The 144179-nt window shown below is 39.3% G+C and overlaps 2 protein-coding genes across 2 annotated transcripts; both read right to left on the bottom strand.

Annotated features, from left to right (window-relative positions):
- Positions 1–34949: 34949 nt before the first annotated feature.
- Positions 34950–46234, bottom strand: si:ch211-251b21.1 (uncharacterized protein LOC571720 homolog). The gene is made up of 10 exons (XM_062427024.1): positions 46120–46234; positions 45928–45994; positions 42014–42045; positions 41375–41560; positions 40622–40845; positions 38835–38932; positions 37549–37766; positions 36805–37024; positions 35514–35764; positions 34950–35427 (listed from the first exon to the last, which is right to left on the bottom strand). The coding sequence occupies exons 2-10, from the start codon at positions 45980–45982 to the stop codon at positions 35329–35331; spliced, it is 1383 nt and encodes a 460-aa protein (XP_062283008.1). The 5' UTR covers positions 45983–45994; positions 46120–46234; the 3' UTR covers positions 34950–35328.
- Positions 46235–49064: 2830 nt separating this feature from the next.
- On the bottom strand, positions 49065–120554 carry plch2a (phospholipase C, eta 2a). The gene is made up of 22 exons (XM_062426535.1): positions 120536–120554; positions 109810–109956; positions 103859–104102; positions 103488–103617; positions 93982–94152; positions 89142–89235; positions 87650–87853; positions 86353–86473; positions 79116–79287; positions 76201–76308; positions 72212–72367; positions 70787–70885; positions 69922–70022; positions 68813–68901; positions 67742–67924; positions 67439–67546; positions 66633–66757; positions 66360–66444; positions 64497–64643; positions 61510–61589; positions 56302–57547; positions 49065–51064 (listed from the first exon to the last, which is right to left on the bottom strand). Exons 1-22 carry the CDS (start codon positions 120537–120539, stop codon positions 49401–49403), a joined length of 5478 nt encoding a protein of 1825 aa, XP_062282519.1. The 5' UTR covers positions 120540–120554; the 3' UTR covers positions 49065–49400.
- Positions 120555–144179: the final 23625 nt, after the last annotated feature.

Genomic DNA, 144179 nt, shown 5'->3' with positions numbered 1-144179 from the left:
ACTTTATATACAGTTAGCTAGTTTAGTCCAGTGGTTCCCAACCTAGGGGTGGGGCCCCTCCAAATCTGAGGGGACGTGAGATTATTAATAATGAACTCATAGACATCTGAAATGTGACTTTGACCACACACTGCTTTTTTGTAAGCTGTCAAAAGCCAAGTAGTTACTTTCCATCCACTGGTAAGATTCAAGTAGAAGTTCCAAACAAGACTAGGAAGGGGACCATGTTTAGAAGAACCTTCTTGCTGAAGAACTATGTATTAATGCAGCAGAATTATCTTTAACAACAGCAGTTTTCGATTTCGAGTCATTTATATTATAACACTACAGTTGGTTCTCTAAAAACTATAAAACCTCAGTTGACTGTATGAAATTTTAATGTTTCCTCCGGTTTTCTTTCCTTTCCTTTATTATTGCTCATGATAAATGAAGATCTTCAGGCTGTTTTAAAACGTTTTTGCAATCGTACAATTAACATTTATCAAGAGAAATCTATTCTAACTGAGTGGGAGCTATTGTATGCATGTGAATTTCTATTCAGAAACTCACATTCTATAACAGCATCTAATAAGTCATTGCTTAACATGTGCAAAAGTTACCAGGTTGTTGTGTGCTCCTTCATTTGTTTCCACTTCCACTTTTTCTTTTTCTCTTCCTCTGTCTTCAGCACAAAACGGAGAGGCCTGGACGACCTCCAAGATGTCACCTCCCTCCTCCATTTTTTGATGCGCCACCTGTCATATACAAACAGATTTCAATGTCTAATCAAGACCATTCACTTTCTCCCTCAAACCTCGTGCTGAAAATCCACAGTTTCAAAAACCCCATTTTCTATACCAACTGTGAATTTTCATAGAACTACACACACTCATTAAAAGCCCTTGAGTGCAAGCTGGAAACTCAGCAGATCGCGTCAAAGCGTTTCGAGCAGAGAAGACAGCTTTTTTTTTTGCTCTCTCTCTCGCTGGTTTTCAGTCTCGGCGCCCTCAAGGTTAGCAGATTAGCATACAACATCAGATGTGGGTAGAGGCGTCCAGGAGGCTGCTCAGGTCCCAGCTCATGCATATGCTATGCAAACGCTATTAGCATGCATACCAGTTACAGTACCTGCCTGACAAAATGGGTCATGTCATGTCATGTCATGTCATGTCATGTCATTCTGTGATATAAAGTTGTCACATCATGATACATTGTGTAACTGTCAATGATAATCAGAGTCTGTGTGGTGACACCCTGTCATTAAAGGAAATTTCAAAGACTTTTTCAAGAGCATTACGGACAAGAAAAAGCTAAGAGACATTGTCCTCATTACATGTTCAACATTTACACTTCACTGTAATCAATTACATGTTGTGAAAGACTCTATTTGTATATTATTGTATGGTATAAGTATCATTATTACATGTCAAATGCCCCTTTAGTGTATTTCCATGAGCTTAAGCCAAGTGGAAATTGGAAGTTTCATAAATATATAGCAAACTGTAATAATACTGTCAAATATCATAACAGTGTTATTCAATGCTGGGGAGTGTTGGCTTTATTCATGATGTTTCATTTTGACACCGTCTACTTTCGTTATGACACTGTGTCTACAATGATTAATTTAAGACAATGAATCAGTCAGTCTCTATGACTGTTATGAATCACGTTAAATGTTCATGAAAGGCCATGTGCCATTTATTGAATTATTAAATGAGAGCCAGAAATAACAGTGACTGAAATGACATTTGGAGCACTGCCAATACATTGCAACATTAAAGATCATTAATGACGCCATATCTGAGAGAAAGATCTGAATATAATTGTTTTTTGTTTTTTTAAAAGATTTTCTCTGGCATAGACGCCTTTATTTGAAAGTAGAGAGACAGGAAATAACGGGAGAGAGAGGGGGGTGTGACATGCAGAAAGGACCTCCGGCCGGGAATCGAACCGATTTTATTTAAAAGGTGCATTTTATTTCAATTTTTGTAACTGTGGGTCACATTTGGAAAAGTCCACCTAAAACATTTTTGTATATGTGTTTTTACAGCTCTCAAATGTAAAAATGGGTCAAATTTGGCCCTGAACAGTATGTGAGGGTTAAAATCATATGTTGTGGAAGCTGTTCCTATATATTTGACAATGTAATTACACTATTATAGTATATCACCCTATCACAACTTAAGAGCAGTGTTAACTCTGCATTGAAGGTGGCTTTTTTCAGGTTTGGTCATCAGTTCTATTGATTAACACTTAAATGCAGATATTTGAAATCAGGTCGACATTACTACAGAAACAAGATGTGCTCAGATGTTAAGACTGGTAGTAAATCTACATATTTTTGTCTTGGTATGACAGCCAAAAGTGAAAAGACATGCATGATCATTTTAAAATCATTTCTGCGTTGTTACTAGACACTGTCAAACAAATACTGCATGCTGGAAGGTGTGACACCAATCTGCTTCACATGAGGATTTCCTTCTCATTGGAGGACCAAATTACATGTTATTTTAATTGTCAGATGCAGCCTCCAAAGCTGTTAGACAATCCCACAAGCACTTCATTTGAAAGACACTGAGGCCTTACAGCACTTTTGTTGTTGCTTTCATATAAGAGTATAATATAACAATGAAAAACTTCATCATATCTGTATCATACAGGAGCAGACCAGCACTGGCAAATATCCAGTAATATGATAATAGTTCACTTCCAGTATGGCAAACAGAGTGTATTATTCTTACCCCACGGCAGACACACACTGAAATATGATGTGCATGAGAAGTCCAGAGTTGATAAAACCTGCCAAACCTCAGCACCTTAGTCATGAGCATTCAGCAGAGGAGAACAGGTGCAGCAGACATTAGGACTGATAATAAGCAATGATGATCAGCCTGTAGTGGGAGCAGGAGGCTGTAAAACAATGGAGACAGAAGAAATGAGAGTAAAGATCAATAACCAGAGCAGGGGAGGGGATGTGGGGTCTTCTCTCTGACAGCAGTCATTACCATGAAGCACCAACAGATGCCACAGCTGCCAGAAGCCTAATCTGGGCAATTTACTCCCCTGTCAGGTCTATGCAGGTTCCAACGAATCAGGCGGTACAGAGCTACCAACCTGACACTTTCTGTCTGCACATGTGTCCCAAACAGCACACTGTAGTACATACAGATCCATACACACAGAGGAATATACACTGCATTAGCATATTGCCCATATGGGCATACCATACATGCATATGTATAACCATATTACACACAGTACCCATACCCTTGACAGCACATGTCCTCAGCAGGGAATGAACACAACTCCTGTTTCCCAAAAGATTCACTCATCCATTCATCCATCCATGCGTGGTTGGGGTCTATCCCAGCATGCATTAAGCAAGAGGCAGATAAACACGTCATTCAGAGCAACACACACATACATACAGTGGGGCAAACAAGAATTTAGTCAGCCACCAATTGTGCAGGTTCTCCCACTTAAAAGATGAGAGATGCTGTAATTTTCACCATAGGTACACTTCAACTATAAGAGACAGAATGGGGGGAAATAATCCAGGAAATGACATTGTAGGATTTTTAATGAATTAATTGGTAAATTCCTCGGTAAAATAAGTATTTGGTCACCTACAAACAAGCAAGATTTCTGGCTCTCACAGACCTGTAACATCTTCTTTAAGAAGCTCCTCTGTCCTCCACTTGTTACCTGTATTAATGGCACCTGTTTCAACACGTTATCAGTATAATAGTCACCTGTCCACAACCTCGAACAGTCACACTCCAAACTCCACTATGGCCAAGAGCTGTCAAAGGACACCAGAAACAAAATTGTAGACCTGCACTAGGCTGGGAAGACTGAATCTGCAATAGGTAAGCAGCTTGGTGTGAAGAAATCAACTGTGGGAGCAATTATTAGAAAATGGAAGACATACAAGACCACTGATAATCTCCCTCGATCTGGGGCTCCACGCAAGATCTCACCCCGTGGGGTCAAAATGATCACAAGAACGGTGAACAAACATCCCAGAACCACACGGGGGGACCTAGTGAATGACCTGCAGAGAGCCGGGACCAAAGTAAAAAGGCTACCATCAGTAACACACTACGCCGCCAGGGACTCAAATCCTGCAGTGCCAGACGTGTCCCCCTGCTTAAGCCAGTACATGTCCAGGCCCGTCTGAAGGTTGCTAGAGAGCATTTGGATGATCCAGAAGAAGATTGGGAGAATGTCATATGGTCAGATTAAACCAAAATAGAACTTCTTTGGTAAAAACTCAACTTGACGTGTTTGGAGGAGAAAGAATGCCGAGTTGCATCCAAAGAACACCATACCTGCTGTGAAGCATGGGGGTGGAAACATCATGCTTTGGGGCTGTTTTTTCTGCAAGGGGACCAGGACGACTGATCCGTGTAAAGGAAAGAATGAATGGGGCCATGTATCGTGAGATTTTGAGTGAAAACCTCCTTCCATCAGCAAAGGCAATGAAGATGATACGTGGCTGGATCTTTCAGCATGACAATGATCCCAAACACACCTCCCGGGCACAGAGGCATTTCAAGGTCCTGGAGTGGCCTAGCCAGTCTCCAGATCTCAACCCCATAGAAAATCTTTGGAGGGAGTTGAAAGTCCGTGTTGCCCAGCGACAGACCCAAAACATCACTGCTCTACAGGAGATCTGCATGGAGGAATGGGCCAAAATACCAGCAACAGTGTGTGAAAACCTTGTGAAGACCTCTGTCATTGCCAACAAAGGGTATATAACAAAGTATTGAGATGAACTTTTGTTATTGACCAAATACTTATTTTCCACCATAATTTGCAAATAAATTCTTTAAAAATCTGACAATGTGATTTTCGGGATTATTTTTTTCTCATTTTGTCTCTCATAGTTGAGGTATACCTATGATGACAATTACAGGCCTCTCTCATCTTTTTAAGTGGGAGAACTTGCACAATTGGTGTCTGACGAAATACTTTTTTGCCCCACTGTACTACAGTTAAGAAGAGAGACAGCAATGTTTTGAGGCTGATATCACTGATATCTTCTAAAACAGTATGTGACAACTTTCAGTGTGTAAATTTGCAGGTGCATCATTTCATAATAATGCAGTCTGGTACTAATTATAGAGAAAACAGACATTTCCTTGAGAGGACTGTTCAATTTAGACCCAGACAAGTATTCACTTATTTTTCATTTATTATTGAAAACTGTATTTGGTTGCACTATAGCTTGCCTGTTGACATTTTAGCAGAGAGACTCTTATTAGATTTCGTTTCAGCAAACATATGTTTATGTTCAAGTGACAGTGCCCTATAGCTGTGGTAATTGTGACAGGAGGAAGTTAGGGAACATTGTTATAGAATGACAAAGTCATTTTAGGGATGAGGTCGGGGTGGATGGATGGTTGAACAAAACATCTGACTTTTACATGTGGGATCAACAATGGTGGAAGAAGTACTCAGATCCTTTACTTAAGGAAAAGTACCAATACAGCAATGTAATAATTAGAAGTAAAAATTAGAAGTAAAAAATCTCTCGGAGTCTCTGGTCACAAGAAGAAGAGAGCTCTCCAAGATCTTGCAGAGGAGGCCGAGCAAGGGAGCTTCTGGCTCTGGCTTCGAAGGAAGGACAAGGCATGGGGAAAAGGATCCTAGGGCAGGCTGCAGGGAGGCATCCCTACCGCTGCTCCACCACCTCGAGATGTTCCGGGATTAATAGAGCAAAACATGAGTGAAGGGTGGCTCCCGGCTGAAGAACCCTCCACCTGTGCTTACACCTACAGTTAGCTAGCTTAGTCCAGTGGTTCCCAGCCTAGGGGTCGAGCCCCTCTAATGGGTCAGCAGATAAATGTGAGGGGTGGTGAGATGATTAATGGGAGAGGAAAGAAGAAAAAACAAAGTTCTGATACACAAATGTGTTTTCAGTTTTTTCTCTAATCTTTGATTTTTTTTTCATTAAAAGTGGGGTGCGTCTTATACACCGGTGGGTCCTAAACAGGAGTAAAATACAGAGAAAGATTGGATCCAGATATGATTATAGGTATGTTAATGGCCGTCCACACTAAGAACAATAACTATAACTATAACTATAACTATAAAGATGACGATGTGAGCATCCACAAGTATGACCTATAAACCAGCGGTGTCAGACATGCTCTGTTGCCCCAACTGGGTCGACAGCTAATGAAAATAGATAGGCTATTGATGACCTGTTACTGCTGTATGTGTCACAGTCTGTTCTGCTCTTCTCCTGCTGCTGGTAAATTTCTATTCACCACACCCCTGCTCCACTCCTGCTAATCAGCCACACCCACCTCATCAGCCAACTCTGTACACCTGGACTCTCAGCTGCAGCTCATCCTCAATCAACCCATTATATATACTCCTGTGATTCACTTACTCTTTGCCAGATCGTCTACTGTGTATGCCTAGCTTTCCAGCATTATTGATTCTGTTTTGCCTGTTTTGACCATTGCCTGCCTGTTTCTTTGGACTTTGGATTCTGCCAGCCCCTACACTGTAAACCCGGATAAGTTGATTGTACTTAAACCATTTGCGTCAAGTGATTGCCTCAAACGGTTTAAGTAATTGACAATAGAGAAAAATTAATTTGTTGTTATTTGTCAACTTAAATGTACAATAATCAGAATTGAAAATTTTTAAGTTTATACACTTAAATAGTTTAACTAATCAACAATCGAAAAGAATTGTGGAGTCTACTTAAAAGTAGTTTAGTCGAAACTTAATATTATAAATTAAATACACTTGAAATCCTAGTTTTATACAAAATATGAATATATTAAATGTTAAAATATTATGTTTGGGATAAGAAAATTCCAATTAAATTCTTCTTGTGTCAATGACCACACAATGCAGTACATCTCATTTATTTTATTTAGACATCCAACAAAGCAACAAATATGTATTAACAATGATGCTCTGTGTGAAATACCAGATGCAAATCCAAAATAACAGTAAGACCTTGTTTTCATAAAATGATCAAAATGGGTCTTTGCCAACAATTACAACAGTATATTCTTACTTTTTGCTGCAGATATTATCTTACAGTACCTTTCTACGATGCAGCACATAGAACATGTGTATTGAATTATGAAACGATTTCCTTCCAAATACAATCACAGCACAGTTTTTTAATTGTTTGCTCTGTGAACAATTTTCAATTTTGAAAAACAAAACAAAAACAAAAACAACAACACTGACCATGTAGCAGCTAATGTGTCTTACACTGCAAGATCATTCTTCAGCCTGTATTTTTCATTACCTGCTGAATGAAGGTAAAAGTGTTTTTCAAGCACTTTGGGTACTGCAAGTGGAGGGCGTAGGTAAAGCCAAACAAGAGGCACATTGCTTGAGGTAGGTTGGTGAGTGCTTCCATTACAAGGCTGCCCTCTAGGATGATACCCACTCTTGAGGGGTTTAGTTGTGGCAATGCTGGGCTTGCTGGGTTTGACATATCTTGGAAAGATAACCTTACAACAACACCAACATTGAGACTGTGTGAATTCAGTGTTATCAGACTGTCCTAACAAGTCTCTAAAGACTCTCCAGCTGGTCCAGAATGCAGCTGCACACGTTCTGACAAAAACTAGAAAGAGAGATCATATTACTCCTATTATAGCTTCACTGCATTGACTTCCTGTAAAATCTAAAATAGAATTTAAAATCCTTCTCCTCACTTTCAAAGCTCTTAATGATCAGGCTCCATCATATCTTAAAGAGCTTATAGTACCTTATGTACCTACCAGAACACTGCGCTCCCAGAACGCAGGCCTACTTGTGGTTCCTAGTATCTCTAAAAGTAGAATGGGAGGCAGAGCCTTCAGTTATCAGGCTCCTCTCCTGTGGAACCATCTCCCAGATTGGGTCGGGGGGCAGACACCCTCTCTACTTTTAAGAGTAGGCTTAAAACTTAAGCTTATAGTTAGGGCCGGCCAGGCTTGTCCTGGACCAGCTCCTAGTTTATGCTGCTATAGGCTTAGACTGCCAGGGGACTCCCACTCCCATGATGCACTGAGCTCCTTTCTCCTCCTCTTTCTCTCTCTATCCATCCATCTATATCCATTAACATTCATGTACCATTAATGCATTCAATAACCTAAACTTCTTCCCCGGAGTTGTCTGTGCTTTCTCATCTCACAGGTAATCTGGGCCTGTAGACGTCCGGATGACAGATTCCAGTCCCGGACCTTCTAGCTTCAATGTTGATTTTCAATGTGCTACTCTCTCTCTCCTATCCTTCCTCTCTCTCCTATTCTTCCTCTCTCTCCTATTCTTCTTCTCTCTCCTCTCTACCCCAACCAGCCAAGGCAGATGTTCTCCCACTTTGAGCCTGGTTCTGGTTCTGAGGTTTCTTCCTGTTAAAAGGGAGTTTTTTCTTGCCACTGTCACCAAGTGCTTGCTCATGTGGGAATGCTGGGTCTCTTTAAAATTAAAACCTGAAGAGTACAGTTTAGAACCTGCTCTATGTGTAAAGTGCCTTGAGATAACTTTGTTGTGATTTGGCGCTATACAAATAAAGATTGATTGATTGATGGGAAGGGAATAAGTAGATTCTCTATATCCTGAAGATGCTGAGATCCTTCAATATGTGTAGCATGTGTTGGAAGTCTTCTACCAGTCTGTCATGGCCAGTGCACTGTACTTTGCTATAGTCTGTTGGAGCAGCACTGGAGCCTGGGACACCAACAGACTTAATAAACTGATTAAGAAGGCCAGCTCCGTAATTTTTGAAGTTGTGGTGGAGAGGAGGATATAGATTTCCCTCTTCTAGTGTTGTCTAGATCTATCTATATATCTATCTATCTATCTATCTATCTATCTATCTATCTATCTATCTATCTATCTATCTATCTATCTATCTATCTATCTATCTATCTATCTATCTATCTATCTATCTATCTATCTAATTTGCATGCATGTTGTTTCTACGCTCATTTATTCTGCCTTTTCCTTCAAAATGTCACCTGTCTCTTGTTACAGTGTAGCTGACATAATAATCATATCAGAACTGAAATAACAAGGCAAGTATCATCTCCTCCAGTCTAAGTCTATTCCATCACCACAAGTACCTCCTCAACCTGCCAAGCACATGTCACATCAGTGTACTTCCCAGAGCCCTGCTCCGTCCTCCTCCTTTTTAACCCCCTGCCCCACTGTCCTCTGGGGGCCTCACCTGTCAGCATTAGATTCTATAGAAACCTATAGCTGTCTCTGGGTGTGGACATCAATGCATGGCAGCCCTGCAAAATGCATCCAGGCACTCTGATATCTGTCTCCAGCCACTCCCACCTCCTCCCCCTCCCTGCTGTTGCCACTATTCACACTTTCATCCCTCCCCTGAGCACCATCAATAATGCAACGTGGAGCTCCTCAAGCTGCGTATGCACACACACACACACACACACACACACACACACACACACACACACACACACACACACACACACACACACACACACACACACACACAAACACACACACACACACACAAACACACACACATACACAAAGAGCATGAAGACACACAAACAGGAGCAAACACACAGTCTTGAAAATACATACACAAATGGAAGGCTCAGTCCGCTCTGTGTGCCCTGTGTGATTTATAGACAGGCACTGTAAGGAGCTCCTCCATTGGAGCCCATTATCATGCAGGCAGGCACATCTGCAGACATCAATAAGTTGGGGGGGTCCCAGGGTCACCGCTGTGGGGTGCTCCTGGTATCAGCAGGATCCCCCTCAGACTGTCACAGCCTTTCAAGAGGGACTCCAACAACAAACATTGCCTCCTCCTCGTCGTTCCACCGCGGCTGTCAGTCAGTCTGTTGGCGGTTGAAGAACAAGAGCAAGGGGCCTCTTTAGGACATGTGTATTAACAGAGGAGAGGCCAAAGAGCAGCTCCAAGCCAACAACAAGGACCAGACATGTGCACAGAGGCTACAGCAGAGCCCAGAACCTGAGTCTGATGTTTCCTGCCATCTGATGCACAAGATTACAGCTCTGAACTCACTCAAAAGAAAAGATGAATATATATTACATATATATAATATAACATTTGTTCTCTGAAGACATTTATTCAAAAGTGTATCTGAAGCCATCCAAATGAATCAAATAACATGGGTATCTTCCAAAGTTAAAGTGTGTTGAGTACAAAATGCTTCTTTGTGTTTCCCTGGACAGCATTTCCCTGTTGAGCAGCAGTGATGGGATGGTGACAAAAAGAGGCTGTTGCCTGCTGGACTTCACCCGCTACTTCTCCCAAATACTGAATCTCCTGATTCGGAACTATGAGGTGGATTAGATTCAAATGTTGATATGATATGAATGAAAGTTTCACTAGGAGATTCTTAAAGTGACATGAGGTGATCAGCTGATCGGGACATCACAATTTCAGTTTTCATACAGTGAGGTCTTTAGATCATCCAGACTCGGACACTGTTTCTGGATTTATTGTGGCAGTAACAAAAGCATCAGTGGTAGATACTGCAAAACCTCACTATATAAAATCACAACTGTCTGGAAGATGCATGCTAGCATGCTATGGACAAACTATGTCAACCTGTTGGATTACTATTAGTATTTGAGCAGAAAAAAAACCTGCTGCTTTGCTACAGAAACAGAAGCTTGTGGAAGTAGTTTTCATGGCAACAATAGTAGTAATAGTAGCTAGTAGTAGTAAGACAATGTTTGCAGGTAAAATAAACACACAAATACATAACACACACATCACCCATTGGCCTCCAGAACATTCACAGGTCTTCATCAAGTAGATAGTGGTGCAGCATCGTCTGGCCCTGAGAGACATTTAGGAAGAGGAGGAAGCACATAAACATGAACTACCTGCACTATCATACTTAGTGCTGTTTATTTGCAATGATTTGATAACAACTATTAAACTGGCACATTAATTGGCATGTACAGATTCACAAATCAGGACACTAGAATTTCAAAGAAATGATTTGTTTCTTTCTCAGAGTTAGCAGACAACATCAATATCAATCTCATGTCTATGTGTTAAGAATACAGTCATACAGTACAATCACCTTGAACTTGTTGATTAACATGTCGTATCCTCTAGCACTCTTTTTCCATTTGGTTTGACTGCATTTAGGATCGGGTGTAATGATCCTCGGATATACTCACATCAGGTCTGCCGATCTACTGGTTTCCCAACCCTTTCCATCCAATATTTGAATTTGGGTCATTGAGAGTTGGGGGTAATTAAACCATTCCCTGTCAGCATGTCTATGTGGGATAAGGGAATATAAGGGTTACATTTGGGCTGCAAATATGGGTCCCAAGTGGGTTTGTCAGCAGTTTCCATGGTGGCCCCACCTGTTAGGTCAGGTCAATATGGTCACAATCAAATATCACAATATTTTTGACCAAATACCTCGATATCTATATTTTGACAATATTGTAGCAATGACTATTGCTGCTTTCACTAAATATTTACGCAATGAGATTTTTTCAGAAAATTACATGTTTACTGTAGTGCATCCTTTAAAAGCAGGAAGAGACACTTATTCCATATCACAATGTTACAATTTTCAAAATCTAAGGCCATATCTATAAAATATCACAATATCAATAAAATATTGATTTCTTGCCCAGCCCTACCACCTATGTTGCCCATATTGGCTTCAAGTGGGTTCTGACTGGGTTTCAGGTGGTGCCCAATTGGGTGATTTACATGAAACCCATGGAGGGACCATATGTTTGCCCATATGAGGTCGAAGTGGAATCAAAATGGACATTAAATGGCCTGTAAGAGGGATCTGACTGGGCTTTAGGTGGGACCCCAATGGGCTACAATATCCCAAGAGGGTTTGTCAGCAGTTTCCATGGTGGCCACCTGTGTTTGCCCACATGGACTTCACATGTGGGGCCCCATGTTACTGAAACCATGTGGTACCCGCAAAATGTGCCCAGTTCAAGCCCATGCCCACTCAGTACCCACGTAGCCCGCATTTAACCCATGTGGGATCCACATGGACATGCTAGCTGGGTTGCAGAGGAATGGACATAATGTTGTAATAAAAAGAGTGTCAGTCAAACCTCAAACAGTAAAAAATAAATAAATAAATAAAAATAAAAGTGATGGACATTACTGTTGTTTGATGTGTTAATCTTAGCCTCCTCATCACCCTGCATAGATGTGAAGTTTTTGTGTCTTCAGTGGACGTTTAGGTCCATACTTTATGAAGGTGTTTATTCACTAAGTCTGTTTACATAGCACTTGGTCCCAAAAAAAGGGGGCACAAAAAGGTCAGAAATCATAAGATAATAATGAAGTAATGAGGAACTACATAATAACTACTCAGTATTATGTATCACTACCTAGGGGTGCACAAAAACAGTAACCAATGTTCTTAATTAGAAATGAATGAGTCATTACTAGTTTTGTGCCTCAGCAGTAATGACTCATTAAGTGGTCAATATGATCAGTTCAGAGATATTCATGAACTCATTATTATCTAATGATTCATATAGGATCTCCCTGTCTGTTCTGCAGTAACTCATCAGTATTTACTATATAGTCCTCCATTAGAAATGATTAGGGAAGTACTTGTTAACAACAAATGTTCCTCACACGTTCCTCAGTAAGAATGAACTTTGTACTTTATTGTATTACAACTAATTCAGTGGTGAAATGTCCTTAACCATATCCCTGAATTCCTAAATACTCCAGGACTGCTGCCCTGACCTCCCTGTTGGGGGATTATTTGGCAGGAGATAATGCATCATTATCACAGCAATTACCTGTTTATTTTATAAACGTTATTTATAATCCAATACAGAACACCTGATTTATTTTGCTAGAAAATATCTTTCTAAAAGTCATTAAGATGTGAAATAATAGCCATATGTCCATTAAGAAGTTTGTAGTCAGAGAGAATCCATTAAAACTAGGAGGAAACACCTTCCCTGAATCACTGAAGGAGAGCTGTACTTCATCAAATCTGCTGAAGTCTCCACATGTACATGAGAGATGCGCGTGTGTTAAATAGAGTACAAGAGGAAAGAAGAGAAGAAGAAAGAGAATGAGCCAGCAAGCGAGAAAATGAATGGAGTTTGGGGGGGCGGAGGGGGGGTTTAAAAAAGAAAGAGACTGTCAAAGTCAAACAAATTCAGAGGGATCAATGTGCAGACTTCACTTGGCATATCCAAGGGAGTGCCAGACTCAAAGCTCTTCAAGCCTGCAGTTCAAAGTGGTGACACGGCCATTAGAATTTCTAATTCTGATTGCATCGACAGGCCTAGGGCTACAGCACAGGCAGAGAACAGGCTGAGAGGAATCTAGGCCACTGCTGAGAGACAGAGAGAGAAAGAGAGAGATTACTGTATACTGTTCTTTTTTTATTCCTTCATTATTTAAAAGGTCTACATGTTGTATTGCTTTTAGATTAGTCCAAAAAAGTTCAAGCAACTCTGGAAATGTTACTTGACGGGAGAGATGCTCTCAAAAGTTGGTTATAATTATACATCATTTATTCATCCATGTACATCATTAACCATACAAGAGAAAATACAGCAGGGTTTGCTGCTTTTCAAACTCCTTTTTTTGTTTGACTGTGTTAATACTGTGGAAACATCATTTAGAGTATCTGACAGTAAAACTTTGTTCTGGGACCAAATGATAATAACAATCAGTATTTATTCATATTTCGATAAACATAGTAGTCAAACTATTTTTTGGTTTTTTGTGTGTTATATTCCAGGACCCCGATAAAACCATGTAGCCTATTATAAGAACTGCATACCAGACTCAAGATAGCAACATTCACTTGAAAGTAAATTGCTCGTCTGACACATAAGCCATATGTGCAATAGAGTTTCTCCATCTGGCTCCGCCAACAGGTCCCTACCCAGCCAATAGACTTTGGGATGATGTCACAAACTTTAAAATCACTTTTCTAGGCTCAAGAAAAGTATTACAAATATAAAACCTTTATGGATTAATATTTCATCCCACAAACAGTAATAATTGACCTTTTTTTTGCAGTGTGAGGTGTCCTGTTTAAGAGACATGTCTTTTATAATAGCAGTGTATGGGGAAAATGCTTTTTGGGCTACACAGGATTTTTTCACTGCAATATCACAAGTGTCCACTGGGGGAAAATTAGCAGCCAGGTTGAGCAATGACTTGAGCACTTTGGTTTTGCAGCTTAGGTTCAGTGGCATCTTTTTTGTTTGGAACCAGAACCTTAATAAGGAGTGCAGGATGTTGCCTTTGACACTCTGGAAACCTGCCCTGTTACCTCAGACCCGAGGTAAAGCTAGTTTAATAGGAGCACTGAGTGCTGCACTGTCAATCACAGTTGTCAATCAATGTCAATGTGGCAGATATCAAAGCTACTATAAATCTTCAAATTATATTAAAAGAGCAACACTTTTCCAAAATGACAATGAAATTCAGAAGCAAGATGCAGGTTATGCAATATAACATCATTTGTTATTTACTAAATTTCCCTGAACTATGTAGCAGTGAAACAAGTTCAAGAACGTGGGCATGTTGCCAGTGCAGCTCAGGCTGGAACAGCTGAAGCTCAACCACATGTGTAACATCATCAGTGATGCTTCCCCTAACTACCTGGGTTCATAGATAGTCATGGTCCATACTCAGCATGGACTCAACAGCAGGGCTAGTGTGCACTCATGCAAGGTGCCACAACTTAACAACCCAGCTCAGACCTGACTGTGGGATAGCCTTCCACCTAACATCAAACTGTCAGAATCCAGAAGGGGTTTTAGAGGTCAGGTGCAGGCTTAACTTTGCCATAAGATGACCAGACAGGCAGGTCCTGGGTGTAAAATGTTTTTAGAATGTACTGATTGTGACTAAAAAGGAATATACTAAGACACGGATTGAAGCTACATGTATGTTTTTTTTTACTTTAAAGTTGTCTTTGGATATGTGTTACTGTTTTAGAGCAATGGTCTTCAACCCTGCTCCTGGAGAGCTACTGTCCTGCAAGTTTTAGGTATCTCCACCACTCTAACACACCTGATTCTAATTATGAACTCATTATCAAGCATCTGAAGCTTGTCAAGGGGTTTGATAACAAGTTAATAATTAGAATCAGGTGTATTAGAGTGGGGAGATACCTAAAACATGCAGAGCAGTTGTTCTCCAGGAGCAGGGTTGGTGACCATTGTTTTAGAGGATACCATGGATGTTATGTGTTACTGTCAGTCCTGCTTTTCTGACACCAGGAACCATGTTCTCACTTTTACATGCTATCCCTTGAAATAACTGTCTTCTATATGAATGAATAATAAATCACTGTGCTGTGAGAAAAGAGTTACACACTCATCACATCACTGCTGCAGTTCCAATGTCCAAAATAAATCTGAAGCCAAGTGTCTGTTCTTCAGAAGACCCATTTTCATTACAGTGTAGAATTGTTTTGCCAACATTTTTTCACATACACACTGAATACACATGCAGCTGTGGTAACAGACACTGTTGTCAGTCATCATTCTCCAAGTAAAATGAGTTTACTTTGGCGTAAATCACCATTAACAACCTAGACTCACTGTTAACACTGTTAACATCTTGCTGAAAACTCTCAACTTCAGTCCAGTTTATCCTTGTCAACAATGGAACTTTGTGAGTGAGGCTGAAGTTTTCAGCTTGAACTTGTTATTAACTGCAATTAATAAAATCTACAATAGCTACAGAAAACACTCATCTCTGATTGGCTGGCAGGTGTCCATTGAAATCATGAACACAGGATTTGTCTAGGTCAACAATTTAGCCAATGTTATAAATCATTACACAAAATACATTACACTGCAGGTAACCATAGCAACAGTGGTGTACGCTTGATAATGCACTTCAAGGTGTCCCGATATATAAAATCACTGACTCAGCAGAAAAAACACCACTCCACTTTGTGTCTTTGAATTATTTGCTTCATCCTCATCCAGTTTCACTATTATCACATACTGTAATGAAGGGTTGTATGCAGATCCATATTAGCAAAATGAGCCTCATAATGAAAACACTTGAATGAACAGATTCATTCTGAAGAGAAACATATGAGTGATTTTAGGGCATTCACTGATTTTCTTGTATAGTTGTACAAACACAATTTACAAGCGGTCCAGATCTGTTGTCCAAATCATAAAGAGAAAAAACAGAATTTGGAATTTTAAGAATTATAATGCCTTAATCTGAATGAAATTAAAGTTCAGTTATAAAATAAGAGTCGATGTGACTTGGAGCACTCTCTCAGAAAAAAAGTATGAGAGGTTTAGGAGAAGAATATGAAAATGTTCTTGCATGAGACTCACTGTTTTTTCTTCATGTCTCGGTTTCAGTGAGATCCCTAGCAATGAAATGTGTTATGGACAGAGTCACTCTGGTCCTCAGCAAGGGAGTCAACAGTCCTCATAACCAACAGCAACCTGTGCTTGCCTCATATATGCTGGAACCAAATTTCACTTGTACATTCATTCATCGGGGCATTTTCACCTCTTATGCCTCTTTATGTGTAATAATTTACATGGCAGCCAAGCGTCTGGAGCATGGAAAATAAATAAAGAGCCATTATGACTGGATGATTTCATCAAAAAACACAATTTTCATGCATTTACAACATCAGGGTTGAGACTTAAAAATCAACTGAATGAACTTCATCACCAACTTCTCATATAATGAATCAAATATATTAATAAATTAAAGCTGCGAGCAGGGTTGGGCGGGACCTCACGCACCTGCACATGTCGGGCCGCGGCGAAGCAGAATGGTTTCCATCAGGTGCATTTAGATGCATTCAGACTTGGGCATTTATCGGACACTGCAATAAGTAGATATTCGTTACACACACACACACTTACACACTCACACACAATCACACACACATATACATACAGACACGCACTCACACATACATGCACGCGCGCACACAATCACACACACATATACATACACGCACTCACACACAAACACACTCACACATACACACTCACGCATACGCACTCAAACATACATGCACGCGCGCACACACATACAAACACACACACTCACACATACAGACACACACACTCATACATGCGTGCACACACACACACACACACACACACACACACACACACACACACTCACACTTTCTGCCTATGTCCACTGGGTGGCACACTAAGACCACAAATGAACCTGGCTGAGCCAGCTGTACACACACACAGTCGTTGCCATGGTAGTTAACGACTGCAGAGCATGACAACAGAGCATGCACAGACAGAATGGAGATTCGGGATTGAATGGGAGAGGAACAGGCTGCATATGTGTGTCCGCAGATCAAAAAGTATAAAACATAGCCAGACCAAATTACACACATCTATAGATGACTTGTGGCTACATTTTGACGTTTGAATGGAGTCTGTAACTGAAAGTATGCAGGAATAATATATATATTTTGAAAAGCCTGAAAAATCGTTGAAGATCCCACATGTAACGGCAAACTGTGCACTTCCTGTTGGATTTAGGTCAGTGGTGTCAGCGCGTGATTTGTAGGTCTTGATAAGACAAAAAAGCGTAGTGGCCGTTTTAGTGTTTCTAGGTGGCGCTAGAGAGTTCGGCGTTGTTTGTTTTTCCATTTTATCGAATTTTTCGCCAGACCTGATGTGCGTCCCAAATTTGGTGAGTTTTGGAGCAGGTTTAGGGGGTCAAATTAAGGCTCAAAGAGGCGGTAGAATAATAATAAACGACACAAATACAATAGGGTCATTGCCTCCAGGCAATTGCCTTTCGGCTCGGTCCCTAACAAGCTTTTTATTTTGGAAGAGGGGCAATGTGTCTGGTGGTGGAGGATGGGATGGTGGGGGTTTGGAAGCACTTGGGGGGTGGCAGGAAATCTGTGGGATTTACAGTTTAATCTGCTTAGGCACTTCCCTGTCGGCAGAGCTGCAGACTGTAGCTGAGGGAGTACGTGCTAGCTTAGCGCAGCTGTCAGGAGCTGCCTGCGACCAAATCAATACTCGTCTTTTCTACCTCTCTTTGTCTCTCTCATGGTTTCACCCGTACTTTCTATCCTTCTACTCCCTGCCTCCTTAGCTTCATCCTGTCAGCTTCTCCTGCCGGTGCTAAATCAATGAGCCCTGAGGCTGATTAGCAGGTTCAAGTGCAGGTCATTTCACACAGCTAGAGGACATTTTTACCAATGAATGCTGTTGATGTCTGGGGGTTCTAAGAATGATTTGCTTCTTTGAACACATTTTACCCATCTGCTTAGATATGTGCAGAATGCAAAGCTGATCACCTTTTTTGCATATTTATTTTTGCCAATAAAATCAGACAACATTCTATATTCTGATGCATGTTGGTTCCAGTTTTTTTTAAATCCTACTGACAGGACCACATAACAGGAACACTACGTGTTATAAACTCAGGTTTCATCTCTCATTGTTAACAGAACCACTCCTTCACACTGTAAAAAGAACTGACCTAATCAAGCAAACTAAGCCAATTAAAATTGAGTCCCCCTCCTCTTAAAATGTGTTTTTCCTCTTGTTCTTCTGATGGATGTTTGTGCTTCACTGTGCAGAATGTATGTGCAGAACACTGGAGGGATTTTTTTCTCTTTCATCTGTTGAAAGTGGAAAGTTTCTCTGTGGTCACTGAAAAAAAGGGTGGGCGTACGAGCAAGTTTTGGATAACTAGTTTCGAAGGTCCAGTATGCAACTTACAAGTGTGATGGGATAAATTGAAGCCTCCAGTGCACAAATGTACACAGAGAATTGGCTTTTAACAAGGTAATTATACATGTTATGTGGAATAAACCATTCCAGATACACAGTGTGAAACTAACTTGAATGCTAGTAAGTGGAAGTAATGATTTAAGTTCTATACTCTAAAAGTAAAAATGCTCACAGTTAAAATCTGCAGTAACTATACAATTCACCTCACTGCTTGTGGACTGTCTGACCAGTTTTTCAAGGTCCAGGCAATTACTGTGGTGAGTCAAAAGTTATTCTAACTTTTAGAAAACAAACAAACAAACAAAGAAAAACTAGAAATGAACTGTATTTTTTTTCTTCTTGAAACCACAAGGGGGCCCCCAAGTGAAACTGAGCAATAAACTACTATTGGCCCACGTTTGTGGGAATTTAGCTAAAAAATAATTTTATTTGCACCATGTCTTGTCAATGTGACAATCCGTCTTCATACAAGGGTGACAATATACTTCCATAAAGTTAGGGGACTTGTAAAAGACACAAGAGTTGTCAAAACAGGCTGCAATATCTTGACTTTTAGTACCTAATATGAGTCGAACTCAAAACCCATTGGATGCTACACTTACTGCTGTAACAGAACAGTTTCTTTACCTTTCAAATCAAAGATGAGATAATCACATAATCAAGGATATTTTGACAGACTTGACAAAGCTCCTCTAGAGCCACAGAGGACACAATACAACTGTTTTCACAGGCTATGTCTAATCTTTATGTATACATTCAGTGGAGCTCCCCTTTAATTAAACTAACTGACACAAAGTAAATTAGGGTTCAGATCGGTTATCCTACCTCACTTAATGTGAAGTGAGACTATTCACTACAATACTACTGGTGCCAGCAGCTGTTGATTCATACTGGGAATATGCTTATTACTCTGCACTTAAAGGATAGGTTCACAATTTTCAACTATGTCTTAAAACTGTGGAAGCCTATAGGGGACTATAATAAATGACAATGTAAACATGAAAAAGACAATTCCACAATAGCATTAGAAATGTCCACATATATGTATGTGTTATATGAATAAAAATTAAAAATGCAATAATCCAATCTGCATTTTAGTTAGTTATATCAAGTGATATCTGACACATTTACAGTCTTTTTAGCATCAAATTCCCTCTTAGTGTTTCCCTGTTGAGCTGTGGTGGAAGTATAGTAACAAAAAGAGGGATTTATAGAGATTTACACAGAAGGAGGACTATGGATTTTGTCATGCATCACTTCCATTGTAAGTGCATTATGAAGGGATCTTCTAATGGTCAGTTTAAACAAGAGGAATCACATCTTTAATGTCCATTTGGGCTCCTGACTGTTGTTTTTAGACAGACTTGAACAATTGTGAACCTGTCCTTTAATGTATACTGAGAGTGTGGAGTTTTCTCTGACAGCTAAGTGAAGTGACCATGAGTCAAAACCTACTGAACTTCACACAAATACAAATCCTATAGCACCCTCAAGTGTCAAAGCAGTGGTATAACAAGCTTTACATAGAAAGGTGAGGTGTACATACATGTCTTCATTCACTCTAGTTGATGCATGAACTTTATCTTCATCATTATGCAGCAACAAATGATTTACTGTTCCTGATGTAAACCTGGAATGCATGCTACACAAACCAAGTGCTTTTTCATACAAGAAATAATGTCAGAATGTTGTGTTTAAGTCTTTAAGTCTGACTTATCCCACACACTGCCCATATGGAAAAGAAATAGGAAAAACTTAGTTTTATTTATTGTGCATCATATAAAACTTAATGTTTTACTCTTGAAAGTGGCCACTTTAGAATTTTTTTCATACAAGAAAATAAAAAGAATGACTTAAGAATCATGTGAAACCTACAGTATGTATGTGGTATATAAGGAAAGTGCATGTCAAAGTATGTTTTCCATACATGTTACATATAATTTTTACAGTTTTTCCTATATGTCTGTTTTAAAGGCATATCTTCTACATATATGAACAAATACCATTATATATACTGTAGGTTTTCTGTATGTAAAGTGTTTATATGCCATAGGAAAATATGGCAATTGCACAGTGCAGAAGTTAGCCAGAGGTTCTCTTATCAGAACTCAAGTGAGCAAAGCCATAAATGCAACTCAGATAGTTAGACCATGTATGTACATGCAGTGTCCACAGTCCAGCTCAATTGTATGTCGGCTTTTTTTGTTGATTTTGGGTTTTCTGAGCTGAAAAGGAAACATTTATGTCTCAACACATACCAATGTAACAAATGAAATTGCACATATCAGAGTGAACAAAATGTCCATTTATTCTTTTTTCAATGTGTTACTCTCTCTCTCCTATTCTTCCTCTCTCTCCTCTCTACCCCAACCGGTCGAGGCAGATGTTTCCCACTTTGAGCCTGGTTCTGCCTGAGGTTTCTTCCTGTTAAAAGGGAGTTTTTTCTTGCCATTGTCGCTAAATGCTTGCTCATGTGGGAATGTTGGGTCTCTTTAAAATTAAACCTGAAGAGTACGGTTTAGACCTGCTCTATGTGTAAAGTGCCTTGAGATAACTTTGTTGTGATTTGGCGCTATACAAATAAAGATTGATTGATTGATTGATTGATTCTTATGTGAAACATTTTGTAATGCATGTTATCAATATTGATGTATTTCGATGTAAAATCTAAAAGAATAGTGGTACAACAATTCTTAAAGCACCGTCATGATGAACTTGGTCTTGTAAAAAGGGTTAGTATTAGTATTGCCATTTATTCTTTCTTAAGTAAATGTGCAATTTATATTATCAGCTGATCTTGTGCAAAATTAAAACTATTTCTAAAAGAATGGGATGAATACTCTTTTTTTCAATCTCTGTGTTACATTGAATACATTCGACAGGGATTTTGAATATTTGCTGTGTTAATTTAATCATCTTTCCTAATTTATTGCATATAATTGTTCCTAAAATGAGAGAAGAATCTGATGCCTGGTTTTGCAAAAATGCTAAACTTAGCAACATATAACAGTTCATTGTCATTACATGTTAAAAACCTGCTTTTAGTCAACTTATGTGCTTTTCCCTTTAATTTTATTGTCAGATTATGTTGTTTTTTATTTGTCTGTTTCATATTTGTGGCACCACAAGTAAATCTTGTAAGTGTTTTCTATAATACTTACAAGCGTTTAGTTTCACTGATTATTGTCCAACTCATATAAGTTTGATATTACATTTTTCTACTAAGGATATTGTATGTGGAATTACTGTCATATATTGTTCTTATACTGTAAGTACCCAAATCAAGTTTCATTTTGTACAAATTTACTAAGGATCTTATATCTGGTTTCACTGTCATATGTATCACATACAAGTTTTACAAAAGAAACACAAACTTTATAAGATTTATCTATATCTTTTCCATATGGGTGACCCATCTATACAGTGAATCATTGCTTTTTATGGAAGGGTATCTGCACTGCATTTGCATTCTGCAAAATGGCAATTTAATGTTTAATGTTTGAAAACATCCATGTCTGTAGATAATATTTTTGTATGATAACCCTTCCTGAGTCACAGCTATATTACAGTTATCAGCTTTAAAAATATGTTGTTTGGTATAATTTTAAAGGGGACACTCTAAGCTTTCATTTAAGCCCTTTTGTGAATCTTTATGACAAAGTTTTTCAACTTTCAAACTACAATTTTTCAAACTTTTAATCACACACATTGCAGGCATATACAATATAATGTGAAGGAACCCCCCCACCTTTTAACATGTCAAAAAATCAATATATCAGTTTATCCACTCAGTGCTGTTTTCAGAGCGCTGTGTCAGTGCTTCAATATTAAATCCATTCATAATGTTCAAAACTCAAATCAATGAAATTTCAGTCCACGTTTTCACTGCTACTGGCAGCATCTTGCATTTCTGACGTGCACATGAAGACACACAAACATACAAACACACACACACACACACTCAGACAGACACAGCTTAAGGTGGGTTAAACACTGTCACAACAAAATGTTCTGGACATAGTTAAATTACTGAAAATCAAAATGAGCATTTAATTAAATGTTGGTATTTAACTAGTATTTTGTTGCCTTAATGTTTATGTTAAGTTTCTTCACAGACTGTTCAGTTAGCTAACCGTTAAGAAGCACTAATGCAGACTTCCGGTTGGGATCCGGTATGTAGTGGTGGCACTGGTCTCGCTCTCCCGCTATCTTTTTTTAAAAACACTTCGCTTTCAACACCCCGAAGCTTTAAAAATACCCCGTGTCGACGAGCAAGAAAGAACATCGACAAGATGACTTCTAAAGCAGCAAAACACACGAAAATAGACGGCGCTAAAAAAGACAACACTCGTGCCACATGTAGCAGCCCGTGCGTGGCTAGCATAGCTAGCCTGCTGGAAGAACACAGGGCGGCGATTTCAGCCGGGTTTAAAACGGCTTTCACGTCTCTGGAGGAGAAACTGGTCCGAACCGAGGCCACAGTAGAAGACCACGGCCGACGCATCGCCTCAGTTGAGGCCGGCGCTAACACATTGGAGCAGAGGATGTACATGCTGGAGAAAAAGTGTGCAGCACTGGCTGACAGCAACGCCAAACTAGCAGCTATAGCAGCCGATCTGGAGGGCCGGAGTCGGAGGAACAACATCAGAATCGTCGGCTCACCGGAATCTGTTTAGGGACCCCGACCTTCGGCCTTCTTTTCGGATCTGCTTGTCGAGGTACTTTGCAGACAAACCTTACAGTCTCCCCCCGAGCTGGACAGGGCACATAGGGCGCTCACTGCCAAGCCGCCCCCAGGAGGAAAGCCACGGGCTGTCATCATCCGCTTTCACCGCTACCAAACGAGGGAGCTGGTCGTCCGGGAGGCCCGCAAGCAGCACGGTAAACTTCAGTTCCAGGGGAAGCCTATTCGGATCTTCACACCCGAGGTCCTCGAGCAGCGCACAAAATACCGTGAAGTTATATCGAGTCTGTACAACCTGGGCGTGAAGCCATCCCTGCTGTTTCCAGCTAGGCTAATGATCACGCTGAAGGATGGGTCTCGTAAGGGATTCTCCTCTCCCGCAGAAGCCTCCCACTTTGTGGACTCTTACCAACGGGAATCACCAACCCGACCTGACACACCATGAGCCGAAGCCGGAGACTGAGAACGGTCACGGTTGGTATATTACCCGGTCTCACCTATTGCATTAAATGCATAGGGAACTCTTATGGAAGCCCTAACAGGTTAACACTTTGGACACTTATCTGTAGGCTGCCAAGGGCGTCTTGTTTATGTGAAAGCTGGACCGGGGATGGCTGTTAAGAGCCGACTTTATTGATGCCGTTTGGCTTCATACATGTTTACTGCTGCTAAGCTTGAGCTCAATCAAGAGTTGTTGCCTTACTGTTACTCTGTTGGGACTGTTCCGTTACATGTCTGATTATACAGCAATGTTTGTTGACGGTTAGTATAAAGAATTCTGCTGGAGCTGTTTTTTAGTTTTTAAATTTTATGTTTACATTTTTTTTCTTCTCCTCTCTTTCTTTTCCGTTATTTCTCCACCCAACGGTGCATATTAGTTTTTTACTACTGCTATTAGTTCTTGTGGTGCTTGTAAGGCATCTGACATGTAATAACTTAATTTTTATAATAAAATAAATTTTCACTGCACTAAGGCTTATCTTTTTTATTATATCCCTTTTATTTTTTTTTATTTCTCTCTTTATTCTGTTGTTTTTTCCATTCATTAGTGCATATTTGTCATTACTAGTATTACTTCATGTGACACTGTTAAGACATCCTACGTGTAATTACTAAATAATTAATAATTTCTTCAAAATATTTTTCACTGCACTAATGCTTAACCCCCTTTCTTTTTTTCCTTTTATGTATCATTCATTTGTTCCTCTAAAGCTCTATTACTATGCAGTCGCATTAAGACTGCCCTCATGAGGCGTCATTCACTTGATTAAATTGCTTCACTGTTACAATAATAATAATAAGATACTGTTCTTAGTTCATGTTAGTAATGAGGTTACAGGTGTCATAGGTGGAAGATTAGACTAAGGTTTCTTAGAGAGTGCCAATGTGCTTGGTGGAAAGGTGCTCTGTAGGTTCTATGGGATCTGACGGGAGGGATGATGGGAGGTGGGGTGGGGCGCAATGGGAGGGGCAGAAGAGGTTAGGTAGGACTACTTCATTCATTTACTGCTTTAACTTGGACTCTTGCTTTTTTTGTTACTTGTACTTGTTTTTTTTAATGTTTGTTCTATTTACCTGTTATAATTTTCCCTATTTGTTTTGCCAGGCTGCTCTTACTGTGCTAATGATTCGAGGCGATGCACACCAGATATCTAGCTATGACAAGCACGACTAACACAGGGGCGGGCGGCGGACAGGTGGTAAGGATTATCTCGTTAAATGTTGGTGGCATGAACGCAGCAATAAAGCGCACCAGAATTTTCTCACACATTCGGAACTTAAAAGCAGACATAACGCTTCTTCAAGAGACACATTTACTCAACACCGATCACCAGAGGCTTTGTAGACCTTGGATAGGGCGGATGTTTCATTCAAAATTCAACCAGAAAACTAGGGGTGCAGCCAAATTAATTAGATCAAACCAGATAACACAAATTCGTAGTAATACAGGTGCAATTACCTCTGACCCTGGTGAGATTAACCACGCCTTCAGGGAGTTCTACTCCCAGCTCTACAATTCAGAGTGCCCAGACAATGGGACTCAGCTGTCACAATTCTTCGCACAGTTAGACATGCCCAAAATAGCATTGGAGGATCAACAATTACTTGACAGTCCCTTAAAACTTTCAGAGATTATGGAAGCAATCAGTTCGATGCACAACGGTAAATTCCCTGGGCCTGACAGGTTTCCAGTGGAATTTATTTTAAAAATTCACAGAAATTGGCCCCACTATTGCTAGAGATGTTTCAACATTCGCATCAGCAGGGCGCTTTACCACCAACTCAATTTCTTTAATCCTTAACAAAGGCAAAGACCCCTTCAATTGCGCATTGTTTCGTCCAATATCACTTCTATCAGTTGATGTTAAAATCCTTTCCAAGGCATTCGCCCATCGTTTAGAATCTATCGTACGCTCAATCATATCTGAAGACCAGACAGGGTTTATTAGGAAGCGATACTCGTTCACGAAAATTCAAAGACTACTCAACGTCATTCACACTCAATCTTCACCCACGGACCCGGAGGTAGTAATATCCCTTGACGCCGAAAAGGCCTTCGACAGGGTGGAGTGGACTTACCTGTTCTCCACGCTGAGAAGGTTTGGCTTCGGGGACAGCTTCATTTCCTGGATTTGTTTGCTCTATACTTCTCCTCAAGCATCAGTATGTACAAATACTAATCGCTCTAAATTATTCCCCCTCTCTCGTGGTACACGCCAGGGGTGTCCGCTCTCCCCAGTTTTATTTGCATTGCCATCGAGCCACTTTCAATAGTGCTGAAAACCGAAACAAGATTCCTGGGTATCCAGAGGTGGGGAATGGTGCACAGTTTCCTTATATGCAGACAACCTACTCCTGTATGTGCGTAACCCAGGGTCTAGTATACCATATATAATGTCAATTGATGAATGCTTCCCCATTAACCAAGCAGCCTTAACAATGTCAACGTAGTCTATTCCATTTCAGTTCTCCAAATTGGGGTTCAAATACTTAAGTGTTTTTATTTCACAGTCCATTCGCACCTTAAGACAACAAAATGTTACAGCCCTAACAGAGAAAATTAAGACAGACCTACAAAGGTGGGGCCATTTGCCTCTCTTTGGCGGGGAGGGTACAAACCGTTAAGATGAATGTATTACCACAGTATTTATATGTTTTCCAAAATATTCCCATCTTCCTGCCCAGATCATTTTTTAAATCTGTTGACTGCATCATCTCCACATTCATATGGGCAGGCAAGAACCCGAGAACCTGTAGAACCTTTCTACAGCGGAGTAAATCGTTAGGCAGACTGGGCTTACCCAACCTCCAAGGCTATTACTGGGCCGCAAACATGCACAAGCTCAGATGCTGAACGACTGATCCAGAGTGCAGACACCTAACTCCAGTACAAGTACCTCCCAGGGGGACACTATGTCAGGCAGTGGCGAAAATACCTTTGAAGTCCCTCCAACAGACCAGTCTCATCAAATTTCTGGTGGAAGAGTGGAAAGGCCCACAATACAGAGAAATGCTGCATGGTAAGGTCTTGTACATGACCTGTGAGGAAACCTGCTACAAGTTGACCAAAGATAAGTGTGAGGAAGTAGCAGAGTTGCACTCCATGTCATGGTGCTTTGTCTTGGCTTCCAGAAAGACATCGCCTGTCCCATCTACCAGAAATGTGGGACACAGTTTTGTTGACATCAGCAAACTGGTAAGCTCACTTGGAAACAGCAGCTGTGACAGCCTAATTGGCTTCCACACCTTCACAGACTGTGACACTGTCAGTGCATTCACCAGTCAAGGGAAGCTGAATGCCCTGAAGATGGTCATAAAGGACACTTCCTGCCAAGAGACTTTCAGTCAAATGGGAAAATCATGGAATGTGAGTTAGGAGCAATTCCAGAAAATTGAGCAGTTTACCTGTCGCATGTATGTTGCTAATAGCAGCACTGCTGAGATAAACGAACTGAGCTACCAGCAATTCTGCATTAAAAGGGAAGAAGTCGAGTCCAGCCAACTGCCACCATGAAAGAAACTGTCTCTTCACGCATGTTCAATGAGCCAACTATCAGACAGCAATCTTGAAGTGCTGTCTGCAAGCTACTCCCGTGGCGCCAAGCCCTACTCAGTATGGATGGACAGACAATGATGGCAAGCACAGACGTGCAGGTTACAGACCTGTAGTAACCAAAAACTATTGGACGATCCAGAACCCGACTTTGAACTGAAGGGTTTCAGATGATGAAAGAGATGATCAGTATGATGAGTAACACAGTGTAGTATCATTCTGATGGTATTACTGTAATAGTAATAGCAGTAGTAGTAGTATAGCTTGATGCACAGTGTGGTGATTCTGGACCTGGTTACCCTTGTTAACGCAACTAAGTGCACATAGAGCTTGATACCAGTAACATTAATGATAATATATCCCCCACTGACCAAGTTCATGCAAAAGTCAATGTTGTTCATAGTTGTTAACTCACTGTGGTAACTTGTTATGCTGGATTTTCATTGTCTACTGGATGAAATGTATAAACCTAACACACTTTGGCTGGTTACTTTCTGACTACAACTGCACTTCTAATATAATGCTGCAAATCACCCCTCAGAATGGAGTAATATAGGTATATTATACATTTCCTGTGCCCTGTGGGCAGTGGCGCAAAAATATATATTGAGACTCATACTTGTGTGTTTTTCCTTGACTTTAACCTGTTTATTCTATGGTATTACTATACTATTTTATTTACTTAAGTCATATAGCTAAGTACATTTTCCACTACTGCAGGTACACACCAAAAGTGATGCAGTTGGACTTGCCCACTCCTCTGTCAACCTTATATTCAAGCCCCTGTCTACAGATGGATTTGCCTATGCTACTGGTTGAGAGTACCAAGGTTTTTGATAACCTACACCTGACACAGCAACAGGTAAACATAATACAAAAACAGGTTTGTGTCAATATTTAATTTTTTCCACCTGTTCAGTTGAAATTCCTTACTGATTATTTACTTGTTCTGACTTGAAAGTGACGGTGGACACTGCTGCCCGGGCATTCAGCTCACTGGCTAGTTAGTCAGTTGTGATGTTAGCTGTAAAGTAGCAGAATTGAGTACAGCTGTTTGACCAATCTGCCCGTTAGCTTTGCAGCTAACGTTAGCGGCGTGCCGGCGCACAGGTGGTCAAGTGGTTAAGAGCGCATGCCCCACACTCTCTCCCCTGTAATTTCCTGTCTCTCTACTTTGAAATAAAGACGTCTATGCCAGAGAAAATCTTAAACTAAAAAAACCCAAAAACGTTAGCAGCGTGCTAATCTACAACCTTAAGTTATAGCTGACTCTAGCTAACTTGCTGTATAGTTGTTGCTGTGTATCTGGTGTTTGTCTGCTAGCTTTCAAAGTGTTAACCGTCACGAAGACCTATGAACACAGGTTTACTATCACAATAAGATTTTTCTGAGTGATACACGGACCAAAATGCTATGCTATCCTTTAACTCACTGTAGTTGTGTAAAATCAAGCTGAACAGCTAACTCCTGCTAGTTTTTACTCCCGCTGTGTTTTGTTACATAAACAGATTGATACACAGATACATAGATTTACTTTATTGATCCCAGATTTGGACAATCTTGATTTAGAGCAGCAGGCATTGCACAGATAAAGAAGATACACAGTAAATCAACATTAGAACATATAAAGGTATGTTTAAAGAAAACAATAACTCAATACTAAAATATCATTTTGAAACACTGCATGTTGTGTGTAAGATCTTTTATATTATATTTGTTTTTGATTCAGCTGAAATAATCAAGGCCTGGTGATCCAAAACATCTTGGACCTCTTTCAGGTGTGCCTGCACCATCCACTGAAGTCTGCAGAGGAACACGTGAAGCTTGGCTTGAGTCTTTCAGAAAATAAACATAAAATCAGCACATATTTGCTCCAAACAGTTGTTACAATCCACCTTTATATGAATGTTTTACATTGCACTTACTTTATCCACAATGTCATGGTCTTCTCAGTTATCCAGTAACAATGGCACAAGATTAATACTGGGTCCATATTTATTCTTTTTAAGGGCACTCCCAGACACACAACTGTTGCCACGTCAGCTCCAGAAACCTCCCAGCTTCTCATCCTGTATTGGCAGCCCTGCTCATTAGACCTGGACCCTGCTCTGCTCAGCTCCTGCTACCCACAGCATTTCCCCCTGCTTGGCCCGGCCCATAATCCAGCCTGCCCAGCTCAACATCCCATTTCTATTCCTCTCAATAAATGTATTTTCCTTCAGTCGTGTCTCCTCCCCGCTCTGTATCACAGTTACAGTAACTTGCTCCAGGTAACAACTGAGGATCGAATTGTGTGTGTTGTGACTGTGCACGACTTACAAATGTGTGTGTGTATATATATGTATATATAGACATTCATATAAAAAATACAGTCTTTTTTACTGTGCAATGATACACTGAATCTAATTGAAAAATGTTAGGGGATGTTGCTGTAGGGTCTCCAGGTGATGAGGACAGGGTGGGGTGTGGCTGCAGGGTGTCCAGGTGATGAGGACAGGGTGGGGTGTGGCTGCAGGGTGTCCAGGTGATGAGGACAGGGTGGGGTGTGGCTGCAGGGTGTCCAGGTGATGAGGACAGGGTGGGGTGTGGCTGCAGGGTGTCCAGGTGATGAGGACAGGGTGGGGTGTGGCTGTAGGGTCTCCAGGTGATGAGGACAGGGTGGGGTGTGGCTGTAGGGTCTCCAGGTGATGAGGACAGTAGGTTGAACCCTCATCAGACAGTGCTGAAGCAGATGAGACTGCTCAAGGCCCAGGTCCTTAATTATCTCCTGAAATGAGAAACATTATTAACATTTAATTAGTGGTCAAAAGTAAAATTTTATGATGACCAGATGCAGTTTTCACATTATATGTAGAGCCAGTGTCAATCCAGATGTAATGCTGTTACCCTGATGTAATCTGGCTTTATTTCACAGGATAGGGGTACTTATGTAGCGATATATTACACGCAAGTAAAGCAACATACTCACTCAGCTGTAGAGGCTGCAGTGTCTGCTCACCTGTAGCTCGCCTGGTTTCAGGCTCATTGAACTGGTTGACCTCTGTTCCTCCCCCGCCAGGAACAGAGCTGCACCATGATAGTGATGACACTTAAATATGTTATTTCCTACAGGAGACATATCACATTATTTCCCTCTACATAACACACTGCCTATGTGATGTTATTCCTCCCGTCTATGTGCTCTTTTTTCTTCTTACACCATAATAGAATGAAACGTAGGGTACTGTATAAAGCTTTCTTTCCTGATCTTGAAAAATGGTCAATAAAGCACATCACTTACGTGACATGTATCACTGATGGTAGAATAGAGTTTAGCTGCTGTGAGTAGCAGTAACTACTAGTAACATTAGCATTGTTGCTAACGTTATCCATAATATAGGCTAAGCTACTCCTCTGCTTTGACTTTGGCTTTAATAAATGTTTGGTATCAACACTTTGTTAAGTACTGCCAGGCTTATTACCACACTTGTTACTAAAACACAAAAAAGCAGAGCAAAAAAATGCTGCTTCCCAAACTGAAGCTAACTTACCTTCTGGCAGCAGACTCTTAAGCAGTTGCTACTGCGGTTGCCATGACAATGCGCGTCCATGAACTTCAGGGGTGGAGCATGGTGGAGAAATAAGGGGGTACCTGTTTTGGTTTTCATTTTAAATATCGACAACTTTTGCTGGCTGAAACAACTAATTTTTACTCAAGCGTGTCCTCTATTTATCACGAGTAACACTGATAGTCTAGTAGCCAACTAGGTGAACCCGGAAATGCCGAGTACACCAAAGTTTTATTGCAGAAATGTGAAATATGGGTCCCCAGTATACAGAAACTGTCGGATGCTAATTTGCATATGTTGATCAATTTGCATAATTAGTATAATTAGCATTATTAGCTTAATCGTCCATTTTGACCACATATTTTGCACTGTATGGCCAATTTCTACAATATGTGAGAGATGCTGAATTCAATTCTGGCACTTTCAGATTTCAAAGAACTAATTTTATTGTATTTTGATTTATTTAGGCAAATTTTGATTACTTTCAGGCATAATTTTAGGTTATTTTTAAGGTTAACACAATAATCTTACATGTCAGAATCTCAAGTGCTCTTGTGAATGTTGATGCATTGTTTGCAAGGTGTAAGTGAAGCTGATTCCCCTCCTGACACTTTTGAAGATTCAAAATTGCTTTTTGGATAAACAATGAATCTTTGTTAGGTTGAATGTTATGCATTTATGGAGGAAAAAGCAATGTGGGTATTTAACATAACTTGGATCCTGCAACTGTGTGATACATATTAATGGGGTAGCTCTTTAAGACACCGAATGAGATGACATCACCTTAACCCATCACCATGTGTGATCAACGAACTATGTACAAATATACAATATATACATGCCATACAAGACAGGCCCCGCAAGTCGCTAGGGCAACGCCCGAATGGCAGAAAGGCTGTCCAGGTTGGTCCGCAATTCGCAAGATCCAACGAGGACCCAGTTAAAACTCAGCCAGAAGCAAGAGTTAAAACTGAGTCTGGGCAACCCAGGTCAGCCCGCCAGACGCAAGGCTAACCAAGATGGCCACACCTCCGCACCACACAAAGCACACACTGGCTACCACCTTCAGGCAAACTGCTATGCCTCACAATTAATTAAAAAAAGGCAGCCTCATCATCTCCACTATCCTCGTCTGTTCTGTCATCACCTCTCCAGACCTTTCATCCCTCTCTTTGTGTTCTTGGTGTTGTGTGAGTATGTTGCAGCATATACCATCATTGCCTTTGCTGGAACGATAACTGGTACAGGCCAGACCTACAGCTGCACTTTGCTGATGTGCAAGGTTTCAACCCGGCTTTGCAACCACAGCTGACAACATCTAACAAAGCAGGAGGAGCAACTGGACTTGAATCCTGGGTGGGCATAATCAGTTCCTCTCCTTCCTTTAGGCCCATCTTCTTGTCCCATCCAAACAAGGTGATAAACAAACAAGAAGCTTACCAGGTATTACTCTCATGGTCTTGAGTGCAGACACCTTCCCCTTCCCAACAGGATATGATGTGGTATCACATCCCGAAAGAGCATGCATGGCCAGAATGGAACCACATTGGTCACCCAGGTTCTCTGCAGTTGCATTTATGCTGAGAACAGTGCCATTCCATTTTTCCATCTGTAGGTTATTTGTGATACCGGCCTTCCAACACCAATAAACCATAAGCACAAAGACATCTGTGTCATCACTGAGAATGCAAACAGTTGAAGCCCCATGTCTGACAGCATCTAACATGTAAGATATAAGTGATATATCGGCCTCATCATGAGTGTCAATGCTGTCAGCTTTACTCACCATCATGATCTTACTTCCTACATTGAAAGTACAGAGGAGTTCGCTCAGCCTTTGTTTGTTGTGCTTGTTTTTCAAGACTTTGTCTCGACTAGGTAGAGGTATAGTCAATGAGAGCTTATACTCTGTGGAGACTTTATTTATCATGAGTAACACTGAGACATCTCAGCTGAACTATTGGTTCTTCTGACTCCGCCTAGCTCCCTATTCTAGGGCCCTGATTGGTTACATGGGTATATGTCTACCTGAGTGATGTGAGGATTGCATTGTCACTTTGCGTATTGAATTGTCAATTGCCAAATACATTTTCAAATTTCATGACTAAATTGAATATTGAATTGCCATTTTGCAGAATGCATTGCCATTTGAATAAACGTTCAAATACGCTTCAATATCTTTTGCTTTAGAAGTCAGTCTCTTCATACAGATATTTAGAAAATACCTCACACGGTTCAACACTAACACATACTCCTTTTCAAATGAAAATAAATGTTTTGCACCTCTAGTGCAAAGAATATATTCTGGACATATTTGATTGTACCACCTTAACATATGTCCATGCTCATGCTCAAAAGACCTACAGTATCTTAAGCCAATTGAACGACTACTTTTATCATGTTCAGGTCTTTGAAAGTTTTTGTTGGTTACAATAGATTCCAATGCAAGTTTCCACAGAGATTAAAACGGTTGTATAATCTTATTCCTACAGTAAAATCCTCTCCTTCAGTGTCCATCTGTTTCAAACACTGTTATAATATGACTAGAGAGTGCATGCATATGTTATCGACAGTATCATGGTTCCAATGCTCATCTCGGCTTGCATATGTGTTCACTTTGTATGTTCTTATTTCAATGAGTTTTGTTTGGGAACTGTATGAGCCTACATTTATTTATATTTTATTAATTAGTATGCAATAATTTAAGTTCATATGTAAAACAGCAGATTTAAAAGAAATTGAAGATTATGTATTTAAAGTTCATATTTGCAGTAATGTAACAAATGAATAATTTGAATATTTGTACTTCAAATGTATGTGGATAGCTTAAAATGCAGAATTGACCTTGAATTGGAACAAGCAAGTAAATAAAAGTGATAATATTCTTATCTTTGCTGAAGTCTAAAGGTGAGACTGATGTATGTTTTTCATTTACTTGGACCTTTTTGTATGAAAATGACCCAATTTAAATTTAAAGCTGCATTCGTTGTTTTGTTTGCAATTTATTGTCACTTGGAGGCAGCAAAAGAAGCTGAATATGATACAGACATATCACCTTACAAACAGACTAACCTGTTAGCAAACAACTGTTTTGGAAATTGGTGTGTATCCACCTGATGAATGTCTATTGGGAAGTTCCTTTTTTGCTCTCGACCAACCCCAGAGGCAAATATCTGGCTCTTTAATATCTAAATATTAGCTATGTGCCCTGGACAGTGTCCTGAGCCCATGACTACTGCTCTTATGTTTTTCAGTGTTGTTTGATTGTCACTGTGCCTCTCTCTCCTCTTTACTTATCCTTTCTCTCTTTCCCTTTCCCTTTCTCTCTCTCTCTCCCTCAACCCCAACCGGTCAAGGCAGATGGCTGCCCACCTAGAGTCCAGTTCTGCTCGAGGCTCCTTCCCATTAAAGGAGAGTGAGAATGTTGGGTCTCTTTAAATTAAATTAAAGAGTAAAGTCTAGACCTGCTCTATGTGTTTTGAGATTACTTTTGTTGTGATTTAGCGCTATATAAATAAAGATTGATTGATTGATCAATCTTTTTTTGTTTGTTTGTTTTTTGTGAAAACAGCTGCCAGATTTTGTTCCGCAAAACCAAACAATAAAGTAAAAAAGGATAAAAAGCTCATTAGAGCTGAGAGGAACTGCAGTTGGTATTAGTTTGTCACTAAGAGGGAGCTCTGTCACATTACATATCATTTGATCCATTGTTTAAATAAAAATATTTATTAGAGAAGCTTTAAACATGAGATCTATAGTTATTTTTTAAATTACTTTACTAAAAAAAAACAACAACAAAAAAGCATCCTGTAGTGTGCTTGGTAGTATGTTTGTTAGTAATGCTGCCGTTGTTGTCTCTAATGTTCTACGTCTAAAAAGAATGTTTCATGGACGATGTGGTGAAAGACAAATTTCCCAGAATATTTGGAGGATACGAGCGATACAAAATATTAGTAAACTATTATGAATCATGAAGAGATACATTTTAATTAGTAGGGGGTGGCATTTGGACATTTGATAACCTTTGATCAAAAAAAATCTATTGATATTCAACAGTAAACAAATCAATACACAAAAAGTATTAGTATATCTGCAGAAAGTGTGAAGTTGTGAGTCCCTTAGTTTGTTGCTTAATACAATGCAGCTGCTAGTTGATGATGATGATGATGATTCCGGTGGCCACTAAGTTTTTCTTAAAGGATACAAAACACACTGAACAAAAACAACACATGATCGTTACTATGGAAACATGTAAAGCTAGTTTGTTCGATGGAACAGGAAGAAAACACTCAGCTTATCCACATTTTTGACACTATGTTGTTAAAATATTAACATTTCCTTTAGGCTTTGCTTTTGTCTGTAGTGTCCTGCTCTGCGCTCTCCCCTCCGCTGCCAAACCGCCAATTCAGCTCTGATGTCAGCACAGAGCAGCATGATTTCTGTGACAGAAACGAGAAAAAAAAACATCATAATGTGACCAAAGAAGTCTACGATGTGATCACACTGTGTGATACCGTTCTCTTACCTTGCTGTCCTTAGCTTGGTTGCGGGCCTTGGATAAGAGCTCCAGCAGGGCCAGCAGCAGTCCGACGCCCAGTCCCAGGCCAAGGAGGAGAAAGAGGCCCCGTAGGTCGTGGGGCTGCAGGGCCTCGGAGGTTTGAGCCTCATCAGCTCCCATACAGCTGCTGGCCCACCACTTGTCCCGTAGGTATGTCAGCTCACCGGATTCACTGAGCTGGAGGATGGCGATGGTTAGATTCTTAACCCATGGGGAACCTGGAGGAGCAAGGAAGAGACCTTTAGAATTAGTAAGCTCCAGCATTTCATCCCAAAGGTGCTGGATGGGGAAAAAGTGAAGGCTATGTGCAGTCCTAAAGGGAGGGAGCTCTGATTCAGAGTGCCGGGTTGTGTGTCCAGTCAAGTTCTTCTACAGCAAATTGGGGAAATCTGTAGGCAAAGGTAGCCACATACTTTTGGAGAAGCAGATTTTGAAGCATTGGTCCATTGCAACATGATACAGCATAACAGCAACAATGACAACAAGCAGGAAACTGACTCCAGCAGACACAGAATGACGTTAGCATTTATTTGGAATTGTTTTTGTGTCCTCCTGATGGATATAAGTCTAATATTCACTCTCCTTGTAGCTGTAGTTTGACCTCTATCAGCTCATGAGAAAAATATCTGACTCCTTAGCTGCTGAATGTTCCGCTGTGTTCACCAGCAGCTCTCTAAGTTTGTTTGTATGATGTTTGGTGCTGAGCAAGTAGTGTACAGTGAGTTTATAGAGCTTTTTCGCTCACAAAATAGCTGCCTGCTGCTGCTGAAACCAGGTTATTGAGATCTGTGAGACAAAACAGCGAAGTTACAAAACCTAAGAGTGGCTTAAAAGCTCTATAAAGCTGGAGGAACTTCAGATTTGGTGATAATTCGGTTTTCTCCTACAAGCAACACCTTTCATTATTCATGTATTATTTGATCCATCATTGATTGAAAAAAATATTGATTGGTGCAACACTGAATACTGTGTGTATGACCATGGATATGTCGTTGGTGCCACCATGTAGTAGATGTCAAAGAGTTCTAAGCCGAGGACACTGAAAGAACACATGGATAACAAATAGCCAACTTTACTTCACAGGGAACAGTCTCAAGACAAATAAATGACTTCAGAATTATTTGAAATAAAATATAATCCTATAAAAATACAATTAGTGACCTGAAGTAATATAGGACAATTTTTTTCACAGTACAGGCTTCATTGTTTCACCGTGCTGTCTTTCGAGAATAAAAACCATCCCAAAACACTGACTCACCCAGAGGTGCTGCAATCGAGTAGGCTCTCATAGCTACGACTTCCTGGGAGCGGGTCAGTTGACAGTAGCGAGCCACTGCCAAATCCAAGGACACTGCTTCACCGATGAAGGCAAAGTTTCCCTCCTGGGCAAGACGATAACCCTCCTCCATGCTGGACACATAGCTCTTCTTACGCTCCATGTGCTGGTAGATACGCCGGTAGACGGGGTTGTTGGAATTCTGTGAGGGAGAGAAGAATGAAAATCATAATATTTGAATCTTCTCATATCCTCAACACTGTACTCTGAATGTACAAAATTTCAGCACATTCAGTTTTATCAATCTGTGTCAGGCATTATGAACAGCTCCCAGCCAGCATGTCCATGTGGGCTCCACATAGGTTAAATGCGGGCTATATGGGTACTGAGAGGGCAAATTTTGCAGGTCCCACATGGTTTCAGTAACATGGGCCCCACATGTGAAGCCCATGTGGGCTGGCTAACTGGGCCCCATTTAAGGTCCATTCTGATCCCACTTAGACCCCATATGAGCAAACATATGGGTCTGGTGTAACTAACCCATTTGGGCCCCACCTGAAACCCTGTCAGAATCCACTTAAAGCCCATATGGGCAAACACAGGAGGGGCCACCATGGAAACTGCGGACAAACCCACTTGGGACCCATATTTGCAGCCCAAATTTAACCCTTCTGGGACCTACATGGACATGCTGGCTGGACTGTGGTTAGCAACTGCTGACTGTACCTTAAAGAAATGCATGGTGGAACCAGCTTCCACTGTGCCATAATCTATCACATCCTGGTTGGCGAGGTCTTCAAAGCTCTTGATGGAGACGTGTTTGTTATTGGAGTGCAGAATGGAGTTGAAGTTGGCAAAGTAGCAGGCCAGCAGCAGTATAGCAAACAGCCACCAGATGGCGCTGACTAGACGTCCAGACAGTGCTTTAGGGTGAGGACCAGCACCTGGGAGGACGCAGACCATTAGACTGTGCTTTGAGCAGAGCAGCAGTGCTTTTAAAGCCAAAATTATAGTTTTTGATTTAAACTGGGGTTAAATTCAAACCAATGAAGTCAGGGTTCAAATTTGAATAATGTATCAATATGCAGATGTAAAAGATAAACATTTTGGATACATTAGTCAGTACTAGCACAACAGAGCCCAGTGTTCAAAAGAACTGTTGGTGCATTATATTGTAGGTAATGTAGGCATCAGGTTGAAGAATGTTTTGAATGAAAAGACAATATCTCTGGTTGTGTTGCATCCATTTTGATTCTTCTTTTTTCAACTGTCACAGGAATGAGAAATAACATACGGTGGATTCAACTCACAGTAATGACACAAAAACTAGGTGGTGTATCCTTAAAATGGTAATGGTAATAAAGAAGAAAGACTAGGACAGCAATCCAAATACACTTTTTAAATTGAAAATTCAAATATCTTCTTCAGCATCTGTATCGGCAATTCCACAATGAATAAAACAGGTGGAGTTAATTATGGACATCCACACCTGGACAACAGCAAGGGGAGCTAAAATCATATGATGTAGGCTACTAACATAATATTACAGGAGTCCAATGCTTGTACTTTTTAAAGTACAGAATTGGAGTTAGAGCACAGTTAGTCTAGCTTAGCATGATGACTGGAAGCAAGGGGAATCATCTAGCCTCTAAAGCACTTCTTTTTGTGGTTTAGGATTAAGTTAGATTCAGCTCAGTTAAGCATCTAACCAGAGGGTGCAAACAGAGACACTGGGCCTCATGTGGTACCTGCACCAACATCTGGAGTTACATGCTAGAACTATTTCTTGATGTGTGCAGCTTCCTGAAGTCTAATATCAAAACCTGCACTGTAGCCTAAGACAGTGCATAGTAGCACTGGGTGGATGGATACACTATTGTTTAAAGAAAGCAATTAAGCCTGTTTTACTAAAGGTTAAACTACTCCTTTAAAAGTAATGAGTGTTCAGTATGTTCTGACAGAGCAGAGACCGGCATCACTGTGTTTCTCTGCCTGTGCTTCAGCTGGGTTACCTTGCAGGGTGAGAGCTCCTGTGATGTACCAGAAGCTGTGCAGCAACGTGAAGCTGTGCTCCTCTGCGTCTGGCTCTGCCCATTCAGAGGGACTGATTCTGGGAGGACATAAAAAACAAGAACACTGCTAAAGCTGCACCAGGCTAGATTCCTACCTAAAAAAAAAGACCTGTATGCCATCAACTGCTGGAATATAACTGGTTTGTGTGGATACTGGCAGAAAGTCACAAATAATATAAGGGCATCTGCCATATACAATCCTCGTTTAAAGAATATATATATTATTATAATTATTGTTTGTGAAATGTATGTAGGATCTGGATCTGCATCCCACACTGATAAAGGCATTTTAGAAAACTGATACCTACACTACTGGTCAAAAGTTTTAGAAAAAAAAAACCTTTTCCCAGTTTTTTATTGAAAGTTATGCAGTTTAATGTGTCATTGTACTCTGAAATGAAAGCAAAAAACATATAAACAACTGCAGTTAAAAAAGACATGGAATCAATTTATAAACCAAAATGTATTCTAAACGTTTGACTCATCAGAGTAACCACCTTTGGCAGATATAACAGTTGAACACACTTCTTGGCATTCTTTCTACAATGGAAATCAAATATTCTTCAGAAAGTTCTTCCCAATTCTGTTGCAGAAGTTCCCATAAATGTGTGGCACCTGTAGGTTGCTTTGCTTTCACTCTTTTGTCCAGTTCATCCCATTCAGCTCGATGGGGTTTAAGTCTGGAGACTGTGCTGGCCACTCCCTGTTTTCAAGCTTACCATCTTGGTCTTTTTTCCTAAGGTAGTTCTGGCATAGCTTGGACTTATGTTTCGGGTCATTATCTTGCTGTAGGATGAACCCCTGACCAACTACGTGTATACCAGAGGGTACTGCATGGTGCTGCAGAATGCTGTGGTTGCCGACCCTGGATCCAGAAAAACAGCCCCAGACAATCATGCTTCCTCCTCCATGTTTGACAGTTAATGTCACACACTGAGGAACCATCCTTTCTACTCGACGGCGTACAAAACTCCTGCGTGATGAACAGAATATTTTAAATTTTGATTCATCAGTCCATAACAGTTTCTTCCAGTCTTCAGTAGTCCATCGGTGGTGTTTCATGGCCCAGGCAAGCCTCTTCTTCTTATTCTGACTCTTAGCAATGGCTTTCTTGCTGCAACTCGACCTGTCAAACCTGCAACTTCTCTTCACAGTTGAAACTGAGACTTGCTTACTACGACCACTATGAAGCTGTGCTTGAAGCTGTTGTCCTGTGAGCCGTCTATCACGCAAGCTGTTGACTCTCAGAAACTTGTCTTCTGACTGTGTTGTGGCTTTGGGTCTGCTAGACTTCTTCCTTTCAGAGATTACCCCCGTTTCTGAGTGCTTTTTGAGGGTGAAGGAAACTGTACTCACTGACACCTTGACTTTCTTTGCAATTTCTCTGTAGGAAAGACCTTACCTTTTTTTTAACCTCTGGCCTTTCACCACTTACCTTTGTACCATTTCAAGCTATTCGTTGGACTTGAACTACTTGAATTTCAATAAAAAACTGGGGTGTTCTAAAACTTTTGACCGGTAGTGTACATATCTGGAATATTAGTGTATTAGTAATTGAACACACATAAAGTGTGTAAGAATTCAAGTGAATCTGAATCCTAACCATTCATTGTAGGCCCCTATTTATTATGAAATAGCCACGATCTTTCAGGTTCATTGCATGTCACACTGTGAGGAATGGGTCAATCAATCAAACAGTGAAGTTTCATGCTTTGTACTGTACTGACCTGCCCACCAAGAATATGCAGAGACCAGTCAGCAGGAATGCGATGAGTAGACCCACCCACATGTCGGTGGAGAAGGGTGACAAGAGGCTGAAGGCGCTTTGTTCAAAAGCCATGTCTTTGCGCAGGATGAAGCCAATGCCTGTTTGCATGAAGGGGGTGGTCATGTCCACAAACTGCTCTCTCATTGCAGTCAGGGTCAGTGGGGCCACAGCCAGGTCAGCCTCCTGGTAGATGGAATGGGCACATATAATAATTTTTTAAGAAAAACCTAACTAATGCATGACATGTTGGGAATTGTGGAGCTTAAGCCTCACATACTGTTCATATTCATGCCTCATAATTAGTCTCTACGCTAGTTCACATTAAAAATGTCCCATCAGTATTTAATAATGTTTGAGAACATTTTCAGAATTCAACATGATTAAATGCTGATTTTTGAATTTTTTGGACATTTGTATATACAAAAATGTGTATTTGTTACACAAAAATAAAAAAGATACTGCATTTAAAAAAATATTTTGGGTCACATTAGGAAAAGTCCACCTAAAAAATGTGTATATGGTGTTTTTGACTGCTCTCAAATGTAAAATGGGTCGTATTTAACCCGGACAGTATGTAAGGGTTAAAAAACAAGCTCATGATCCAGAATAATGTACATAATAGGTCATAAGACATGACATACAGTTTATCACATGTCATTCACTGTATCCTGTTTTGTATGTATGGTCTGACTCTTCCCCATCAGTGACTTACCCCTTTGATGACCTCACCAATCATGCCGTTCCAATTCCCACTAGAGTCCATGGCTCCGTAGCGGTTGTCCTTCACCAGGTGCAGTTTGTAGGTGAAGCCCAGCTTCTTGGAGAGCTCAGATATCAGGTCAATGCAGTAGCCCTCCAGCTCTCCTCCAGAGCCTTTGCTCATGGTGTATGGTTCTTGCTGAGGCGGTGGGAGTAATGGGAGGATACGCATTTAAAAAGATAAATAAAAATTGAGTCAAGAATTCGCTGCTGGTGAATAATGTACTGAATTTTGGTGATTTTCATGTTTCACTCAAGATTTACAAGATGCATTCATTACAAACTTCGAGGTGCCATGTACTAACTGATAATTCAGAATAATTCTGTTTTGTGTAACCAATGTTTTAGTTTTGTCCATCACATTATCTGCATTACTTAAACCATTCTGTTTGGATGTCAAAGTGACTGGGCTGAAATGTTGCAAGTAATCCCTCATTGTACAGAAAAACTGTGTTTGCACAAATACAATAAATACACAAGGTCAAAGTTGAAGGTGTTCTGAAAGGCCTGAGACATGCTTTTCACCAACACATGTGCATCAGTTATGGTACATCAGTTATGGTACATGAAAGAAAGAGGGAGAAAAAAATACCTTTATAGTGGTGATGGACAAGTCCTTGGCATCTAGAGTGAAATATCAAACACAACAGTACATTTTGGGTTCCTGTAATGAAGTCAAAGTAATCAAGCAGTACAAAGATGAGTGGATTTAGTTCTTTGGCTGACTAGTTTTCAGGTTTCATGTCTACAAGCTTAAGTGTGGAGCAGCTTCTTAAAGCCTAATGAAGCATATTGTTTGCTTTGAGTCTCAGTCATGTGTTTTTCTCTCTGCCACAGTAGTAAATAAACCAAACAACCACTGAGGGACAATGGATGTCTTGTTGTCGTTTTTTTTTTTGGGGACCTGCAGAAAAGGGCTCCACACTGAAGGGACATTCGCAAGGTACAACGAGGGGAGTATCTGGGGCTCTGTGGGGTATCAAAGGGGGGATCCGTCTTTAAGGACGTGTTCCGGCACAATCATTCAACCCCCCTTTTACCATGTAATCAGACCAGGGGATGAAACCCCCCCGCCCACCACCACCACCACACCCCCTGCCCTGACACTGACAGTTGTTTTCCTTTTGCCGTAACTGTGACCAATGGCATTCCCAGCATGTCCAGCAGGACCTAACATGCCCTGCCAGGGTCAGTCAGAGAAAGGAAGGGGGGATTGAGCGGAGGTGCCAGGGGTTCAAATTCTTCATAATTGCATGCGATAGCAGAAGCCGGCCTGGTTGGGTCATATAAAGCCCATGACACTGTCAGCTTCCTCTAGAGAGGATGACAGGACCTACGATCTGCGGAGATGCCTGTCAGCTCACCGCCTGCCTGCAGAGTCTTCTCCCCACATGGTTAATTGATTTATCACAGTGCTTTCTAGACCACAGCAAGGCATTAGCCCCTCCACTGGTGAGAAATGGGTTGCTGCCACATTGGATGGTGTCCCCCCTGTGCTTTGATGAGACTCCAACAGTCCAGCAGTGCCAACGGGGAAAGAGTCAAATGTGAGGAATGATTTGGGAGCGTGACCTCTTCTCGTAGTTCTGCCAGAGCCTGCTGGCAGAAAGCCAGAGCTTTAGCTACACAGGCAGCTTGTGGAGGCAGGGCTGCTCTGGAGGAGGAAACGGTCTCATTGGTTGAGTGAATCTTTAATGGGTGGAGTCATTGAGCAATTCAGTTTTTCAGAATGTAAGTTGACTAGCTAGCAAAATCGTTTGACAGAAACAGAATTTATAGAATCAGCAGGAATGGCCTGATAAATGATGACATATTATTATACTGTTGTATGGTCTTTAACAATTTTACTCTTGTGAAGCACTTTGTGACCTTGCTCTAGGTGCTTTATTGTATTGATTATATAACCCATGTTTTGACCATAGACCATAGTCTTTTTTAAGGCAAGAAACAGAATTTGGATGAAAGTATTTTTTCAACTTTTTAAAATGTCAAATTAATTTCCTGAGTGACAGCTTTGCACAGTAAAAAATCACTAAAAAGCCTCAGGCTGGGACTATGACTTTACTGTGACTTCTAGAACATGTCAGTCAGTCACAACCCTAAGTGCCAAAAATGTGACTCTATAGCGGACCAGCTTTGTACCACAGGCTTAGTAGAGTCAGCCTGAGAGTTCTTTTTTTCTCCAAAGTCTCGTTTTCAGCACCAAAACTGGGCAAATATGGTATATGTTATGTATGGTAAGGCCAGAGAAACATGCTGGTTGTTCTTTTATTTAAGTAAGCAGTTATTGAAGATATGTAACTGGACACACACCCCAGTCTCCTGAATGAAAGATTGATGCACTACACACCCCTCCACCAGACACTGTATTAGCACTAAATGTCGGCACTGGATGCAAACCTGGAGGGATAAAACTGTCCATTATGAACAGAATTCTTAGGGATAGCTGGGCTTAAAGAAATAGTTCCAGCTCCTGAACCAGAGCTAGCAAAGAAAGTTGGTGACACTGTTTTGAGTGTTTAGAAATGCCAGAATGCAGATGATATTCACTTCATTTTCAGTGTGTGTCAGTGTGTTGACACAATTGCCTAATAACAAAGAAACTAAATGAAATATCACAGTTATTTTATCATTTCTGTGACCACAGCTGTTCCCCTTATAAGAAGCTTACATAACTAAAAATCTGTTTGAGCTCAGTTGTGACTGTTACAAATGTGTACTCAGCTCTGCAAGTAGTTCAATACCATCCTGTTCACTGAGCCATTTTGGTGTTTTTCACGCATCATATTTGAACAAACTCCTCCTAGAGATTTAATCTGACCAACTTCAAATTCACTCAGAAACATCTTCAGACATTGGAGATGAAAAGTTATCAAATTTGATTACTGGTTTGGTTGCTTCGTGGCGATGTGAGGAATTTTGATGTTTCACCATTAAACAGGAACTGCTGGCCAAATGGCGCCACTGCACCCTGTAGAAGATTAAGAAAATTGAGCCACTTCCTCTAGATTGACGTAGATGAACGAAATTTGGTATATATCTGAATCATCTAAAGACGCACAAAAAAGTATCTTGGACCCATACACTCACTCCAACAGGAAGTCGCCATTTTGAATCAAATTTGCCATTTTGGCGCTGTTTGATACCATTTCCACACCACGTACTTTAATGAAATCCTGCTACAGATTTAATCAGACCGACTTCATATTCACTCTGTGTCATCTCAAGACCTTGAAGATGCGTTGAGTCAAATTTTGCTGCTTCGGGGCGGGGCAGGGCAGGGGAGAGAGGGCCCGGTCATCGCTGCTTGCAGTTTTAATTATTATTATTATTCTTCTTACCACACGACTTAATGTTAACATTATTTGACAGCATAAGTGGGAAACAGTGCTAATAAATATATTTAGCAGAAATATGGTCAACAAAGGCTAAATTACCCATCTAAGTACAATATTCTGGTGAGAGGTGAAATGAGTCATGCTACATAAGAATAATAGAGAAATAAACTCTCATAGGAGTTGATTTCTACAGCCAGTGGCAACAGGATGTTCTGTTGCTATGTCAACCAGCGCTACGGTTGTAACGAACTGGTTGACCAATCACATTTATTCATATGGGAACTGTTTCCACAATGCATGACTGAGTTTAGTAGGTACATTAATCAGATTCCTGAGATTTCATGTCGCACATTCATAACCAAGTAATAGGATGAATATACAATTGTATCCAAAGGAGACAATTATAGTCTCCTGAGTATTCTATGGAAAAGTAACTTGTGGTTAAACCATTTCACGGTTCAAAACGGTGTAATGTACGTGCATCATAGCCAGATACATCATTCTGTGCTGGGGGAGCTGACTCTGTAACTAGGAGGGCTGCAGCCTCAGCAGCACCCTATATCCCGTGCCAATGCACGTGGAGGGAAAGTCACTTTGAGCAGTGGCTTGTGTTTGTTTTTGTGTGTCCACTGCTGTTGAGGGAGGTGAGCAGTTAGTGTGATTCACAGTAGAAGACAAAAAGCACAATTCACAAAAGCACTATGCGAGCAGTGCTTACGTGCTGATTGTAATTGTGGCAGTGTCACATTTCACAGAAGATTAACATTCATTAACTGCAGAAATTTTTGCAAATCTCAAACTGCAATTAGCAGCTTACATGTTTTAAATTTGATAAAAGTCTTTCTGATATGACTTTTTTGACAGCTATAAGCCAGATTGTTTAACATATTTTATAATAAAACCTTTTGATATATAATTAGTGAAGATAACATAAGTGGTGTTTGGCCTGGAAAAGAAACATCAGTAACAGGAGCTCTAGCGGCAACATAAAGAGAATTACTGGATGTGAAACTAGTTCAATTTTGCTCCATCACAAGTAAACTATATTCTGCAAGTACTTCTAAACATAAACATGAATCTTGACAATAATAAATATGTTGATCCAAATATAACTATGTCTAATGTTGTTACAGTGCCAGTTGTGTGTGTGTCTGTGTGTGTGTCTTACCTGCAGTGAATGACCATGCTGTCACACATAAGATTAAAGTTACACAGCCTTTCATGTTGTCACGAGCCTGAAAATATCACGGATTAATCATTTTTCTCTGAGTTTATCTGTCAAATTCAGACTAACCAAGAACATATGGCATATATATTATGGTTAAACATGTGAAAACCTACAAAAAAAAAGTGTCCTTACCTCAGGCGCAGTGTGGATTAAAAAACTTGACTTCTGTGCGAGGGATGACACCAGGAAAGTGTATAAGAAATTCTCAAGAAATCTTCCAAGTGGGTAAGGGGAAGAGTTGTGTGCAGCTGAGCATAGTGGGGGTTTATATGGGGGAGGACACAGAGGGAGGAGATAGGAGCCTCAAATAGTGATAGAATCCCATGAGGTTGAGGAGGAGGTTTTGGTGGAATAAAAAAACTATACCAGATTATTGAAGCCATATGTATTCAACTGTAGAGTTATTAAAACACTTACAAGTTCTAGCTTGTGTGAGTTTTGGGGATTTTGTACTTCAGACTGTGATGTGTGTGTTTAATTCTCTCACCATATACACTAATGCAAAGAAATGAAATGAATTACAATATGCTACTGTCTAAGTTATTATTCAAGCAGTTTAGGGTGTTTCCAGCGGGTCTGATGGTTATCACACTTGTTTTTGTATTATTACATAACAGGATCTCCAAAAAAGGAGGTGGAGGTGGACAGGGCTGAATGGTCTGTGGAAGCGGGAGGGGGTGGGGTGGGGTAGGGGGTGACTTTGTGGATAGGAGATCCCACAGAGTCAGAGGAAGAGATTTTCTCTTCAACATATTGCACTGGAATAACTATTTTGTGTAACCGTGGGACGTCTGAACAAATGTCAACTTATTGTTGCGGTCTTATATTTGAGCTTAGGGCTGTAAATACAAATGTAAGCAATCAAAGTAGTTTGCACTATTCTATGGTTAAGTATTAAGACCAAACTCACAAACTCAAAGATTACATAATCTGCTACAAATAATATCTTGGTAATAATATCCACGAACAGCTGTCTTGTTTCTTTGTCTTAGAAAAAAATCCTAAATGTTTTAACATAAGCCAACAAAACAAATTGATTTATTTCCACAAAATCTTTGAAAACAGGCAGTGAATTCATCTAAAAAGGAGGGGCTGCATTTACACTTTGAGACAAAAACATTCTCTAAGGCCTGAAGTGCAAAACAGGACTTGGAAGTTTCAGTTGAAAGGCCAAGCCATGCCAAATTGTCTAGATAAATACGGCTTTAAGAGGGGCTCTGTGGTTTTCTTGGAATCCTAATGAAGCTGTCTTTTGTGTTTGTGTACTGGCTGGAGAGGAGTCTGTGGCGCTAAAATGAGCATGTCGTGCTTCAGAAAGTCTTACAGAACTTACAGAGGAGGCCTGGCAGTGTCTGACAGCTCACCATAGGTGGCCGTCAGTTCTGGAAACCACAGACTTGACAATGGACAAGCCTTTGACTGACAATCTGTGTCCTGAGAAAGCAACGAGTGGCTGCAACGCTTCTTGGATTTGAAGATTTAGGATTAGAGCTTCAGGGTTAGGGTTAAAGGAGTTTTAATATTTAAAGTAACTTTGATCCAATCATTGTTGTCCACATCTAGTACAATTTCAGATTGTGTGCTTATTGTGTGATCATTACTCCGGGGGGCTTTTCAGAGAACTGATTCTGAGACATTTTATTAACTTCCTCAATGGTATGCATAAATCCATTTCTATCGAAGTAATTATATTAGTGTTTGTGCTGTTTTAAAGACATTTCAATTATGCCAAGAACTCTTCCAAATACTTCAGGATATTTTGGAGGAATTTACAAAACCTATGATGAGGATATTATTCCGTACACACACACTAGGACAAAGTAAATAGTTTTGCACCCTACAAAAAAAAAAAAAAAATCAGATCTTGGGTGGCAAGTGATGCTAAAAAGACGTTTTTCTCTCCTTTAATGACTGACTGAGGGTTGTTGTCTCTTCTGTAGCCTCGAGTCATTGTACTGGAACATTTTCCCTCCTGCAGGGGGTCTGCTGTTTTTTGCCAGGGAGGTTGAGAGAGGTGACGGCTGGTAAACACAAACCCAAGTAGAGTCCATAATTAGAGCAGCGAGCAGACTCCAAAACCAAGGCCAAAGGCCTTTACATGTCGGCTTGCATAAGACTCATTTTAATTGGTTTGCTAACGGCTCGTCTTTGTCTCCAAACTAAGACAACTGGTAAATGATCAAATGTACAAGAAGTCAATGAGCCATGAAACCTTGCATTAATATTCATTTGAGATTTATTCAGGTCATAATTACACATTGTTTGAATTAAATATTTTCCCTACAATTTCGCACAAAGAACTGGTATGGCAGTGCAAACAATACAGCAGGTCAACAAATAAACGTGCTTTGATACAGATCATTTCCATCTTGCTTTAGTACCATGGACCAATGAGAATACAAGGATTCAGATATGATGCACTTGTGAGCATCAAACAATCCGAAAAAAAGAAGTATGGGATATAAACAAATCTTCATATAAAAAATCTTTGTAAAATAAAGCACAGCATTAGGATAAAATACATAAAATACATGCAGTGAAATAAAATAGGCTAAACTCAGTGTGGAGTAGTCTACCAGTGATCTTAGTGCTGTGACATGCCACAGATCAGGAAGGTTAGTAAAATATTGGCAGCTTGGTCAAATTACAATGTAAGCACTACACGAAGAATACTAAAAATAAGACCTTTCATCCTGCATTGTAGGAATAATTCCTTTCTATTTTTTTCACATGAGACAAGTCACAGCTTTTAGCATCAAACTGTACATTATGCTTAACATGATACCATGCCATCATTTTCAAAGTATTGCTAGTGGATGAATGGTCTACTGATGATAATAATGCCTTGACATTAAGTAGGCTATCTCATTTTCAACTTACTTAAAGCATACCATTACAGTTCAAGTGAATGAAAAGAATGGATCATTTTAATTCCTGTCTGTCCTCTGGTTGTGATCTATTGCTACCGTATGGTCATGTTCCAAAAAATACTCAAACATAAGAGTAGATCTCAGTCAACATAAAGAGTCATATAAAAACTCCTGGTATTTTTTCACGAAATACATTCTGGCATTCATCTAACATTTGGTGCAAACCGATGACAGAGCTGCAGTCGTTGCTTTTAGTTCTTCCAGAACTTCAGGACAATGTTTTCTGAATGTGAAAGTTAAATAAAAACGATTTTTGTACAACCTCAAGATGCAGAAAGTGATTGTTCATGTGTTACTGATTCAGAGGAGCAGTTTGCTGCAATATTGTTGAAATAATGTACACTGTGAACTGTTTTTCTGTGAGATATACTGTAAGATATGCAACTTTTTCTAAAAAAAGATTTCTACTTGAGAAAAAGTGGACTGTATTCCAAACAAGTTTCTAGCTGTATCTCTCACACTCAGTTCCAAGTCAGCCAGTTCTTAGAGTTTGAGCATGAAAAAGACTTCACTGTTGTCAGCGTCTGGGGATAACTGGGACTGTCTAGGGGAGGGGGATCCTAGAGGGGTGAGCTGACTCAGCAGGTCCAGGCTGGTGCAGGGACTCCGGGCCATGCTACACGCCCCTTCGGGGTTACCCCGCTCCTCAATGGGGCTAGCAATACTTCCACTGCCAAAGCTACCAGTAAGGCTGAAGCTTGCACTTCTGCCCTGGACCAGGCCCTGGAGCCTTTGCCTTTCTTGGGCCTGCTTGGCCCTGTTTGCAATGTAGCGCACCCTGCTTTGGCTCCTTGAGGATGTCCTCCGCACCAGGGTCTCATCCACGGATTCCACTTGAGACTCTTGAGGCTTGTTTTTAGGGGTGAAGTCACTAGCAGTCAGGGGCTCCACATCAGTGAGCTTCCGTAGTTGTTCTGTCAGATCGGAGGATGGTCTGGACTTCAGTGCGCTGCCTCTGCGCAGCTGGTCCCTGGTTGGCCTGACAATGAAGCTACGGCTGATGCTGCGGTACTTGCTGTCAAAGTTACAGGAAATATCCTCAGAGGTCAGATCCCCAAGGCTTTTGGACATGGAGGCTGTAGCTGTAGGGGATGTAGCAGTTGGGGTTGTAGATGCAGAGGAGGACCTGCTGGTTGATGATTGTTTGAGCCCTTCCATGTAGAGCCGGCTCCATGTGTGCCTCCTTTGAGTCAGTCTGCTGGGAGAGTCTACTGAAGATTCCTTGGGGTGTTGCAGAGGGCGGGGCTTGAGCTCATCGATGGAACACTCATTCTGCTGAAGATTGGGGTTTGACTTGCTCTTGCTCACTCGCAGGGCATCGTAAGAGACTAAAGCTGAGTGCCGGAAGTTGACCCAGTGAGGGTCGCAGGTGCTGCTGGCAGTGGGCAGGCTCTTCCTAGCCAGGTTAGGCAGGGACAGGTCGATGACGGTGTCGCTGGAAGAAATGCTAGAGGAAGAGGACATGCTGTCTCTGTGGCTGCCTGGCTCCAGCTTGCTCCAAAGGCGGTCATTCATGGTGGCATCTGTACAGACCTCTGGTACTGCTGACTGGGTCTGCCCAGCTGAGGCTGCAGGCACCCGAAAGTGGCCCTGACTTTTTGTTCTTCTTACTGGTATGTGCGATGAAAGATTGCTGAAAAGTGTTCTCCTGGCCTGGGTTGTCTGAGCTACAGGGACTGCAGACGTTCCAGTGGATGCAGTTGCAGCAGGAGAGTCACCTCTGTGGTCAAACTTCAACTCTTCTGTATCATTTTTCCTTTCTGTAAGAGTTTCTAGGGTTCCCCTCTGGCTTGGTGTAGGCTCCATGGATGAATGAGTGCTTCTGTTGGTTTGGGTGTCTTGGCTGCACTGTGATGGGTCACCAGGGATCACCAGAGGGAGTGGCATAGTTCTGGAAAATATAGGCACCTTGTTAGGGTCCCTGCTCACTTTGATAGGGCTGTCCACCACCCCATTTGAAGGAACAGTCGATGGGGATTCTGCTTTTTTTGCTGTGGATGGTGAGTGCAGTGGTGGTGAGGAGTGATATGAAGACAGGCTTTCTTCTGGAGTGGGGAGAGAGCGGGTAAAGCATGTGTTCCTGGCGTCTCCAGAGTTTATTGCAAGAGCTGGAAGAGGGGGAGCTGGTCTCTGCACTGTGGAACAATCTGTGGAAAGAAAGACAATACAGAACGTTACCACTGTTATGAATGTTCCTCATGGTCACTAACAGAATTCTGACTGTAAAAGTGACATCTGTTTCTGCTTGAAAACTAGGGATGCACTAAAAAAGGACAAGTCGAATGAGTGTGGGTGCATGTACTGCTAAGAGCATCAGGTATTGTCCAGATGTCGCTGATTCACATTTGGCTAAATGCAGTTAGCTGTTCTGCTCTATTTTTTCACTGTGATGAGCTAATGCTGATGTGCAAAGCTACTGCTAATACTGACTCATTGCTTCTTGTTTTATAATAAATGCATTTTAATGTGAAGGCGGGGGCAGACCTTCAGAGGGACATAGGCAATGACAATACCATTTGTTGTTACCAAACTAGCAAAAATAAAAACAATATTGGTTTTCTAAAATAAATATTACTCCCTTGTTGAGCAGGTTGGTGGATGTTGGGTATGAACATATTTCATTTGAAGTTAAGAACTGATGTGAAGTTATAACTTCTTGTTACCTTGATCATCGAAGAATTAGTCTTACACAAAGAGGTTTATACATTTTACTTTTGGAGTTACTGATGAAGCCACTACAAGTGTCCATAACAATAAAATATTTAAGAGATAGTTTGACCAAAAAAAAAAATCTAAATTCATGGTACACTGACCATCTTTTTCCAGAGTGTTCAAGTGTATCAGACTTCATCAGGAAAGAGTGCTCAGTTGTCTGTTTTACTTTATTTGTTGATGAGGGCCGTGGAATATATTTGAAAGATACAAAAAAGCAAGTACAGGACTTTAAATTAAGATTATTGGGTCAAACTGCTGTTTCTAATCTGAAGAATGAACTTTCATGTTCCAACATTAAAGGTTCATTTCAGGTTTTTCCAAGCTGGTTTCTATAATTGAACCATCATTTCTAGCAGTTACAATAACATTCTGCGAATGTGAAAACATCACTACAACAAAATTCAACATTGTACATAAGAATTGCAATTCTCATCTTGTACGCCTCTTAATCAATTCACACATTTAAAAAATCAATTTTTATGAATGTCATGCTAACAGAACGAAAAAGACCCCCCCAACTGAACTGTGTGCACATGCTAGATTGATCATGTAGTTCATCTTCAAAACATGCTGAATGACTAAACAACTATCCTCTGCACACAAGACAAGCTGACCAAACACAACTTAAACACAACTCTGGGGTAAACAGAATAACTCAGTGCAGTCTGTTTTACTTCAAACATCTCTCTTCCCCACATCTGATGGTGCAGCAGAGAGGCTGCTCTGCTCTGCTGGAGACATGATGTTAATAATAACACTGCTCTCCTCCTCCACTTACTCCACAGCAAACAGACCAACTTAACTTAACCAGTGATGTTGGTCAGTAAATTACACTTTTATTTTATTATTCTCATACAGGAACAAGACTGCACAATGCTTCAGAATTAATGCAGTTAACTTTTTTAAATGGTTTGGTGCATAGTGTACTCTAGTAAGACACTAAAAATAGCACCTTAAAAAAAAGACTATCTAAATCACTTTATTCCAGGTGAAACAAAAAGTAAAGATATTTGAAAACTATGTACCTACAACTACTGCAAGTTAAATAGTAAATGGACTGCACTTATAAAGTACTTTATCTTCTTCAACATGTGGACAGGATGACCTGGACATCAAACTGTGTCCCACTCTACCCCATGGAGAGAGAGCCAGTCTGTAAACAGCAGCAGATGTTTACAATCAGTAGTTTTGGGTTAACATTTTACTGTTAACATTCATTTGTTAAAAACCTTCCTCATCATCATTTCACTGCTCATGTTTCTTAACCCATTGCTTATCTTTTTAAGCGATGCCGCTGTCTTCCCAGATCTCAGTAATTAACATTGTGAGTAGGGTTCAGTGTTATTATCACTGATAGGATGTGTTGCAAACTACAAAAATAAGACAACTGAATCATGTTGAAGTTTTAACATAAAATACTAGCCATAATACATAAAAACGATATAAACTGTGTGCACTATAAAGAGAATTTTGTCATCATTTAGTTTAGGTGGAGTCAAACTAAACCTTTTCCAGTGTGTGGACCTGCACCCCCCCGTTGTGAGACTTTCACAGTTTCAAGAATGTGAAAGAGGAGAGAAATATAGATTTCAAACCCCTGCCAACCCTGACAGGAGAAAAAACAAAAACCCCAGCGGCGACATGTGAGATAGAGAAGGATGGGTGAAGTGAAGGTGAAGGTGCACAGGATGCATTTAAAGGTTACGTGCATTCAGTAGTTTACCTGGCTCTGGTCATCCCCTCAATTCTGCACTAGGAACAGAGAGAGCGTGCAAAAGGGACAGAGGAAAAAAGGAGTTTAGCAAAAAAAATGGGAAAAAAAGAGGAAGAGTAGAGGCAAGGAAATGGCTTACAGAACAGAAAATCATTTTAACAGGAGAGAGATCATGGACTTGTCTCCAAATCAACACGAGAACAAACATCAGAGCATTTGTTTCACACTGAAATGAGCAAGGAGAAGTGAAGTTGCTCAGATAAAGATTGGTGACAAATTCGAGGAAAAACCCACAAAAAAGGTCTTAGTAAGATGTGGGGCCACCACGTTCCACGAGAGCAGCTTTGATTTGCCTTAAGATTGATTCTACAGAGTGTGAACTCTACTGGAGGGATGAACAGCATTCCTCTAAAAGATATCGCTTCATTTGGTGTTTTGATGTTGGTGATGGAGAGCTCTGTCTAACATGCGCTCCAAAAGCTCACATAGGTGTTCAGTTGTGTTGAGATGTCATATCATATGATTCACATCATTTTTATACTCATCAAACCATTCAGCGAACCCTCCAGCTCTATTAGTGGGGGCATTGTTATCCTGGAAGAGACCACTCCCATCAGAATAAAAATGTTTCACTATAGGATGAAGGTTATCATTCAGGACAATGTTGTACAGACTTGCAATGACTCTTCCCTCTATGAAGTGAACCCAAACCATGCCATCAAAATGCCCCCCCAAAGTATCACAGAGCCACAAGACCCCCTTACTATAGGGGTCAAGCATTCAAACCTGTACCAGTTTTTCCTTAAATGTGTCACCAATCTGTAGAAAGTTTATCATATGACTTAATAAAAAGTAGCCAGCATCATATGATGAAATTCAACTTTTGAAGGATACTTGGACCACGCTTTCCCCACAAGATTACATTTGATAGTAACAAAAGCAGATGTTCATCACATGATAAACAGAGAGAATGGGTGTGGGGAAGAAAAGCTGTTTTTTCCCTGAAACATGTCACATGAAGGGGGAAGGAGAGGGTCTTCACCTGGGTGCAGCTGATTTCAGTGGCATGTGACTCTCATTACACAGGCATGACGGAGTCTCCAACTAATGTATGATTCAAACTTGAACTGAGTGGTAAAGCACTAACTAAGCTTTAAGATATCACTGTACTTTAGCTTATAGCTTGATGGTAGAGTGGACTGCATTATGTTGAAAGATATTCAACTTTCTTCATCACATATTTAAAATAGACAAAATATCACCAAGAAGGTATTTATTGCAGGACTATTAGATTTTCCTTGAGTCACTCAGTGTACATGTTGACCAGGCTGTGATTTCATAATGTAATGTGTAATGTAATATAATGTTATTATGAATTCTTAAACAGAGTATGATCATCATTAAAGTCCTAATATTTTGAGAAAAACAGTTATGACTATATTTAAAAATGATTACTTTATTTAAAGAATAAAGTCATACATTTATAAGAAATGAAGTCCTGTTGTGTGAAGCAAAGCATTACAGGAAGAAGTCATAATGGTTGTACAGTATGAATAGATGTTTTCTGATTAGATTGGGCGGATTAAATCAAATCTGCTCAGATTTAAAAAAAAAAAAAAAAAAAGGCTCTTAAAGCCAAGACAACAATAGTGATAATGGGTTCTTTAGGCTTTTTTTGGTCAGTGTAATGACTGCAATAACTGGCCTTTAATCATTGAATTACTCCTGATTATACACATTAGATTCAAGGATCTCTCCCAGGTGCGGACCGGCTATTTTCAAATGCTAATTTTTTCTATGATTTACTTTTAAATTTTTCTTACATCTCAGCCAATCAGAAGTTTATAGAAAACACTGATACGTAGCATAATCTAGCTAGCAATTTTAGCTCCACTTCCAGAGCTTCCAGGTGCAACCAGGTGAGCATGTCATATAAGTGTGCTCTTTGAGTTTGCTTATGTTGTTTATGTTGTTTTAGACCATATGCATTACAACAGAACTGTAACTAGGCTAAATTGAAATGACTTTCATTTTGGGTTAAAAACTTACCACTTCCCTCATCTGTCAAGCATGTGGGTAGTATGACGTACAGTATTTTAGGCAAATGGAAACAAAATTGGAATCAGTAATTAAAATAGTGATACTTTGAAGGTTTAGATATCAGCTACAAAAACTAGAACTCTAATGGACCAACATGGAATGAAATAAGTAAACATTTTTATTTTATGTTTTACCTTAAAGCATTTATTTTACCCTTAAGGATATGGCTTGTGAATTTCTACATTTTACTTAATGTCAACAAATCTGATGTGCAGCACGAAAGCAACAATGAACTCATCTTATTGTGTGTATTGAAAGTCTGGCATATGTTTTTCTCATTAGCTCTGTAGAGCTCCGTTGTTGTCAAACATATCAATATCAGTCATAGTTTGTTAAGAAAATAATAATGATGATAATAATAATAATAATAGAGATAACATAGTAACCTCCACTGAGCATGTGCAATGTAGCTGCATTCACAGAGTTTCACTAGCTTGATATAGTACTGAAGTTCTTTGAATACATTTATAACGTACTGTAGCACAAAGTCAAGAGGCTGTAAGTAAAAATATTGCTTAAGTTTGATGTGCGTCACAATAAAATAAACAATAGAGCACAACATGAAACAATGAATGTTTTTCTATCACACAGCCCTCCTCTGCACATCACAGTTGTTGACAATAAGAACATGTAGATAGCCAGCTAAATCCCTAAACTATCAGAGACATGTGTGGGGGGGCAACGTTTTCTACGCACAGGTACGGAGCACAGGTACGTCTATGACAGCATAGCTACCAAACATTAGTGGTCGGGGGAAGTATGGAGACTATATGGAAGTCTGTGGCCTACAGTACATAAAAGGTGGGGCACTACACAGCAGCTAGCGGGTTGTTGCCTCAGGCTGATACATCTTACCAGCAAAGAACATGGGGGACTTATGTCGCAACTCTTCCATTTTCTGGGCGAACAGGGCATTCATCTCCCGCTGCAGGGTCCCTACGGCCCTCTTGCGGCTGTCGAGGACAGAACGTGGAGGCAGCATAGGAGGCGACTCCAAGCTGCTCAGGCTGCAAAAGCTGTCGCAGCTGCTGCTGTCGCTGAGTGAGAGACCTTCATTTGCATTACTGTTTGTAAACGGGGCCAGTGTCGAGTCGCAAACGGTGCCATAGCTGGGGGGCGTTGCCTGCTGCCAACGGACACTGGTCCTGCAGTCTGGTGTGAGGCTGGACACTGGTGTTACAACATTGGGGAAGCGTCTACGGGGAACGCTGCAGGACCGGCTGTTCCTCTGTGACGCATCAGGCTGAGTCCGGATTTGCAGGCCAGCCAACGTTTGCCTGGCTTTGGATCTGGGGAAGGGGGAAGGTTGCAAGACAGCCTGGGGCAATAACTGAAACTGGGCCTCCATGCCTGACTTGGGGTGGGAAGGAGCCTGTTGTGAGTCTGGCTGGGTGTCTAGGGGCTGGGGCTCGGCCGGGGGCTCTGGTTGAACTTGTCTTTTGGTCGTGGAGGAGCGGTTACTTCTCTCCTGTCTCTCCCCTTCTGTCATATCGGACTTGCATCCCTGCCTTTCCTCAACCTGGCTCTTTCTTTCAGCCTCTGGACTCTCCTTGGTGCCCATCACACATGTGATGCAGTTGGAGGACATCCCCACCCTGCCTGAGCTGTTAAGCGCCACACGAGCAAACACCCCTGGCTTCGTGTCCAGGGGTTCATGAAAGCGACGGCTGGCACGTTTCAGAGGCTCGCTCATGGGATGCGGATGAGCAAAAAGTGGGCTCTTACCTTTACCCTCCTCTGGGTGAAAAGCCCCATTGGTTTCAGGATGGTCCCAGGGGCCCTTGGGTTGGTGCGATGCCAGTGAATCCCCGTTGTGGTGTTGTGGTGGTGTGGGTTGGTGAGAGGTGGCAGCAGAGGCCTTGTCCTCAGACTCTCGCTCCTCACTAGCACCCTCTGAGCTGTAGTCTTTGGTGTCGATGGCGATCTCTGCGAAGCCCTTCTTGATTTTGGGCTGGCCTTTGGTGGGTGCGCTGGCGGTGCGGCGCAGGAGGTGGGCACCAAACGGGTGCTTACGGCTGTGCTGTGCAGCAGCATGGCTGTCCAGGGAAGCCTGCTTTGGGCTTCTGTGAAACAGCCCTTTTATGCCGCTGACTGCTCTGGCCTGACAAAAACACAACAAACATGCAATGAAACTTAATAAAACTAAACACGTCACAGAGAAGTCATACAAAAAATGTGTGTTATAATGTAGGTGGTACTCGTCCACACTGCATTATTGCAAAAATACTATTTTTTTAGTTTGTTTGTTTTTTCTGTGAACATGCTTATAAAGAAAGAAAGAAATTCAACCAATAAGCACATTTATCTGAAACATTTCCTGTAATAACACATAGGAATGATCACTTATGACATTAAGATGATCATTCGGCTGTAATCCATGCTGACTCGCTTTGAATTCCACTTTGATTCAAATAATTCACCTGTTAAACATCTGGAGCACTGACACATTTTTAATACAGCGGCTGTAGTCCCAGTGGTCAGTTATTAGTTTGGTAAACACATGCTTGAAGCTACCTGTCAAAGGTAAACACATGAAGAGCCCCACCGGCTGTGTTGGCCTGTTCAACTGAATACTATGAATTTAAACTTCTGTTTAAGAGAATTGAAATTTTCCAATTTTGCCGACCTCTAGTGATAGAACCACACATTATTCCCCAAGAATAATTTGTGTATAACTAATGTACAACAGTGACTGAAAAATGATCAGTAAGAAATCTGACCTTACAAACAGCTGAATTATTTGTTCAACTTCTTTAATATTTAAATTTAAAAAACCTAAAACATTTTGACACTGTGTGGATGTCTCCTGTACCTTTAGGTGCTTTAAAGCATGGTTAGGGTCAAAAATCACAATGACATGATGACAATGACACATATGACTGTGAAGCAAATGGAGTTTCAGTGAGACAAGGGATCATCATATATTACCTAAACACCTTGCCATTACTGGTTATTAAAAATGTCAAACAATGTGAAAGAAGTAGATCCAAATAGTCTGAGTGTGAAAGCAACAGTGCGGACAATAAGACAAGACAACAATGAAGAAAAGAAGTCTTTGGCTGATTGAAAAAAGGGAACAGGTGGGTTAAATGCTGCAGAAAATGCCAGACAGGGAACTGAACATGATAGTCAGGAGATGCAGCAAAATGAGTTTTATTCTGCTGCCTGAGCTGCAGTCTGACATTATGAGATATACACCTGTTTGCAGTGTTACACAGAGGCAGATGAGAGGTTTAATATTATTATTATTATTATATTGCTGTTCATCTACATAATGTAACATTTGTCCAAGGCACCAGAGGACAGGCCATGTCACTGCCTAAATCAAAAGGTTGATGCTCTATGCAGCCTCAGCTGTTTGTTAGATTGATGTTAACACATTGATCAACAGCTGCTTCAGGTATATTGTGCTATACATTAGAATGGTGCCTTAACAATAACATGCAAACCTTATTATGTTAACTTGCAAAATATTTAGTGTCTATTTACCACTTTAGCATGCCATGTTAGTTGTGTAAAGCTCAAAGCACAGCTGAGTCTGATGGGAATGTTATTAGTTTTAGACATCTTGTCATTAATTCAATTAATTCAATAAAAGCAATCAATGTAATGGTTGTCAGAGTATCAGATTATAGATTTATGTGTTTGACTGACAGACATGTCATCTCCACCTCTACAGCCACGCTGTTGTGAAGTGGTTCTGGAGCCTTTTCCTCATGATTTCCCTTCACCCACCCACTACTACACCTCCAGCTACAGTGGAAGTTGCCAGGTATGCTCTTTGAGTGTAGCAGAAGAAAATAGCAACTTAGCATTGAGAATAAGGACTTAAATGTATAAAATACATCAACATTAGATAACCAACAATGGTTTATCTAGAAATTACAAAAAAATGAAACTTGTGGGTGTGTCAAGAAGAAAAAGTGACAGATTCATGTCTGGCTCTGAAGGTTCAGACTGTGGGTAACATGACAAACATGTATGCCCCAAAACATTAAGACTGTAACCTATATAACACTGTTTCAAATACTGATATATACTGGAATGCTACAGATTTAATATATAACACAATGATTTCAAATTGTATTGTCAGTTTTTTCTGACAAAGAGTCAAAAACATTTCTATTCTGGGAAAGAAAAAAGCAGAAAAATGATACAAAAAACAAAAGAAATAGATAACCTCAAAGGGACTGGAACTGTATCTCTCTGCAGTGCAGCACGCTGAAAAAAACGTCTACGTTAAGAGGAAAAAACACCTGGCAGATTTCCTGACTCACATCTCTTTCTTCTCTGACCAGTGCAGAGGTTAAAGACATTGGATCTACTTGGGGGATCAATGAAGATGTAGGTAAGTCAAGCCTTCATAACTCATGTGAGGCATGAGTTGGCCTTTTATTTTCTAAAGCTTGCATTTCGCTGACAAGAGGTGAATGTGCAGTGGGGGGGGGGGAGGGGAGGGTGTCACTTAGGTGGCAAAGCATGTGGCTCATGCAAGATGCCGACTGGATCTCACTACACCTGAGTATTGAGTGGCAGCTTCAGGGCTCCTAAAAATGTCCTGCCTCTAAATGGAGCTTTTGGAAAAAGAGGAGTCCACTGAAATTACAAACAGACAAGAGGAAGAGAGCGAAAATCAGAGACTGGGATGAAAGAGAGAAAAAAAAATGGGTGGGTGAGGGGGAGGAGGGGGTCAGAGAGAAATCACAAATAGGCACACATAACAGCAGAGAAAGAGGAAGTTCAAAGCAAAGGACAATGAATAACAGAGAGGCCATTTACAACATGACTGCAGACAGCTGAGAGCACTGAAACTGAAGAATCAAAGGGAAGTTAAATTAAAGCCTGTGTGATGATAACAATGACTGTATTATTTATGACCCAAGAATAACATTTTGAAACAGAAATAACAGCAATATTACATAAAGTCAATATACGCTAATATTCCTATGAGCAGAATTTGCCAAAGCGCTATTTCATTTCACTTTGCAAGTGTTCCAACTGTTATTTGAACAAAAGGCCTATTCTTCAGTAAGGGTTTGTTTGTCCTGTTCAAACAGGAAATGACCAAACACAAACTGTTGACACAAATCTGGAAGCAGACTATCATCTAAAATGTATGCTGTAGCATTAAGATTCTCTTTTATTGCAACTTATTTTTCATTTGAAAACATTTCCCTGGTTTTGGGAAGATCACATATATAGACAGGAGTATAGTATAGTATAACAGGCTATACTCTATACTGCCTATATATTTAGTTCCTTGAAATCCTTAACAGTGCTACCAGCTAGAAGTCAAAGTCCATTAAATTCACATGTTAGTTGAAAAGCTTTTTTTTTACATTTTACATAATTATCTTTAAACAGGGGTAGAGAGAGAGGTACAGTATGTCATGCCTCTAAGGTGCTGTCCAGAGTCAAACTGCAGATGTTGCAGTGTTGTGGCATGTGTCATCACCAGTAGGCATAAGTGGTGTCCCTGTTGTCAATGATTGAATAATAAAGTAGCCTTCCCGCCCCAAATATTGCCATAGAAAGCAGCAGTAGGGCTGCATATTAAACCTAAATACATTTTTTTTGTACTGACAAAAATGCATCTGTGACAAAAAAGCATTAAAACTCATAAACTGAAAGCTGGCACTCAGTTTTCTATTATTTTTAACTTGATCTGAGCTCCATTTCCCAAAAAATGCTTCTGAGTTTATGACTAAGAATCAGAATTTTACCTGTTTTAGAAACTCAAGCATCTTATCTGCAGTATCAAAAAAATAACAGTCAAAACTAGTGGAAGAGTTAAGAAGAAGGTTCACTGTCAGTCCTTCTGGTCAATTGACAGAATTGTCTGATTTTTCATCAGATTATTTAAATTCTAAAATAAACAGTTCTGTATTTACTTAAAGCAAATGATTGGTTGGACTCTTATTAACATAGGCGACATTCATATTTTATGAAGCTGTAATTGTGTAAAGCTGTTTTACAAGCTTTAATTATAGAGGACATTTCAATTGTAGAGCAAAGATTGTAAATTCTTCATACTTCTCAGCCGGCTTCGTCGGTAGTACCTACCTTACCAGTGATGTCATTCACAGCTACATGAACAAAGATGGATGCCTCTTCCATACCTTCCAAGTATACGTGACGATAACCTGTTCACAAAGACATCAAACAGACAGCAACACGATGAGTGAAACACAACAGGACAGAGACTAAAACATGTCTATAAATAATACAAGCTGCATCAACCAGCAGTGAAACTACATGCTATTAAACACTGATCACATGTTCCTAACTTGTGATTTAGAGCCCATCTAACACACAGGTCACATGTTAACAGTTAATATTAATACTGTAAGAGTGTACCCAGGCTTGAACTTGTACTATTCTGTATTAACAGATTCAGCATCGATTTTAACTTCTACACAGCTGTCTGCTGGCTGTACAGCTGTGTGATATCTGTCTCCTGTATGTAGAGTCAGAGTGTGTATAGATTGGAGACACAGTAGTTGGTAAAAACACGTACAAGCAACAGTCGTGGCTTCTGGTGTGAGTTCAGGCTCATACGTCAGTATTTAGTGCTACAAATATAGACAGATGTTTTTGATACACACTATTTGACTCTGAATAGTGATATTGTGGACTCAGTCGGTGAGGTTTTTTAGTTTTTTTAGTATCGATTCTACTTTTACAGTATGAGGTGTTTTTGTCATCTTTATGTAATGGTTCAATTCTTCTGCTTACAATGACAATGGAGGAGACCAAACCCAGAAACACAGGAAGACGCTGAATTCTTCCAGGAACATTATGATGTTAATCAAAACACTCACACAACAGAAATGAGTGTCCTAAACTATTCTATTGGAATAAAATTATTCCTTTTCCTTTCACACAAAGAAATTAGTAATCGAGGTATTCCCTCCAGAAGAGGGCCACTTTCTTCCAAAACACGCCTACCAGACCAGACTATAAAAACTTCTTAAAACTCTTTGTGTGGTGCTTGCTGTCTGCTGCTTCTTCTGTTTTGTCTCAGCCTTGCCAACCGTTACGGCCTGTTCACTACAATTTGGCATTTGTCTTTTTCACTTAATGCTGAGCGCTGAAAGCTCAAGAAAGAGAGCCTCAACTAAGAAGAAAGGCTGAAAAGATGCTTAAAGCCACATGCCAAGTATAAGTTTAGCCACTGCACACTGTTTGACATTTGAATATCTATTACGTTTTGTATCTCCAATTTTTGTTGTGTAGTTAAACCTTTTTTAGAAGACTTTTTAAAAGGACCCTTTTTTGTTAGTTACAGCTGTAGCATCAAACTCTTCAGACTGCAAGTGAACGTATCAAGACCAAAAACACACAACCCCACGGTGTGTTTACTATGCAGCCTCAGCTCGTCTGAGCCTATCAAACGTTGGATTCACTCTGTGGAAGAAGTGCTGAACCAGGCTCCTTCACTGAACCCACAGTGGTTCTCTTCTGGCCGTGACCTTAGTAACCTGGGATCAATGATCCTGCGTTGCCATGCTCAGCATCCTTTGGGAAGTTCGTCCCATCACCAGCCCTTCATCATGACGGAAATGAAGTCGATTTTAAATTACATTTTTATTGGCTTTAGTTAGGACTGTTTGGCCCTCATTACAACTTTGACTTGTTTGATAACTTTCATTCATTCATTCTGTTGTAAATATCTTGTTAATTTTATTTCCCCATTCATTCATTAATTCATTCTAATTGTACGTGTATATGCTTAGTCATTCCCTATATATCCCCATCTCTTGGTAGTTAAATAGTTGTAGTAGTTCACAACTTTCACATATAAAACTGAACAGTGGTGTCACTTTTTTTAGAATGCATAATGCATAATCCCTAAAACGATGAAATCATGGAGTGGTGATTTCAATCAAAAGATAGCAAGTAACTCCTGCTGGGGGGGGCAGCTAGCTGTTACTGTGTTATTCTACTGTGTCAGAACCAACTTCACACAGACTACCTTCATCTGTCCACTGTGACAAACCCAAACATCTGTGTGTTCACTGGCAGTGGAAATGTGTTCACTTCCCCTCTGACACTGCACGAGCGATGACAGCACTTTAGAGTGCAACATATAAATCAGGTGCAAGAATCAGTCCATATCTGGAGAAGCTGCATTAAAGTGCTGCATGGATAGATAACTGTGGAGCATCACTACGTATTTCCAGTACTTAACTCTTACTGAAACCACAAATTGTCACTTCTACATTTGTCTTTGCACACACACTAACATTGGACTGTTCCATGGACTGTACACGTTTATATACTACTGCTGTGCAATACAATTATGCAAATGTGCAATATATTTGTGTATCTTTATACATCGTTTTTTTTTTAAATTTCCCGTTTTATTATTTTTTATATTCACCACTTTAAAAAAATATATTTTGCACTATTTTTGTCATTGCACCAGGATCTCATTCTGATGTGCACTGTATGGTGTATCATTTGAATGAGAGAGATAGTCTATCTATATATCTATCTATCATCAGAGAGCTTTAGAAGTGTTGGCTTTCAGTCTTTATGCTAAGCTAGGCTAACCTACTCCAGCTCTGTATTTCACACACAGACATAAGCGTGGTATCAATTTGACTATTTCTGTCAAAGAATGAAGTGTATCAGCATATATTCCTAAAATATTTAACATATAAACTCCTATTAAATATTTCATGATGGCATGGTGTGCCAAACAGTGCTGGTCTTAAAGTCATTCCTGAAGACTTTCTAATGGTCAACAGTGTAGAACTTATCAATTTTAAAATAAACACATTGGATGAAGCTGTGTCATGTTACAGATTTGAATTCATTAGAGAAAGGCAACATATTTCAGTGCTTGACCTCATTAACCTTAATAAACCTAATACTTTTATTCCTCTTTCTCTCAGAAAACAGAATGTCAGTATCTGAAATGATATGATACCAAACATGAGAATCACAATGCAAAAAACAAGGCTTTTTAGAGGTCACCATAGAAACACAATCCATGGAGGAGGCAGGTGAGGAGGAGGGTACCGACCAGCTTCACCATGTCTTACCTGGCATCATGCTGTTGAAGGCGATGGTGCGCTGGCCAATGAAGTCCTGGCCGATGGGGTCATGGTCCCACACGAGGAAACGCACCAGGGCCAGCTCTGGCATGTGGACCGTGAACACCAGAGTCTCCTCCCACATTGGGTTGAACCCTGTCGGACCGTCCCAAGAGAGGTCGAGGAAGGGCGGAGGGGGTGGTTTGGGGGGGGGGGGGGGGGGGGGGGGGGGACAGAGAGGACAGAGGAAGAGGGAAAAGACAAAGAGAATAATAATGAGAAATAAAGAGAAGAGAGGAGAAGTTAGATGGATAAATAGACATGGGGGAAGAAGAGACTGATAGAGACAGAGGACAGAGAGAGTGGACGGAACAGGAGAGAGTGGGAGAACAAGCTCAGCAGTCATCAATTATTCAGAGAGACTATGTGTGTGTGTGTGTGTGTTAGTGTGCAGACTGAGAGGTGCTGCCTGTGCATGTCTCCTCATGCTGAGCTCATCAATTACAGTTCAGAATCCATACAGGCAGCTCAAAGAGTCACATTCAACCAATGCATAGCACCAATCTACACAGAAATACATGAATCACATGTGAGAGGCAAACCACAACAAACCACAGCTCTCCTCTCTGTGAAGTGGGATTCAATGTAGACGGCCGGTCTTACATTATAAATACATAACATTTCCTGTATTTTTTAAAATAATGAATTAACCATTCAATGTTCCCTCCTGGGCTGCTGTAAGGCCTTAGCACCTCCTACTTCCATGACTTCTTAATAATTGGTTTGGTTTATTATATAAGCTGTTTTCTCCTCTCATCCTGAGTGTGACAGACTGTGACTGTTAGTGGCTCTGGTAGGTAGTATGTGTGCTGCTGTGTGTTTTACCCTTTGCTTTATTTACTGTAGGTCCTGCTCCATAGCTATCCCTGCTTCCACATGCTGAGCCTGCTGTAATATGGTGTTGCGCAACAGTCAGTGTTTGTTGATACAGTTGTTTTGGGTTTGCTCTATTCTGCATTACTTTACCTTTGTGTCATTGGTTAATGTTGCCAGCTTTTGATTGTTTCCCCCAAGAAGTGAATAAGTACACGGTACATGCCATATGGTGCTAATACTGTGAGTGTAACATGTTTTTCTATCTTTATGTGAGTGCTGTAGGGCTGGTGGTGAGCGTGGCAAATTTCAGATTGACCCTTGAGCCATGATGGGACCCTGAACCAGAAAGGTGGCGGCTGAGGTGGTGGAGGCAAGCTTTGCCAGCAGCAGCAACAGTGTAAGCAACAGTGTTGGTGTAGTCATGTTTAAACGGACTACCTTGTTGTGAGAATGGCTGTGATTGGTGTGTGACTGATAAGGTATGCTGATCCAATCAGTGTCCTGCATGAATTAATGCAGTGCTTCATTTCTTCTAATTGTTGATATTCTAGTTGAATTGATTAACATTTAGTAATCTTGGGGAAATTTGGTGCCTCTGTCCATTATTAACTGTCACCTGTAGCACTATAAAGGATCTGTGGTCCAGGCCACACATTTTACTGACCACTAGACAGGGCAGAGGACTACCATTACACATTGTAATGCATGCAGCAGAGGGGCGATGTGTGTTTGCTACAGCAGCTAAATATTTCATTTATACATATTACACATGTAATGTAATCATGGTGCCTGGATTATAGTCTGATTAAGGTCAAACTCTGTTATGAGAAACCCAGATTAGATTCTTATATTGGTTTTTGTTTTTTGTGAATTCCTATTAGGTCACTTTTAAATCAATAGAGGGGGATTCATCTGCTACAGCAACGGGGAGATCTGAAGTATGTGTTGTCCACATAGACAGGTGAACTTAAATAATTCACCTCTCCATCAACTCACCGTTATCATCCACCACTCTGGTCTGCTCTTTGCAGCAGTCCGCTGGGAGGCCGATGATCTCCACCTCCACAAAGGGATCAATGATCTGACACAGAGATGGAGCACAGCATATTCAGACACATTACTGGTCTTCACTGTCATTTGACTGAAAACCACCGTCTGATTAATTTAAGGCAATTCAAAATGCCTAAAATTCCAATTGCAATGTATTGTATGTATTTTAACTCATTCCTTTGCAAATGAACACCAAAGCTGAATGTGTGTATGTCCTACCTCTCCTCTGTCTCCAAGCATGGAGTCTTTGGGTTTGGGCAGCTGCTGTCCACTGATGATCTTCAACACCAGCTGTTTCTTCATCTGACCTGGCAGTGGGTCCTCCAGGCTGGGGTTAAAGGCACCTGCAATTGGCAGAGAAGGAGACCATTGTTTACACGAGATCTTTCACATAAAGCATCAACAGCTGCTCCTCTGTCCCGAGATGTCCCCAGGGTGCAGTGCTTGGTCTGCTCCTGGTCATTCTTTACATGCCTCCTCTTGGTAACGTCATCAGTTGTCATGGATTCCACTTCCACAGCCTTGCTGATGATATGTACAGTAGCTCTACATCTCCCTACATGTCCACCAAATCCATTCTCTCTGCAACTCTACCCTGACTGACACCTGTCAGGCTTAAATTTAACCTCTCTGCCAAAACGTTCTTTATCAAAGCAAGTCTGCCCATCCTTATCTCCGTATCTCCTTATCTACTGCTGAAACTCTGATATATACTTTAATAACATCCAGACTCTACTTCAGCGACACCAATCTGTGTGGTGCATCATCTAAAGTGCTTAATAAACTCCCATCCACACAGAGCTCTGATGCTCACTCACTCTTACATCACACCTTTTTTCTAATTCAAGGAAATAATATCTATAACCAAAGAAGAATGAAAGGGAAGACTTCAAAGACTACAAAGGTGACAAATGTAATTTTTAGATACAGCAAGTAAAGGAGAAGGAGAGCTCTTGAATAAAGCTGATATATTATTATACAACATTTAACTGTACATTTAAACATCAATCTTTTCAGGTGCTGACCTTCACACATGCATGCAGGTTTGAGGATGTAGCCACAGTTGCCATTGCTGTAGAACTTGGCTCTGTTGAGCTGGAGGACCCGACCCTCTGACTGGTAGTTGAGTGCAACTGAAATCAAAGCAGATGAAAACTGGCTTTTAATGTGGCCAATAGCTGGAAGAGCAAGAACATCGTGAGCACTGCAGCTGATTAACAGGAAATGAAAACAACATAAGCATGTGTAATAATAGCAGCATGTGTGTGTAATAGTGTGTAAACTCCTTGTAGGTGATGAGAGTAAAGATATGAGGTGTGAGGTCGTACCAAGCTGGCAGCCAGCATTCCAGAAAGGCTGGGGGTTAAAGTTGGAGGAGTCCACTCGATAAGAGGAGGGATAGATGCGTGAGAGCTGTCGCTGGTTGAAGTGGATGAAGGTGGGGGCTTTCTGCTGCATCACCTGGTGGGCTTTGGTTTCACTCAGCGATGATACCTGCCAGCTGCAGCTGGCTGCCCGGGAAACACACAGACACTCATTACACTGACATTCATGTCACAGGATAACGAGTAGATTTCCACTGAAAGGAGTTTTTAAACACTGTTAGGAAACAATATTTAATTCATATACATTTGTCTATTTCAATGCCTAGAGATCCCTTTTGAATGGATTCGACCAACACTCATGTACTGCGGTTCAATACCTGTCCAAAATTAGAGACAGCATAATCAAGAGGCTGAGTATTCTAATGAAATGTGCATTAGTAAATGAGAACGGCATTTTATGCAACATACAGCATAGTTATAAAGCTGCTTGATGACACATTGGGCAACATGGAAAAACATGTTTGTATTTTTCTCCTAGATCTCCAATTAGTGAGGAGGTGAGTGTTTGTGAGATTTGATAATTAGCATAATCAACACCCATAAAAATGATCTTTTGAGGCTCTGTGTTCCACTCCATTAGTTTCATTCAATATTAAATTGACTTTAAGTCCTTATGAGGGTTATTTTAAGTTAACTTCAGTGCAGCAGTCAGAAGTGCTTCAAACTACAAGTATAATGTTAACATTGCTCTGGGAGCCAATGAAGTGATTCAAGCAGTAGAGTGATATTATTGGGCTTTGGGTAAACATATGATGAGCTTTTGCCTTTGCCTATGTCACATTATTTACTCTGATTGGCCCGAGCAATGACATTACTTATGTAGCAGCAATCCATTAAAACTAATGTCTGACTTGAAACATCACAACTCACATCAGCACTCTGAAGTTTGTGATTAGCAATGCATCATAAGCATCAGAGCAGCTATGTACCTGTTTACCAGGTAACACAGGTCAGTCTGACTGAGTGAGTGAGTGAGTGAGTGAGTGAGTACAGACAGTGAGCAGAAGTACAAACCTTGTGCATCAATATCATAGAGGCCCACAGAACATGTGTATTTGACCAGGTCAGAAAGCGCTCTGGACAACTTCATGGTCTTCTTCTTTCTGTAAGGTCAGCAAAGGTCAGAGGTCACATAAGGACTCACATGAAAAACAAAGAGTAGTGAAATAGAAACAGGGTTTAAATGCAGGGTTTACTACATGTCAAGGATTTCTCTTCAATGTCATGGTTAAAAGATCATGTTGCAGATCATCTCATTTTTGAGATCTTGTTCTTGTGCTATTTGTGTGGAAGATGGATTGCTTTTCCCTCACAACATTTGCTTATACCTTGTTGCATGGGAACAGACATGATACCATTGTAGCGGCAGATATGTGTGCATCATAGTAAAATGAGATGACAACAACAAGTGAGACAAAAGGTCAATAGTTGTACCAGTTTGGGATGTCGCAGCAAGCCTGTGTAGGGAGCTTTTGCCATATCCATATCCCTAAAAAGGAGGTTAGGAAGTCATCATTGAGAGAGAGTGTTAGGCTTCCAGGAAACCAGATCCTAGCTGGACACGCCAGGTCGGCTTGACCTGGCACACAACAAAATGCCAAAGGACGCCTACGTGCCAACCCAGTAGTATATTTAGCCTGGAGAGGGGCTGAGGCAGGAGCTGTTTTTCGATAATCTTCGTCGTGTATGCTGTGTTCACCGCATCTTCAATAAAGATCCCAGTCGGCTGTTCAACTACTTCTGTTCTCGGTCTCTTACTTTAAAAGTTAGTAAAGTTAAGTTTTAGGAATTATCTTACACCATGATACCAGAACACTTCAGCACAACACACTGTACTAGCCAAAGAACAGTTAAAAGTTATGTGTGGTATATTCTTTTTTAATAGTAAAAAGAGAAAGAAATCATTTACTTTCCTTGCACATTTAGAAGTGACATAGTATTTTTTTGAATAATAAATGTGTGTGTGAAACAATGACATGAAGAGCAGAGAAAGGGCTTAGATCAGCGGTTTCTCAGGATAATGTGAGTGAAATGTAACAGGTTAAACACGTTTAACATTGCTGTGAAATAAAGTGAGAGGGGTTGTGGTTGTGGTTGTATGTGTGTGTGTGTGTGTAGCATACTTGCTGTGTGGTAAGGGGGCTCGGGAGGTGCTGCTGGTGCTCTCTTGGTCTGTATCTGTGTCTTCAAAGCTTGATGTTTTCTTCAGCTTGGTTATCTTTTTCTGCAGTAGTTCATGGAAAAAGTGTTGCATAACAAGTAATACAGATGAGTTTCTCTTCGTGTGTTGACTACAGGTGCAGAACCCTGGCACATTTACATTCATGTTGCTAACATGTAAGTGTCAATCATTGCATCAGTGCATTGCCCCCTATAAATAAACAAAGTCATAATAATAATAATGGATAAATCCATGATTGCGCGATGACTAAAATGCTTTTGAAAAGCTGTAAAAAAAATCTTACACAGGTTCTGGAGAATAAACTGAAATGTACTGTTATTGTGATGAGAATACTTTGGCTACAACTTTCAGTGATTGTTATTATTCATCATTCATTCATTATTAAAACTAAAACAATAAAGGTTGAGGAAACTTAAAATTGTGAATTTATTCACAAAAAGGTGGATATTGTATTGCTAGTCATCAGCTGCTTTTAGACGCTCCTGTGCTTTTTCTTTACTTACATTTGAGCATCTTAATTACAGGTCTTTCCTGGGGGAGGGAGGGGGGTGGGTGATTGATTATTACAGATATCATAATAAATATGCTAATGAGTTTATTGTAACAGAGGAAGAAATGAGACATTTGTGTGCAGTGTGAATTTGAGCAGAAGCAGTAGATGAACAGTGCAGGATGCAGTATGATGGCTGGAGTTTTATGTGATCTGAGCAACAGGGGAGTTTTTCTAACTGACTGGCAGCATGATAGCTGCATTTGTATTTCCATGAGAGCATGAAAGTAAAAAGAGGAGAAATTAGAAGGCAGACCTTGCGTTTAGAGAAGCTCCCCATGAAGGAACGGCCTGTGCGCTTGTTGCTGCTGGGGTTAGCCTCATCTGCTGTGTCTGCTCCATCGTCCCCTTTAACCTGATGGCACAGGACAATCTTAACATGCTTTTTAAGGAAACCTTTTCTAGGTTTTAACTGAAAAACAGACAAATTATGGCCACTATGGGGCAAAAAACATTGACAGGAGATCTTATTATAAATATGTTAAACTCTTACCTATTACTTGTTAATAAAAATATTGATGAAAGCAGCTCAATTCAAACTGGTCGCTCTCTAAAACACACTCTGGAAGTACAGTACTGTAACTGTTTTCTTTCTCCAAAGATTCTGAATGTGGTAGACTGTCTCTACTCTACTACACCACTCAAAATATATTACAATACTGAGAGCAGTCATCAAATACAGCTTGAAAAAGACAGGCGGTACCAAAAAAAAATGCATGGGGAGGCTGGAGGAGGATTATAATAATGTTTGAAAGATTCTTATTCAATGTGAGTTATTTCCATGCTAATAACCTGAGTGCTGGAAATAATTAGAGCTATCTGTTAGGGTGGAGTTGAAGAGAAACACTTCATTATGTGTCACATTTATTGAGGGAAAGTCAACAACCACAAGCTCCATTTTCTTTTCCCACTAGTGCCCTACAGTATCTCATATTAACGGCAGTTCCCACATTCACAACACAAAGAGCCCAGCACACTGTGGGTTAGAGGTGGAATACAAAGCTACTGTCTGTTCATTTCATTAAGATATATATTTAGACCCACAACATACATATCATATTGAAACTGGGGTTTTCAAGAGTATACGTCATGTTTTTTTTTCTTTCTTTGAATGCTGGAGATTGGAAAGGTAAAAATAAAGTTTGTTTAAAGTGACTAAGAAAGACAGAAATGTGAGAGGCACATGTAACCATATGAGAATAGTAATTCCAGAAGTTATAGCAAATTGCAGATATTATTGCACATATTTGGCTGTGGCATCATGTGTTCATATCAGAAACATTCATATACAGTACATCCCCAGTGTGGAGACTTCCTCCATGATTTATACACACTGTCACTGCTAACCCAGGGAATTGAACTGGCAACTCTCCTATCACAGGTCTGTTTTTATATGTAAACGAGGAACAGCCAGTTTAAGGGCTGACTTATGTTAAGAGGAGAGAAGCTGACTTTGACTTTTAACTCCAAAGCAGGCCAGCAAAGTTGGTTTGTGTCCATTCCTTCCTGATCACACCACAACTATAAACTAGTGATCCTACATTTCCTCATTCATCTATTTGGTCCTCTCACTACTGTGGTGTTTTTGACTTCACTTTGTACAATCAGAATAGAATGAATGAGCGACTGTGTTACTGTGTGTTACTCTTGGCTCCACCAGGCCTCCCCTGTCTGTGTTTACCTTGGAGCCAGTTTTGTCTGAGGGCTTCCCGGCAGGAGGGAGAGCTGCGATGGTGAAGCTGTCCGGGTCTTCTCTGTCTCTGATCTTTGACTCCTTCATCAGGTTGTCCAGCTTTTTCTTAGCCATGTTCTCCACCTGCTTCCTGTTGGCTGATGTCTGGAAGAGTTACAGAGAGATGATGATGATGATGATTATGATGATGATGATGATGATGATGATGACACAGTGCAATAGGAAAGGGTGACTTTGGACAGTTCCAATTTGGTGGGAGTTTATGCTCATTTTCATGTTGTATCTGTAACTATGTGACCTGAGATGATAACTTCAGCTTTATTTGTCGCTGACTTTTATCTTTTGCTCTGTTTTTTTTTTCCTGCAGGCAATATACACTAGCTAATAACTTCACTTAAAAATCACAAACAAAAGAATCTTATAAATCAACAACAACTTGAAGTTTATTTAAATCATTGAATATTATCTGGTTCTGGCCTCTCAGACGTATCTCACTCTCTGTTGTTTAGCAGTGTAAATTGTAATCTCTTGGTGAGTTTGAATTGATCCGATTTCATGTTAACATCTGGATTCATGATGGACGCGTTACACCCTTTTCTGACATTTTCTAGCTTAACGGTTCACATAAAAAAGGAATTAACAGATTAGTTGTTTAGCCAAAAATAATTGATAGTCGGCAGCCGTGAAATAAGAAGGGAATAAAGCTGATGAGCAACAGCACTGCTCACACTGGAAATGTCCTTAAAGAAGAAACAGGAGGACCTCAGTTGTTCTCAGACAGCACAATGATCAGCCTGTGAGATCAATCTTCATGTTGCAGTCAGGAACATGTAGATTGCTACTCAGATAGGCCAATGTGTTTCAAGGTCTTCATACACTATGTCTCCTTGTGAGAGTTTTTTCAATCCATCTCATGCAACAAACATGCACCATATGGCATAGTGTGTTGAGGTCCCTTTTGCCAAAATCATACACCGAGTCAATTACTATTCTGCACAATATTCTCTTAAAGTAAATTCAGATTTCTGTCTAATAAAGTAAAGTTTGTAAAGTTGTCTTTTTTCTTCTTAGCCTGGTCTCACCTGAGTCAAAAGAAATCATCACACAGTATCCTAAAGGAACATAATGTTCCATAATGTTCCATAATGCTGAACCTCCCACAACGTGAGAACATAGCACAATGATGGAGTATATGATATTGTTTAGAGTGTTGGTTTCCAACTAATAAACAATGCATTGAAGGGTCAGTTTACACAGAACTCACATTTGGTCACTTATAGCTCTGATGATAGTTAACAATGTGGATCATTTCAGAGGTGAAGGTACTATAGTTTTTGTTTCTCTCACTACTGGAAACGACTTTTAAACAACCCAACGGTAACATATTTCCAAGCAGCATCCAAATTGGTCTCAATACTCTACACAACACATTCACCAGCTCTCATCAAGACTTTTTATTCATTTATTATAATCTTTTTTATTAATTTTAGTAATTTAAGTGAACTGTCCCTTTAAGTCATGTGGTTTTGTCTGAGGTCATACTGTAAGAGAATGCTTGCAGAATTCATGTTTCTCTCTGATCTGACCTGACTAAGAAAAATAAAAACATGCAGTTTCTTGAGAAGCAAAGACAAATCAGTACATGATATGTTTATAATAGACATATACAATCATATGATATATAATGCAAAACCTCCCAGACTGTTTGATGAATGACAGGTAATGTAATCCATTCCAGATGTGAGACCATGATAATGAATGATAGCGAGACACATCCTGTTTGAAGATGAAATATTAGGAATGGAAGAGAGGGCACTGGTCAATGTCCTGCATGGAGTAATATGCACATGCTCAGTTCATCCACATGGTGGCAGTATGTCACCACACCACAAGCAGCAACCTGCTCCATGAAGACTTGTATTTCTCAGCGCTGAATACAGATGTGTTCAAACTACAAATACTGACTTGATGGTAATAGAAGAATGTGGTGCAGTCAGTGTTATTCACGCGATACATCCTTTCTTTCTAGTAGAATTGATCAATACTTAACTGGCAGAACATTTAACCTGAGCAAAGACTGATGCTTTATTCTGAACACAATTCTTCCAAAGATCTACAGGTTGTTTCAGAGGCTTTTCAACCTTGAGAGAAATGAAATAATAGGCTAACTTTGACTATTCGAGATGCTCTTTGCAATTTTTTGAAATCCTCAGCATGTATAGAATTTTGGGTAATTGCATTTGTTCAGTAAAGTGGAACATATACCCACACTGGCTGCTAATAGTTCAACTTAACTCTAGTAGGACCCGATAAAGGTCTTGAAAGAATAAAATTAGTACCACTTGCACCTCTTGCTGCCAAAAATGCTTAACGAGGTCTAATTAGAAGAAACAGTTGCTCATCAGCAGGCAGCACATGACCTTAGTCATTATTTATTTATTTATTTATTTATTTTTTAAACCTTTATTTTTCAGTCTGCTATCATTTGCAGGAACGTCCCGACTGCAATCACATTCACACATGGAAGGTCCTCTGCTGTGGGCTGTAAAGGGTTAAGGGCCTTGTTCAGACCCAGATTTATCCTGCCTATGTCTGGCCCGCATCTCTAAGCTTAACTGCCTCTCTAGACACTCATGACACCAAGATAATCCCCTCTCTCACAATTTCAAGACATTTGAAACATTTTATGAGCTGGTATTGGACCATGGGGATCAGGTATCTCTGAGTATCTCAGGCAAGCAGAATCAGTCTCATCTTTTAAATAATTTCTAAAATCTCACTTTTATGAAAAGGCATTCTTATAGTTGTATTGACTGATTGACTGATATTGACTGATTGACTAATTGATTGACTTCTCATCCTTTTTGTGTTTTTTCTATATATGATCTGTATTTCATGGTTTTGACTATTGTTGCTTTTACAGTTTTATGTTTTGATGTTTTATAATCTTGATTGCCTGTACTTTTATCACTTTTGCTCTTTCTATGTTTTACTTCATTTTGTGGATAGCACTTTGTAACATTGGTTTGAAAAGTGTTATATAAACAAAGTTATTATTATTATTATTATTTGCCTCTAAACGTACTAATCTGACTTCCTACCGGCTTAACTTATTAAAGATACAAACCCACAATACTGAATGTAATTAAATGTAAATCTGTTTCCATTAGTTTCCATGCTGGGTTTCTCAATATTATACACCAGTCTCTGGTTATCAATATTCCACTTATTGTAATGTTAATATAGTTATTTCATATGAAATGTCTGTGCATGCTGGAAGAGGAAACCCCTTCTCTGATGCTTTTCTCTCAGAGTTGGAGGATAAGGGATCTCATTTTTTTATTTATTTTTAAATAGTTTTTATTTTATTTATGATAACGCCTTCTGAAGATAATTAATGACTTTTTGCTGTAGGCTAAAAATGAATAAATGAATAATGACAAAAGCAGAGATTGGCTTGTTTTTTCCTCTAATCCACCAAATACAAAACACTGATCAATGTGCAGGTTTTGGGCATTCCATTTTAAAATATGACAGGCAGGATGAGAGAGTATGACACAAGACCAGGTGAGTTTTTCTGAGTTGGTTGTGAATGAGCGATTTCATACAGTACCTTCCACTTTGAAAAGAAGCAAAGCAACATTGAAGAGACGAAGAAGAGGGGAGACAAACAGGAAGAGAGAAGAGCAGGAGAATGAAAACACGTAGCCAAACGGAAAGACAAGACGGAGACAAAGAGAAACAGCAGAGATAGCGGTAAACATGAGGAACAAAGTCCTACAGAGACAACAGTGGAGAGGAGAAGTCTGTGAACACTCAGTCAGTTGGTCTCTCAGTTCAAATAAAAACAGGAAACACAAGCACAATCCACATTTCAACTGCTGAACACTGAGACTCAAAGCCTGCCTGTAACTCTGGGGAATAGAGGAGATAAACAGTGAAATGGAATAAAAAGAAACAGCAGTTAGAGTACATACATCTCCGTTCATCAGCTTGCAGTCGTCCTCCATCTCATCAGCGCTGTCCTCGTCCGACACGTCTCCCTCCTCAGCGTTCTCATCGATGTTGGGAGGCAGTTTCTTTCCCTGGTGGAGAGAGCCGTATTATTATGACTAACTGCTGCGATGGTCATTAAAATGTTCAACATTATGAGAAATATGGTTATGAGACTGAGATAAGAAGGTCCATACTGCTCTCATGTCTGTGTGCTTAAAGAGTACTCCAGCTACTGGATTTATGGGGCTGATGCTGATACCAGTATTAAGGAGTAAATAAATGTGGATATAGATATATCATCTGATCATTTTATATATTAAAAATATATACATAATCATACATTTTTTTGCAATGATCCCTTAAAAACACTTGTGACAAAGATATGTAATGAATGATGTTTATCATTTGACAATTAACTTTATCAATGCACTGAAACAGTACATTTCAATGGGAATTTAATCATTATAAATAAGTAAGATTTAATAAAAAAGAATAAAATATACATTAAATACATTATAAAACTTATATATATAAATATATAACATATGTGTATATATAACATATATGCTAATACCGATATATCTGATAGGTCAATATCGGCCGATAATAATAATAATAATATCGACTGACCAAATATCTGTCAGGCTCGGAAGAAGAGGGAAACAAATACCCTACATTTCACTCTTTAACATATTATATCTTGTTTGTTAAATCTGGACACAAAAACAAATGTAAAAAAAATGGCACGTACAGCAGTTTATCAGCAGCATATTTAGGAGGTTGCCAAATATGGTTGGTAAGTGAACATTGTGGTATATGTGTCTATACAGGAACAATGCTACTAAATCTGGCAACCTCACTATGAAGATATCTTCTGGCTATCTACACTGGACATGCTTTAACCATACTAAAATGTGTAACTGCTTGCATTTGTTCTCATCAAATGTATCATCATTTTTACCAGCTCATCAAATACAGTGACTTCATTCTCCCTGGATTAATGTTACACTAAACACTGCAGAATGGGACCAAGAACAGCTGATAGTACAACAAAGTGTCTTTATAATGTATTAACTCAAAAAGTAGATTTAGTAGTAAGGTGCTCGTCAACGCACTGACATATGAGTGGTTTCTTCTAATCTCGATTTTGGAAGGAAGTAAATGTTTCCTAAAAATGTTACACTACTCTAGAAACTACATAACATGTGATGTTAGGATTGCATGAGAGTGAATAGAGCCAAACATGTAAAGTAGACAGGAAATAAGAACTCATTTTTCCTTTTTGCCTGCCAGCACACAGGTCAGGTATGAAGGCAAGATGTAGAAAAGCATTGTGAAGACTATAATCCTCTTCTGTCTTCATTTTTGATCAGGAAGCCAAACACAGCTGAGGATATGGCAGCTTATAAAGCATTAAGTGAAGCATGGCCATTTACAGTATATGTTACTCTTTCTATGATTCTCACTGTCAAGCCTCGAAGGGGAAAAATAAAGAGACATGAGACTCAACAGTACAGGTTGAGTCATTGATGTTTTGCTAACCGATGGGGCCCTCTCACTGACTGACCCATGGATTTTTTCATTCACAAGTGAGGTTGTCTGTCCAATGGTCAATCACAGTGTCACGGAGGTGACTTCCTGCGGCAGCGCTGTGTTGCCTATGATAGTCTAACATGAGCACTCACAGCCCTGACCCTAACCCAGTTGCTGCAGATCAGTGTTCTCCACAGTGCTTCCATATTGGTGCTCCTGACTGTACACACAGGTAGTAGTGCAGCAGCTGGCAGAGCAGTCTCTGGAGTGCCAGGTATTGGCACTGTGCCTTCTCTTTAGTAAAAGCATCTGGTGTCAATTAAGGCTCATTAACCTCAACACTGTCCCAGTCCATGCTAACATAGGGGTGCTGCTGCTGATTGGCACACTCTCCTGCTTCTGTTGGTTAAAAGCATATTTCAAACTAACTTTACTTTAATGGTTTATGTTACATATTTCTGCCACAGCTGCCAACCTACACAGATGGTTTACAACAGCAGGGAGGTTTCACAATGACCACAGAGGATGAATTCTAACAATTACAATTGGTGGAGAATGTGAGGGAATGCCTCGCCTCACAGCTGGGTTTAGTGAGGAACTGAAGGATGATTTACCTTTAAAAAGCACAGGTTAAAAATTGTTCAACTGTGTCTTAAACCAGCAGTCAGGTTCCTATATGAACAGTGAAAGAGGTTTCCTCCCTGTAATCATTCCTTTTGTTCATATTGACTATTAAAAGATCTTCAAATGTGTTTTCAATGGAAGTGATGGAGAACAAAATCCACAGTGTGTCCACACAGTCATTTAAAAGTAGATGATCAGCTTCTATTGAGCTTCATCAGTGTGAGTTAGTCATATCAAGTGATATCTGACACATTTACAGTCTTTTTAGCATCAAATTCCCTCTTAGTGTTTCCCTGTTGAGCTGTGGTGGCCACAAAGCAGTGTCATATCCTATACGATACAGTATGTGTTGTACCTCTTTCCAAAAATTGTAGCCATACTATATAGTAGTATAAAAGCCTACTGGGTTTGGATATTTGGACACTGTGCTCACATAATTAATAAGCCTGCAGTCCACTGTTACTACAAAAACACGCTTTTTATCCCTTTATCCTCTCAGGTTTTATTTTTCATTCTCTTCTTCCAAACATATCATATTCACACACTTTATAATCACTTCACTTCAATCAGTCCACCATCTCTTGCCTTTGAAGTCTGCTGCATGAGGTTCAAGCTCCAGATAATAAGCTGGTGAGCTGAGATAATTGCCTGAGGACTGACTCGTCTCACCGAGGAGGTTCAGTCACTTTTTAAACATCCAAACTGCACTTCTAAGTTACGGCATGCCCACAATCTTTACCTTGACAAGGATCTTGCCTTTGAGTGTTTCTGGTGAGGGCAGCCGTCCAGAATCACCAGCTTTGATGTTGGACACGTCCAGTTTGTCCCCTAGGATCTCAATCAGGTACTGGGCCATCTTCTTTTGCTGAGGAACGCTGCAGTGGTTCTCTATGGACAGGATGACAGGGTAGCTGGGAGAAGGGAGATAATCACACACAAAAGATTGGAATTACAGGTGTGAACAATGGAGGAGGACACAGAGGACACACTGTTTCATTTCTACAGTGTACTATGTCTCTGGGTTGCAGCAGAGTATAACACAAGGATGTAGAAGTTCATGAGAATTCCTCTTCAGGATTCCTGTTAGGTGTTAAAAATACATTTTCTTATTGACATGTTTTTTTGTTAAAATGAACTATGGGTTTCTGCTGTGAACATGTTTAGTTTTTCAAGTAAAAACTTTATGGACAACACCAAAAAAAAAAGACCTAACAGCTGAGGCCAGACACATAAACCCCTGCTAGTTCAGAACAGAAATATGCTTACAGAGGTATAGAAATATGATTTACACAGGTGTGTGAAGGCAACACATCATGACAGCTCCCAAAAAGCGAAGGCAAAATGTCTCGACAGCTGCAGTATAGGTCATAAGTCCCGCCCCCTCCATGTTAGCAGATGGGACATCAGCCAAACTAAAAAAATCAAGTAAATGTCAAATACATTTTTCCCAAAGATGGTTTTTGTCATTTTAGATCGCTCTTATCACAATGATGTTTTTTCCAAGTGCTCATTCTTCTGAAAAGTTTGTTCTTAATGAGTTGATGATATAAACAGGGGGTGTGACATGTCAAACCAGGTCAGGTGGTGGGATGCCTGAGGAGGCATGTCTCATGCAGATATTTGGCTTCACTTTTGCATAGCAGAAGGAGATGGATACGTGTTGTCCATATTTATACACAGTCAGTGGTTCTGTTTGGCACGTGTCCACAAGCCTCATTTCCATTCCCACAGTTAACCATAATGCAAATAAACTTTGGCATGGCAGTAATCATCAGCCTATACTGTTACCTCCACCAGACTTCAGATCTGTTGATGAAAAGATTGGGAAAAAAGTCTAATTTCACCAACTTTACAATTTGAATGAGGGAGAGCAGCATTAGTAAGCACTACGCATTATGCAGACTTCCTCACATGTCTGCACCGCAATGCTGGTCTGAAGTATGTGTGAGATTCTTGCTGCACAATTAGTTTTTTAAAAATACAAAATGCTGTAAATAAATAGCATGTGTAACATTTTGAGGATAAATGCTGTTTATACATCTGGCTCCAGATGTTTGGAACATACGTTGCAGCATTTTTACTGTCAGGTTTACAGGGTTTATATTTTAGGGTACATATTATATTTTGGTACAGCCCACATTTGTGAACATTGAAAATGAGTTAATTATATGTCTACTGCTGCTTTAAAATCATTAAACTCCAACCAAACAGTAAACCTGCAGATAATCTTTTTTGTAATCCTTTGTTCGGTCTGGCGGTAAGAATGCAACGTGGTTTTATGACTCTTTGGTTTGGAGCCACTTGAAAAGACACTAAACATGAGGACACTTGACACAATGCTCTAAAGCAACTCTCAGTCTCTGCAAGATTCTGGTCATATGAGGTTTTTATATGACTTGTAAAAAGAATGTTCATCTGTTAATGAACATGTAATAAATAAACACATCTGGATGAATGTCAGTATTTTCATAGCAATATGTCCTACTACAGTGAAGAATCGGTGGTCTAACATTCAGAAGTACTGTGACTCCTCAGTCACAACATACTAACTGGGACTCTTCACAGTCTAAGTCAGATGGAAGCTTGTCATTCCAATTTTGTCCCTGTCATCTTGCTGCAGAGCCTTTTTTATTCAGCGTCCTGGTAAATCAGATCCTTCTTTTTGATGTTAAAAGCAGCCTTTTCGCTCTGCTCCTTTTTAGCCAATTATCTATTGAATATAATGTCCACAATTACATTTTCAAAAACACACACACAGAGAAGGTGAACATTCCCACAAAGCGAGTGTTTCTCCTTCATTGTACTTGAAGAGCCAGGCTCTAAAAATAGAGCTCTTCTCTGCATCCTCCCAAGACTGTGTGCATGTCGATGAGATTATCACCTTCTGATGCAGCCTGTGTGAGGAGGAGGAGGAGGGTGTCTGTGTGTATGCTTTCATTTTTGTGTGTGTGTGTGTGTGTGTGTGTGTGGGTGTGGTTGTGTGGATGGGTGTGTGCGTGATTTTGTATTTCATGTGTGTTTTTATATATGGAAGCGCCTGCGTATGTTACACAAATTAAAGGAAAAAACCTGATGCCTCTGGGGCACGTTGGCTCACTGAATGGTTTGATGAGTATAATAATGATGTGAATCATATGCTATGGCCTTCACAGTCACCACATTTCAACCCAGCTCAACACCTATGGCAGATTGTGGATTGATGTGTTAGACAGCACTCTCCACCACAATCATCAACACACCAAATGGGGAAATATCTTTACACTCTAAGAATCTATGTAAGCTGTTCTGGAGGCTCAGGGTGCAGCTACACCTTGTTAAGACATTGCATGTTGGGTTTTTACCTTCATCTGAATCTATACCTTCTGCCATTTAACTGACTGCAGACAACGTTACTACACAGTTTTTCACTGGAAGTAGGTTGTGTGCATGGTTCTGAATATGTACTGTTTGAAGTAGATACACGGTCGCCCATAAAGTTGGAATAAAATATTTTTTACTTCTTCTCATGAAATGATTGTGACAATGTGATTAATAATTGATAGATAAAGTGTATATATTCTCAACATTGTATTGATCAATCTCATTGCACCTGATCAAAGGTGATTACTGATGTGTATGAATAGAAAATAAAAAAGAGGAATGTGTCTGAAAACTAAATTATTCCAACTTTATGGGCGACCGTGTACATACAGTATATAATAAAACTAAGTACACCCCTGATCAGTATCACAAACATGTTAAGTCATTATAAATTGTGTCTATTTAATACAGTTTGTTGTTTTAGACAATACCCAAGAATAGAAAAACAGAACATTTGACTAATTAAACTATAATGAAAGATTGATTTCATTTAAAAACAAACTTCAAGACTCAGTTCTTTTATTTTTTTAATATATCGTATGACAGCCTTTATTTTTGATACTAGATTGGCTCTTCCTGGCATGGATGATAACAGTCTAGAACAATTGTGTGGAGGACTGTTTTCAGCTCTCTTTGATGGAAGGGTTTCGTTGCTCTACTTTCCTCTTTAAAATACTACAAAGGTGTTCCATTGGATTCATATTGGAGTACAGTACATACTTGTTCAGGTCAGGTTTTACTTTTTTCTTCTTTAAAAAAAACTCTTGTGTGATTTTAGCAGTGTGTTTTGGATCACTGTCCTCTTTTCATTCAGTATTTGGGTTTACAAACTTGCATTCATAGTGCCATCTAATAAATGTCGACTGTCCTACACCTTTCATACTCACGCAGCCCTCCGTGTTACACAGTCGGCACTATGCAGTCACTGTGGAAGTATTGGCCGGCTCCAACCCAAACATGATGGACTCTATCTCATCCAAACTCATTTATTTTGGTTTCATCCGACCAAAGGATGTGCTGTCAGTTTTCATCAGGCTTCCTTTCATGTTCTTTGGCAAAGTTTTTGGACATTATCTGTAGAGGCTGACTTCATGTAATGTCCCTCACACTGTCTGATCAGTCACTGAAATACCAATGTCCACAAATAATCCTTGTGCCAAGTTAGAAGCACTCGCCCTTCTGTTTTTTTAATGCAAGGTTATGTAAATAGCTAACGTTTGTGTGCGTACTGTCACTTTTCATTGAGCCTTGTAGTTTGGATCCTCCTGTACTAACTCCTAACTACTGCTTCTTGTTCAATAGCCTACTGATAACCTGAGACCTTCTCTCATCTTTGTGAACCACAATCTGGTTTCCACGTGGAGCCATGTTGCATGAGACACAACAAAGGCCAAAACTGTTTTTATTCTGTTTATCTTATTGAGGTTACTCTGAATGACAAGTCTCAGGTGTATTTATTTAGTTTAACTCACTTTTGTTGCATTGAGGCTGTACTTAGTATTTTCAATGTAGTCTAACCTATTGTTTTTAATTACAAATGGGATCAAATACCCTACATTTCACCCTAAAATATTATCATTATTGTGAGATGATAACATTTTGAATCATTTAACATTGAATGATATTACACAGTGGTGTACTCAGTTTTGTTATATACTGTACCTGCAGCTCTTAAAACAGACAGTGAGTGAGTGTGTCCGTGCTGCAGGGGCACCAACGCAGAGCTTTGTACAAACCCCCCCCCCCTCTCAAAAAATGCAGGTTGATCTGACAAAAACCAGTCTCAACCTGGGTCAAGATATGCTGCAGGCTGACATCATCTAGCAAGGCATCTTATCAACCAATCACATACATGACCGCACAGATTCCTGGTGGGTTACATGTGAATGCTGTATTTAAAAGATTTGTTACCGTTATATGTTACTTCAAAATTCACGGGTCTGTTACTCAAATTGGACTTCCTGGATCATATCATACCTCACCAGTAAAATGACGACGTAATCTGATGCATCTTATGCACCAGTGATAAAGAGTCCTATTTCTCTTGTAGGCCTACTTATTTGAACTATACAGCTATTTTTTAAAATTAAAATAACACAAATATCTGTATTTATTATCTTTATCAACCAGAATCTACATCAGTCAGTAAAAAAAATAGAAAACAAATCTTGTAAATTCATATATATATTTGATATGTTTAACATATGTGACTGCAAACACTGCTCTCATCAATAGTCCTTATTGGTTTGGTTCTTTATTGATACTCTCATTGGTTCTATTTCATTGATCTATTTTCATTAATTGATCTATATTTCAAATATAACTAAATGTTTTTTCTAAAGCTGCAACAGTAACGTCTACAATAACAAAGTCACTATATAAACTCAATAATATCTCACTGATCACTGATATCAAACTGATCTTAAATGTCAATAAAATAGATAATATTCCTGACATCAAAAATGCTGGGGTGCAGTTTATAAAGAATGAAAAACACAGACATCAGTCAGTATCAGTCTGATGTGATTCACTGCCTGCAGGTACCAATGGTAGACAGAGGGGGGGCTGTTTGGGAGGGAGGGGGGCTGGTTTGTCTCAGCCAGCAGCCAGGTTTTCAAGAATGTGCTGAATTTTAAGATTCCTTCTGGATGAACTACAGATAAAAGTAGTAACTTATCTTAGCTGTTACTCCAGTCCTGTGATCACTTCCTGGCATCGTCCTCCAAATAAACTGATACTTGATAAGTATTTAGTATTATGATATTTGTGTCTGCTTTTCCCTACTGCTGGTGTAGCATGAGAAAGGAGGGAAGTGAAACATTGTTAATCTGCATGTACTATCCACATTGTAATGATACAAAGCCTCCTGTTAATGGGCTGAGGTGTGAGCTCTCTTTTTGATGTTGTGTATGAGAATCCTTTGGTTTAACTCATAACTAGAAAAGACAACCTGTACACTAATGAGGCCGAAAATCTGCTGAATAAATTGAGCAACAAACACTTACATCCGTCTCTCATTATGTTGGAATCACACTTTAACCTGTGAATTGTTAGCTGTAAAAACATCAAACTGCTCCCAGGAGGAACTTTTCTATGGCTACATACATCGCCTCTTGATAGTCCATGTTTTATTTCCCTCATCACCTCTCATGCCATCACCAAACAATGAGTCAAATCCAACATACAAGAGGAACACTGCATCATAAGATTGCTTCAAATGTAAAGAAGCAGCGCATTAAACTCACCCGACCCTGGAATTGTATTGCAAGCCTCATTTCCTCCATTTTTCTCTGTGGCTTTACGAGCCGACAGCCTGTGTAATGCAACAATGTAACATGTCCTGACAGCATATATGTCCATATAGTGCTGGGTGATTTTCATCAACACATACATACTTTATGGTTTGTCAGTTGCCATCAATAGAGAGACGATGAAACATGACAGTGATCTATTGGGAGCTTTTTATGGAAGATTTAAGGGCCAAAGCTAAATATATGAATAACAATATTATTAAATGCTTGAATAAATGAATATATACATAGTGTTATAATTTAAGCTGACCACCAATCACAGGGCAGAGTCCGCCCCCTGATTTTAATGGAAGCAATTGACAGATTTATTTATTTTGCTGCAGCAAGTAACACTATTCTAAATAGATAAATAAATGTGTCAATAAATGAATAAGTAACCCTAACCCCAATATACAAATGAATACATTCAAAAATGTATAAATATATAAATGAATAAATATAAATGATATACATACATACATATATTTAACGTCTCGTTTAATTTGTGATTGCTTTATGGAGACAATTGAGTGTTACATGTGTTAAATAATTTTATTATGGGTCAATGACGTATAAGGATTTTCAACAACTCAATTTTAAATAATAAAAACAAGCATATCTAATGCAGTAGTTCAAACATTCAGAATGTTGTGTACCTGACAATTCATATTACAATTTGAAAGTGATTTTAGCGAGTTTTTCAAGATTAATTGGCACTGGCCTTAAAAAAAGTCATGTGGTGCGACCATGATTCATCTTGAAATATCTTATCTAAAAAAAAAAAAAAAAAAAAAAAAAAAATGCAAATACTTTGTTTCCAAACACTTTATATTACTGAAAACTTGTAAAAAAAAGATGTGAAGCATGTTTAGTAAATTAATTTATTTCAAGATGAATCATGGTCGCACCACATGACTTTTTTAAAGGCCAGTGTCAATTAATCTTGAAAAACCCACTAAAATCACTTAATTTCAAATGTATAATATGAATGTTCAGATACAAAACATTCTGAATGTTTGAACTACTGCATTAGATATGCTTGTTTTTATTATTCTAAAATTGAGTTGTTGCAAATCCTTATACGTCATTGACCCACATATAATTATTTTTGTATTTATACATTAAGTTTTGGCCCTTGAAACCATCCATCCTGACTGAGTGAGTGTGCAACACAGTACATATATAGTGTGTAGCAGCACAGAGAGAGATTGCAAGTGTGTGTGTGTGTGTGTGTGTGTGTGTGTGTGTGTGTGTGTGTGTGTGTGTGTGTGTGTGTGTGTGTGTGTGTGTGTGTGCATGTGTGTGTGCGTGTGTGTTTCAACATACTCGTTCTTGACGAAGGCGTACTTGTTGATGGTCTCAATGACGTCTTTGAAGAGGATCTTGGAGGTGAGCGTGTAGCCGTGGTGGACAATGGGCTCCCCGTCCTGACCGTCCCAGCAGTCCACTGTGGTCAGGAGAGGAGTCACTCATTAACATCTTCATGGAAATTTGTGTAATACTGGAACAGTTTTTGAATAATTGTTGTCTACATTTCTGCTGTCTTTTACTTCAGCATGTGGATCATTATTACATTGTTTGTTGTCATTTTGTTTTGTTTTGGGACAACTTGATAAGTCGTGATTTCTTTTAAGGTAACTTAATTAACATCTTTAGTTTTCTCAAAAACAAAAGAAGTGGTTATTTAGACAGTTGAAAGCATTGCTAAAAGAGAAGCTCGAAACACAATACTAATTAAAGCTGTATGAGTGATTTTCAGTCACTCAGGGCAAAGGAAACGTGCATCTTCTCACCTTATGAAGTTGTCATAGCAACCCGTTGCTCATCTCCACATCCAGCAGTTATAGAGCAACATTATCATTCATTTGGAGTTGTGTTTGTCTCCACCTGGATGTATGTTCAATATTTACTCCTCTTTTAACTCTGTTTTGGTCTCTACTAACTGTATTAAGCAGCTTAATGCCTTACTATGTTCACAAGCTAGTTGCTAAGATTTCCTGTTTTCTGTTTGGTTCACTGTCAGGTACAAGTATGCAGCTTTAACCAAACCTTCAGTCTGGTTGACCTTCATCACAGCACGCATGCAAGACACTTCCATGGAGCCCAGTTCACTTTGATTTGTGTTGGCCTCAATCCTCAGGCAAAACATAGTAGAGGAGTGGGTGGTGACCTTTTTACAGTGGATAATGCCAGGCATCCCCCACAACATGTTTGCCTCCCAGCAGGCACTTCTCTAAATTGTAGCAGGCAGACACAGGCTGACATTGTGAGTGTAATTACCCCACATGTCCACTGCACATGCCTCAGTCTAATTGTGTCCAGTGTGCGTGCATCAAATGTGATACCGAGCTAATTTACAAAGGGATTCTTTCCTCAGCTCTGATTTGTTAAAATGTTGTTCTAATTTAACCAGAACTGCATGATTCAAGCTCCGAGCATCATTGTGTAACTTGTAAATGTGATATAATTGCTATAATTAAGCTGCATGAAGAAATGCACAGTGACATTAAACCTGAAAACTGTAACTTTAGTCCAAACATATCAGCACTGCTATTTGCTTTAAAAACAAACAAACCAAAAAGATTAATTGTTTGAATCATTCCTTAAACTGTGTGTAGTGTACCTTCTACACAGCGGCAGCCGGCCTGCAGCACCCAGGCATACATGTCCACCCTGGACTGTGACATCAGCTGGTCACCCATCAGGTAAGTGTTGTGTGAGGAAGCAATGAAGTAGTTGGACAGTGGCTGGCTCATGTCCAGGTTCACGTTATAGTGCTCTGGATTGAAGATGTCCCCTGCTGGACTGCGCATGTAACATGTAAAACCTGGAAATAAATGAAGCAAAGTGTTTTTGACAAACTAGGTTTGAACAATTTGAATTATGATCAATGCCTCAAATCTTACATTTCCACACATCTCTTAATTCATAGCTATGTAAACTGTTAGGTCAATCAAACGTATCAAAACGTCCCACTAAGGCACCAGTAGATAGACTAGCATTTATTTTCATTTTATTTCATAGCCTTAGATAACTGCTTCTACTTTATATGTTCAAGAAGTGCAGCAGTGGTGCAGAGAGGTCCAGCACCTGATCATGTGTATTTAGCTAATGAACTCTGGCCAGAGGAGGCAGAGATGGATTATACAGTATGTAGTGCTAGGACTCTACAGCAACAGCAGCAAACACCACTTCATATTTCTTACCAGGCTTTTTGAATAATAGTATTTTTAGGGCCAGTGATTTATTGGATTAAGTTGTCCTTAAAAAGATGACAGGTGTGTTTGAAAGTGTAAATTGAAAACAAAGAGAACAACTGTGGCACACCGTCTCTCTTACTGCTGGAATATTTATTAGTATATGATGTTTCTGTGTATAAGAATATGTATGACTGACCAATAAATCCCACAAGTTATCAAATGATCGACAGTGTTTGAACTGTATATTTTTCCATTTCTTCTAACTCTAACTACATTCATCCTAATCCAGTCCAGGTAATCAGGTGTGGGTGCAGCAGAGAGAGGTGGAACATATACAGTGCTGGGTTTTCTACTACTGCTGTAGTTCATGAACAAGAGTCAGTGAGTAGTGACTCATTGAAAAGAAATATCTCAATGCAATATTTATTGATTTGAAGTCTCTTTTAAAAGATAGAAGCTTGTTTGTAAGCAGTAATTACCTTATTGTAATATTCCTGCTAACAATCAATACCAACAAGGCACTATGATGGACTCCGTTACTATTATTACAGTCTGTACCGTTTTCAATTAAACTATCTCACTTCTTAAAAAAATAGAAAAAACATGTAAGGTGTTAACACACTGAATGTAAGTCACACACAATGAATCAAATGAATTGTACAAGTAAATAAAGCTTTAAAGCAGCATAGATCAATCTTGTGAATTTGCAGCGGACACTTTGAACAGATCACAACAGAGCAAAAGCTTCCCTAAGTTGATCAAAGTGATGCGCTCAAAGTGCACGACATGCAAGAAAAACTCTGAGAATATTTATTTATGATGTAGGCTGTAGCCCAGATGAAGAACTGCTTGATTTCACTAGAAGAAACTAGCAAAGAGTTTAGTTCTACATACAGAATTTTAAAGTACACTTACCATCAATACCCAAAACCCCTTCCTTCTGGTTCTCAGAACATGGCTCAAATTTGTTGACAATCTCCAGGCAATGGTCCTTGGTGACTTTGGTCATCTACAAAGTACAGAAATACACATCATGCAGCCATAAAACTTAATGACTCTGTACGCTATAAAACACAATAATAACTAATGTATTCTTCCATCTTAGAAAAATTCAATATTAAGATTCAATATTAATTATTGAGAAGTGACTGAGTTAAGAGAGCTTCCTATAGTCATGTTTCATTGAGTCCCAGCGACAGGATTTAAAAGTGTGTCTGGTAGCTGATCTTTAAAGCCGCCTGATTGGTCTATCAGATTCCCACATATATTGACCATTTAAACAGGGGGAGGGGGGGGGGGTCTGTTACTGTGTTGATGACAGCTATAGCCTTTTGAGAGGTTGAAGCTGGCTACAGTCTGGTGTGGGTTATTTCCATTTTAGAAAACATTTTTTTATTCCACTTGTACAGTAGTGAGTATAGGCCAAGTGTCTATCATTGTGTTTTTTTTATGTTTGCTACCACAATAATCCAGGTGAGAGAATACTGTGTAGAGAGTGGATCCAAATATACTCAGCAGAGGTTAGCCCACCTCCATCACATGAGTGAGCATCAATGAGCTCAGCGCAGGCACACTCGAATTTCAACACAATCATTTGAAAAAAGAGTAGGTCATAAAATGATCATATTAATATATAATTATAATTTTTTGACCAGATGGTGGCGCTGGATGAGAGGTCAACGTTAGAGGATCATCAAAAGCATCAGTATACATCATCTGGGAACCATGAATGTCTGTACGAAATGTTGTGCTAATACACTCAGTGTATGTTGAGATATATCACAGCACATGAGAACACTTTGTGGTTAGGATGTTTCCTCTACAGAACCTGAATATCTGTTGCTCATGACAACCCAGTGTATAATAAATAAAGGTTTAATACAGTCTTACGGTGCTGTACATGATGAAAATAAAAATGCCAAACAGCAGACTCTATTTAGATCTATATAGAAACAGACCTTTACTTTTATGTCCCCTGTTCCCTGGTTGATGCAAACTCAAGCCTCCCTCCATGTTTTCTTCATCAGTACAGGTGTCATACTCACCACTCTCCTGCTCTCAATCTTTATTCACTCATTGCAACACTGTTTCCATTCACTATTTATTTCTCATCACTTCTATTTTGCCATTTTTTGGATCTGTTGAGCTACTGTGAGTAAAAAAAAACACTACCTGCATGTTATTCATATTTTTTGGAGGCTGTGGCTCAGTCAATCGGAAGATTGGCGGTTTGATTCCCGTCTCCTCCAGTCCTCATGTCAATGCGTCCTTGGGCAAGATACTTAACCCCAAATTGCTTCTGATGGCTGCACCATCAGTGTATGAATGGGTGAATGTGACATGTACTGTAAAACTGCTTTAAGTGGTCAAAAAGGCTAAAAAATGGATATACGTACAGTCCATTTACCATTTATTTTACATTAAAACTGGCACAATCCTTCCCTTTCCTGGCAGACTATTGCTGCAAAAAATCTGCAGGAAGAGTTGATTTTACTGATGGTAACTAATTGATGATACAAGAAACTGCAAGCAATTTTAAATAATTAGTTAATAAAACAAATATTTCAATTAAAAAATGAAACTCAGCAGCAGAGTGGTGTTTGTGGAACATTAGACTACAAGCAATAACACAAGGCTTTTTGATTGATATGGGTATCTAGCAGACCTATATCCATAAGATAAATGTTTAATCTTATTAATACATGCATTTTCATATATTGGTTTGCACTAATATGGAAGATGATATTGAAAGTATAATGATCACTCTAATCCTGTCACCATAAGTCTTTGTACAAATGTGGTCCAACTAACTTCATAGTGTTTCTTTCACTTCTGAAACCAAACCCAAGCTTAGGTTAGATGGTTTGGTTTGGACTGCATGGGGACAGACAGGGATTGTTATTTGAGGCACAGACAAACAGATCAGACCAACAAAGGCTGTGGTCTATGACACCAGCAGAGACAACTCTGCTGCATCTTGACATTATTTCAAACATATCGCTTCACAAAACAGCTTCCACCATTCTCCAATAAGAAGAGGAGGAGAGCCATCGTATTCACAGTGTCAGAACTAAATGCTGAGTATAATTGGAATACACCGCAGCCGAGTGGAGCTGACATCTCACTATGCAAACAGAGCCTTCTCTTTTAAAAATGATGGCGAGAGTGCAAATTAGCTGATGGAGCACACACTGGGTGTTTAAAGAAAAACAAGCAGTTACGCTCATTAGCTCGTTTTTCTTTCCCAAGCAACGGTATCATTAGCAAGGAGATGTGATTCATGTGAAAACCCTTTCCGACTGCTGCTGTTATAAGTGTTGAGAAGGCACTAATGCTAACGTCCCTGCAGGGCCCTCACTGCCTACATTTACCCACACTGAGCACCACTTGGCCAATCAGTTAGTCTTTTGACCTCCAACCACACAGAAGCTAAAAACAAGGACTCAGTATTTTAAATGGCAGAACAATCACCAACTTCTACACAACTGTCCGTAACTACCCATGAAGGAATTTAAAATTGGATAGGCTGAGTACACAACCCTTTTTCAGATTTTTCCTGAAAATAACCTTTCAAAGGAGCGATTATTCTGTTGTCTAAGACCCATCCTCCATTCTATCATGAATTGTATTCCTACTATCACCAATTTCAAAACTATTCTACCTGTAACAACTTTAAACTCAGGCCTCCAATCTGTCGATCATCACAGATACAGTTCTAATCTAGGTCTAGGTCTAATCTACAGAGGTTCAGTGATATGGAATGTGTTGCCATCTCAATCACATCTTATGTTGTGATGGAGAAGTGTTATGTGTTGTGTTATGTGTGTGTATCTGTATTATTTGTACATGTGTAAACTAATAAACATCTAAAAAAAAAACTAAAAGAATATTTGAGAAAGTTACAGTCAAAAGTCAAGATTAAAACAAAACAAACATATTATGCAGCTCTTTTTAAAATGCAACAATACCTTAAAATGTAATGGTAACTGAACCTAGTTAGTCTAGCTTAGCATAAAAAGAAGGCAGTGAGCCTGGCTCTGTCCAAAGTTTCAAAAAATCCTCTTAACAATTCCTTTAAAGCTAACAAAGTTGTATGTCATGTATTTAACATACTGTACATCTTACTGAGAGGAGTTTCCTGCTGAAACTTTCTTGACAAACCACAGTTTACTTTAGTATGCAGTGTGTCCTGCTATGGCATGGGTGGCCAGATTTGGTTAGTTTTAGGGCTGCAACAACGAAAAATCGTGTATGAGCAGTTCACACTACATACAACTAGAAAGTGTGTGCTGCATCCTGCCGAGGGCGGCACGAAGCGCGCGTGCACACGTATGCATGCGCACAAACAACGATCGGTTTGCTATTCATATCATATATGTATTATATCATATCAATGATATAATGTCACTGTGTGGATCATTAACCTTGTTGCAGTGTGCTCTCTGGTTATAGTTAGTGAACTATCAGCTTCTACCTGCTCAGATCTCACAGTCAGCAGCAGGAGATGAGGAGAGCAGCAGCTAGTAGCTATGTATGGAAGCCTAATGATGGTAAAAGTAAAACTGGAATAAAAAACCATTATTATTATTTATCTTTTATTTACTATTTTTGTGTAGCATACATGTGTATGTTATTGTGTTAAAGCTATCAGACATTAACATTTAGTTGTTTTGTTTAAATTATTATTTATAATTTAATATTACTTTAACAGCTCAGTGACGTCCAAGCAGCAACATGTTTGAGCACTTTTTTGCATTGTCAATTTGAAATAATGTTTTGTTTTTGAATGAAGGGGTGGAAATTTAAAAAAATATTTTTTTATCCGATTCATCAATTAATCGAAAAAATAATCGATCGATTAATCGATTATCAAAATAATCGTTAGTTGCAGCCCTAGTTAGTTTGGTTTTGATCTCTGTGCAGACTAAAGAAGCCACTGCACGCTGCCAAGAAATGGTTCCTACACATCATTTCCTCTAAATCCACAAATTGTAATTCTTACATTTCTGTTTGTAGAAATGAGAATGATCACATGTTCATTAGTAAACTTCAGAGGTGTTCCCCTTGCTTCTAATCTTATTGCTAAGCTAGGCTAACGGTGTCCTGTTGTGAACTTACAGTACCCCACAGACATGAGAATGGTATGTACACATCATACATATTGTTTTAAATAATATTCTAGTCAGTCTGGAATAAATGGTCAAATGCAGTCTGCAGTCGTCTCGTCTTCAACATCAAATATTACACATTGAGTTTGAGTGTAGTTTTTTTGCAGATTTGCAAGCTGACCTGCTGTTCACTGTTTAGCTGGTTGTGCTAAAGCTAATCTCCCATGCTCTACTTACAAACTGTGTTGTAGAATAGCTGCAGGCCAGCAACTATTGACTTTCAGTGTCCCATTTGGCTAGTGATACAACTGAACTAATTGTTGATTATAAAATATATCAAAAATGTGGTATTAGGGAATATTTCCTTGTAACAATCAATAATGCATGATTGATTAAATAAAGGTTGTGCTACATAAATATGTTACTGTTAATAGTACAGTCGAGGCACTGCTCACTATCATAACAGTCATGTCAGTGATGGCTTTATTCATAACATTTAGTCCGTTTTCAGACCGTCCTGGAATTCCTGTTATTTCTATCCAACCTATACCAGTGAGGGTTAAAAATAGCAATTCTTATCACGTCAGATTTTGACACATCCACACTTCTGCTAGTTTGCAGGTTTTAAATGTAACTGAAATGCGTACCTTCTGCTCAGTCTCCAGGAAGCGGGCCAAGTCGTTTGTGTCGAGGTGATCTTTGTGGTTGCTGTAGGTGAGCATGAGAAGGTACAGGTCCCTGCGGGTCGACATCATCTTGTAGAAAGAGCAGAACTCTTCAAAGTCCAGTGTTCCCTGGTTGTCATCTGTGTCTGCCTCCTACACGCCAGGCAAAAGGAACACTTTTAGTTTTCTAGTAAGTTTTAGGGATGAGCATTTCCAGCAAAAACATTATTACATATTCACTGGGAACTATGCGACTATTATTCAAAGGTTTCCACCCGCTCTCTGCACACAGACAAACACACACTCTAGATATATGCAATAATGGCATTTCTTAATGAGAAAGATAACTTGGGCTTAACAAATACCATTGAACTTTGAAAACCTTTGCTTTTGACAAAGCTGAAGAAACATCTTTAGCGATCATCTTTGAGATGAGGGCCATTGTTTCCTCTGCAGGTCCAACATCAAACTTAGTTAGCTATTGATTGTTGATGAGTATGAAAATAGCACAGTGAAGCTCAAACTTTCAAGTAGAGCATTAATAGGAAAAACACTTTCTTTAGAAGGGAAATTTGAAAACACGTACAGTATATCATTTTGCTTCAGTTGTATACGATATTTATTGTATGTAATATAAGTTATATGGGCCATTCACTGAATTGGTGCAAACTGCTGCCCCCTACCAAAAAAACTCATTTAAAAAGCATTTAAGTTTATAAATCTTAGATGTTTACAAAGATCCTGCTAATATGTACTGAAACCCAAAATATTTGAGATAGTAGTGAGCTTAACATATATATAAAATAATCATTTTTAGGGTACTTTTTATTGCGAGGTGGCTGTCCCCAACCCTAACCCTAACCCTTAAATTTCAATAAGTGAAAATGATACTGAAAGTAGTCCAAAATACATATATTTTACATTTAATTTGTAATTCATGAAATATTATGGAAAAAATGTCCCAGATTTTTATGTTTATGTTTATGTTACCGAAATGGTGGGCTGAGACTGATTTTAGTTACACCCCTACATTTTTGATCAGGAAGTATGTCTGCCCCTTCTCCTTCTCACAGCAGCATGGTGACCAGATATGTTCCATCATTTTGAAGTAAATGTGTTCAAATGTCTAAAAAGTCAGCGTGTAACCTTAAGGAACGTCACTACCATACACCCATTTTCTGCAAGTTTTATTTTAGAAAATGTCGTTTTCAAGTGTGCACCACGGTTCAGAACTGTTCTAACTAACCATGTGCTGTCCAGCATCTGTGAAATAGGTCCAAAAATATCTAAAATTGTCACAACCGAAACAGTCACGACCAAAACACGTGGTCAAATTTCGGTCAGTTTGCACTATAACTTTTAATCAGTAAAGTGCAATCTGACAGCAGGAGAAAGAAAATGATGTCCAATGGTATAACTTCTCACCTTGCTTTAGTGGTGTACAGCAGTACTCCAGAACCCTGTACAACAAGTCAGCTGATGAAAGGCTATGAAAAAAGAACTGCAGAGGCTCAAACCATGACCCATGTAATCCTTACCTCAGTTTAGTGAGGCAGTCTCATGTATGACCAGCTCCATATATATACCAAGCACTGGAGCCACACACTGTAGGGCGATGATGTGTGTGCTAGTTGGAACTTGGCCTCTGAGCAGCTCAGCATATACACAGTGATACATTAATCCAACATGACACGAGTTTCTCCCTACATTGATAGGTTTATATTAGATTCTACATGCTTACTATTTGACTATATCTATAGAGTCCATATTGCCTATATTAGATGTCTAAATGAGCAAATCATTTCAGTGTGTTGTGGGAATACTTCAATAAAGAGGTTCATATAAAAATGTCTAAATTGCAATTTCCTTTTTTCCTTCATGCTTTTGGGAATAAATGTATCCCACAGATGAAGGCACAGTTAAAGAGGTGCAGAACTGCTCTCCTTTCCACAGTTAAAGAATGTCAGTATGAGAGAAATGGGTGTAAATAATAAGTCCAAGAGGCTTTCACAACCAGCATTTAAGTTCCAACCGCTTTAAGTATAATTATGCAGTATTTTTGAGATGTCTCAGTTAACATTTTAACTTGAGGGTGGTGCTACTGTAACAGGATGTAAATTCACATATAACTCATAAGACCTTGGTATGCTTCAAACATAGTTCGTATTTAATTGCCTGACCATGTCTGAAACCTTTTTCCCAATATTGGAATTAAAAGCCTAAGTCATGATGTAACGTCCAGGCTAGCCTCTGTTCAACTATTACTACTACCTTTCATTCTGTGTGGAAAAACAAATCATACAGAAATGAGAGTATTTTTATGTCTTAAAATGTGTGGAGGGGATTTTTAATCAGTAATCCACCATTATCAATTTAGTGGATCTTTAAAAAAAAAGAATTGGCAGTTTTATCCACGTCTTATCTTTTAAGGGGTTTTCTTCTGTACTTGCTGTACATTTGTCCACAGTGCAAACCTCAGTATTGGAGTGCAATGATAACTCCGGCAGAATGCAAAGCAGTCGCTGCAGAGATGGTGGTGTGCAGTTCTATGCACAGACCCATTAGTTCAGTCTTCTGAACTCTAACTCAAAACTTGCTGCATTAACACATTCAGCCTCCCAACTGTTATCACCATGTTCTCTGCTGATCTACAGGAAACCAAATGACTCAGAAACGGAAGATAAACACTTCGCATCATCAGACTCGGCTGTTAGTTTTTGCGTACATGTCACTTACTGGTCGTCATAAGTGACAGGCACAGATGCATGCCGAGAGTATTACTCATATGTCAAGTTATTAGAGCACTGAGACTGCACTCATACACATTCATTTTACTGTTATCTTTTAGAGCTGACTACAAGCATCAGTGATGACCAACACTGATAAAGTCAAAAAATATAAAAACACAGCAGTGGTGACCCTGCATCATTATTCACTCTCGGAGGTAAAGGAACTCTTTTCAAAAGCAATCCTCTTATTCAGAACCCATCTTAGCCGTGGGTGGATGATAGAAAACAGCGGAAGCAGAGCTAAAGTCTTTTTATTGGACAGAAAACATCAATCTAGCCTTATTCATTCCCATTCATTATGTATGAACCAGCGCACTTAAGTTGTTAGCAGGCTTGTTCTTGGTGTTTTTAGTGTGACAGCTAATATAGATTATTTCAGCAGTTAGAAGTGCAGCACACATCCCTCCTGCTACAGGTACATCTGCGAGTCTCCACTGCGATAAATCATTGAGCAAAACCTCTGTTGGTGAAGTCTGCTTCTTTGTTCTCATTTAGAACTGTAGTAATACTTCACTATCACATCCAACCAACTTCCTGTGAGTCATGCGCACCAGCAGCACACTACACCTCTGCCCTGTCAACACAGGGTCAGGGTGACGTTCAGGGATCCTGACGGAGCATCTTTAGTGATGCTCACCACATTGTGATATCTCAGCAATTGCTTAAGTGAGAACAAGGCTGTCATAACTTATAGAACTGATGGTCAGAGCTTAGAAAATAAAACTTAACAGCTTTTTTTTCTTTTTGAAAAGGGCCAGTTCATCTAAATTACCACTAACAGTATCTAACCTTTATGATCTTTTCAATTTCAATAACATAGTAAGATATCTAGACTTCAACTACACCTCAGTTCAACAGAGGCATCAGTGAGTGTGTTTTGAGACACACTTTTGATAGAAACAAGGTTCAATAACGACTGTTTGCAACATTTTTAACATTTTTACTTTTAGGAGTACTTGAACATTCCTGGTCACTGTCTTCATCAGCAGCATGTTTTTATTGTAGTTGTTTTGTTGTTTGGTTTTTATTCATTTTTTGTGTGATTTAGGTGACCCAAACCAGATTTGTGAAAAACTGCATTGAATTTTGGGTTCACCTTGGTTTTCTATTGAACACATTCTTCCTGTCTGGCTTAAATCACAGTAAATGGGTGTGTACAGGCTGATGTGTGTCTACTTGGCTTTCCATCAAAAGAAAATGCTTGGAGCAGTTGCTCTTTGACTGTCAGGACGCTCAGTGAAAAACAGAGGAAATTATGTCTAAATGAGATTTTTTTTTCATATTGAAAATGTAGACATGGCCTTTGCATAGGTGGAAGTATTTTAGGTTGACTTAATTATTACAGGCTATATTATTCAATGGACAGAGCCACCTGGGGTCATTTCATTCTGATTTAAATAGCTCATTTGACTTTATGAAATTACAGTCACACTGTGGTTAAAATACAGATTAGTCACTAACAGCTGAGAGGTTCAGTTTTCTGCTCTGCTTCTATTTTCAGTTTATTATTATTAGTCTTTGTCTTAATGGCGCAATGGAGAGATGAGGCCTTCTAGTGCAGATAAAGAACAATATTAACTCAAATAAAATATGTTACTAATAACCTTCATGCAAAATGTATATTCTGTTCACCATATGATCATCATCATTACTGAGAGGAGAGCAGCTTTGTTTCAGTAGTACAGTGGAAACCACTTAGAGTAAGAAGAAGATGATTATTATTATATTTTCTTTCTTTGTCCTGCATGTCAAGCTGCTACTGTGAGTACAGACGTGTATCATGGCATTAAAGTAAGATAATATAGTCAAGTATGAAAAGACCCAAAATGGTCACTGTCAGCAGACTATTTAATTACTGTGAGGTCATTTAAACAGCTTTGATAGGAATGATTCTGTTGATGCATATGAGTGGGTGAGTGATCACTAGAAGTGGTTTCCACTGTAGTTGTAAACAGCTGTCTCAGGTTGTTCCTGCAGTTCTCTGTCTGGTATCATTTTGTATTACAGCTGACATTGTTACTGCACTCACCTACTGCAGGCTCTCCTCTCTCCTCTCTCCTCTAATATGTCTGCACTGTCACATGACCACCTCTCATTTTAGTCATGGAGTGCTTTGCATCAGAAAGATGTTTTTTGGCATCTAAATTCATGTTCCCTCTTTATATCTGCTCTCATGATAGATTGTTGGCAGTTGGATTCATATTTTAGAATGTTTCAGCTTCTCTAATACGACCACATCTGCTGATGTCTGAAAGCAACACTTGAAACACTGTGGTGTGAAACTCTTGTTTTTACTCTTTGGGAACATTTTAGTGAATGAAACTCACCCACAAACAGAAGAGGTCGCCTTATGTGGACATTTTAGAGATGTTGATCATGCTAACGATCATATCTCATGAATACAAACCTCCTCGTGAACAGATTACAATCATCAGACTGAAACAAACTATTGCAAGTTTGTCTAGTTATGATGAGTTTGGTGAATTCAGCTTTAAACACTCATAGAAACAAACCTAACAGAAAAAAAGGAAGTGGTTTAGGCAAAGAATGAGAAAATATTCCTGCATGAAGTGACAGCATTTACTGAAAGTGGTGTGATATTGGCACCACATCAAGAGGAAGGTGAATAATAGACAAGCATCATTATATCTGACAATTAAGTAACACAGTATTCTATAAATTCTGAATGATCATAATTCTAAGCCGTCATATCTCCCCTCAGGTTACTGGTTTCATCCTTCAGTCAACACTCAGCACTCAGTCTTCCCTGCTGACAGTCTACTGAATTAACAGCTTTTGTTTGGTTTTTGGTTGATATACGGGTCAATGACGTATAAGGATTTAGAACAACTCAATTGTAGAATAATAAAAAACCAGCATATCTAATGCAGTAGTTCAAACATTCAGAATGTTGTGTATCTGAAGATCCATATTATACATTTGAAAGTGATTTTAGTGGGTTTTTCAAGATTAATTGGCACTGGCCTTAAAAAGAGTCATGTGGTGCGACCATGATTCATCTTGAAATAAATTAATTTACTTAACACGCTTCACATCTTTTTTTACAAGTTTTCAGTAATATAAAGTGTTTGGAAACAAAGTATTTGAATTTTTTTTTAAATTTTTGTAAATGATGATCTTTTATTTAGAAAAGATATTTCAAGATGAATCATGGTCGCACCAAATGACTTTTTTTTCAGGCCAGTGCCAATTAATCTTGAAAAACCCACTAAAATCACTTTCAAATTGTAATATGAATTGTCAGGTACACAACATTCTGAATGTTTGAACTACTGCATTAGATATGCTTGTTTTTATTATTCTACAATTGAGTTGTTGAAAATCCTTATACGTCATTGACCCATACACAGACGACTGTTTAAGCTGATGCTGAATTTGAACTGAACTTTACTTTTATTTTTTATTATGTGGACAATTTAGTACAAATTGGGGCACTTCTGTTAAAGGAGAAGCCTGAGGTTGTGTTACATGGACCAAGATATTCAACACTATAAACAATATACACTTAACCTCATGTTAATATGCTGGGATCCTGTAACATGCTGTACAGTAGTTCATATTATCTGCTTGACCTGTACTATGATATGCACGTAGTAGCAGTCGTCACCCTTTGTACTGGGAACTGTGAAATACTCAGTTTAGCAAGATAAAAACAGACACTGATTTTTAAAGTATGTCCAGACATTGAGTTGGCTGTTAACAAATGAAGCATAGAGAGAAAATGACTTTAGTGGGATAAGCTGTAGATATGTAACATTTCTTTTCGGCAATATAAAATGTTTTGGCTTTTTGGTTGTTTTTTTTCCTTTCTTTTTCAAATGCTTTGGTACACGTATGACCTGAAGATGCATGTTTTGTAAAATAACAGTGTCCCATTTGTTTAGCATAACACAGAAATATAATAATGTAGAGAATATTACTGGCACTTTGAAGAACAGTGTATATACTGGACATTTAGAGATAAATGATTGTTGTTCTACTTTTAATATCTGTTCTGGGTTTTTATCTTGTTAAAATCACATCTCATATTATTTGGCTTCTTTCGTTGATTTCTGTAACTTGGCTGCTGTGACACTGCAATTTCCCTTTGGGGATTGATAAACTGCTCCAACTATCCATCTTGGATCTATGTCTATGTTGTGCTAAAATGATATTCTTCTGACAGGTTTTGCCTTATTATTTGTCTCAGTTTATATGAAAACAAAATGTGTCTAAAGGCCTGATAAAAAAAGAACAGTTTCTGCACAGACGTAAACAAAGAGTGAAGATCTTTGAACTGATTAATAATAATAACATTTGTTGGGTTGTTACTGATAGAGCCTGACTGATACTGGATTTTTGGAGATACAGATATGTTGGCATATAATCTTATATATACACAGAATATGTAGCTATATGAGCACAAATGTGGTTATTAAGATATGTAATGGTGGCCATGATATTTTACTGTTTAACAATAAACTTTATTGTTAAAAAATGACATCAGTTCTCTGAAATAGTAAAACTTCACTGGAAATTTAATTACTATAAATTACTATAAATAAAAACCAAAAAACATCTGTACGTATATATTAACTTATGTAAATATAAGTACATAACTTGAGTTAAGAACACACACAGAAAAATATATCTGTACATATCGGACAACATATAGGCCGATACCAATATCTGTGATAGACTGATATTGATCCATAATATTGGCTGACCAATATATGGGTCAGGCTCTAGTTACTGATACTGTTAGTGGTAAATGAAACGTTTTATTCAGTAATACAGATACAAGTAATATTATTACTAGTTATTTCATCTACTGGACTTCAATATGTGGAACTTTACTTATTTATTTAGTCAGTTAAAAGGCATTAGTTTTTCTAATATCTAGGCTTCCATCTGTTAAATATGGCTAAAATATTAGAAACATCTCAAAGAATGAAAGGACTGAACTTTACATGGTCATTTATCCTCATTAAAATGTGAAACATATGCAGCAATGTGCTCTGACATGTTATCAGATTATCTACACTACTGGTACACAATCATCAATTACCATCTTCAAATTGGAAAGAGGTCAGATCTACAGGTTCTTGTCTTGTAAGTAGGTTAAGCCGAGAAACTAGTCGAAAGAAATCTTCATGAATGTCCATACACACACACACACACACACACACAGATTTGTCCCTTGTGTGTTTATCCTGCATTACACCAGAGGCCATCTGTGTCCCAGCAGCACCATATGGGTGTCCGTCAACAGGCTGCTGGGCTTAGTGATAGTAAGCTGGCTAGCTGCTCTGCATGAGGAAGGCTAAAACAACACACTTAACATGGCAGCATGCTAATCCCACTGCTGAGGAATAGTGTTAGTGACTGAGCCGCTTGTTAGCCAACATCTGTAGCAGTAGCAATCAAAGTGTCTTTATTACTCATTCGCAATTTGCCAGCAGTCTAATGCAACCTGCTGAACCCATTTCCTTGAATTGGAGGTGGTTAAATTGTCAAATTGTGTAAGCAGCCAGCTTCAACAGCAGCAGTCAGTCAGTCAGTAATTGTCAATGCGTGGGAGTGTTGGATCAATTTTCATTAGCTTTAACTTTCCACACGGCCTTCTCTCCCACTTTCTGCACACTTCCTCGACACATTCAATGGCTGCTGTTCTTTTTCAAAGATCCGAGTGCATATTTTAGGAGTTCACACAGATCGTAAATCACTTCAAGGCCACTTTGTAATTAAGGGATAAATGAATAAAATTGACCTAACCTACAATATGTCATAGCTGGCTGTCCATGTGTGGCTGGCTGGCTGGCTGGCATTTAATATAGCATGAACTTTGCAATAGTGCTTAATTGTGATGCATTGAGAAGTTACATCAAAGTTGGATTACATTTGTTGTATGTTTCACACACACGCACACGCACACACACACGCACACGCACACACACACACACACACACACACACACACACACACATATCCAATTAACACAGCTTAGGTAGTAACTACTAAGTTTTACTGTTAATTTAAAAGATGTACTATTGTAAATATTACAAAGGGAAAAAAACATGTCCAACAATCTGAATTGGGGTGTGAACATTTCATTTTCATTGCAAATATTAGAAATCATTTTTATCAGCTACAGGTAAACATCTCACATTGAATAATCTTACACATCAACAAAAAACACACACAGTGGCCTTCCTGTCACACCTCATGATCTCAACAGATACAACAGGCATTGGGTGATTAGGCCAGTATGATTATGAAACTATCTTTATAATAAAAAAACACTGCACTTGTTATTATCATCGTTCATCATACTCCCATTATTATTATCATATTTGTTGTTACTATGTCAGTTTCTCTCTCCTCTCTCTTTCTGTCTCTCTCAACCCAACTGGTCAAGGCAGATGGCCGCCCACCTAGAGTCCGGTTCCGCTCGAGGTTTCTTCCTGTTAAAGGCGAGTTTTTTTGGCCGCTGTCACCATGTGCTGCTCATGTGGGAATGTTGGGTCTTTTTAAATTAAACTAAAGAGTATGATGTAAACCACTCTATGTGAAAAGTGCCTTGATATAACTTTTGTTGTGATTTGGCTGAACATGATAATAGTCAGGACTTTTATTTCCCTCTTTTTCTCCAGTATTCTGGACCTCTGTGATGTGACTCTGGCCTTGATGTTTCCATACCTTGAACATCTGTTTGACCTTCTGTCGCGGCAGGTTGACATTGAGTTTGTGCAGGAGCTGTAGGACTTCACTGATGCTTAAGCTGCCATCACCGTTCTTATCAGCCTCGGTGAAAGTCTGCTTCAGCCATGTGATGTCAAAGAGGATTAAGGAAAGTTAGCACTAAGATTTAAAATCATTGTTGCTTTTGGTAAAGAGTTCATATAACAGATAAACTCAGCCTATCATGCTTTAAAATGAAACTAAAACTCTCAATAGAATTGCCAGATTTTTTCAGCCCACTATAATGTTGATAACCTAGAACTTTAACTATACATTCTGCACAGATATTTACACTCCCCATCAACAGCCCAATTATCAATCAAGGATATTGGTCTCTGGTGCGCTGCCTCTTGGCCAGGCTGTCCTCATCACTGATGCCAGCCATCAGGTACTTGAGGCCTGTGATCCAGGTCCGGGCCTCCTCTCCAGTGCCAGACACCAGGTCCAGGGACTCCATGTGCTCTCCGTAGTACAGGCTGAAGCAGCAGTTGGGGTCGAAGCTGCCCTCGGCGTAGCGCTGGAAGATCTCAGACTGCTTACCCTCACACACCTCCCGGATGGAGTCTATGGAGACTGTTGGAGTAAACGGTGAGTGAGTCAGTAGACCTGCATGTATCAAAGACTGTGAGCTGTTAAAAGATGATAAGAAATAAAAACTTCACGTAACAACAAAGAACTATTGCTTGTTAAATCCAACCCGTTCCTCAGCGGTCTAGCATTCCAGTGGTTTTGAAAGAATAGCACTATCACTACTGGGAGCCAGTGTAAAGACTGGCTCCCAGTAGTGATAGTCACTCGGCTAAAGAATAGATTTTAACGTTCTGCTACAAGTCTACAAATCACTGTATGGTTTAGGTCCAGAATACTTGCTGTACACAACTGGAACAAGCTACTAACAGAAGTGAAATCAGCCCCAAATGTGAATATTTTAAAATCCAAGTTAAAAACGTTTCTCTTTCCATGTGCATATAATTGAGCTCATTTAAAGCACTTTAAATTTTAATCTTTCATTAGCGCTCTATGTTCTTTTTTAATAACGTTAAAGCAAATCCTTATTTTATGCCACACTCATATTTTATGCTCTATTGTAGTCTAGCTTTTTGTTTTCTTTCTTTCTCATTCTATTTTTCTGTACTTTGTTTTTATGTTCACAATTTTTACTGTTTAATCATCCCCTGATATTTAGTTTTTATGTAAAGCACATTGAGTTGCCCCTGTGCATGAAATGTGCTATAAATAAAGCTGGCTTGCCTTGCCTATTAGAGTTCAGGGTTTATGATAGAGAGGATAAAAAAAGACTCAACAGCCAGGGAGCTCTGTTTATTGAAAACATTATTTATGAGACAGTAATGACATTTTACCTGAAGATACTGCCTGGAGTCATTCATTCATTTTCCCCATTATAGCAAGTAGATGAAGAGTTACCTGTTCAACTTGTGTGCTGTTAACCAGGTTCATTTCCCCATAGCTGCCATACATACACACCCAAAGTGTCACTGTCTATCTCATTCTGCCTGTCTTTCAGTCATACAACATACTACATGGATGAAACAGAATTTATATACACACTTATTCATAATGCATTGTTTGGCTGTACATGACCATGTGTCACACACACACACACACACACACACACACACACACACACACACACACACACACACACACACACACACACACACACACACACACACACACACACACACACACACACACACACACACACACACACACACACACACACACACACACACACACACACACACACACACACACACACGCTGAATGCTATAGAACGTGTGGTTTTGTGCCACTGCATCTATATGTATTACTGGATGTCAGAGATGCCATCAACAACACACTTGACATGCTGCTGCTGCGTTATGTATGATCTCCTGTGGCTGTCAGCGTTCTCTACAGTCCCTACAGGTGGAGATACTATACGGCCGAGTGTGTTTTCCTGATTGCAGCTTTTTCTATAAATGATGCAAGAGGATACATCAGGTATGCGGGTGAAAGGGGATACCCAGCACTACTGCTGTGTGGGATTTGTGATGAGATGCTCGTGGCAAGGCCTGAGGATGCAGTCAGCTCTCAGCCCCTGTCCATCATGTCAAGAAATTCTACTTGTACACTTGAAATATCACTGTCTAATAAGCAAACTGAAATTGACGTGTACTCAGCACATTCATGCTGCCTTCAAGGAAATAAATCTGACACTAAAGTTGTCCACGATTAAGAATAATTCTGATAAACTTAATTTGTGTAGCACTGTAATTATAGTGATGGGGTTATGAGGCTTTCCATTTCAAATGATCTCAAATGATCACTAGCATCTTTTTAAGACCTGGCATATATTGGTAGTGCGTTGAGCTAAATGCTAAAGTCAGCATTCCACATTTTCTCACAGTAATAAAAATAACAAGTTGATGTTCAACAGGTAATGTTCACCCGTTTACTATTTTTTGCATGATACTGTAATATTTGCAAACTGGTATTAAAACAAAGTGCAGCTGATTGGACCAATTAAAAATGAAGAACTGAAGATGGAGCCAGAGAAAAAGTGAGAGGATCACCAAAGTTATGAACAGTCATACTGAGAGGAATAATCCATCTAATAGTTGTTGAGATCCTTCTTACTTCTTATGGGGGTCTATTTATTTCCACATGTTGTTATTGCCACGTTTTGTGACAGAACTCAGTCTGAGATTGTTGCAGTAATAAACATCAATACATAAAATACAGACAGTGACAGACACCCGAGTTGTGAGACTCTTGGCTAAAAAAAGTTATACTCTGGCATTTTGGGGTATATGCGTCCTTTTCTTGCTGAGGGTTAAATGATGAAAGCAATGCCAGCTCTGTCTGTATGCTACTGATATTTTGTTTTTTGCACTGCTATAACTTACTGCTGCTGCTCGGATTAGTTTTCAATACAGAGGAGAATGATGCGCTCAGTTACATGTCATTTATTTTGAGCAATTCAGTTCTCTGTGTCAGTTTTCAGAAGAATGTATGGTTCAGATGTTGCATTTTGTTACTTGGATTTCTTATCAATTGTCTCAATCCTTTGCTGCAAATGTGCCACTGACTAATGTCACACATTGCATAGGAAATTTTAGAAATGAGCGTCACGGTTCAGGGTGCCCCTTGGTGCTTCTGTGTTGTGTCCACAAACTGTGGAGTACTAGTCAGAGATAACAGATACACTGTCTCATACTGTATCAGATGATAAAAAGGCATTGTTCTAAACTCATCACTTTGTACATGAATTCACTGACATGTTAATGTTTCTGCTGATAATGACCAATCACACAAAGTTTTGTATGAACACCTTGTTCATACAGTCCAGAAGTAACCTGCTCAACCCTCAGCATAATTCTAACCAACTGCTTTGACCTAAAGTCTCACTAACAGATATGATGGTTGCTGGCTGATTGTATTGGGTCAAATTATATTTGTATGTGTTTTTTTATGTCTTCAAATCTGCTGTCAGAAATACACCTGAAGCAGAACCCTGCAGTCTGTCCCAGTGGGTGCTCTGTGATAAGCGGTCAGTGGCATATGCTAGCAGGGAAGTCTGCAATAGATGGGCTTCTGTATCTGTCTCCACTGACTGAGACCTGTCAGTGTACCAAAAAAGAGATACAGGGACACACAAGGCAAGGCAGTGTCAGAGTGTGACTGAAAGCTTCTTACAAACTATCTGCGGGGGAAGAGCTAAAAAGAGATTTTCTAGAAATGTGATCTGGTATATTCACTGTATCAGATGTCAATGCAGTGTGGATTAAGAAAATGGAGTCATGCTCTGGGAGAACACACTCTGAAGTGTGAAAGTAGTTTATTGTACCTTCACAGAAAAAAAAATGACGGTGTTTCTCAAAGGAAATCAGTTGCTTTTCCTCAGCATTGTTCATGCTGTGCTCATCCAGCTGTGTAAAGGTTGAACGTTTAGGATGAATTCCATGATTTAGTTTTCAGTATCTTTAAAGAAAGCCCTCCTTTCCAAAACACAATGCTTGTTTTATTCCTGTGTGTGTGTGTGTGTGTGTGTGTGTGTGTGTGTGTGTGTGTGTGTGTGTGTGTGTGTGTGTGTGTGTGTGTGTGTGTGTGTGTGTGTGTGTGTGTGTGTGTGTGTGTGTGTGTGTGTGTGAGAGAGACAGTGTTTGGGCAGATTAAAGCTGATGAATAATTAAGTCAACTTAAGAAGCTTAAAAAATCCAGGGCTACAGAGGAGGGAGAGCAACAGGAAACTGAGCTCCTGAGCCGCTATGAGACGCCCACCCATACTGGGTGCTGTTGCTAAGAAGTCCCTTGCCTGTATTTATTCTAACACACTGCAGGAAATGCTGTTGTGTGCTTTTGCAGATGCTGTGCACTGTAAATAAATGTCCAGTCCTACTGAACAAACACTCTTCCAGTCAGAGACTGGGAAATATGTACTGCCTATCAGCATAATAGACACAATCTTGACATTTGAGACACTAGACATACTGAGATGAAAAATAAAAATGGTAAACACTGAATTTTGTCCTATCCCACCATTAAAAATTCATCATATACACTGTATGTCAATTACTGTAAATGATCTCAACTTTAAAGCAGAATTAACTCATTTGTTCTGTGTGCCACTAAGAGGGAAATTAGAGCCTGACTGATATGATTTTGAAACCGATACTGATTTTAGAGTGGAAATTCACCAATAATCGATACGTTGGCTGATAGAGTGAATTTTTGAACTAGAATGAAAATATTATCTATATGGATTGTTCACTGGTTTTGCACTGAAATGAGGCTGCTTTATTAAATAAGTAACTAATGCAGTATATGTAATATTGTTAAGCATTTCTAGAAAATGAACACTAACAAAATAAAGAATAAATAAAAATAAAATAGCAAAATAAACATCAGTGATGTGCAGTATCAGTCATTATTTTAATTGATGGCAGCCTCTTCCATCAGCCTATGAGTGTGTGTGTGAATGGGTGACTACGGCACGTTTCAAGTGGTCGGAAGACTAGACAGCTGCAGTCCATTCACCGTTTTCCATTTTTTCTTATAAGATCTGGGCTACTTGCATATGCAGTCCTAGATCTGATTCATATCTGATCTCTGGCTGTGTAACCACTGAGCAGTCAAATCCGAGTCCATGTGATTATTTTGATGTCCCATTTCTCTGCACATATCACCTGTCATCATCATTCAGTGTCTGCACCTCACAGCCAGCTACAAACAAGGACACGAGCAAATTTCAGATGTGTTGGAGATTTATGGAGAGACTTCTATTCAAGAATGACTAGAAGGAACTTACTGTAAGTGAATGCAGTACAGCCACGTCAGTGTTTACAATTTGACTGTTGCACAAATGTGTTGTTGTTATTTTTATACGCATGCAAAAATGCATCCCTACAAGTTGGAACATTTTTTTCCGAGGCTGTGCACACACACTTGCAGGGAAATGACACATTTTTTAATCTTACAACTAAGCCAAAGTAAACCACTAGACAAATTCTGTCAAAAAGGCAGAGCTACTTAAAGCAGGTAAGAAATGTGTTAATATGTTTACAATGTTAGTGTTGTCAGTGTTTACAATTTGACTGTTGCACAAATGTATTGTTGTTATTTTTGTACGCATGCGGCTCATATTTCAGTTCAATCCGAGCATGTGTGGCAGTTGAGGACTTCAGTGGTGTTCACACAGATACATGTTACTTACAAACATGAATGTGACCCATCAACACAAAAAGATCAAATCTGACTAAAAAACTAAAATCTGAATTATGCATTCAGGCCTGTAAGATGAATAAAACTTATATCTGGTTGTCGACCAGTCGTTCTGGTCCAACTAGATTTTAAACAGTGCTTCCTCTTCATGATCCACTTTAACATCCCAACCTGTATCAGAAGCTAACTTTCCCATCTCGTGTGTGTTTTTCTTACTGCATTTAAATATTTAAAATGTATAAATATTTAAAATGTTTCGTTTCTTGCTTCTAAGCAAGTCAGGAAATCAAATTAAGAAAAGTACTAGTCCCATTAACAGTAGCTGCTGCAGTGACTCAGGATCTGTGTTCTGTTGGGCAAAATGAATTGTCAGAGGTTCAGTTGAGCCTTTTAGAAGGAAGACATGGAAATATGTGTGCCTGGTAGCATTCAATGAGTCCTGCTTGTCATAAAATATGACACAAATGGTTTTTCTATGTGAACCATGAAGACATGGAAAAAAAACACATTTGTAATGCTGTTCCCTCATGACTGGAAGAAAGGAGAAGACACTCACTTTTAGCCTTTTCATTCTTGCGTGAGGGCCTCCAGCGGATGCAAGACTTGTGTTCGTCCAGATAGAAGAACCGCACCAGTCCCTTGGAGCCGCCGCGGAGCTTCACCATCTGGGTCCCCATCTGCATGGAGCTCATACATTTCTCCACTGCATGAATACAAGACAGAAGACAAAAAAAAAGAAAAAAGTTGGAAAATTGTCAGAAGGGAAACCGCTGGAGTATAAACTCCTGTTGGAACATGAAAAAAGAAAAAAAAAGGTGTGTGACAGACAGAAATGTGCCTACATGTCATGTTTTCATTCAACAGATTTTAAGAGTGTATTTCCTCAAAATTCCATCTGTGCTCTCATGAAAAACAGTTATTTACTCATACACTCACAAGAACACAGCGATGCAAAGCAAACGCATTGGTTACGCCTGTCACTGCCGACAGGGTTTTGCTTGTCTTGTGGGAGGAAGAGAAAGGGAGGGAAGATAGACGACAGCGAGAGGCAATTTCTCTACCGAAATCCCTTTAACAAACAAGATCTCCACTTCACACTGTAAAGTATGACAGAACAGCAACAGGAGAAATCGATAAAACCAGGAACTCTTTTTTAGACGTGAGGATCCATATTGTAGCCGAAGCTTAACAGAAATCCTTGGACATCTTTTAGGAATGAAACCACACCCAGAGTAGGGCTGGGCAATTAATCGAAAAATAATTGAAACCGACATTTAGAAACTCTAATCGACTTAATCTCGCTCATGTCAATGAATCGTGGTGTTCACTGTTGCCATGACAGTAGAGTTGCATATATTTAAGGAATTTGACAACTTGGCTCCAGTGATCATTTTAACCCAAACCATGATCTTTACATAGTTCTAATCAAGTAAACTAGACATTAACCACAGCGTCACACCTTAAAACATCATTATTTTCCCTCCCTAAAGATCCTCATGAGTGAGGGCAGCAGTGTAAAATACAAAACAAAAGAAATTGTGAAAATACATCATTGTTCATCAAGGGTGGAGATAATCGTTCGTTAATCGTAATCCAGGTTAAAAGTTCACTTTATCATGATTTTGATTTTTGCCATAATCGCCCAGCCCTAAACCAGAGAACCAGAGAGCGACTTTTAATGAGATGTCCAAAAAATCCTCAAGAGTGACATTGAAACTACAGAAAAGTCTCGTTGTGTCCTTGCCATTATTTTGGGGAGAATTTTAACAGTTTGAATCCACAGGAAGCTCACGATGTGGTAATCAGTGGTGGTGTGGCTGGTGGGTGCAGCCTCATGTCCCCAGGCTGCAGTTACACCCCATGTGGCAATATTTCCAATTATCAAGCGTCTGTCACATCCTATCAAACTATTTCCCCACAACGTGCAGGAAATCAGACTGCCTCAGCATGCAGCACTCACACGTGACCTCTATATGTCTGAAAAATGGTAGATACTGTGAGTTACTTTTTCTCTGCACACAGTGACGTGTAGACTCTTTGATCTCAATGCTTCAATGAGTACGTTTCTTAGCGGAAATGTGGTGTGACTCAGCTTTAAGAAGGTTACAAATCATGAAAAACAAAAGCCGGTTTTCAAATAATAGCAATCTCAATTGGCCGTCATATAAAGACCAGTTGGGGACATTGAAGGAACCATTCAAACCTTCGGAGAGGCTGAGTATTTGCTGAGTATTAAAGTCGGCCATTATAAAATCCCCGTCCTTACAAAAATCACAATATATTTAACCAAGCCTATTCACGGACAGCTGCTTGCTGGAAGCTCCACACACGATGTAATCAGTCCTGTGTTTGCGTATATTGTTAGCTGGCAGTGGTGCTGTGGTATTCTACACTTTGCTGATATGGTCCTGAGCGGGAATTCAATAGCAGAGGTTAGGAGAACAGGACTGAACTACATTAACAATGCCCTGGGGTTGGGATATCCTCAGTGAGAGCACAGCCAGGCCAAATCAATGCTCAATTAGAGCAATCCATCACTGCTGGTTTGCGTTACTTACACAGCAGATATTTTGGATGTGTACTCCATTCAGTTTAAAAATGGGACAAAACACAGTCCTGCTTAAAAGTAATCAACATTCTGTAGTTGGTCTTTTCTGTGAACTTTGCTGCAAATGAGCTTAATCACATATGATTAAGTATGCATTAAAAAGGCATGCATTTGGTCAACAGAGGCAGCATCATGTTTCCTGGTTCATATAAACTCAATACTTCCATCAGCACAACAGCAGAGTCATGTCATACTCATGACTCATTAACCGAAATACTGTTTTAATTCACTTATTATTTCTATTGTCTTCCACTTAATAATTAACTTGACTATTTTTTTCCAATCAAATGTGAAACAGGGCTTTCATTCTCTCCATCATGTTTTGTTGTTACTGTCGGAGTTAGTCATGACTACACTGGGCTTCCATACTTCATCATTATGCCACGGTTACATGTAAACTCATGCAGTGAATAAACTGCCAATGAACCAGTGAGCAGTAGAGTCTGGTAAAGCAGAACTGACATGACCTTTGACTCTTCTGCTACCTTGCCCGCCAGATACAGAAAGGACAATCATCCTTGTCGGTAGAATCGATACTGCAGCCACCACGGCCCGCAGGCTAACTCTTCATCACAGGGTGTCTATTGATCCCACTTGCAGGCTGGATCACACATTTGCACACATACACATACACCTGACCTAGACCCTACCACAGAGAACACATCATACTTCCAACTAAACAGTCTGACATTTAAAGAGCCACATTTTTATCACTGTACAATCAAATTATGCAAACGATCTTGCTGTCCTTATTTATAACACGCAATTGCAGTACTCACATTAAAGGCAACTGACATCATCGGTGTTCATTCAAAACTATGACAAAAAATATAAACCTTTTTTTCCACTGCAATAACAAGCCTAACACTAAATGAAACAATAGAAAAATGTATATATTACAATTACAAATGATAATGTGAAAGATGGAAGAATGGACATATAAACAGTCAGTGTTTGAGAATAACAACTGTATATACTTAATAGGACACTAGAGAACATGGACACGTGTAAACTATTAAAGTCTGCCATAAACAGGTAAACATTGCTTTTTCTACTAACCTCATGATAGACAAAATTGACTAAAAGTGTTCAATATTTTCGTCAAAAGACTAAGACTATGAAAATCAGGTGTAAACATCAACATGTATAGCTGAACCACAATTGTGTCTAAACAACATGTATCACCTGAGAAAAAATAATACACCTGAGAACACAACTTAAGGGCTTTACACACTGCATATTATTGACCCTGCGATAATTTAGCCCCTTTCACACACACACACACACGTTGTTAACCCAGGGTTAACCTAAGCCCAGGGCTACACCATTCACTCTTCTACTATCCCTGGGTAAATGTCTGTTGAAACATGCAACAAATATTTACATTCTAGAATGTCATGAAACTACTCCAATGTTTACTTTAGCCTCGTGTTTTATTCATTTTCAGGGGATAACCCTGCAGGCCCCAGTCTAAAACCACGGTTAACCCACTTAAACATTTTCATTGCAATCCATCAAATAGCTGTAAAGATATTTAACTCTGTACAACAAATATCAAAAGGTCAGGGGTTGATCAAAGTCAATAAGATTCATCCTCCTGGGACCATGAACATCAGCACCAAGTTTCATGGCAATTCTTACTCTAATTATGAAGATATTTCAGTGTGGATCCACAGACATTGACCAGCCCAATACATGACTACAAACATGTTTAAATGGTTCAAGACTTCATTGTACAGTGCGTAGGATTTAGTGGCATCAAGGGGTGAGGTTCCAGATTGCAACCAACTGAAGTGTATAGGAGAACCTACAATATCCACGAAACTTTTGGAAAAATGCAAATGGCTATCTCTAGAACCAGAGTTTGGTTTGTCTGTTCTGGGTTGTAGAAACATGGTGGTGCACAACATGGTGGGCTCCGTGAAGGAGGACCCGCTCCTTATGTAGATATAAAGGGCTCATTGTGAGGTAACAAAAACACAATTCTTATTTTCAGGTAATTAAATACTAATTAAAACAGACTTATGAATATGTTATTCCATTACTGCCAAGTCTGTTCTGTTACATGCCACTAAATTCTACACACTGCACCTTTAAAGTATAATTTTCTATTGGTACCAAAATTCAGGAACTGAATCCAAATGAGATCCACGTGTTCACATTCCACCCTGCCCTACATGCTACCACAGATGATTAAAAGATACACTTGAAATGAATATTGACACACCAAGAACAAAATATCATCAAGAATTGACTGTATTGATTGTGTTCTATAATCATTCTGTAAATTTGTACAAGGGCCATTACACCCACCACTAAAAAAAGCAATTATCAAGGCTATTAGTGATTGGTTTTCAATGCACTGTGCAGAAGGACGAAGGAAGATATTATCCATAACCAACTGACCCTTAATGATTTTAGCGCTCTGACTCTTTCACGCTACATAGTTGCAACATAACTGTGGAGCAGCTTTTTATTGATTTTGAAGGGAAGTGTTCCCTCTGTACTGTGGCTGCTGGCTGATTGCAGCTCCTGATACACGGGGCTCAGGATCTGCCCTCCTTCAGCCAGAGAAGAGGGGGCAGTTATCCATGAAATGAGCTGCTGTCAAAGTTAGGTTGGAATGAGAGCATGCAGGCTGTGCAGACTCTTTGGTCAGGATGGCACACTGCTGAAAAGTAGCTCCTGACAGCGATCTAAAGGGCTCCTGTCAATGTTAGACACACTCTCCTGAAAGCTATCACAGTCTCCTGGACAACATTTACATCTGCTGCTGGTCCAAACCATCATCCAGAGCCCCAGTGCCATCCCACCTCTTTGTGCATTTACTTTATTGGCATTTAAAAAGGAAACTGATGGCACTCTGAAGACTAAATGGAAATGAGCTGAAAAAGGAAGGAGTCCCTCCTCACTGCTGTCACGTTGCACATTTGATTTCAACGGAGCAGAGAGAAGCTAAATCTAATCAAACTGCAAACCAAAGAGGCTCGTTACATCGTACACACTCTGCTTTTTGCCTTCAACACTTTAACTCACGGATGAGGAGGCAGGGAAGGAGGCTGCGTTCTGCTCACATTCCCCTGCCAGCCGGCTAAAAGGAGAATGTGTTTGCTCATGTGATGTAGCTGGCTGTGTGTGAGCCCCTTGGGTAGTCAACTAAATCTTGAATTATCTTCCCACTTGCACTCTATAAGGAGTGTTAACATAGTAGCACAATTTAGGAGTTTTTAAAGTTTAAAATATCAATGTAAGCCAGGACATGCATGTGTTCACTTCAGATATACACAACTTCAAACAAAGAGAAGCCTGCATTTAGCTGTCTGTAATGGGTGAAATGCATTTTAACTAGTTATATCCTTTGCAAAGGTTAATGATAAGGATAATGATAATGAAAAGGCTGGTGTCATCAATTAACCAACAGTCAGCCGGTTTGGGAATTGTTCACAGTTGGTGCTGAGGCTCCAGCAGGCGATGCACTGTACTGCCTGTAGAGCCATTAAAATGACAGGAAACTTGATAAAGAATCCTGTATCCTCTAGATGTGGTACCATATGGATGTTACCAAAGGATGTAATAGGCATTTCTATTAGATCCACATAGAATCAACATACATAATGTAAACATGAACAGGCCCTCGCTCACCCACACATGCCTGTCAGCCAGCTGACACAAAGACGTGTTGAGGGTGGGACCGTCATCATGGGTGAGAAATTTGGGGCAGATTGGACCATGCATGACTTCCTGTTTAATGGCGAAACCACAAAATTCGCTGCACTGCCACGCCCACCAGGTATAACGGAGACGACAGATTTTCAAAAATATTCATCTCGAAGGTCTTAAAATGACACTGAGTGAATTTGAAGTCGGTCAGATTAAATCTCCAGGAGGAGTTCGTTCCACCAGGCGTGGAAATGGTGAAAATGGTGCCAAAATCTAAAATTCAAATCGAAATGGCTGAGTTCCTGACGGAGTTAGGGTATGGGTCCAAGAGACTTTTTTGTGTGTCTTTACATGATATACATGCATACCAAGTTTCATTCATCTTTGTCAATCTGGAGCGAGGGGCGCAATTTTCTTAATTTGCCAGTTTACCACGCCCATTTCTGTGAAGTCAAATATTGCACACGGAGTAAGAGGTTTGGCACAAACAACTTATTGAGCTTCTGAAGTGTATTCGGTTGAGGTCACTAGGGGGTCACTGCGGGTCACTAGGGGGTCACTGCGGGTCACTGGGGGTCACTGGGCCCCCCCCCCCTCGAATTTACTGTTTAAGGGTGTGGTACTTCTCAGTTAGCTGACTAGGTATCAACACATATGAACAACAGAAGTGATTTTGCCTCACATAAACTGATTCAACGACTGAAAGAGTGATGAAACAAGCTGTGTATTTCAATCTGCGTTCGCTGTGTTAATGATGCAACAATCTGTTTGTGTGGTTAAACAAGCTCGTCCTCAGAATATGTCATCAGGCTTTACAACAATAGCATCACTAGATAGTCACGGGGCACTGCAATAACTGTCTCACATTATCATTTGTTAGGTTGCTTTTTAATCTGCTCTTACCTTCATTTTGAATTTCAAGGTCTTTGTATATATGGTCTTATTTATCCATGGATGTGTATCTATCTATCTATCTATCTATCTATCTATCTATCTATCTATCTATCTATCTATCTATCTATCTATCTATCTATCTATCTATCTATCTATCTAATGCCAGTCAACCAAAAACAAATGTCATCCAGCGACTGTAGTAATTAGATTTTTGTGACCCAGAGCAGTGGTGCAGTTCAGATGATGTGTATTATGAGGAGGAGGAGGAGGAGGAGGAAGGTGGCCACAGGAGATCACTGTTATTTTTAAAAACTGTAACATCAATCAAAATTGTGATCAGCATTTTTAGCCGTTTTCTGACATTTTATTCCAGACTAACTGATGAATTAAAAGAAGAACCGACAGATTGATCATGAAAATAATCAGCTCTATTTTACATTTCACTTGGGGAAAAAAATCATCCTTTGCTAATCTTCAGAAAATTTTAATCAGTGGGCCCACCACGCTGCTTAACAGTTACTAGCTCAGTTTCATGGTGAAAAATTGGCTAAATGTACATATTTCATCCGTAATGTTTGGATCTATTTCTTAATGCCACCGAAACGGCTTTATAACAGCTTCTGAACCAGGAGGTAAAGATAACATTGAAACAACTCACAGCTGGTTGATGGTAACACTATTAAACATATTTACATCCAAACTCCTGAGTGTAGCTTTGGGATAATATAGAGGGAGAAGACAAGTATGTACAAGGGGGAAAGCAGCTATAAATAAGATACTTTTGAAGAGAGAGAGAAAATGAGGGAAGGCAGCAAGGAAGGGAGGGTGAGAGGAGCAAAGAAAAGGTGGCATGTGAAATGAGAATGAAAGCAGAAAAGGAGTAACCGGTGAACAAAAACCGTACAGAGGCAACATGCTTTTATGATGAAAAGAATGAAAACTTTCAGATTGTGCTTACAAAGACACAACAGCAGCATACACACGTACGACACCTTGTAGAGACAAAAGTGGAGCACGAAACGCAGACAGACATAGAAAGGCGTGCACACTTTATTGGTGGGGATCTGGGCCTGTTGCCATGGTTACAACATCAGATTTAAGCTTGTGTGTGGATGTTGAGAAGACGCCCATTGTGGGGGAAACACGCTGGATGCTTGCTGGATGTTAAAAATGGATGAAAACGAGTTCAGGTTATATCTACGAGCTTGATTAATGAGAGAAGAAGAGTTACAACAACAAGAGGAATCTGCCCTTTTTTCTCCACCTGTAAACGACTGGAATATTAACAGCACTGGTTTTGATATAGGACATGTCACATGTAAGTGCAAATGTTCCAAGACTGCAAGTGATGTGCTCACACCTATCTATCTGAATAACAGTTTCAATATTCTCAGTATGATGTTTAATCTGGTTTTTAATTTTTAATTTATTTATTTAGTATTATTTTACAGGTCATATGTTGACTGTCCAAGGCTTTTGATTCTGTTGATCACAAGTTATTACTGCTGGACGACTGGCGTGGAGCAGGATTGTGGAGCTGGCTCAGAACGTGAGGGGGACCTTAGAGAGACAAGAGCTCTGTTTCAAACAGAGGCTGAACTGAGGGGTTTGCATAAAGGGCCAGTATAAGATACATCATTATAAATCATATGGAGATATTCCAGTAGAGCCCTAGAATAAAAAATATAGACCTGGAAATGTGCAGGATATGTGTCATTTGCCTTCTATAATTAATTATTAATGAATTTTACCCATTAAAATTGACACTAATATGTACACAATAAATTAAATGTATAACACTACATCAAAGCATTCTACTACACAGAGTGGATAACATTACTCTAAATGAATCAGAAGAATGATCTCAGAATACAGAAGGATGATTAGATGAATTTCAATACTCACATTAATAACCGCATATAGAAAGAGACTTAAAACCTTCAATCTTATTGTGTAAGAAATACTTTCGCTGTGCGGCAAGAGAATCTTCTTCAGTCCACTTTTTAAAAATGTGTATTACCTCATGCTGCTTTTTTCTGTTTCTAACAGCTACAGTATTATACTACATGTGCTAGATCATCTAGATCCTAGAACTTGGCAGAACAGTATTTTTACACTTCCCACCCTGAGCTTACAATTATTTACATGAGAAATTTAATTTGGATTTTTAAAACAGCACATTTAGAAATACTTCATGAGGAACACAGCTTGTTTTAACCATACCAATTACATTCAGAAGTAGCACAATGCAGGCCTCTCCATCTCCTGACCAGCCGCATAAAGCATGTAATGGAACGACCTACATCTTTACTCCAGTATTTAAGTGGCATTAACAGTCCTGCTGGAGACCACAGCTGAGCTGCTCTTAATGGGGTTAAAGCAGGAAGCAGACGACAGGTGACTGGCGAGGTAGCAGCACAAAGGTAAGATGAGTGGGTGTCACTTCAGTGACGTGGCAGGGTGTCTGCGGAAGCGGAGTTAGCTACTGTCTGCTGTCAGAGCACCAGGTTAAACCCAGAGGGATTGTCTGGAGGCCATATGTTGCAGCCACACACAAAAACACAGCCACACACACAGCCACACACACAGCCACACACACAGGTGATTCAATGGTGCAGATGGTCATTTTGCTGACGTTGAGGCAGCACAGTGAATAAAGGGTCTCAGGGCAGTAGTAAAGGTTAAACCCATGAGCAACACAACAACTCTGCTTCTACTGTGTGAACCAAACTTATTAGAAGTGATTTCAGTCAACTTGTGACCTGAAGTGTGAATTACTGTTTTACAATCTTTTGGGGTAACTGGTTCGTAAAGTATGAAACAAGTATCTACCCTGAACACCAGAGCGCTTTACATCAACACTGCTGATGCTTTGACAAACCATGAATCATTGAAGTCATTTTATAAACCAAAACACTGAACATTTGCTGCTTTTAGTTTCTTATATATAAATATTTTCATTTTTTCTCATCGCCACTTGAATATCATTGGGTTTCTGACGCTAACCCTAACCCATATATTTCTTACTATATTAATATATGTCTTGGGAAATGTTGGAATATTTTTACATTATCTTAATGCTAAACAACAAATCAATTCATCATAAAAAATGATCAACAGATAAATGGATACCGACAATAAGTTAGTTGCTGCCCTAAAGACGATCATCTTTCTTACCATATTTATTATTAACATTATCATTATTATTATCATTATTGCTATATGATCAATACAACACACACACACGCACGCACGCACGCACGCACGCACGCACGCACGCACGCACGCACGCACGCACGCACGCACGCACGCACGCACGCACGCACGCACGCACGCACGCACGCACGCACACACACACACACACACACACACACACACACACACACACACACACACACACACACACACACACACACACACACACACACACACACACACACACACACACACACACACACACACACACACACACACACAGAGCTGGATAATTAAAAGCTGAAGTCTGTCGTAACACTGGCTGTTTGTGGTTAATAAACAGTAGCCAATCATAGTATCAGTTCATGGTTATGGACACATTTCCACACCAAGTCCAAATTCACAGAAGTATTCTCATGAAACAGAGTTTATCTGTTTGAAATATCAAAATCTCAAAACTTTCTGTGCAATGGAACAAGACAAACTCACTGACAACTGTTTTCCATTTAATGACATTACGAGACTCTACGTCTTATTTAGTTCATGATCTGGGTCACGGGCACACGCTGAAGTCGCCATAACAACAAAAGCCATCGGATGAAGCCTAAAGTAACAGTCTAACTTCTGCTCATATAAAAATGCAGTTTAACATACAAACATTGATCCCTGCACAAAGCACCGACTGCTATTCAGTACAACACACTGACACAGTGTTAGAACAAGCAGCAAAAGTTACATATCATCTTTGCTGTTACAGCTCAGAGACTTCATTGTTGGCCATTGACCAGCTGCATGAAAACACACAGTAGAGTACTAGAGATGTTTTTTATGCATCTTAATTTGTATTTCTACACAAAGTTGATATGTGATATGTGTACCATCCAGTCAGTCTAACCCTACAGTGGGAGTATCTGACTGAGCTTACCCATGTAGCCGAGCCTCCACCTGGAGAAGGCCACAATGCTGCCGCCTATCCAGAAGAATTCTTCCACCAGGCGGAATGGAGATGAGTGCTGCTGGCTCTTACACTCAGCCACCTCCTGTTTATCCTTCTCCTCTGAGGACGAGAAAGCCCCTTTAGCCGGGGGTCCTGGCATGTCTCCGGTAGCGGCCATGGTAGTGGAACGCATCAGGGCAGAAGACATGGGCCCAATGGGGAAAAAGCTGTTCTTCTTGGATGTGCTCATTTAAAATAACACGGATTACGATTTGTTGCCTAAATCTCATAAAAGGTTTTCCCAATGAAATTTCTTAAAAAGAACTCAGTTTTGGGTAAAGTAGGTTAAAAAACATCAATCCAGGTACTGTTGAGTAAAATCTCCTGTTATTCCAGCTCTTTCTAAACTCACATATCTTGCTGCTATTATCCTTGCCAGGTTCAAAGCAGAATCCGAAGAAAAAAGCCCACGGAAAGAATTCCTTTCATTCAACAGTTGGTCAATAATCTTGTAATGTTATTGCCACGGCAAATGTGATTATTGCTCTGCCATCTTTTCAATATTCCTCCAGCTCAAAGACAAAAAAAGATAGAGCGGTATTTTTTTCAAAGCTACAATTTGTCTTCATGCTGCACCATCATTTCTTTATTTCCTCCCCTGGCTGGCATTCATCAGCGGCACCAAACACACTGCTGGCTTCTCATGAAAGAGAGAGCGCGGCAGTGACGATGGGGAGCAGAACAGACACGGAAGCACAACTACACAAATGGTAAGTGTGCAACATGTGTTGGCCAAGCAGAAATCCTAAATCCCTGGGAAGCAGTAATCCTGTTGTAGGAGATTTGCTCAATGTGTGGAGTGAAATGCACTGACCCACAGAAAAAGATAGAGAGGAAGAGATAGAAGACATGAATGACCCCTGATGAATATGAAGCTTCTTTTTCACTCCAGGACAAATTACACAGAGACTGTTAGATGTCACAATGTGTCCTTTAAGGGTTCCGTACAGAGCTGACATACACACACCTGTCTGTACATCTAGACACTGACCGACATTATCAGCCGATATTGGCCTATCACAAATATATCAGTACTGGAGTTTATGCTGTCTGATATGTGCCCATATTTTTTTTAAAGATACATAAGCTGCATTTTATTTATATTTAATCCTTTTTCCTTATTCAAGTTTAATATACACATATTAAAGTCCCAGTGAAGTTTACTGTTTCAGTGCACTGATGTCATTTTATTAAAAAGTTTATTCTTGAACTGTATAATATCACAGCCTCCAATACGTATCTTGGTCACCACATTTGAAAAAAAAAAGTGTGTTTCTGTATAGATTCTGTATGTATAAGATTATCATCTGATATATCCATAAGGGAATTTTTTTACTCCCTAATTTGGGTATCAGGTCATGCCCTACAAGTCACACAGCAGCACAATAAACTGTTCTGGCTTTATTCCAGTCTGTGGAAGAACTCACCTCTAAAAGACAGAACATTTTTTACATTTAAAAATGTCTGATTGTTTCCTGTCATCACTGCCTGGGAGCCACAAAGATCGCTTCTTGCACAAATGTGAAAAGAAATCCTTTAATCATACACAGCCGAGCAAGTACACCTACAGCAGTTCTCATTCAAATGTCAGAACCTCTGAACTCTAAATTTAACTCTGAATGTTCACAATCTTCTTCAAATGTGTCCAGACAGCTAAAACATCACAACACAACCTCCAGAGAGAGTACGACTCTTCATCTGAGGATGACTGCTGACAGTGAACGCAGCAGTCTGAGCATGTTGAGCTGTGTCAAACATTCTGACAGACCTCTGACCACACACACTGTCTGAACAGTTTCATCACAAACACTGAGCACAAGAGGATGCTAAACTGTCAAAAGTGATAAACACAAGGCCGAACGGTTAGTGTTGATTCACTGGAAATCTACCAAACCAACATGGCACAGTGAGTGGGTGGAAAGTGTTATGGCACATCTAAAGCTCCAAAAACTTATATACTCCACTAAGGGATCAGTACAGGTGTTATTTAAAGTCTGGAAGCCTTTCCTCTCTTATTTGGAACAAATATTTATATCCAAACATTAAGCATTAAGTCTGGCTTTCCTGAACCGCTATCCCCCAACCCCACAGTGTCTGGCCCCCTTTCTTTTTTTTTTGTATGTGGGTTGTGGTATACTCTAATTGTATGGGTTACATTAAATAATGTCTATTTGTGTCTATATGTTTATTGAAAAAGGTTCAATAAAAATATTTCAAGAATAAAAATGCTAAACACATATGTATATAATGAATTAACTGAACTGGAGTATAAACATCCCGTGCAGTTTATTGAATTAGTCACCACTGCATCATCACATGCATTTCTAAAAAGATGAGTGTATGAACTGGCTGACTGCAGCTCAGATAGTTCTGACACACTCATGTCATTTTTCATTTTAACCCTCACATACTATTCAAATTTTGACTCATAATTAGTCTCCATATACCAACTGACATTCATAAATTCCCCATCAGTCGTTAATTAAATGTTTGATTAATCTTACGGAAAAATACATTCACAATTACTATCTTATAGTCCAGGAGAACATTTGAACACATTGGAATGCAGATTTCTTTAATTCTTTGCATTTTATGTCCATTTATGTAAACTATGGCTCACATTAGGAGAAGTCTGACTAAAAGAAATGTGTATATGGTGGTTTGACAGCTCTTAAATATAAAACAGTATGTAAGGGTTAAGATAAACTCTCTGTGTAACATCTCAACACAGACGGGAGCAAATTTAACTTGAGTGGATGACATCACAGCAGGAAGTTGATAATTATGTCTTTATCAGTGTATGTTGTCCGATAGGCACTGATTTTTTTTCTCAAGTTTATTTTATACATTATTTTTTTTATTTATAGTTATTTATAATTATGAAATAGCCAGTGAAGTTTACTGGCTAGCCTCTATTACATATTTTAATCACAAGTGTTTGATACACAAATTTGAGGGATCATTGGAAAAAAAAGTCTGTTTATGTATTTATTCTGTGTATATAAGATTATCAGCCAATGTAACAATATATTGATATCGGCTTTGGCCCCAAACATCAAGTATCAATCGGACACTAACATCTTCTTTCTCTTCTTTCCATCATCTTTATATCTGATTTCCCACGTGTGTGTCACAGTTACCAACCAGGTTCATCAACTACAACACAGCATTGACACAATGTAGCTGATTTAAAAAACATCTGAATGATCAGCTCTGTTCACACAACAGTTTGTTTCTCTTTTTCTTTTAAAATAAAAAAAATATGTTTAACACAAGAATATCTGTCAGCTTTTTCTTTTACTGTGACACACAGAATAATATGTTGCAGATGTTCAGCCCCTAATGTCTCCATTTTTTAAGGATTCAACATCCCAAAAGCACAAAGCAGCAAAAGCAGAAGCAGATTTATCTTATAAAGAGAGGCAATAAATGCTACATGTCTTCTGCAGGACGCCTCGCAAAAATGTGAAGAGGATTAAGCTCAACTAATTCACATGTGATAACCATTATATCACCAGATAAGAGCTGAAAACTCCTACAGAGTGTATTTTAGAGCGTGAGAAAGACAGAGAGATGAGGTCTGTGATAAGATGCAGCAGCACACATATCCAACCACAATCTGAGAAATCTCTGCTCTACACAAACTGTATCATCTGTGAAGTGAGAGTCTCACCATGAAGCGAGCCAGCTCCATGCCAGGTGGAGTCAAACACTAAATCTGCACTAATGCTGTACTTTTATCAGTTTTTCAAAGCTATTTAATGTGATTAAACTGTACTCAGTGCCAGGAGAAGCCTTTGATATAGAATTTACACCATGTAAAAGTTCATCTCTCCACTGGTACATGAATACAACACATTCATTCAGATGTGAGTGTAAACTAGTCAACACTGGTCATTAGAATCCATTCAGTTAAAGGAATCCTTGATCAATATGTAGTCAGTTCTATTGAAATGCATCATAAACATCAGGCAGACCACACTGACTGAAACATGAACCTTTATACTGAATTAATATGCCATTGACATCAATTAATCTTTAATTTTACCTTTAGTTTTAACTTTAGTTTGATCTGTGACTAAATTTAAATATAAAGTAGAAGTTTCAGTTGGGCCACAGCAAACCCAAACCATGTTTCTGTTGTTGTTATTTTTCTCAAGAGCTTAATGCATTTTCATCTGAATCATCTGCAGTGTATTTGAATGACCTAGTTTCAGACTAGACATGCAACAGTTAATCAGTTTATTAGTTGCTGATTATTAAATTAATCTTCAACTATTTTGATAATAAAGCATTAAAAAAATATTCTTTGATTCCAGCTTGTGACTATTGTCTTGTTTCTTTAGTCTATGACAATAAACTGGATGTCTTCAGGTTGTGGAATGTTGGTCAGGACAAAAGAAGGTAGTGAGGACGTGATCTTGGGCTTTATGAAACAGTGATTTTCATAATTTTTGGCATTTTACAAACCAAACAACAAATCCGTTCATAATCGGTAATTGTAACCCTATGTCAGATGAAAGCCAGAATTTCCATAATAGCAGGATACTCCCATAAATGTAAAAATGAAGATAAAAAGGCCTTTTCACATTCATATCAACACCTTTATGGTTGTGTTCATTAATGGAGTCATTCATTTGAATGTTGGCGGTAATGATGCATTTTCAAATAAGATATATTAAATAGTTGTAATTGTGTCATACATATTTAACATGCAAATTAAGACTTAAAAGTTAATATCAGCACTCACTGACATCCATACACCACCCCTTCATGAGCCAGCAGATAACAATCCTGCAGCATAGTACTACAAACAAGTCACTAGACTATTAATGTGTTCTTCTTCTCAGATCACCAGTTCCACTAATGTAATCAGCCCCCTGCTCAGGATTAGAGCACTTCCAATTTAGGATGTTGTCATATGCAAAAGTGTGAAGGCTGGTTTTACCTTCCTACTGTTATCTATAATTAAGCTTGCCTGACCTCAAATATTAGTGATCCAGTCTGTGCCAGCAAACCATATTCATTCATTACGTCAGTTTGAACTCATCAGTGCACAGTATCACTGCTGCCATCACCTACAGGTTACAACTCAATTGTTGGGAGACAGTCAGGTGATAACTGAACCAATGATATATCTGTTTTCTTCTTTTTTTTAAATAAATGTATGTAAATAAATAAATGATGCTGGCAGGCCGCTCTATAGCCAAAACAACGTGTATTATGTAACAGCGTCCTAGTATCTCATATGTATGTAAATAACCAGGGAGGCATAACACTGACACAACTGTTAAAGGAGTTCTAAAGACAAAACCAATCGTATCTGCAGCGACGTACATTCATCATTCACAGTGAGGAAAAACAGCTTTTTGGGAGATAAAGCAAAGAGAAAGTAACTCACCATGGCTTCGGGGTTTGGCTTTTCTCACATTGTTGCCGCGTAAACATTTTGAAAGGTTGTGGTCAAACAGTAAGTTGGGTTTACTGTGTCGTTTTCGGACATTGGACCATGTAACATAAATATTAACTTTAGATGACTTGTCATTGAGATGCCAGAGAAGAGCTGAGTCCCGGAAGCTACCAATCTGTGGCATAACAGCTCAGCTCTCTGGAGGCTGCGCTCCTTTTCTATCTATCTATTTACCTAATCAAAATATCACCGCTAAGATGGAGTCACCACTGTGTTTACACGTCAACACGCTGGGAGACATCTTTATTCAGGTGCTTCCCTCACGTGCACCCCAACAACCACACCTATGTTGCATTCGGGTACATATGAAACATGGGAAATGTGACAACTACTACCAAATAGCCGTTTTCAGGTGGATACAGAATGCTGCTATTTGAGTTTGGAGATAAACATGTCACTCTTATGAGTAATAGTTTATTGAAAGTCAAATCCCAAAACTCACTGCTTAGTGCAATATATCATAAAGAGAGTATTTCAATTGTATTTTTAAATTAAAAAAACAAAACCTCATCCTGCAGTTGTCTGTCAGAAGGTAACATTTCAACATCTTGTCATTTTAACAGATACATTACCATCAATTAACTACATCCCCCATGAGACACAGCTTCTGTGTCTAGACACACAGAATATGTTGTTACATTCAATTTCAAGAAAATGTTCATGCGACAAGTCAAGTTATGAAGTTGTGTGCCACACCAATACAGTCTGTAGAACAATCAGCTCACATAAAGACACCAACAAGTGAAACACTGGAAGGTTTTCAAGCTATTACAGGATCACTTTGCAACATTCTATGGATTTAATGGTTTAAAGCAAATATTTAAAAATGCACTCTTTTTAATTTCAATGTTTGTTTTGTTTTTTGATTACATGAAGACAGCACCACACTGTTATGCATTATTATGTTTAAGCTAGTGTCAGACCTAAGGATAGTAAATCAATTTATAACCCCACACATATGAAACAAATATGAATGTATGCCCATTAGGTATAAATAGGCCACTGGAAAGTAGGACAAAGCCCAGGTGGCTGATTTTACTGAGAGAAATGTCTCCTTACATAGTGTTATCTGTATGTGATCATAGTAACTGTCTCTGGAGCCAGACAACCACTGAGAGGGCACACACACTTGACCATTAGAGTGGACACACAGGTGACCTTTAAGTCTGATTACTGTTGATGAGCAGTGGGACTGCTCCCTGTGGGGTGCAAGTGCTGGGATGTTAGTGTTCTCTATTTAATAAAATAAAGAAAAAAGAAAAAGAAAAAAAACCTGGGCCTCTGCTTTAGGCTTAGTGGAATTTCACTGACCGTGGTGCTGAAATGTTCTAACAAACCTGTGGGTCGTGTAAGTGAGATTCTGCTTCAAGGTAATTGGAGTATTTCAGCACCATGGCCAGCAACCTCCATCCCCTCTCTCTGTACAGTCCATTAGGCATGAAGAGCAGTAGTGAGGTCAGCCGTGAGGTCTGTCAAAGCAAAGTCTGTGCAATCTACTTACTTTTTTTTAAGTGTCAAGTATAATGTGTTAATACACCTAACCCTAACCCTATATTATATTCCTCATTATTTATCTTTCAAAATCATAGTTATATGTGTTTTTATTCAAATGTTAGTGACCACAGTTCCTTATTTTTCTTGCTTCAGCTATTAAGGATACCTTTTTTTTTAAGTCTGCCTTAAAACAACTGTTAATATAACAGATCGTGGGTGCTGTGATTGTTCTTCCTGTCCATACTGACTGGTATGATTTTCCCTCTTAATGCAGTTTAAATGTCAGTGATGGAGGATACAATTCACAGTCCTTTTTTTTGTGTAAAAAAGGTTCTGGTCTTTTTTATTGCCACATCAATATATCCCTCCACTGCAGACTGGAAACACCGAGAGATTATATGCTACTAACAATACAGTAACTTTGGAAGATAGCCACAAGATTGACCTTATTTAATCTACTGAGGCTTCGTTTTTGGGAATGCATTTTTGCACACAATGAGTAGCTAGAGGATTGTGGGTTTCATACACTGAAACTGCTTCAAGAAGGTTATCTCCAGACAGCCAGGGTGGATAGGAAGAACAATTACTGTGACACAAACTCTACAGATGTGCTCATGTGAGTATTATTTGAAATGTGAACTAGTCCTTTAAGCTCAAACAGTTTGGTGTCCTTGCTCTAATTGAAGAGCTTGAAACGATGCTGAATTGTCTTTTTCCACCCCGACTACAAATGTGTTAACAAAACAAATGAAATGGGAACTGTGAAGGAAAAAAAGCAGTAAAAGCCCAACCTCATCAAAGAATATGTTGGTCTAAAATGATCACATGTATGTGATACATACACCTGCCTCCATTTCTCTCATCGGTCTACATAATTGTAAGAGTTTAGTTTTATATTTTCATATATTTAGGACTAAAATTCAGTATTTCTTCATGTCATCATACTAATGTTGCAATAATTTGATACACTGTTGATTTGCTGCAAAATCACAAAACTTCATTGTTTAGCTCAGTGGTCATTAATAGGCGTCCGGATCCAGACCCAGACTCCGTCCCATCAGGATCCGGACCTGTAACTGATGAAATATTGAGGATTTTTAAATTTTGTCTGAGCGTTTCTATTTTAACGTGTGCAGCTTCTCCAGCTATTACAGTAAAAGTGGAGCGGCAGACCACTGTGCATAGCCAATCCTCTCACGTGACACTAATCAGCCAATCAGATCTGTTGATGCAGACATGCGGAGAGACTCTACTGTCAGTGAGATGAACATGGAGAAAAGAGGAGAGACAGAGAGGTGGCAGATAAAAGGTAGCAATTAAAAGTGTAAATGCAGTTAACATGATTTGTTGACAAGCAGGCCAATCAGAACACAGTGTGCCTCTCAGGAGGGGGTACTTAAAGAGACAGGAGCTAAGAAGGCCTGTTTCAGACAGAAGTTGACTGAGAGGCTGTATAAAGGGTCAGTTTAAGATAAATGAGGAGTTTTTAACAATGAATCATGCAAATATATTCCAGTAAAGCCCCAGATTAAATGTGGATCATTTATCTCCTTTAAATGCTGAGCAAGGCCTCAAAAGAAGAACACTAATGAGCTGCAAGGTAGTAAATCACATATTGATGAGAACAATGGTTATTTCCAGCAAATGATGGAACTACTACCGTACTAACCAGCCTCAGGGACTGGAACACTAAAGAACACAGATATCTTTAGTTAATGATGCTTTACTTTATATTACCTCTACAATGGCTCAGTCATTTGCCCTGAATTTGTCATCCTGTAGGCTAAATGACTAAATAATTCCCATCCTGGTAGACTGTAAAGTTTCACATCAGAACCAGCAGGGAGAAGAAATAATGAAATGTAACAGCGGAGGACCATGTGCATGGGGCAAAGGATCCTGCCTCTGATTCCACAGTGATACAGCACAGACAGAAATGCACTTTTTCTGACATTTCCTGTGAAGGATTATTCCAGCAAGGACTGTCCTCCTTAAAGCCTAATGAGTGTGGAACCAGGCAAGAACCTCACCTCATACTGAGATTCCAAACCAAAGCTGAAATCCTGCCCAAAGAACTATGCACCAACAGTCTGATGTGATTTAGTTCTAAAAATACTAATTCTCAATTAAAAGGAGCTAGAAGACACCCACTGTTTACACTGGATGTGTGTGTGTGTGTGTGTGTGTGTGTGTGTGTGTGTGTGTGTGTGTGTGTGTGTGCGTGTGTGTGTGTGTGTGTGTATGTGTGTGTGTGTGTGTGTGTGTGTGTGTGTGTGTGTGTGTGTGTGTGTGTGTGTGTGTGCGTGTGTGTGTGTGTGTGTGTGTGTGTGTGTGTGTGTGTGTGTGTGTATGTGACAGAGAGAGAGAGAGAGAGAGAGAGAGAGAGAGAGAGAGAGAGAGAGAGAGAGAAAGGAAGGAAGAGCAGAATAGAATTCTATTTGACCTGAAGCATGGTGGCAGAGTACCTGAGCACCATGACTGATAGAACACTAAGAACATCACTGACAGTGTACAGCCTGAGTGGACACTGACCATAGAAACGTCACAGGCAGAACAGACTACCCAGGAAGGTCAGGCTTTGTTCACTTTGTCATCAAAGAGGGGTAAAGACACAATTTCACTTCCTATTATACTCTGAGAAATATAAAAATTTGAGGGAGATTTTCTTTGACAAAATAAGAAAAACTGAGAGTGGGAGAAGGAGTCAATATGCTGCAATAGCTGCAAAAAATGTTAAGTATTGTCAAACACTAAAAGAAAGAAGATCAGTACATGTTTCCATGTGATTACATCTGTAGGAAAAAGTTCTTTCACTATATTGTATTTGATATTTGCATATTGTATATTTATTGGTAATCATCTGTCAGTGTTAATAATCTCCTGTACTGCTTTGGCAATATAGATTTCTAAAAACACAGGCGGTCACTAGCAGAGTCCTAAAGAATATCATTTTCACCCATTGTGGCATCCACAACATAAATCATCCCATGTGTCATCTGTAATCATGTTAAGTTCCAACTCCCACTGTCCTTTAATATGTAAAGTGTCAGCAGATGTGTCCATCATTAACTTTTTGTAGATATGGAATATTAGTTATTTTGTTGATGCAAGTTGGTCAAACATATGTATAAAGTGGGTCTCCATATTGGTTGATTCTCTTTTAATAATTCCCTGGTCTGTGTGATGTAGTGTCTAATTTGTAGATATCTATATAAGTCACTTGAGGGCAAGGCAAATTTGTCTTGGAGTTGTGAAAAATATTGAAATATGTTCCCAATGAATAGTTGATTCATTATTTTTAATCCAGTCTCAGCCCATAGATGGGAGAAATTCTATATTTCCTCATATGGGCATGGCTCATGACATGGCAACAGTTCCCTTTAATTGTTTTTGGCCCATACCTTTAGTGTGTGTTCGATCCATTTAATATAAATGTCTTATCTGTCATGTCAATAAAGTTTATTTGAATTTGAAAGAAAGAAAGAAAGAAAGAAAGAAAGAAAGAAAGAAAGAAAGAAAGAAAGAAAGAAAGAAAGAAAGAAAGAAAGAAAGAAAGAAAGAAAGAAAGAAAGAAAGAAAGAAAGAGTAACCAACTCCCTCTTGGCAGCTCTAAATAAGTGGAGCAGGATATTATGGACACAGGACATACTGTATTAGGGGAGTAGCTGCTCAGTCAGGAGTTTAGAAATAAAATATGTCATCAGAAATAAAATGCTGCATTTAAGAGCATAAGAAAATAATAAGTGAAGGCTATTTAAGGAGACATTTTGCAGGCTACATCTGTACTGTAGAAGTTATGTGTTTTCAGTGGGTTCAGTGAACTATTTCTTTCCACTGGTTCAACTGATTTGGTCTTACTGGATGAAAGAGCAGGACCCCGGTGTGGAGTTACCAAGCCATCTGAAGCTGCCAGATGGCATAGTGACACCGAGGAAGCTGAGGCCTGCTGCTTAGCTCTGCAGGAGGACGACAGCCATCACAGCATGTGTGTGAGTGTGTGTGATTGTGTAGTCAGTGCGAAAGATTAGCTCCAGCAGAATCCCTTGAAACCTCCTCATGTGCACACAAACACACAAAGAGCTACACACGCTCAAACACACAGATGGTTTCTCTTTGAAATCCTGTTCTCAATCTGGCAAATGCCTTTGGTCCTTTGGTGCTGAGTGCACACACACACACACACACACACACACACACACACACACACACACACACACACACACACACACACACACACACACACACACACACACACACACACACACACACACACACACACACACACACATCACCATGTCCAAATAGACACTTACACTAATGTCCTGCAGACTGGAAGACAGGTATGAACTTTATATTAACACAGACTGACAACAACATTTATAGTACAGTAAGTATTTGTATTTGGCTTTAATGAGTTAAATTTGAGGAGTTAAGATATCACATTTAATATTATTCCATTTTTGAACTGAATCACATCAGTCAGGTCACTAATGTTGAAGTTTTAAACATTTGGTGGTGTGACATCTGCTTCACACTGACAGCAGCAAAACCTGAAATACACATTATGTGGACATATTATTGGATGGTATATGAAACATATGACTATGAAACGACCCCCATGCAAGCCTGAAGTACTGTGAGGCTCAATTTCATAGCAGCATTAATCTAAGGAAACCAGTATCAGCCATCAATCAGTCAGTTCAACAACTATCAGAGCACAGAGGTCTTCACAGGTCCACTCAGTCATGACCCAGTCCAAATGATATTCAGTCTAACTGGATCGGACAGGGTCATTTCATAGATCTCATGTGCAGTATATGTGTCAATATGTGCATACCTGCATGGATCCAAACACACTCTATTAGCCATGATTTGTGCAGCTTGTTAATTGGTAGGGCATCACCCTGCTAACAGTGCTGGTCCTCTCTCTCTTCCCTCTCTATTTGGTCTGTCTACCACATTTTGGATCTTGTGGAAGCCAAATCACAACAAAAGTCATCTAAAGGCACTTTTCACATATAGCAGGTCTAGACTGTACTCTTTAATTGACAATTTGTTATTTAGCCTTACACTCAAAGCAGTGCTCATATGTCTGTACAGTATGTCATAGTGTAGTAGTGTTATTGTTTTTTTCTCTGTGTAAAATATATCTAAAAGCCACAGCCGTGTACACATTCCCATCTTTGTGTTACCATGCTGCAGTAGCTCAGCAAAGAAACACTGAATTTTGCACTAAAAGGATTGTAACTTTAGAGGATTCATTCATTTAGACTGCCATATATTACTTCACCTGAACCCATTCTGGATCTGCATCCAAACTTTTCAGTTTAACATAAGAAAAAAGTCCAAATAAAGATATGAAGGGCAATAAAGAGCAGTATGTCAGCACAGGTGAAAGGTGAACAGAGTGAAAATGCAAGTGAGAAAAAGTCACAGAGAGCAGCATCCAGCGGGTGGTGAATCTAAGAGCAGCAGGGTTATCAAAGAGAAAGGGATTTAAAAAGATCTATTAGAGATTCCTCAGGGGAGGGATTGTGTAAAGCCAGAGATTCCTTTCTAGGATAGGCTCGTGGGCAGAGCTGAGACAAGAGGACGGATGCGAGGAACAACAGAGGAAAGAGATGTCGGCATAAATAACTACAATTCTCCCAATTTCACCTTTGAAGTTTAAGTTTCAATTGTCTTTTTGTTTTTACTCTGTATTTCTTTCCCTTCTGCCCTCACACCTGCAAAAGCTGTCACCACTGTAATAAAATCAATTCTACTCTGAGAAATGAAATGATAAAACAGAGACAACAATGCCCAATTATATCTGTGCTTCAAAAACACATTACAATGCTCCCAGAATGAAAGTCATACTGTTCATTGTCTATTTCTAGGCTTCTTTCAGCATTTTAATTCAAAACAAAAACCATGGATAATGCCCACTGGCAATTCAGTTCAACTGCCTCATTACCATCATTATTATGACACACCAAAGAAAAATGGACTAAATAACATTTCCATTCATATTTTTAGCTTCACAAATGGTGCCTTGGCTTTAATTTCCAGCACAGAAGCACAGTTTCTAATGCTTTCCCTCCAAAAGGCAACACATTTCACACAACCTACTGTGACTCCATATTGAACCCAGGGAGTTGGCATCACTGTGCACTGCCCTAAACCTCTATGAGAACATGATTATAAAACATGTCATTTGTGCTGCCTGAATACATGAAAGCTTCAGGTCTGATATGATGTTTAGACATCATCTGAGGTTAAACACTGATGTTTGGTTTTCATCTGTAGACACAAAGACATCAAATGACACAAAAGGCATCACCCGAAGACCTGAAAATGTCATCTTACAGTCTACTGATGTTTAAGGACATCAAGATGTCATCTAAAGGCCAAAAGTCATGATCAATTAGGTCTACAGATGTCATTTAAAAACCCTACAAACCAAACACATCGCCTAAAAAACTTATAATGGTGTAAATATGTCATCTGTCATCAGACATAAAGCCACCATAGTACATGATCTATAGATCTAAAACCATCATCTAAAAACTAATATGAAAAAGGTTTCATCTTTAGGTCTACAGGTGGTACAAAACCTGATCAATTAAGTCTGCCTATGTCATCTTAAGACCAAAAGACATTACTTTAAGAGCTAAAGACAGTCTAGTTGAGTTATCTAAACATCATGAAGACATTTAGTCCTACAAAAATAATCTAAAGTTCCAAAGACAACACCAAAAACCTAAAGATGTGTCTACAGATCCATCACAGAATCTAAAACATCACCATAAGACCCAAAGATGTTATTTAAAGACCTATGACATCATAAGTTTAAAGATGTCCACATAATCATTTTCAGGGAGAAAATGGCCAAATGGCTCACCTAGTGTGGATGTTATCACTATGTCCTATGATGCAGATACATTTAGCTCAGCTGAACTAAATATATGCACTGGCCTGAGAGCAATCTGACGATGATTTTGCTCTTGCTTTTTCCTGTACAGAGAGCGAAACAGTTTCCTGAGGGAATACTCTCATTTAGTCTATTGAAGAAACATTTGTCACTGTCACACAGCAACACCTATCCACATACTGAAGAATGGTTCATCTGTATGAGAATAACAGGAAACCAAAACATTCTCAGGTGCAGCTGACTGTACACCAAAGGAGAAAATAACATCTTATTGATCCCCTTAAACATTTGAGATGTACCAAATTGGTGAAAATTCAGCTGAAATAATTTTCTTTGCTCCTCTGCTGTTAAGACAGTGAACATAAGATACATATTCACAAATGCACATCCACATTTCAATTCCGCCTCTCAACACACCTCATTTAGTCTTAGCTGTAGACCATATACTTAATATAATGCCCCAGACCTGCCAGTGTCTACGACTGAAACGTTAAAACTTCTACAGTCTTCTAAAGACCAACATACAGTATGTCATCTAAATGCATCATCTAAAGTCCCAAATACATCACCCAAAGACTTGAAGAGGTTTCTTTAGGTCTACAGGTGTCTAAAGGCCAAAAACATCCTCTTGTCAGGGCCCGGTAGTGTTGTAATGTATTTTTGTAGGTTTAGTTTTTTGTCTTGTCTACTTCCTGTTTTATTATGGTGTGTTTTCCTTGTGTTGTCTAGCTTCCTCCCCTCCTGTTTGCCTCCCTTCCCCTAACGTGTTACACCTGTGCCTCATTATCATCCAGTGTATATATGTGGTGTGCTCTTTCCCTTCTGTGCCAGATCGTATTGTCAGTTTCCTGTCAGCATTCATATCTCAGTATATATTCTTAGTGTTATTGACCAGTTTTGCCTTTTGGATTCCGAGTTTTGCCTAGTGATTTTGTACTTCTGCCCTGTGTTTTGGATTTCCCGGTTTTTGACTTTTGGATCGATTAAACGACTTGAGAACTCTTCATCCCTGTGTCCCTGTCTCTGCATTTGAGTCCACCTGAGGCCTGTACTACGTAGCTGGGTTAACATAGCCTGGATATCTCTCCTTTACCTGAGGCCTGTACTACGAAGCTGGATTTTCTCGTATCGAGGTAACATCAGGGTTAACCCTGGGTTTTCCGTCCTACGAAGCTGGTTCACTTCTTACCGGGGTAAATCACCATGGTAACGGCTAACCTGCCTTGGAGCAGGTTATGTTCTGTATAAGAGATCAACGAGTATAAAAGCACCACCTCCTGACCAATCAGTTCTCTTGGAAAATGGCCCATTCATAGAAGATCCTGTCCACATTGGTGCGCGGATCGTGAGAGGTTAAAACTATCTGAAAGGTACAGATTTTCAAGAGACATTAAGTTAGTTTAATATTCAACATTCATATGACATTCAAAATACAAACCTATTATGTGCTTCAACCATTTGAGTGAATGATGTCAAACCAACTGATTAACATAGAGACTAATATCCCTCATGTGCCTCAAGGATTCTTTTTTAAATATATATTTTGGTCAATTAAAAAATATGAATAAAATTCTGTTTTTCTGCACTTTTGCAGCGATTACTCTCAAGATGTTCTTATTGAGAATTTTGTGAGGTTTCCTGACACAAGTTCTGAAACTGGAGTAGTGGTAAGGTTATTTGTCACTTGTCACATGGGTGATATTAGTCTGTATGTTATACAGTTGGTTTGGTGATTTACCCCGGTAAGAAGTGAACCAGCATGGTAGGATGGAAAATCCAGGGTTAACCCTGAAGTTACCTCCATAAGAGAAAATCCAGCTTCGTAGTACAGGCCTCTGGTCTGTGCCTGATACCTCTAAAACCTAAAGATGTCAACTTTGGGTCTACAGGTAAAGACTTCATATAAGGACCAAGAGACATCATTTAAAAACCCAAATATTTAAATTCCTAAAGGCATCATCTTTAGGTCAGATGGTTTCTGATGTCATGTCATCAACAGACCTACAGATGTAAGACAGGTCATTTTCGAACCTAAAGAGGACATCTTCAGAACTAAAGACATCATCTTTAGATTTGTAGTTGTGTGAAAGGCCAAATATGTCATACAGGAGATGCAGATGTCTAAATAACTAAAAATACAATTATGTTTAGATCGATATGTGTTAAAACCTAGATGTCATCTTAAGATCTAAAGATGTAATGTTAGGGTATAAAGACATCTAAACAGAAAAACCAAATGTCTTCACCTCTGCTGTGGTCTAGAAACCTAAAGCTACTATATATTGCAAACTGGTAAGAGACTGCTACAAGAGACTACTGTATTGGTATGCACCCGAGTTACACTTTGTATCACCTCTCACCTAGCTCCCACAAACTACAATAGCAGTCAGAAAGCTTTATTTCAACTTGTTCGTCAACAAAGTACAGCTTGGTATGAATTGGACATTTCTACAGACAGCAAAGCAATAACTGTAGAGACGTGAACAAGAGCCTATTAAGAGAGAAGAGAGCTGTGGAAGTGAGCAGACGAGCAGACCACAGTGCGTGATGTGTGAGGAGCTGGGAACAGTCAGTCATTTGTGAAAAGTGTCTCTGTGGTCTGATAGTTTTTCATTCACACACAGGGCTAATGATGTGCCTTGGCAATTTAACTTCACCAATGCATCAATCAATTTATCAGAAAGTGTTGCTTTTTTCCACCTCGAGGCATTAGAGAATGTTAGAGAAAACAGTTCCACTAACGGCAGAATAAATGTTTTGACATTAGCTTTCAAAGGGGACTCATGATGTTTGGAATTGGTTTATTAAGGAAATTAAATAGAAAACTAACTATTTAACACTTCTTTGCCACTGTCACAGTTACACAGGCACTATTTATCTGGTATTAACATGTGATTTGTATCTGGATACATTATCTGGATAATGACATCAGAACATTCCAGCAGGTATTTGAATTTACTCCTGGCATTAAAATGTAGTCTTGTTATCTAAATTGTGTCATCACTTTGATTGGATGACAATATGCTGATGAGTTAGACAGGGCTGGCAGACAGTGGGCATGGTGCGTCCCAGGGCAAGGAAGCACTGCATGTACAGACATGCCTTTACACCTGCATTGACATGTGTTTTTCTTTCTCTGGTGATCTGACCAAAACACATAATGTTCCAACAATGCGCTGAAATTGTCCAGACCTTGGTAACTGTGTTTGATGACAGATGACAGATAAACTGAACTCCTTTTTAAAGTAGATCATACAATACTAACAGTGTTTTATTCGTCTTTCATTTATCTGCTGGTTTACATCCCTTTGTCAAAAGGAGGTGCAAGCTGTTATTAACCTGACTAACAAAACCCAAAGATCCCGTTAAAAGCTTAATACTGAAAGAGGCCCCAAGATAGCATATAAGATTATCAATCAATCAATATTTATTTATATAGCACCAAATCACAACAAAAGTCATCTCAAGGCACTTTACACATAGAGCAGGTATAAACCGTACTCTTTAATTTAATTTAAAGACACCCAACATTCCCACATGAGAAGCACATGGTGACAGTGGCAAGAAAAAAAGTCCCTTTTAACAGGAAGAAACCTCAGAACCAGACTCTAGGTTGGTGATCATCTGCCTCGACCAGTCAGGGTTATCAACTATACCCTGCACACGTCCTTTATCACACTACTTTAGACTTATGTCATGGTTTAGGTGTTTTACATTGCCTGTATGTAAAACAAATAGAAGGAAGTTTGGTTTTACTCCAGAAGCAATGAGACTGGTAAACAACCACTGGAAAAGAAATGGTCAGCTTACCTCCATATACTACCATGTACTGATAAATGCACTTGCACCAGCTACAGACCAGCCACTGTCATCAATCCCTGTGTATTTAAACCCTTTCTGACATGGTCATATTTGTATTTTTTTAGATTGAATTTATGCGTGTAAATTAATTGTATATACTCGATTGCCTCAAATTGCCCCTAGAGGGACAAATAAAGTATTTTGAACTGAATTAAAATAATGCATCCAAATACAGTACATTTTAATGCCCGATGTAAATGGAGTACTAGAATGTAAAAAAAATCGCCTTCTCTCAGTGATGACACGGTGCCAAACCCATGCAGCACCCTGCATCATGGGTATTGTTAGGAACTCCCACTAGCGCTAAACAACTTGTATTGACTTCCAGACTAAACAAAGAAAATCCATGAGGTAGATTTGGTAAAATAAACCCAGTGAGGAGTGATTAAATCCTACTGAAGCCCACTCCTTTTCTCATCCACAAAGAAACACTCAAGTGTGTGCGTATGCTCTAATGCTCCCCCTCTTTACACACACAAACACACACACACACACTTTGAATCATTTCAGACACCTTCTAAACACAAGACTGCATTTCCCACAAACATGGATATCGACCATGAAGAAGCTCACATTCCCCTTGTGTTGAAGCGGTGCTCCAGATTAAGAGAGAGTGGGCAGCACTTATGAAGCCTCCTCATCAGCTAGATAAGGTGCTCACAGAGCACTCCCCCACATCATCAGTGCAATGCTCATTAAATCTATTAGCATAACAACCAATAGCCAGTGGTTAAAACTCCCCAGCACAAATACCAAGAATAGAATCCCATCACATGATCCAACTCACAGCTGTTAAGCAGCAGTTCATCAAAGGATTTTGCAAGTTATGTTTCTGGATGAGTGAAAAATGAATTTGTAGCTGGTTGTAACATATTAACCATCAGCATGTAACAATTAAACACGAGGAAAATGATGGACTTGCAATAATGTATGAGCCCAAAGGCTGCAAAGGCTAGAAATGTGTTCTAGATCAAGGGTTTCATTCCCCCCAAAAAATTATCCATATGCTGTTCTGTCAAAATGAACTTTCTAATCCTGTCTCGGTGCCTGCTGGGTGACTCAGTTGCATTTATGAGCTTCCTTCAGTGGAGTGGTGACACAGTTGAGCAAAGCTATAGGGTTAAGTAGAAATTACAGAACACTAATGCTCAGATCATTAATTTGAAATTACTCCTCAAGGGGTTTTTGAAGAAATTTCATATCTGAGAAGCAGACTGAATCTCATTAGAAGCTCTTCATTCCGCTACACACTATGAGTAGTAGATGTACTGTCGTGGCTCTTTAATATGTGTCAAGACTATTTAAGTACACATCACTTAGCTTTGCACACATCTCATTGACATGTCTCAAGTAAAGCAAGTCCTCCAAAGTAAACATCATCTAGTCATTTCAGTCTGCCAACTCATGTAGAATATTATTAGTTAATTGCAGAATATAAACAGAATTAATGTTTCGACTTCATTGCTTCTCTTAAGGAAACACAGTGTCCTGAACTGGAGGGGTGGGGTTCAATAAGACTCACCTCCCCCAAAAATATCTATCATTAAACCTTGCTGAAAACGCAGCATGTTTAACAGATCTGCACTTTACTCTTTGGAGATATTTCTAAATAAGCTGTGGTAACCGCTATCTTTAGGGACAAAGAATGTCACAGAGGAATAAGACACTGTATAACAGACTTTGAATATTTGAAAAACACTTGTAAGTTGGATGAGTTCGTTGTAAACGAGATTTGGTGATATTAAGAAAAACTGGAAATCAGCAGCCTTATTCTTTAAAGTTGAGGCTGAGACATTTTTGTACCTTAACTCCAGAGTGAAAAGTATGCTGACATAGAGAGGGCAAGATAATATTAATCCTGAAAAAGGGAATAACAGCACGCACTTTTGAACAGTCTCTCATCAAAGACATTCATAGTGTTACACTGAGCAGTACGCACAAAAAGTGACAAAAGGAATTAGCATGAAAAATTAAAAAAGAGAGCTTGAAAGAGATATCCACTTTTACACTGCTCCACATCTGGCCGTTGAATGAAGTGAGCATTTTAGAAGTGATCCAAAAAAACACTTCATTTGAAGCATAACAATACCTTTGGGTGAAATTGTGGTTGTTGTTGAAAGATATTGACAGTGTAAACCTGACCGGTTCTTATTTGCTCCAGACAGACAGAGTTTGAATCTCTTGGGAGGAGAGTCTTGGAATGAATCGTGTTCACACACACTCAAACAAGCAGTTAACTGGTACCTGAGTGAGGGCTGTTTGCCATCCTGTAATCCTTCCGATACTGACAGTGTTTTCACGCCGTAACAAGTGTTCTGCCTAATCCTGAGCTTTCCTTGTCTCTTTTGGTGTAACTCTTAGTGAATTCTGTCACAGGTCAACATCTCTAATCAAGGACAGAAAAGGAGCGAGGATTCCGAATGCGGTCCACGGTGTTCAATCCAACCTGCCACAAGTCCCCATGGAGAGGGGAACGTTTTATAATAGCTCTGTACTGTTGCTTTGTTATCATCCCTTTCAGCAAGGCCGTGCCCGAGGCCGTAAAAGACGTCTCATATTCTGCCATTGCATTCTTCTCACATAGCTGCTAATGAAACACCAGCGTGTGTAGAGGCTTATGGAGATATTTCACCGAGGAATCAACTCATCCTTGCCTGCTCAGTGAGGTGAAACCCATCTGTTGCCACCTGGATTAACTTTCTTACTCATTCTCTCTGCTGAAATCCCTGAATGCAACCTCAAATGTGATATTTGATATTATTCAGCCTCTTTTTTTTGTAATGGATCAGAGATTCAGATGATGATGGCTGATGTCAAGGCAGGTGCATTGTTTCTATAGTTATATGTATTTGTGGGCTTTTCCACATGCATGTGAATCAATGTGTTTGTGCAAGTCAAGCCACTTAACCTCAGCTGATGACAGATTAGCAAAACAAAGCATGTAGAAGGTGCATCCAATGTCCATGAATGCTCAAGTGATGAAGCACGAACATTGTTCAGTGAATGTTTGTGTACATGTTAATTCGACCTCACTCAGGTTTCAGCCTGAAATATATCAACAAGCATTGGATGGATTTCCATTGAATTTATATATTTGTGTCCTGCTGGTAATAATCATTATAATCAAGAAGGTAATAGCTGGGATATGGGGAGCAACAGAGATTATACAGAATTGAAATGATATTTTTATGGGTACATAATGGTATCAACAGAAATAAAATGGAAGATAAGGTTGCAAGGGAGGCCACAAAAAATAATCACACTAATTTGGCAGGAAGAGAGGAAAGGATGATGCTTTTTACAGAGTTCAGAAGAGTTCAAAGGAAAGTGGGAAAAAATGAGGTGTGCAAGAAGAGATGAGACAATGATATCACAATGTAGATTTGGACACGCTGGACTAAACTAACACTATTCAATACAGGTAAACATAATACAGGCAGGTGTGGAGGATATTTAAAAACCACAGAAAAATAAAAGTACACTTTGATATAATCGATATTCAAGAACTGAGAATCTTATTTCAGTATCTTAGACTAATTTGATTGAGAAGATATGAGTTTTTATTTTATGTATTTGTTTTTAATACTGTAAATACTGATTTATGATCCACACTTCATATCAGTTGGTGGCGGTAATGCACCAATAGGTTGTTTGATAACCACAAATAAACCTCAAAGAGGAAAAAAAACAAAAGGAACAAGGGAATGTGGGGATATCGCAGAAGTCTGATGGAGTAAAAAACACTATCAGACATGTAATGTTTCTGTTGTGTAGTTATGCACTAGGTGAACATCGATTTACTGAACAGCACCATGGTTCATTAAACCCCATCTGTCTTGAATTAGTTTGAATGTTTGAACGTGGATCAGCCTTTATGGAACCGCTTTAGTCTGATCTAATTTGTTAGGCTCATTCAAGTCAGCTGTTTGACAATAAGTGCCGCTTTTCTGAGCAGGCTTTATGGAACGGACCCCTGGATTGAGAGTGTGTGTTGATATATGGTGGCATGACAATGATCTTGGCTTTAGCCTTGTTGTCCCTTTCTCTCACTGAACTGTTACATGCAGTATCTGTGTACATCTTGCAATGGATCAACAGTTCAGCAGATGAGCTTTCTGTTGTGATGTGAAGTGTGGATTTATACTCATATAGAAATATGTTCAGTGGTTCCAGGGTATTCCTTCTCTTATGGCCTTTCTTGATGTGTGTGTGTGTGAATCTTTCAGCTTTAGCGTTGGCTTGACACCAAGGTGTGATCCAGTGGTGATGGAATGCTATAGTCTGCAAACTGGGACAACTAGTCACTTTTGAATGCTTTTGAATTGCAAACTGCTACTTCTGCTTTGCAGTCAATGTCTGGAAAGTAAACTTTGGTTCTGAGTTCTGAGTTCTAGTGCTTTAGTTTTACCAATGCCCTGGTGTCCTTTGTTGGCTAGCTGTAACATCTTATAGGGCAGTGGGAACTACTATTCTTGTACCCCACAGTACAATATCTGGTGCATGTGATGTTGTTAGTTCACTGCTAATATGTTTGAACTGTTTTAACATGTCAGCACATGGTGACTTGTTGGTTTTATGCCATGACTCGCCCTGAAATTCACATACTCCTCTGCTACTTTTAGGCATGAATTCCAAAACCACAAAAAATTAGACTCAAGTTGTAAGAGTTGCCCTTTAACTACCCAATGACCTTTTACTCAAACACCATGCAGGGTAAGTTTAATGTATTTTGCACCAGTACTGATGAGGCTCTAAAAATAGATCAGTTATTTGTACGTAATCTGATCTGACATGTTCATATTGTTAGGTGAAGAATATATAGCCTACATCACTTTGATGCTTTTTTAATCTTATTATTTTTCATATAATCCATGACATTTAAAAATAGGGTTTTCCATTTGGCAGGCCTAACAAGAAATATACTGAATATTTCATCAAACCTTGGTTTACAGTTACTGAAGTTTTTGAGGGGAAAAAAATACATTTTCTCAAATCCTTCTCCTTTTACCCACAGTATTCATAAATCCTATAGAAATAAATATGTTCATTCTATCAGATCTGCAAAAAAGAAATACTATTTCTAGTGAAAGTATTTAACTAGAAATAGCATTTTTTGTAGCATTTTCCTAGATCTTTCGAAAGCATTTGATACAGTCAACCATCATATTTTACCGGAAAAGCTGCATAAATATGGTTTTCATGATACTACATACAAATGGATAAAAAATGATGTCCTTAACAGAAGACAGGTTTTGTTTTTTAAATTTGTTACTCCAACAAAGCCAGGTTACTCTGTGGGGTTCTTTATTATATATATTAATGACTTATCAAATGTCTCAAATATTCTTTGTCCTATAATGTTTGCAGATGACACATCCCTAGTGCTCACTCACTCAAATTTCACTTCAATGATGAAGGAGACTAATCTTGGTTTAACGGCCTACGCTTCGTAGTTCAGAGTAAACTAATTATCTTTAAATATAAAAAAATCCAAGTTCATAATTTTCAGTGGAAAAATCATATCCAAAATATTTCTCTAAAATTAATATTGAATCAGTTGAGATGACTCAAGTATCAACTACGAGATGTCTGGGAATTATTGTTGATGAGAATTGAACTTGGAAAGATCAGATTGACTCGGTATGCAGTACAATAAATACATCTATTGGTATAATAAGGAAGGTTGGTCACCATGTCTTCTCACACTTTATTACAGTCTAATTTATCCCTATCTGTCATATTGTAATATAATTTGGGCAAGTATGTTTCCTACTGCTCTACTTAACAAAACTGTTCCTCTATTTCAAAAACTTCAGATCCTGTCTTTATTTATA

This window comes from Scomber scombrus, chromosome 10, assembly GCF_963691925.1.
Source record: "Scomber scombrus chromosome 10, fScoSco1.1, whole genome shotgun sequence".
Taxonomy (NCBI): domain Eukaryota; kingdom Metazoa; phylum Chordata; class Actinopteri; order Scombriformes; family Scombridae; genus Scomber; species Scomber scombrus.
This window is presented reverse-complemented; position numbering and strand designations above follow the sequence as displayed.

What these genes read in the sequence shown, in the direction of transcription:
- plch2a (XM_062426535.1), bottom strand. An exon ending in AGGGGTTTTGGGTATTGATG is followed by an intron (nt 87,854 to 89,141) that starts GTAAGTGTACTT and finishes ATTTATTTCCAG; the next exon opens with GTTTTACATGTTACATGCGC. An exon ending in CTATGATATTGATGCACAAG is followed by an intron (nt 67,925 to 68,812) that starts GTTTGTACTTCT and finishes TTTCCCGGGCAG; the next exon opens with CCAGCTGCAGCTGGCAGGTA.
- si:ch211-251b21.1 (XM_062427024.1), bottom strand. Translation starts at nt 45,982, where the DNA reads ATGAAAGGCTGTGTAACTTTAATCTTATGTGTGACAGCATGGTCATTC. An exon ending in TTGGTGAGGTCATCAAAGGG is followed by an intron (nt 40,846 to 41,374) that starts GTAAGTCACTGA and finishes TCCATCTACCAG; the next exon opens with GAGGCTGACCTGGCTGTGGC. An exon ending in CTCGATTGCAGCACCTCTGG is followed by an intron (nt 35,765 to 36,804) that starts GTGAGTCAGTGT and finishes TTGCTCCTCCAG; the next exon opens with GTTCCCCATGGGTTAAGAAT.